The sequence below is a fragment of the Haliotis cracherodii genome, unplaced genomic scaffold (assembly GCF_022045235.1).
Source record: "Haliotis cracherodii isolate W230 unplaced genomic scaffold, xgHalCrac1.p SCAF_13, whole genome shotgun sequence".
NCBI lineage: Eukaryota > Metazoa > Mollusca > Gastropoda > Lepetellida > Haliotidae > Haliotis > Haliotis cracherodii.
The window spans coordinates 8,357,822-8,480,783 of record NW_027266268.1 but is presented as its reverse complement, the minus strand read 5'-3'; the positions used below and the strand labels follow the sequence as shown (position 1 = coordinate 8,480,783).

The following is a 122,962-nucleotide window of genomic DNA, read 5'->3' as shown; positions in this document are numbered from 1 at the left end:
CTATAGTAATGTGAAAGAATCAGGTGTTCTTTAACTTCTTTTGGGTAGTAAATGATAAATCAGGTAGAGATTGCTGAAAGAGGTGAAACCATAAACAAGGTGTGTGCTGACATACCAAGGATCATATTCAGGGCAGACCTGGGATCTGAACCCAACATCGGATCCTGGCATGGCTAAGGGATGCAACCTGCTGTGCTATTAAAGGTGGTTGCAAAATCTACACAGAAGAGGACAATGCTTGACATGAGGTATAACCTTTGCTGACGAAGACCCTGATTCCAGGACCCATGAGAAGACTGCAGAATCCAATAGAATCTATAGGGAATGACACATAATTTCAATTTTTTATGACTAATTACATTTTCTTGTCACAATCAGTATGGCTGAATTCTGTCAACAGATATGACACTATAAAGTCTACATATTTCAATAACGTCTGTTGGTCACGATATGGCAAATATATGGGACACAAGTGGTTATTTAAGATTTTCGCCCCTCTTTGGATCAAAGTGTCCTTGTATAACCATGTAATATACATTCTGTTCTTGAATGGTGTGGATTCCTGGTTAGAATGCATCCCCAGCAAGATACGTTAGTTGCAAGGCGGCTTCATGGATTGGGAGGTCAACCTCGGTGATGGCGTGTCATCGTATCCTGACGGTGTGGATCATTGCTCATAATGTCAATCATTGGATATTCTGGTTGTTTACTCGCTGCCATCATATAGCCAATCTCATTATTAAATTTAGACCATAGTGCTTGTTACCCCAACACGGAGATTGGCATATGCTCGAATATTGCTGAGTGAGGATTTAGACAAGAAACGCACACTCGCATGCACATGGTATGGTAACACTATGTTGAAGTAACAAGCCTTATTCAATCACCTTCATGATCAAAATGGAAAAATAAAAAGGTATACCGAAAAATGTTTTTAACTGATTTACCATTGCAAGTATTAGGCACCTTGGTGAAACCTTGAAACAATGAGAACAATTCTGGGATACACCAAATCATGGTGATACAACAAAGAGATCTTCTTTACTGTAAATGTTAGTATGCTAAACCATTTAATGATTCCTTTTTTAACCAAAGACATGAGCCTAGTAGGTTTGACAATATTTGATTCAAAACTTACAGAAAGTCCTTTAGGGACAACGGCTTCCTGGCAACCTCTCCCTTATCTGGGAGACCAATAATGGCTAAAATTTAAATCTAATTTAAAAATAGAACTTGTGTGTTTTATGTTGTATAATGACAAAATTTCTGGCTGTAGATCATCCAGTCTGGACCAGACAATCCAGTGACTAATCTTGAAACAACTTTCCAGGGTCCCCGTGTCTGTCAACCTGATCCATATGGTCACCTTGTGGGGGATCATTTCTAACCTGGAATCCCAAGAGGAACAGCACTTGTATGTGGTGAATGATGTCCCTGGGCTCACGAGTCTGTCCACCTGATCCATATGGTCACCTTGTGGGGGATCATTTCTAACCTGGAATCCCCAGAGGAACAGCACTTGTATGTGGTGCATGATGTCCCTGGGCTCACGAGTCTGTCCACCTGATCCATATGGTCACCTTGTGGGGGATCATTTCTAACCTGGAATCCCCAGAGGGACAGCACTCGTATGTGGTGCATGATGTCCCTGGGCTCTACCAGGGAGCCTACATCAACCAGTCCGTTGTCCATCATAAACACAACATAAACTCAGTTTATTATGAAATGACATGAACATTTATTCCAGGTATTTGGGACAATGCAAAATGGATAAACTTCAACCCAACCGAAGCAAAGATCCTTCCGAAATACTTGAGTGTTTTTATTTTCTTGACACATTGATCATGAAAGGGCAACCTTCACCCAGGTGTTCATAATAACGAATTCACAAAATACACAACTCCGATGAACAGTATGGAACGTCACATATTTGTAGTTTACTAAGCCTTTATCCAATTATTATGTGGTCGATTTCTTCTACATTTCGATAAAAATAACAATACTATATACAGTAGGTAGAAGATGGAACTGCAGGAGCTGCTGCAACGATTATGAAACTGGAACTGGAAGATCTTCACTTTTTGGGGCCAGCACCAAGAGGCTTCCCTTTGTCCTTTCCACGAAGTTTCACACCTGTAAAATATCCAAAAATTAATTTCATCCCTGAAAAATATATGACAAATAGTTTCACCTGTCACACATGACAATTAATTTCACACCTGAACCATACAATTAGTTTTTGTAGTTGGCCCAAAGTTTCCATATACAGGAACTTAGGCATGAGTGTCGTGAACATCGTATGACATGAACACGAATATAATTTTCTATTTATTACCGAAGATTGGTTGATATGTTGTTTAACGCCGCACTCAGCAATATTCCAGCTATATGACGGCGGTCTGTAAACAATCGAGTGTGGACCAGACAATCCAGTGATGAATATCATGAGCATCGATCCACGCAATGACATGCATCAACCAAGTCGGCGAGTCTGACCACCCGATCCTGTTAGTCGCCTCTTACGACAAGCATAGTCACCTTTTACGGCAAGTATGGGTTGCTGAAGACCTATTCTACGGGTCTTATTACCGAAGAAGATGTATACATACATAGACAAATTTAGTATGAACCTATAAGGAAAGCGGAACCACAATTTGCTGAATGTCAACAACCTTCAGCTATGACGTCGTTTCTAGCGTGACTTCATTCCGACCTCGTCACAATAAGATTTGAATGACATCAACAATGCTGTCCGGATGACGGAAACAATACACTGTTGTCTTGTGACGTGACATGACCCTAGGGCACATGATTTTTGTGACCTGTGATATGTTTGCCCTTGTAGGTAATAAACCTAGTTTCAAACCTATAACAAATCGACAATTAGTTTCACATCTGTAACATGTACCGGTACAAGAATTGGCTCACTACTGAAACAAATACATCACGTGACACCGTGCCATAGTGTTAGACTAAAGCTAGTGGAAAAGTCTACTGCAGTGAAATGATGTTGAAATGCATGAAAGTATGTTTCCTTGTTAAATATCCAGGACGTCCTGGTATTTTTTGTCAACGTAAATGTTTTGTCTCCTATAAACTGCCATATGTCACATCTGGCAAACATAAACCTGTACTGGATTCACACCTGTACTTTGCAGAGTGAGTGAGTGAATATGGTTTTACGCCACTTTTAGCAATATTCAAGCAATATCATGGCAGGGGAAATGGGCTTCACACATTGTACCCATGTCGGGAATCGAACCCGGGTCTTCGGCGTGACGAGTGAACGCTCTAACCACTAGGCTACCCGACCGCCCCTGTACTTTGCAGAACATGCAATATCTTTATCAAGTGACACCTTTCAATGTTTATACTGTCAGCTTTTGATGATTATCGAAAGCAGCATAAATCTCTCAGTATTTATTGTTATTTCCAAATAAGGATTACATGAACTTTGAACTACCAGATTCTGATGAACTGACAAACTTAAGAAAGAAACCTGTCATTCCGCAATAATCATGATAATAAATAACCAAAATCTTGGAACACTCAATCTCTGTTGACACTGTCATTGAGAAATAAACACTGTAACCAATCAGCCATTGACAAACCTCTTCCCATATCTGAGGACACAGTTCATCTGCCACTCAAAATTAACAACAAAGAAGACAATGTTCATCTTCTTACCCAATACTCTCTCAAGTTTTCCGAAGACTTGTTGATTCGGAATCGCCTTTCCAGATTCATATTCATTGATCACTTGAGGTTTCTCATTTATTTTCTGAAACATGAATAAAACAAAACATTATTACAATTCACTGGGATAAACACTATGTTTTCACATTTGGTTTGAGTATTTGATGCCTGGAATACAGCAGAATTGCATGCAGAATTTGTTTTCAAGCTTTTCAATCGAATTTTACGCTCGACTGATGCCCAAATATTTAACATGTGATTCAAACATACAAAATATGAATTAAATTATAAAATGAAACTTGAAATAAAAATTTTCACTTTTGAACATTCTCGTTGCATAATGACAGCAATAAACTTGACATGTTAAACCAAACTTGAAGTGTCAAAATGCAAAAGATGGTGTCTACCAGTTAAGCAGAAATCAATGAAAAATCTATCCAAATTTCTGATAAATAATAATGAAATGCACTATATATTGGGATAGATAATATTGAATACCATGTTTTTCAAACTGGCGACACAACTCTTATCATAACAAGTATCCATTCGCAGTGAAATGTCCAGACTTCCATGCACCAAATTACACTTCATGAACATTTTACAACCAATCACCAATATTAGGATAGTGGCACATACTTTCATGTATTTTACAAATGTTTAACTCGACAGGCTGTAAATAATCAAGCCTGGACCAGGCAAGCCAGTGGTTAACAGCATTGGTAAGTTCCACCAACATCAGCTGGGACCCTCAACGTAACCATCGTAACAACCATAACAGTAATCCCTTACAACAGTAAATCAGCTCTTCAATCTCATTAAAACTTAGATCTTAAGGCTCGCTACATAGATTTGAGGACATCTCATTACAGGTCATGTCAGAATGACCCATGCTAACTTTGACTGACCAATGACATGACTAACAGGAAGTCAACATTAAGGTGACACACATTAAGTCAGGCCACACCTGGTAACCACCTCCTGTTAACAGTGTTAATCTGAACTAATGTTGTCACCCAGCCTCACATGGTTTTCAGTATACCGTATTCGACGTAATAAGCACCCCGCTCTAATAAGCCCTCACAGCGATATTTGCTAATATATTGGTTAGTGAACAATCCCAATTAGCACCGTTCGTGTGTTGAATGCACCCTTAATCATGGGAAATTAAATTCCGGAAAAACATATCTGGCGTGTCTAATACGCAGACTTTTCTTTTGTATCATTTCAGGCTGTCAGCCTAACATGCCTAAACCACAAATTTACAATCTTTCAACTGTTTCACCAAAATTATTCTAATAGGAGCCCGCTCTTTCTAATTTTGAGAGCGCCCTAGGCGCTTATTACGACGAATACGGTGTATGCAACTACCGACTATGTTTTTCCCAAACATCACTATAGTGGACACTGGGGCTGCAACAAATAAACTATGAGTCAAATGAAACTAAATTATTTGACATGATTTGACCATGCTGACAGTGTTAATTATTATCATATTATACATTCTTATACTGCAGTTATCCAGGTGCTGCTCAAATGCGACAATGACCAGTGACCACATTACTGTCACATTAAATCTATAAGAGTGTTGTCTTTTTTAAGAAATCTATACTGTTTTTACATATAATAAGTTCTTATGGATATTTTTAGGTACAGGCTATGTAAATGCACATGACTGCATATTCATTGTTGCAGTGTTTAATTTTTTGGGGTAAATATTCGATTCTAGTGACCACGAATAACGAATTCAATTCATGAAGGTATGCGGTTCGATTCACCAAATACACGTGTGAATCGTAACAGCCCAAGCGGACACCATAAACTGTAACCAAGTGGGGAGAAAAACCAAGACCACTGGCATGACAAGCAAACAAGTTAACATGAAGGCTATCCCATTGTCTGACTTCCAATACATAAGTACATGTATTGCAGACTAGAAACTTACAGTGGCCAATTCCTTCTGAGTGAAGCCCTTGTTCTGGCGAGAGAGCTGTATGAGTTTGGAGACGTCGAGGGGGACGTGTTCGTGGTGAAGCTCATCCGTCTCACGATCCAGCTTGGCTGTGTTCTTGTTAGCACTGCTCTGCTTGTTAGACCCAGCAGAAACTGCAGCAGACAACATTTCAATACACACAGATTCTCAAATACACTGTAATGTCAATATTAAAAACAACAACTGATGTTTCAGACATTTTCATTCACAAATCAACTTGAGAAAGTGAGTAAATACAAAGCCTGAGTAAACTGCCCCTACATGATATTGTGGCAATTGTGTTTTTTTGTTTATATATGCACTCACTCATGACAAAACCTCTATTCAAAAGATTTGGGGATGTTATGCAAAGGTTTTGGCCAAGTTGGTATTTAAAAACAAGGCAAAAAGTGAGCAGGGCTCACTAATACCCAAGACCTCGACTCCAACTCCAACATCAGCATCTTCCTGCGGCAAGGGAGTTAACTGGCTTCAAAAGTTCAGTTTCCACCCTTGCCGAACTAGGATGGAATCATGGAGACATATTTTGGCTGGGCTAACGAGTCTATGCATAGTCCAGTCAAACTCCTGTAACGATACTGATATCTGGTTCATAAACAACATGGCAACTGCTGCACCAAATTTGTTGATTACAGAATTTGCACAGCAAGTATACCATCAACTGGGCATCAACACATATTTTCCAAATCTTTTCACGTTTTTAATCAAGGTGCTCAAGTGATATGATGCACTTTGTGAGGAAAAATTGGTTTTATTACAATAAAGATCTTTATAATTGATGAGATGCCTTGACTGGCACTGCCATTTTGTTTAAAGCAAGTGATGTGATGAGAGGTGGAATCACATTTGTCAGTAGGGGGGACATTAAAGGGACATAACTTGTAACAGCCACTGGTTCGGCAAGGGTGGAAACTGGACTTTTAAAGTAAGTGAATTCCCTTGCCTTGGGAAGATGAACGTCAGCTGAAAAACATCTTAGATATTGGAAATATATTGATGCCTTAACGTTGGGAACTGTTTCTCTCAAAAAGCACAACAATATAGCATAGTAATGGCATTATTGAAAGATGCACTGGTGCATCATCGGCAAGCTTTAATAACTGCCAGATACGGTAAAATCCAAATTGCGTGGATCGATGCCCATGTTAATCACTGGATTGTCTGGTCCACACTCGAGTATTTACAGTCTGCCATCATCATGATCATATAGCTGGAATATTGCTGAGTGTGGCGTTGAACAACAAACAAACAAACTAGAGGTCACTATGGGGCTGTTAGTCTAGAATAAGACACTGAATCTATAAGGAGCCTTACATTTCTTCTGTGTGTCCACATCCCCGCCTGTTCTCATGGCAGAGTTGACAGCCTGAAAACAAACAAACAATGGAGTGAGTGAATGTTGCTTTATGTCAGTCATTATTAGTTATTTTTGTGGCAAGTGATGGATGCTGGATTTTGAAAGAGGAGGGGTGCACAGCACTGCACACTACCCATCTTCCCCTTTGAATCCCCAATGGCTTTGATGAGTATTTCAGTCAGAATACCTTAGATATAGTAACAAACAATTTTGGCAATCTAATCTGTTTTTACCCGGATTACTTGAGTGGTTCTTATTGGGAAAAGGAGGTCACTCTAACGGGAGGTATCTCCATTGTTTTCATATTTGCCAAAAATGCCTCAGTCATGCTGTACGCTGTTGTTGGTCCCGCTATGAAATGCCCAGGTTATCCCTAAGGTAAAACATAGTCTTAATTAAATGTTTGAATGCATTATATATTCAACTTTCCATCCGTACATCTTCTTAGAGTGGTTTAGTGCTGATAACCATTTTCTAGAATGTCAACCCACATTGTTCCCGTCATATATGGTGTTCGAAACAAGTGGGCCCATATTTGTATATCGCCTAGCTTCTTAAGGTTGTTTAATTAGTGCTGATAATCAATTCCTAATTGTGGGCAGACGTTCTTCCATCATATTGATTGCAACAGGAGGTACCACATTTACTAATCGCTAAATTCAACTTAATTATTGATAACCATTTTCTAAAATGTGGACTCACATTGTTCCCATCATATATGGTGATTGAAACAAGTGGGCCCACATTTGTATATCGCCTAGTGGGTAGACATTCTTCCGTCAGAGTGATTGCAACAGGAGGGACCACATTTATAAATCGCTAAGCTTCATTAGCTTGGCTTACTTATAACCATTTTCTAAAATGTGGGCCCACTTCTTCAGTCATAGAGTGATCGAAACAGGTGGGCCCACATTTGTAAATTGCTGGGCTTCATTGGGTTGACTAAGTCATTCAGTGGGCTCACATTTGTCATTACTTTGCATGGGTATGTAGCAATACATATTATTCTTATTTTGTAATACTGATGGGAAATGTCTTTGTAAATCATTTAGTGTGACGTTTATCATGTTTATTCCATGAAAGGCACACAATGTCTTTGAAGTTTAATTATCATCATAGCTGACCACACTTGTTCCATAATAGTTTTGCAAAAATAGTAACAAAGCAAGAAACTTAGATCTACTTCAAATTAAATTTACAGAGGCATTACCACTCATTCTTCTTTTTCCAGTATAACACATCAATCTAATCATAAGTGTTGGTGGCGATATAAGCCTGAAAATATGTCTACACTTGAATAATACTCGGACATGATACAAGCCTATTACCTCAAACTTTTCCCGAGAACTTGTTCCATAAAAGGAATAACTCATGAATATTAATGACCCCACGACCTAGTTTTGTGATGTTCGTAGAAGTGAGTTCTTCTGTAGTGTCTTCGCATTTGTACATTCTAATCCAATTATTACATACATATTTAACATACACACAAGTGCAAAAGTGAGCGTGGCTCACTAATACCTCCGACCAGCCCCGTGTGTCAGTAGTTACAAATCAAATAGCTAGGATAGGGTTAGGCAGGGTTCCCCCTAGACTCCAATATCTGAGAGTCACCTTGACTCAGCCTATGAATTTTTGGGAGACACAAATATTTCTTGGGAGTCAGATGTTTTATTGTATGATTAATGAAATTTAAAGTTAATGTTACACTTAAAGTTAAGTATCTTTTAAATATCATATGTCTTTAGTTTAAGTTAACAAGTGCTAATTAATGTTCTAAGCTGATTGTACTACAGAGAAATAAAGGATGTATGAATGAAAAACAAAGTTTGTTGGTTTTATTTTTTCACAATTTTTCAATTACTTCACAGCTCATGAAACAATTTACAGTGACACTAATACAGGATGAATAAATAACATCAGTCTCAACTGTGAGACATAATTTTTAATCATGGATGGATATTAAAATACATTTCATGTCAGATTATAATTTAATACCACTAACTCATTTACATCTTTTATCTAGTTATCTTGTATTATCTATCAACAGTGAAGTTGAACTGAAGAATTGTGAACACTCGTAATATTTTCTGGTTGAATACAGTTTATTAGCAACAACAAACACGCCCAAAGCTTTACATTTCATATATACCATATTTATTCGTGTATAATACACACTCGTGTATAATATGCACCCCTAATTATCATGATTATGGGCAATTAAATCCTGAAAAAAATATCCTTCGTGTAAAATATGCACAGACTTTTCTTCAGTCTCATTTCAGGCTGTCACGATCCATCATCGGAAATAGCATAACAAATCTGAATTGAATAACGCAAGTTAATCTTGTTGTTACACTATCTGGTAATAGAAATGTGTTCTCTGTATATCTGACCTTATGTTTGTCATCTATTTTATTAATTTTATTTAAAATTTCATTCAATAATGTTTACCTAAATTTCGGCAAAAACATGTGTCCCTCCGATACTTACAACTTCCGTTTACCCTGTTCCATAGGTTCCGCTTATCCACATACTGTGACCGCGCCAAATCACATTTATCATCGCAACTATGATAATATTTTCTTCTGTTTCATTTTTTACGAGTCTACACATCTAGATAAACATATGTCATGGTTAACTTTTAATGAGAAAATATGCCGAAACGTGAAAAACCTTGTCTTTTTGCGGAGTTTTCCTTTGTTTACATCACGTGCTGTCATCGAAGCCACACGAGTGTGAGAGTTACGTTCACTTTGATGAATAAATATATTTTGTCGTGTACTTCACAGTCACACAGTTTTAAGAGCATATCTATATAATTATGCAAAACAATATGTAAAGCCCCCGGCTGTTCTGATTTTAGCGTTTGTTTTAAAACGAGAGAAAAGTCTGGTCATGTGGCAGGCTATGCAAATTAGCCCGTGGCAGTGGTGTTATGCTAAGCTTTCGGTATGTTACTTCTGAAAACGACGATTAATTAAAAACTAGACGTAAATTTTAAGACGTTTGCATATATTGTCTTCAGAAAATGTTTATAAATTAAGTTCAGTTGTGTAGTTGTAATATTTTCATTCCAAAGCTGGTAAACAACAACATAGATATTTTGAAATTGCATCAGTCATGATGCAGTCATTTATTTCTGGACATATTTTTCCTTAATTGAGAGTCATATACGCAAGAATTCTGCATCAGGGGAAACCCTGGTTAGGGTTTGAAAAATTCATTAAAAAAAAGGAAAATTAATAAAAACATTTTTTTTTCTTTTGACTGCACCCCTTCATATGACACAGATTATATGTACTAAGTTTGAGATGAATCCACTGAATAGTTTAAGAGAAATCGTGCGGACAAAGTTTTCAGACGGACGTTAGGGTTTGAAATATTCATAAAAAAAAAGGAAAATTAATAAAAACATTTTTTTTCTTTTGACTGCTACCCTCCATATGACACAGATCATATGTACTAAGTTTGAGATGAATCAACTGAATAGTTTAAGAGAAATCGCGCGGACAAAGTTTTCGGACGGACAGACTGAATCTTGGTATAACTATATAAATGTCGGGGGTATCAAAATAGCAGTTCGTAATGCGGTATTGTTTACTTAGTACATATTCTCAACAACAAGTGCGTTTAGTTTCGGTTGTGGGCCCACCTCGAATTTTCGATTAGGCAAACAGAGTTAGCTCCCTTCTCGAACCACCAATAATGCGGTTTCACCCTTGTCATCATAACTCTGCATATTTTAGAATCATGAGAACAAATGGTGTCATGACTCATGTTTCAAAGTCAGTCTTGAGTTCAAAAATGCCATTAGAAAGTTGTCATGAAAATTATGTTGGTTGCACAACATGTTGTAATCATGATTATAAAAACAAACAATTTCTGTTGGACATGATGGAGTCCCTTGGATGCTTTTATCAGTATTAATACTCATCAAAAATGTAACTGAGTATTAGGGATGAAACACAAGGACTCACAGGATTCCTGTGTCATGAGAAACTCTACCGCAGAAATTTTATTTGATTCTGTTTCATGGGCCAGATACCAGATGGAAACAACTGAACACATGTTCTGCATCTTAGCTCTGATGAAAACTAAAACCGCAGGCCATTAGCGTGTGATTCAAGTATGGGTTACACTCGTTACCGGAGCAGTGATAATCATGATAATCTCAATCTATTAAGAGCTGACCATCTGTATAGGATCTCTGGTTTCTGGAGTAGAGCATGTATGGAGATATCAACATATGAACAAGGCTTCATTTCTCGTAAGAGAAGGTTCATGGTTGAATCTCATCACAGAACTTGGGAATTTCTGATCACTATATTCACTGAGTTTCACATTTATTCATTTTCTGACTGATTGTCATCCAAAATGTCCTCAAGGTAATTTTCCATTTGGTGACGGTAAAGAAGAATGTCCTCTCAATTGTTGTTAAAACTTTACTATTTCCTAATGACATTTGTCTCTAGCAATCACTACACCGTACACTGGATCCAGGAAGATCCAGGGTAGAATAGGTCTTCAGCAACCCATGCTTGCCGTAAAAGGCGACTATGTCGTAAGAAGCGACTAACGGGGTCAGGTGGTCAGGCTCGCTGACTTGCAGGTCATCGATCCCAATTGCGTGGTTCGATGCTCATGATATCAATCACTGGATTATCTGGTCCAGACTCGATTATATACAGACCTCCGTCATACAGCTGGAATATTGCCGAGTGCAGCGTAAAACAACAAACCAACCAACACTGTACACTGGTGCCAAAATAACTCTTATGCCCAACCATCATGACCATGCAGCCCCGAATGTTCCTTCTGTTGATTAGGGAGTATGTTGCGGTACATGGAGTCATCCCACAGATGACATCTTTACCACATCAGCTTTCTGACAGGGTTAACCTCTTTGGTCAGTGGTCACTAGGATCTGAAGTTCCATGTTTTTGGAAGATTACCATTGATACATTTCCATTCAAAACTAACAGTTTGTACATGTTATGAGATGTTCTTCACAGAAAACCAACATAGTCCCTGGTGTATCTTGTATTCTCAAAGTATTGTATATGTAATTTGAATAACCATGCTGGCTTACACATTTACATTCATAGAATGTTAAAGACTCTTGTACTCATGGTAACCTACATTGAACAATTGTAGTTGGCATTTCTGAATGAAAATGCAGATTAAATTATGTGAAAATTGGAAGCCAAGTAAATCTAACAGGTTAGAGTAAAAAACAATATTGTCAAACAATTTAGGAACAAACACAACAAACAAAATAACGTACATAGCCATTGTATTATTTTTTATGGATATATGGTCTTCGCCATCTCTTACCTCCTTGGAACGCTGTCCTCCCTTGTGTTTCTTTCCGATGGTAACAACGTCAAAATCACATGCTGCAGCCATTATGAATAAAATATAATTTTAAATGCGCCTAATTATACGGGTAACGTTTGTTTGAGCTCTGTTGATCTGTGTCGCAATATGGCGGAGCAATGCAATATCTGCCGGAAGTTGCAGGATGTGATGAAAGTTACTTATTCTATAAATAGATTATTACTCTGTTATTAACTATTAATAAAACTCCACAAACCAACTCCTGTGCTGTTAAATACCACATTCATTAAATATATTATTTAAAAATCTACAATATATAATTACGGTATAGTTAGACCGGATATGAGGCGAACTACGTGTAAAAAATTTAGCCCTACAGTATCCACACAGTGTTGTTCAAGAAAGAAGTCGACGCATCTGTCACAGAAGCGCGTCGTGGAGAGTTTATATATTTCTGGGTTTCACGGCTGTCCATTTCAGAAAGGGAAACTACGGAGAAATACATGATTTGGGGGTGTTTGGTAATTTTCACTATGTACTTTGATAAATTAGTGTATCCGTAGAGCTTGTTAGATGGTGATTCAATGAAAATGGAGGCAAAGAATCTCGAGTTATTGGTATAGAAATTGTGACCTGTGAACTAAGCTAAGCAGGCCAGAAAAAAAGGCACACAGACGGTAGTGTGACTTAGCAGGCGTATAATATAAGTCAGTACAACAGAAGACACACAGATGTCTATATTTTGTCGCATGTTGATCCATTTGATGAGACAGCTGAAGTATTCATGCTCTTGTGGCGTACCAGTGTGGGGAATGAAGGTTACATTTGTTTCCTGTGATCACTTTCTGTCCGGTCATATGTAAACGTCAAACGAAAAATTTGCTGGTTTTAAGAGCGGGGTATTGGCATACTGCACTTTAATTTAAACTAGGCCAAGTAAATGAGTTAAATAGCCAACACTTCACCATATCACCACCGGCAATATCACACATTATTCAGGCTTGATTACACCCCATTATAGAACATGTGGACAAATCTAAAAATCATATCCTCTTTCATGGAAGTCACGAAGCTTGATCAAATTTTAGATCAATTTGGAAGCTTCTGTTAAGAGATGTGAAATAGTTAAGTCAATGCCTAGTAATTAACCCTAAGTATAAAAAAGGGGTGCTTAACCCTATTGATCATGAAGTTATCGAGAGATAGAAATTAGCTCTAGCCCAGACCAGCTATGTAAATTTTAAAGCTATTCTAAGGGCTAGTAGAATTTCAAACATTGGGGTTTATTGCTATATGTTATCAGTAATCCGACTCGTAGACTTTCTTGGTAAATTTCTATCTCTTGGAAGGATGTTTGATTAGAAAGGGGATCCAAGGGCTAGGGGTTAACTACCCTAACCCTCACACAGCTAGCTCTAAGGATTGGATATGCAGACAAGATCAGTGAAGCATAAAACACAGGTGGTGCAAGTTAGTGCAATATTGCTGTCACGGCTACAGTGAAGTCTTTCCAAGAGCAGCAATTCCTCCCATTCTTGTTGTGTGTTGATTTTTTGTGTGCCATGTTTCATGTAGTATGACTTGTAAAATTCAAGGGTACAACTAATTAATGTTGGAGGATTTCAAACATTAGTCATAGGTTAGTCTTGCCAAGAGTGGCAAAGCAACCCATCTGCCTTCAGAATATGTGTTAAATATTATTGTGCATTTCTAGTAAAATGTCCTGTTCATTTCAGTCTGTAAATATTATTGGCAATAACCAATGTCTACATAGTTTCGGATAGAAATACAATGTGATTATAACTGCTTTGACTGAAATAAGAGAATATATGATATTTGAACAATGACTGGGAATAACAATGTACACCCTACCCCAGTGCCCGAGATCAAGGATGAAAATCGGTGGCTAGTGAGTAGTATATTTGCAGCACAGGCATCATCCATTCAGCCATTCCATATTCAAAAATGAAAGTGAAGGTTACCCTGTATGATATTAAGATACTGTATCCTAAAACCCCTCCTTATTTCAGCAGCACATCGCAGACCACTGCATTTTATCATCATCCTGTATTTTGTATTTTATCAGCATCATGCATTCTGATATTAACTAGTGTAGGAACAAAGAGAGTGGTAAGCTATTCCCTCTTATATTGAAAGGGGGGCATCGGGTGGCCCAGTCGTCTAAGGTGCCACGATTCGCTGTGAGGAGTTCCGTCACTAGGGCACGCCAGAAACCTATGATTCTGGGTTCAAATCTCGGTTTGCCCCAATTATGTTTCTAGGTTTGTCAGCACCATATCCATGCTCGTGGGTTTCACCAAAGTGGTAAACGTCTGAGACCTGCATCACTTCGGGCTTTCCTCCCACATTAAGTTGACACTCAGCGATATAACTGGAATACTGTTAAAAGTGGCATTAAACCAACCTCACTCACTCACTTCATTGAAAGGTGATCATAATGCTGACATAAAAGTAACAATCATAGATAGACATCATTAGTCATAGTCAACAGCTCATTTTGAATTTGTGGTTTATGTAAAATAAGTACATTTTGAGAGAAAATTAGTCCCTCTAGATTTTCACTGGTCTTGGATTAATGGAGTAGAGGCTGACAATGTTTACAAAACGGGAATAGAAACTAACATACTTAGTCTGCTATTCATTATAATGATATATTTAGTGAAACCCCTTAAAAATGGCAAATTTCTACTGGTCCTTAAGATACCTTAACTTTTAGGCAGTTTGCCAAGGACAGTAGGACTAGTGCCAATTTGTACAGCTGAAAACATCTCATTCCTTCATTCCTTTTTCCTTCACGTTCCCAAGAGCATGGATACATCCCTGCACTGATAGCTAGTGCTACATACATCAATTTCTCATAAACACATCTGTAGAAAGTACCAAACACAACTACCCCCCTTGCTCACAATACACCAGGGCTTCAAAAATACACTTGTCCACTCTTATTGACAATCCATGAAGATCTGGGGTAGAATAGGTCTTCAGCAACCCATGCTTGCCGTAAACAAGGTGACTAACAGGATCGGGTGGTCAGGCTCGCTGACTTGGTTGATGCATGTCATCATATCCCAATTGCATGGATCAATGTGCATGATATCAATCACTGGATTGTCTGGACTCGATTATTTACAGACCGCCGTCATATAGCTGGAATATTGCTGAGTGCGGTGTTAAACAACAAACAAACAAATAAATCTTATTGACGAGCGGCAGCATGTGTAGGGCGGGAAAGAAGTGAAGAAACATTCTTCCTACCGGATGAGTACATAGTTTTCAATTGTACCAATTCATCTCCAAATGATTTCAATAAACAATATGCAGGATGTTGTCGAAACTTAAATACTTTGCAACTCTCTGTTGAAGAAATAAACTAAAAGTGCATTTGCGCAGCATTTGCGCAGCAGGTCTTCGATAAACTCTGGGTTTAGGAGGATGTTGGTAGGATTTTACCCTAATCCTTTCAAAGATACCAAAATGTCCATGTGTCATTTTGGTAGTTCCCTCAATTTTCAAATAGTATTCCTTTTATGCTTCATAATCATGGGAGAAGTACTATGTTGTCAAACAAAGAGACTTGGGACTTAAGAAATCTATGGTGCCACAGTTTGCCATGATCCTATGATCACAGGTTCAAATCCTCCCTGACTCAGGTTATGTTCAAAGTAGTTTAGACCTTTTAAGAGCCAGGGTAGAATAGCTCTTCAGCAACCCATGCTTGCTGTAAAAGGCGACTATGCTGGTTGTAAAAGGCGACTAACGGGATCACCCTGTCAGGCTCACTGCCTTGGTTTATGCATGTCATTAATCCCAACTGCGTGGATCGATGCTCATGGTGTCAATCACTGGATTGTCTGGTCCAGACTCGATTATTTACAGACCATGCATATAGCTGGAATATTGCAGAGTGCAGCGTTAAACAATAAACCAACCAACCAATCGAAGTAGTGTAAAGTTTGAACATGTTGAAAGCCCTGTGATTTATTTTGATAAGGTTTTTACACTAGAGCTATGCCATCTACCCTTTAACGCATAAACCCTATTCACTTTCTCATTTACATGCCTTAGAACTGATTTTTGTTGCTTATTTTCAGACAACTCAAATACCAAGATGATGGATGTGACTGTGAAAACCCTGGACGGGCAGAACAGGAACTACAGTCTCCCGGAAACTGTAAGTTGGAGCCAAATGTCAATTGACTTCATTTAATTAAGATTTTCACCTTTTCACTTACCCTAATTTCAAATCTCATTAGTTTAATCTGATACTGTTTCTCTGTGTATGAAGATCTGAGGACACAAACATAGAAGGTCACAGATGATCTGTTTTGAATGTTTCAGGATTAATATATCCTTGAATAAGTCTCCAGTAACCATGGTAACCTGCTATGATTGTAAGAGGCAGTTTAATGGATTATTTACAGGCCCCATCATATAGCTGGAATATTGCTGAGTGTGGCATTAAACTGCCATCATATACCTGGAAAATCGCTTGGTACCTCATAAAACTTCTGTCATATACAGTCAAGTCCCGTTAATCCGACACTGTTGGTTGCATATGATTATGTCGGATTAACGAGTATGTCGGATAAACGAAATTAGGTATTATCAACGTTCGTGATCGAAAATTGGACAACTACACGATAGATAACGATTCAAACATGTTGTAATATAAAAAGGAAAAAGGAAATATTCATATTGTTGTGTTACATTGTTCGCGGAATATGTTTTTTAATCATGCAACCTCTAAAGTTTAACACAAAACTCAAAGTTTATCTCTGCAGCCATTTAAATATGCAGCTACTCGCCGACTGGTCTCGCATCAAAACACGGGGCTGTGTACTCGCGGGCAGATGACCATGGAGTACGCTGATCACCGTGTCGGATTAACGAGACTGATTAATGAGTGATTTCAGCAAATCGTTGCAATTTAGGTGTGTCGGAGTCGGAGTGCGAGACTGTCGGATTAACGGGTCTAAACAGCACTGATTTAATCGGTTCCCATCATTTGTGTCGGATAAAGCCGATTGTCGGATTAACGAGTGTCGGATAAACGAGACTGTACCTGGAATATTGCTGAGTTCTTCATTTGTAGTCTTTACCCAAATTGTCTGCTTAAATTATGGGAAATAATATTTTCTATAAAAAATATTTGCAAACTGCATTCTAAAAGACTCCGAACAGGTTAATGGATCAACTTGACGTGCAGATTTGTCAGTTGACTGACAGTCTTGAGACATAATTGTGACTATGACTCGACCATTTTGTTTGGTTTTGTCCTAGTATTTGACTCTTTCATGCTGTTTCTATGGCCCATACAAGAATATGTGTTGATTTGCTAAAATGCTGTATTTTCTTGCTTTCAGATTACAGTACGAGAGTTTAAAGAAAGGATCGCAAATTCAATTGTAAGCAGATTCATTCATTTCGATTTAGTGTTGGGGAGTCAGTGGTGCTTTTATCATCAATCATTGGCCATAAGTGATTTGTTTTAAGTTATCACTCCTCCAATTTTGTTCTCATTCCTGAAATTGTCATTGGAAAACCTTGATTGGCGGCACGTTGATAATGAATGTAATTATCTACAGACAAAAGTAATAAATTTAAAATCAAATAGCATTTTATTTGCCACTAACAATTATGCAGACAAACAATCAGTGGAGCGTGACTGATTTATCATTATGTAGATTAATAATCTGTTTTGGTGTCATTGGAGGTTAACCTTGGTAACTGATGGATCTTTATGCAGATTTATAATCTGTTATTGTGTCAGTGGAGGGTAACCATGGTAACTGATGGATCATTATGTAGATTAATAATCTGTTATTGTGTCAGGGTAACCATGGAAGCCAATGGATCATTATACAGACTTGGAAAGATGTTAAATGTATGACCTCTTTATCTGAAACATAGTGTTGGGTGACTACTGAAAATTCATTGCCATTTGATTCAACCCCAGCGGTGTAGGATGTTGCTCAGAATACCAATCACTGAATTGTCAGGTCCACACTTGATTATTAACAGGCTGCTGTTATATAGCTGGAATATTGCTGAGTGTGGTTTAAGCAACAAATAGTAACACAAAATACAGTCCTAACCATTGTTTTTCAGAACATTCCTGCTGACACACAGAGGCTGATCTTCCATGGGAAAGTTATGCAAGATGACAAGATGCTCAAGGACTATGGTGAGGACTTCTGTGTACTATCTTATCAATTCTTGTTTGCAATCATCACAGAAAGTACAGCATTGATACTCCTCTTCCTGGTATTAACTGCCTATGGGGACATGGTAGGTGGAAATCCCCTTGGAAATGCCTTTGCAGAATAAGTTTTTGACCGGAAAGCGGATTCAATGAAGATTGGGTGGCCACGTTTTATGACAAAGCTAGTGTCTTTGTACCCAGATGAAGTGCATCCATGCTTATGCTCATCCACTGGTTTAATGTGGTCCAGGTTTGATAACTATCAGGGTGACCTGATTTTTCTGGAACATTAACAACTTCAGCGTAAAACAGCATTAACTCACTCCAAGTGCTTCTACTGTTATTTTCGTTGTTGACTACCATGACTACTTCACCATTGACAGGATTTTGATGAATTAGCGTGAATCATGCGCTGTTGACAATATGGCTAAAGATTCTGACCATGTATGTTTGAACACCTTCTCTGGTAGTGATATCCAAAGTAATACTATCCTAAGACATATATGAATGTGTAACAGAGTGTTAATGCCTCCTGATGATAGGTTCTCGGAAACATCTCAAGTTATTGTGTTCTGAAGCACCAGTTTTACAGTTAATATATATTGTAGTACTCATTTACTAGCTAGAAAAATTCCTGCGACCGCCTCCGTGGTCTCGTGGTAGAGCGTCCGCCCAGAGAGCAGAAGGTCCGGGGTTCGATCCCTGACTGCGTCATACCAAAAGACGTTAAAAGATGATACCTGTTGTTACCCTGTCTGGTGCTCTGCATTAAGGGGCTAAAACAAGGACTGGTCGGCTCGGAGTCAGTGTACTGTGTTTTAGTGAGGTATTCATGTTAAACTGCTACATGGTATCTCGGTGAGCTAGCACAATAAATCGGCATCAGTCCAGACTAGTACAAGCAGCCACACGCGCACACACACACACACTTTCATGCACGTCGCTATATGAGTGCAATAATCTTGGACGCGACTTTAAACCCAAACTTCACCTCACTTCTATTCCTGCACAGACAAACATCTCGGGGGAACTGATCATAGTTTGCAAATGTTCCTTCACCTTCCTTGTTTAGATCGTTTTAATAAATATTTTAGAATTTTGATCTCTTTGAATCATTTGATCAAATTATTAAATCTATTCATACCTGAAATCAACATGTGGGTTAATCAACATGTGTCATGGCTGGATGTGTCTCATGGCAGATGTCCATGGCAAGGTGATCCACGTAGTCCAGCGAGCTCCCCCCTCGGCACGAACCACCGCCTCCACCACCTCCAGCTCCTCAACAGCAACGGGGGCCACGGCAGGGGGCACAGGGCCAGGAGGGTCAAGTGTCCTTGTTGGCTCGTTCACCTTGCCCTCCGAGGTCCTTGACCCCAACCAGGTTCAGGTACAGTATTTTTCCACGATGCATGTTAGGATGTCTGCCTGATCTTGAAGACGATGAGGTTGAACAGCTTCATAATTAATATCTGCTGGCTGTGTTTGTAGACTCCTACTTCAAATCTTTTGCATAGTTATTTGGCCTTTTGCATCAGTATGCTTTATATGAAATCATTTATTTTGAGAGGCACTGGTGGCCCAGTCATTTGAGTTGCATCACCTGGAACATGACAGAAATCTATGGTCGTGGGATTGAATCCCATGTTTCTAGGTTTGGAAGCACCATGCCTGTGCCCATGGATTTTATCAAAGTGGTAAATATCTGAGCCTTGCATCACTTCAGGCTTTCCTCCCACATTAAGCTGACACGCCATGACAAAACCGGAAAACTGTTCTCTCACTCAGTAATAACTGCAAAAAATTATTGTTATTATTCCATTAAGTCCTTGTCTGCTTTACAGAACATAGTTCAACAAGCCATTGCTGGGATGGGGGACAACTGGAGAAATGCGCGTGTGTCCACAAGAGCTTCAGTGAGTTGGAACTTTGATGTGACTTATGGTGTACTGTTGCTGAAGGGTGGATAAAGGGCATCCTTAGTCTTGTAACATCCCACCTTGTGGGGATTCCTGATGAGAGTAGGTTCCCAGTACAACATGCTTGTCTCCCTGTAGGGATTCTGAATCAGAGAAGGTCCCCAGTGCAACATACTTTTCTCCTTGTTGGCCAGGCCTCATGGAACAAAAACAAAATCTTGCGATACTTGTTGTGGTTTCAGACTGATGGCTCCTCGCTCGATGTTCACATCAACCTTGGTCAAGTTCCTGCCTCTGCCCTAGCCAACGGGGCTCAATTGAGGTTGACCCAGGCCAGACAGATGCTTGACATCGCTAGAGAGGCTGTCAACAAACTAGAGGTAAGTGTAGAGCATCAGACAGGTGAGGTGGACCCAAGCCAGCAAAATTGATGGGCATCGCTAGAGAGGCTGTCAACAAACCGTATCATCATCATCATCATCATCATCATCATCAGGGGCGGTCGGGTAGCCTAATGGTTAAAGCATTCGCTCGTCACGCCGAAGACCCAGGTTCGACTCCCGACATGGGTACAATCTGTGAAGCCCATTTCTCGTGTTCCCCGCCGTGATATTGCTGGGATATTGCTAAAAGCGGCGTAAAACCATACTCACTCACTCACTCACTCTCTATCTTCATCATCATCATCATCGTCATTGGTCACTTCTAAAGAGCTGTAACTTCATGCCTCATGGGCAAGCTCTAATTGCAAACACTCAGTCAATAAGTGTCATTGCTGAAATAAATGGGTCTTTAGTTGGATTTTAGAGGCAGTTAGCGAAGAGGTGCATGTTAGGTGTAGGGGGAGAGGGTTCCATAACACTGCAGCAGAATGTTGGAAAGATCTGGCACCAAAGGTCCTCAACTTGTAGGGAGATGCTGTAAGTAGTTCTCTATTGATTTCAAATGATACCAAGGACCAATGAATGTTTAGTGTCGTTAGTAGCTGGCTAAGAGAAGTAGGCCGCTGCCTGTCGACTCGTTTTGGTAGATCCTAGTCAACTCTACAAACCCTTGTGTTGACTTCAGGCTCCCCCTGGTGAGCAGCAAGCTGAGAACATGGAAGGACAAGACGAAAATCAAAATCGCCAGCAACCACCAGCAACCAGTGATTCCAACGAAGAGTCTGATATGGACACATCCTCTCCCAGTGGAGCCGCTGCTGACTCAACCAGCCAATCAGAAGCTAAGGAAAAGACACCAGCAGCCAACAGCCAATCACAAGCCAGGGAAGATACACAAGCAACCAGCAGCCAATCAGAAGCCAGAGAAGATACACCAGCAGCTGACAGCCAATCAGAAGTGAGGGAAGATACACCGGCAGCTGACAGTGCATCTAATCAAGCCAATGGGCAACAGAGGAGAGACACGTAAGTCCAATGATTCTCTGCTGTTCCAAGAATGGATATGACCTGTTTACATGTGATAATCTGCTGATAAATCATGATCATCAGTGATCAATAAGTTACCCTGTATTCATTCAATCCGCCAAACAAAGAGCACAGGACATCCCATTACTGGGATGGGAATCCTGATAAGACCTGGTTTTAATGAAATTGGTATTCATACAATGATTGGGGCGGTCGAATAGCCTAGTGGTCAAAGCATTTGCTCATCATGCCGAAGACCTTGGTTCGATTCCCGACATTGGTACAATGTATGAAGTCCATTTCTGGTATCCCAACTGTGATATTGATGGAATATTGCTAAAAGCGGCATAAAACAATACTCGCTCACTCACTCACTCATAGAATAATTGATTACAAGCTTCTATATTAGTTGTTTTCTAAAAAAAAATAAAGTATATATACATGATTACACATGAAGACAGTATTGCATTAATTGTTAGTACATTCATTCGTTGGAATCTAGGTCTGTCAACACCATACCAAAGTGTGAATGTTTTTACCAAGAGTGGTATACGTCTGAAACTTGCATCACTTCAGTCTTTCCTCCAACATTTAACAGACATGATGTGATATAACTGGAATACTGTGAAAGCAGCGTTAAACCCAACTCTTTCAAACAAGAACTTAAAAAAAAAAATCAAATAATTTCAAATTGGTACTAAGGGGTATATAATTTTGTATTTGAAGAAAACAAGCCAGTGATTATTATAAAGTCCTCACACATTGACACCCTTATTGTAGTGAAATGTCTGTTCAGTGAGGCTCCCAGGTTGACATCGATGTCGGACTTGCTGGGTGACGTGATGGAGCTGCATGGCCGCCTGCAGCCCCACGTAGCCCGACTACGCGACCTCATGGCCGAGGACATGGAACTACAGAATGATGTGAGTTGTCATATTTCATGTTCAGTTTCAAGATGTCAGATGTCAAGATTGAATTTGTAGAGTTAGTCTGTTGATCGAGAGTCACCTGACATTTGTTTAATGTGTCATTTCTAACCTTTCCAATGTTTTTCAGAAGGTAGATAGGAGCGATAGTACTTTATCGGGATATGATGGTACAGTTGTGAGAATGAGGTTCCATTCTATCTGGATAATGTGCAGTCCCAGGTACTTCATCTGCCCCAGAGCATGGCCAAATACAAGAGTCCACGAATTGCATGTTGGCATTTTTGTGGTGAATTGTGTGAGCAAATGACACTTTTCTCTTGGAGACTCATGGTCCAGGCCAAGCTCCTCCCCAACGTGTGAAACCTTCGTTACACTCTCGGTAACATCGCTGCCACCAGTGTGGGTGCTGCCATTACCATGATTACAAGAATCTTGAAATTTGCCCTCTAACCCCAAATGTTGTAACATTTATACTTTTGTTTATGTCTTTGGGAATGCCATCATATTTCATTTAGAAAAGTTTTATGACTGACCATGTTTTCAGATTGGTTCGAGATTGCAGACTAACGGAAAAACGCCCAACTCCTCCATTACATTCTTACTATATCAATTAAAGATGATAGTTTTAATGAAATAGAAATTCAAATTGACTAACAAAGAAAGTAATTTAGCACCGGTAAGTGTATTCGGCGTCACGACAGTCGTCACTTGTTTGTAAACATAACAGTCATTCGGTTGCGTGTCCAACACCAAGCATAGTTAGGGCCACCTATCACAGTGGAGAGTTTTGACTGGTGGCAGCGATAGTATAGTATAGGACTCAAGTGGGCCCTCTTGTGTAAAGTGTATCTGTAGGAGTACATTATCAGGATATACTTATGACCCTTTTGACCAGTACCTTTAACTATGCTCTAACTGGAGTTTGAGACTCCGTTGCTGCACATGGTTTTCTGAGATACTCTTGGCGATGATAGATGGGAATAGGCATCTTGTAAGGTAGAGCTGCGATCCAAGTGCTGCTATTCACTGTGCAGAGTTACCTCCCTTAAGTGCCAAGATCAGCTGATCGTTGGTTTGAATCCTTGTCTCGCTTGCATTAATATATTGGTTTGTCAACACAACACCCACGCTCCATGGTTTCCACAAAGTAATACTGTCTATAACCTGTGTCACTAAAGGTGATAGATGAAGCATACTGAAATACTGTTCATAACAGTGTTAAACGTCCATCTTGTGCCATGTGTTACAGCAAGTACAGGAACCCCAGCGGATGTACAACCTGGTGTCGGAAGCTCTTCATGCCATCAGCCACACCTATCACAACCTTAGTGACCTGATGGTTGACATGGCAACGCCCCCTCCTCGACGCATGTACACAGCACCCACTCAACCACTGATGCCCGGGATTCCCCATCAGGGTATTCCAGTCAGGGTAGGTATTGTCCATCAGGGTATTCCAGTTAGGGTAGGTATTCTCCATCAGGGTATTCCAGTCAGGGTAGGTATTCCCCATCAGGGTATTCCAGTTATGGTAGATATTCTCCATCAGGGTATTCCAGTCAGGGTAGGTATTCTCCATCAGGGTAGGTATTCTCCATCAGGGCATTCCAGTCAGGGTAGGTATTCCCCATCAGGGTATTCCAGTCAGGGTAGGTATTCCCCATCAGGGTATTCCAGTCAGGGTAGGTATTCTCCATCAGGGTATTCCAGTTATGGTAGGTATTGTCCATCAGGGTATTCCAGTCAGAGTAGGTATTTTCCATCAGGGTATTCCAATTATGGTAGGTATTCTCCATCAGGGTAGGTATTGTCCATCAGGGTATTCCAGTCAGGGTAGGTTCTCCATCAGGGTATTCCAGTTATGGTAGGTATTCTCCATCAGGGTATTCCAGCCAGGGTAGGTATTCTCCATCAGGGTAGGTATTCCCCATCAGGGTATTCCAGTCAGGGTAGGTATTCCCCATCAGGGTATTCCAGTCAGGGTAGGTATTCTCCATCAGGGTATTCCAGTTATGGTAGGTATTGTCCATCAGGGTATTCCAGTCAGAGTAGGTCTTGTCCATCAGGGTATTCCAGTCAGGGTAGGTATTGTCCATCAGGGTATCCCAGTCAGGGTAGGTATTGTCCATCAGGGTATCCCAGTCAGGGTAGGTATTCCCCATCAGGGTATTCCAGTCAGATTAGGTATTCCCCATCAGGGTATTCCAGTCAGGGTAGGTATTCCCATCTGGGTATCTCCATCAGGGCAGGTGCACCTTCTGTTGTTAAAGTCAGTACAGGGAAAATACAATCACCTGCTTCGAGCAATCGTCCATGTGTTAAAGGTATTGTCGAGGTAATCCACCAGACAAAAATCAGTAAACATTCATCAACCAGTTCTTGAAATTAAGTGTGAAGGTCATGGAATAATTAACCCCTAAATCCTCGCACCCCGCAGTGATGAAAGACACCAGCCCAGTTGACCTTGATACATGTTCCCCTGTGATGTCTCAGTTGACTTTGATATATGGTCCCCTGTGTAGGCCCAGTTGACCTTGATACATGTTCCCCTGTGTAGGCCCAGTTGACCTTAATACATGTTCCCCTGTGAAGACCCAGTTGACCTTGATACGTGGTCCCCTGTGTGGGCCCACTTGACCTTGATACATGTTCCCCTATGAAGACCCAGTTGACCTTGATACATGTTCCTCTGTGTAGGCCCAGTTGACCTTGATACATGTTCCCCTGTGTAGGCCCAGTTGACCTTGATACATGTTCCCCTGTGTAGCCCAGTTGACCTTGATACATTCCCCTGTGTAGGCCCAGTTGACCTTGATACGTTCCCCTGTGTAGGCCCAGTTGACCTTGATACATGTTCCCCTGTGTAGGCCCAGTTGACCTTGATACATGTTCCCCTGTGTAGGCCCAGTTGACCTTGATACATGTTCCCCTGTGTAGGCCCAGTTGACCTTAATACATGTTCCCCTGTGAAGACCCAGTTGACCTTGATACGTGGTCCCCTGTGTGGGCCCAGTTGACCTTGATACATGTTCCCCTATGAAGACCCAGTTGACCTTGATACATGTTCCTCTGTGTAGGCCCAGTTGACCTTGATACATGTTCCCCTGTGTAGGCCCAGTTGACCTTGATACATGTTCCCCTGTGTAGGCCCAGTTGACCTTGATACATTCCCCTGTGTGGGCCCAGTTGACCTTGATACGTTCCCCTGTGTAGGCCCAGTTGACCTTGATACATGTTCCCCTGTGTAGGCCCAGTTGACCTTGATACATGTTCCTCTGTGTAGGCCCAGTTGACCTTGATACATGTTCCCCTGTGTAGGCCCAGTTGACCTTGATACGTTCCCCTGTGTAGGCCCAGTTGACCTTGATACATGTTCCCCTGTGTTGTCCTGGTTGACCTTGATACATGTTCCCCTGTGATGTCTCGGTTGACCTTGATATATGGTCCCCTGTGTGCCCAGTTGACCTTGATATATGGTCCCCTGTGTAGGCTCAGTTGACCTTGATACATGTTCCCCTTTGTAGGCCAAGTTGACCTTGATACATGTTCCCCTGTGATGTCTCAGTTGACCTTGATACATGTTCCCCTGTGTAGGCCCAGTTCAGTGTGGGGTCTCCACGCCTTGTGAGAAGAACAGTAACGACAACACAGCCTCGACAAGAGGCATCAACGCCGCCGAGTGGCACTACAACATCTGCAACAGCAACATCATCTACAACAACTACATCACAATCCAATGTAAGCACTTTCTTTGTATTCACCATAATTCAGATCTTGATGAAGTGGTCTTCAGGAAGAAGTAACAAAAGTGTTGATCATTAACATGATTTTCTGACTACAACATATTGATGACATATTCATGAAATTGTATGTAGTTTCCATTGCTCAAACACACAGATGAATAAAAATATATGTCCTATTTTTAAAAGGACTGACCAGGGAGATCCAGGGGGTTAGTATCGGTCCCCAAGAGGCAACTTCATGGATCGGGTGGTAGGACTCAGTGATCTGGGGACCCGTGAAGATGCGGGCTAGAATAGGTCTTCAGCAACCCATGCTTGTCGTAAAAGGCGACTAACAGGATTGGGTGGTTAGGCTCGCTGACTTGGTTGATGCATGTCATCTATCCCAATAGCGTGGATCGATGTTCATGATGTAAATCACTGGATTGTCTGGTCCAGACTCGATTATTTACAGACCACCGACATATAGCTGGAGTATTGCTGAGTGAGGCGTTAAACAACAATCAAACAAACAGTGAACTGGGTGATTGTGTGTTTTTGTACACCAATGGCATGGGTCACTGCTCTTAGTCTTAGTCAGTGCATTGTCAGACTTGATTATTTACTGGCTGCCATCGTTTACCTGGAATATTGCTCAGAGTGGCATTAAAGAACAACTTACAATCCAACAATCAAAGTTTAAAGAAACTCAAAATTGAAAATATCCAATGTTGTTTATTCCCATGTTGTACATTAAAGTGATTGTGTGATGATTGTCCCTTGCAGGTGCCCCCTTCGTCAACTGGGTCAATAGGGCCCCTACCCCCAGGCTTCCTGTCCGGCACTGGTAACAACCCGTACGTGTATGTAGAGGTAGGGCCAGACTCCGTCACCGTCAACAGCATCTCCACCCAGATCATCGGCAACGACAGTAGCAGTAATGGAGACAGACAAAGAAATAACGGCACCACAGGGACCACCTCTGCCAGCTCCTCCAGTACTACGACAACAACGTCATCCACGACGACAGGGGGTGCCACACCCTCGGCCCCACCCCCTCCGATCCCTGGTCTGACTGGGATGAACATCCCTGGGCTACCGCCAGACATGATGCAGAACATCATCTCATCTGTGCTGCATCAACATGGTGGGTAGCCTGCACTGTTGTTGTGAGAACGAGGAGAAAGGATTATGTGAATACCATACAGTAACTAAAACATTTTTCACACTTGAAGTTGATAAACAAGCACCCATGTCAGCTAGTGGGTGGCTTTTCAAACAACAAGGAAGGGCTTTTGATACTGGCTAGTAAGGAGCCTTCTAAATGGGATATTGTGTGGCACTTCAAACTGGCTAGTAAGAAGGTGCTTTTTAAACGGGATATTAAAAGGCTCTTTAAATTGGCGAGAAAGGGTCTTTTTAAATGGAATATTGAATGCTTTTTCAAACTGGCCACTAAGGGTCTTTCTAAATTGAATATTGGGTGGCTCTGCAAACTAGCTAGGTAGGGGGGTGTTTCTTAAATGGGATATTGAATGGCTCTTCAATTTGGCTAGTAAAGGGCTTTTTAAATGGAATATTGAATGCTTCTTCAAACTGGCCAGTAAGGGTCTTTCTAAATTGAATATTGGGTGGCTCTGCAAACTAGCTAGGTAGGGGGGTGTTTCTTAAATTGGATATTGAATGGCTCTTCAATTTGGCTAGTAAGGGGCTTTTAAAATGGGATATCAAGTTGCTCTTCTGATTGGCTAGTTAGGGGCTATTTAAGTTAGTGCTTGACTGGCTCTGTACTATTGACAGCACTTTTTGTGATTTAATTTAGCTATTTGTTTCTGTAAACCGGACATTAACAGTTATGAAGTCCTCACTACACTACGTTTGCTGTGAGTTGTTCTGTGGTGTTGTGGATATTTGCTGCAGCTTGATCAAGACATGTGTCAAAGACATTCAGGCATCAAATGCACTGCAAATCAAGGGTGCAAAGTTACACCCTTTGCCATAACAGGATCTGCTAGTCGTAAGTTAGTTCAAGAACATATAAATTATAACTGAGACACTGTTGTGTGTGTGTAAAGGAAAAATCACTCTCACCCACCAGGTCACCGCCAGGGTCAACCAGTGCAGATCAATGTGGTGCCAGTCCCAATGTCCAGTCTGGGTGGACAGATGCCTGGTGGCATCAACATCACCCGCGTCCTCAACCCCGCTGCCATGTCCGCAACACCTCCGACATCAGCACCGACATCATCAGCCTCACAGTCGTCCCCAGCGACAACGACTACTAGTTCTGCGTCTACAACTGCATCCACATCGGCCTCTGCTACAGCAACTGGATCTGCTTCAACAACTTCAGCAGGAGCATCATCAACTGCACAGGCATCAGCTACAGCATCAACTACAACAACAACAGGTAGGTACTTGTGATAACTCTAAAGAGTAAAATATAATGTAATTTTAGATATAAACAGCTGTGTTTTGGGGTTTACAAGTCAGAATTGGTCGACCAAATGCAAAACTGGTGGTTACAATGTGTGACCTTGCTGTTTGTGTTTCATTGTACAGTCGTGCCTCGTTTATACAGACACTTGCGTCATTTCACAATTCGTCCGTATAAATGAATTTCCGTATAACTGAAACCAGCTTCTTACTGGAAGAGTTACTTCCCTTCAATTATGCAACTCATGACAGATGACAGCAAACAGATACATCCACTCAATCTTTATTCAAGACATACACGTTCGAATGGGATTACATGTACAATAAACAAGCTCGTCTCAAACGTAACTCAGTGTCACTTGGTCAATTGACTTCTCACGAATCATAAGGATTACCACCAGCAGAAGGATTACCACCAGCGGAAGTGTATTGTCCAGGTAAGTGAGACAATTTTGTGTGCATTTCAGTGTTTTGTGTATGAAAATGACCATCCGGTTCCGGAAACTGAATTTCCGTATATACGGGTAAATTTATATAGTAATTATTTCGTTTTGAATGAAAATCGTCCGGGAACCGAGGTTTCCGGATATCTGATGTTCGTATAAGCGTGGCATGACTGTACTTAAGGATGTGGACCATCTGGAGATGAAGAAGGCCAAGTAAACTGTTCTAATATTTTATGTGATGTTTGCTTGCAGGCCCACGCCTCGCCCCCGCTATGATGCTGGACGGTGTCCCGAGGCCAGTTGACCCATACCTGCCCTGTAACTCTCATCACTTCCTGGCCCAAAGGACCCGCAACATGGCCACCCAGACCAGCCAGGTGAGCTTCAGCAAGTCTATGTGAGCGATGTAGCCCCTGTCGACATTCCAGGTTAGAATAGGTGCCCAGCAACCTATGCTGGTCGTAAGAGGCAACTAAATGTACCGGGTGATTAGGTTCAGTGTTTTGATGGATGGCTGTATTCATACCCAGAATATCGCTTGATTGTCTGGTCAAGACTTGATTATTTATAGGCTGCCAAAGTTTTAAGGGACTAAAAGTTGTTAATATTCGATGATATCTATACCTTTGTAAGAGGGGCGGTCGGGTAGCCTAGTGGTTAAAGCGTTCGGTGTGCCCCGCCGTGATATTTCTGGAATATTGCTAAAATCGGCATAAAACCATATTCACTTACTCACCTTTGTAAGATAGTTTGAATACTTGAATGTGGCGTTAAACAACGACCAAACAACAAAGTTGACATATGCAAAGCAACTGAGTATTTAACTAAAGTTATATCGAGCAAGAAAGTCTGAGTTTGACTTTCTTAAAAACTGTGTTGTGTTCATTCTAATTTTATCAAGAGAAACCTTGTGATGGGTATCACTGCATAATCCTTCACATTCATTTTGTGTTCATGACAACAGTAAATGTGACATAAACAGAACCTGCCTACCCAGTTCTGAAACATCAGGTTGGGTTTAGGAAATGCTATATATTTCAGAGGATAGTCTTCTTGTCACAAAGGATGACACATTTTGCTAGTTCTATGAGTTTGAATCTCATCTTCATCCAATTTCATTAAAATCAGATCTTAGTTCTCGCTACCGCTAAACAAAGATCTGAGGACATCCCATTACGGTTCACGTCAGAACGACCTTTCGCGAATTTTGACGGACCAATGAAATGACTGACAAGAAAAGGGCAGCTTTCTCGAGCTTTACGACACTATTTTCAAACTGGCGACTACGCTTCGAAACATATTTTGACATATTCTTGATTAAAAAATCAAAACTGATAAGAACTTTCTGGAATGGCTTATACATGGCCTAGATTGTATGGATATAATCATAAAACCTGTAACTGTCGTTTGGAATACCCTCTGTTAAATATTTCTTGGTTGCATGATTAGAAATCACATTCCGACTGTCACTTTCATGATCTGGTAAGCGACACTCTGATTGGCTGGATGAAAGGTCGTTCTGACGTGACCCGTAATGGGATGTCCTCAGATCTTTGTTTAGCGATAGCGAGCTAAGATCTGATTTTAATGAGATTGATATTCATCCTGATTATTATTCTTGGTTTGTCGGCCCTGTGTCCATGCTCTTGCTCTCACCCGCTCTAGCCTTAAAGTTAATCCCACTGACCATTTCAACAGGCTGAACACAGAAAAGTTTTAGGACCTGTTTATGTCTTGTTGGAAGCAACAGTTGGCGTTGTAAGTAAGGGGTTTTATTATGTGTTTTTGTTTCAGGGCCCAGAGAATGCATTGTCTGATATGGTGTCCAACCTGATGAATGGACTTCTAGGCAACGTTCATCAAGGTAAGTCATCGTCATTCCTGTTTTGCCCATGAAGATCTGGGTTAGAATTGATCAGCAATCCATGCTTGTCATAGGAGGCGACTAACAGATCGTCAGACTTGCTGACATTTTTATGTCATCGTATCCCAATTGTGTAGATTGATGCTCATGATGTCAATCACTGGATTGTCTGATCCAGACTTCATTCACAAACTGTCGTCATATTGCTGAGTCTGGTGTCATCATCGATTGATGCTCACAATATCGATCACTGGATTGTCTGGTCCAGACTGTGTGACATAAATAACCAACAAACAATTTTTATGCATAATGGCAGTATTCAACATCAATTAACCTCGTATCTACTATCTATCACTGACATTATTCCTTCTCTGTTCCAGGCCCCCCACGGTCAGCCCCCGCGTCAGTTGCCCCTGGGGGTCCCACCTCAACTCACCCTGCCCACGGGACAGCGTCAAGCCGAGCCACCACCCACACCACCTTCTCCCAACCTGGCTCCATCCCTGCCAACCCCTTTGCCTCCCTGCTGCAGGGCACGTTTGGTCCCATGCTGGGTCCCCGTGCCCCGGCACCCCCGAGTGACACTCCAGGGAGCCCGCCCGTGCCACCCATGATGCAGATGCTTCGAGACATGCTGCAGTCAGCAGTAAGTGCACAAGAGTTGCACCACTATAAACTGATAATGTGTTTCCTTTTGTCAAAATTTAAAAGAATCATATAATTTAGCTGGAATTTAGTTTTAGGTTTTGTTGGGTTGGTGATTTTAGGATTAGGCTAAGATAACTATGTGTGATTATTTTTGTGTGAAAAACAGCCACCCTACCAAGGTTTGTTGAAAAGGGTGCAGTTACATAATCAAGTGGTTAAAATGTTTGCTGAAGACAAGGTTTTAATTCAACATGAAATACTGGGAAGTCTCTTCTTTGTCTGATCCGGCAAAAAAAGTTCTGCAAAAACAATACTCATTCAATTTCCCTGTTAGTAGCCGAAACATTCTACAACAGCAGTGACAAGTCTCCATCTGTGACACTTTCATCTGATCCTGACCTTCAAAATCCACAGAGTCCGCAGCCCGCTGCTGGTCAGCCTGCAGGTCAAGGAGATCGACCCGCCCCAACACCGGCCCCGGGGGTCATGTCGGACGATGCATTCACGCGCCTGGTGTCAGGGATCGGGTCATACATGAGACGGGCTGCCACGGGGGAGCAGGAGCAGGATACAGTACATGACTTCCTGTCCACGCTCGGGGACTCCTACTCCAGCGGCACTGGCGAAGGTCAGTCTCTACACTTGTTTAACCCCTGAGGACAGAATATATCCAAAGACCTCAGACTTGTTTCCCTGTAGGAATTATAGGGCAGAACATATCCCCTGTATCGCATGCTTGTCTGTCTTGGATTCTGACATGGATTCTGTGTCCAAATAGGCCCCAGTGTGGGGGATATTGTGCACACTGACTGAATTTGTGCAAAATCAGCAATGTGACTGTAAGGATTGAAACTTTGTATTTACAACTAGTTGATGACAGATAACCGACATGGAGCTGTAAATGTATACAAGTTTGCAGCTTTAATCTTTAATACATGGGGTGGTGAGGTAGCTGAGTGGTTCAAGTGTTTTCCTGTAACATATCTAGGGGGCATGGGTGGCCCAGTCGTCTAAGGTGCAGCGATTCGCTGTGCAGAGTTGCGTCCCTTGGGCACGCCAGAAACCTGTGATTGTGGGTTCGAACCCATACCCAAAGTGGTAAACGTCTGCGACCTACATCACTTCGGGCTTTCCTCCCACATTAAGCTGACACGCCATGATATAACTGGAATAATGTTAAAAGGGACATTAAACCCAACTCACTCACTCACTCACTCACTCACTCACTCACTCACTGTAACATATCTGGGTTTGATTCCTCACAACCGTACTATGTATGATGACTCTTCTGGTGCTATGCCTAGAATATTGGTAAAGTGTTCATAAGACCCTTCTCTACCTACACATCCTCTTGTCTTCCAGCCATCAACTTGGGTGGCATGTTAGTGTTCGCGTGTCATGCTGGAGGCACTGGTATGATTCCCCTCTGTGTGAAGCCCTCTGTGATATTGATGGAACTTTGCTAACTGTAGTGTTAAAACCGAATTCTCTCTTGCCATACCAACTATTTATGTGTTGCAGGGTTTATCAATGAGATATTCCAGTGTCTGTCACGACACATCACATTCTCCGATTTGTTCCAAATCTTCTTCGGACACCCGGAGCCCCTGAACCGGCTCCGCACGCCCCTCCAAGAGTTCATCACGCGGCGGGTGTTGCGGGGAGCTGAGTACAGCGAGGCCAGTCTCCAGGAGGGCGTGGAGCAGGTCATGCTGGACATGGACATCGAGATCCAGGAGGCCGTGGTGCGTACAGGTTTAATACTGGCACTGTGGGGATCTAGTAAATACTGGCACTGTTAGGATCTCCTAAATACTGGCACTGTGGTGATCTACTAAATACTGTCACTGTGGGGATCTACTAAATACTGGCACTGTGGGGATCTACTAAATACTGTTACTGTGGGGATCTACTAAATACTGGCACTGTGGGGATCTACTAAGTACTGGCGCTGTGGGGATCTACTTAATACTGGCACTGTGGGGATCTACTAAATACTGGCACTGTGGGGATCTACTAAATACTGGCACTGTGGGGATCTACTAAATACTGGCACTGTGGGGATCTACTAAGTACTGGCACTGTGAGGAACTACTAAATACTGGCACTGTGAGGATCTACTAAATACTGTCACTGTGGAGATCTACTGAATACTGGCACTGTGGGGATCTACTAAATACTGTCGCTGTGGTGATCTACTAAATACTGTCACTGTTGGGATCTACTAAATACTGGCACTGTGGGGATCTAGTAAATACTGGCACTGTTAGGATCTCCTAAATACTGGCACTGTGGTGATCTACTAAATACTGTCACTGTTGGGATCTACTAAATACTGGCACTGTGGGGATCTACTAAATACTGTTACTGTGGGGATCTACTAAATACTGGCACTGTGGGGATCTACTAAGTACTGGCGCTGTGGGGATCTACTTAATACTGGCACTGTGGGGATCTACTAAATACTGGCACTGTGGGGATCTACTAAATACTGGCACTGTGGGGATCTACTAAATACTGGCACTGTGGGGATCTACTAAGTACTGGCACTGTGAGGAACTACTAAATACTGGCACTGTGAGGATCTACTAAATACTGTCACTGTGGAGATCTACTGAATACTGGCACTGTGGGGATCTACTAAATACTGTCGCTGTGGTGATCTACTAAATACTGTCACTGTTGGGATCTACTAAATACTGGCACTGTGGGGATCTAGTAAATACTGTCACTGTGGGGATCTACTAAATACTGGCGCTGTGGGGATCTACTGAATACTGGCACTGTGGTGATCTACTAAATACTGTCACTGTGGGGATCTACTGAATACTGGCACTGTGGAGGATTTAACTGAAATACAGTTCTGTAACCATGGTGATGTAATTGAAATACTGTTCTGACACTTTGGTTATGTAACTTAAAAACTGTTCTGTAACTATGGTGATGCAATTGAAATACTGTTCCATCACTATGGTGATGTAACTGAACTTCTGTTCTGTCCCTGTAACTAAAATACAGCATTAAAATCCAACACATTGCTGACCAGATTCCATTAGAGATGTTCTGTTTACTGCAGGCTGTGGTGACTGTGAAGGAAGGTATCGACCTCAAGCAGACATTGAGGGATCTGTTCCGCCAAAACCTGGTGAAGATCTGCAGACAGGTGATGGAGTCCCCAGGTAGGTGACTGAGGCTGACTGCAGATCAGTATGGACCCTTATTGTATGATTAATTCCTTATGTACAGAGATTTAGGTAGGTGTTCTTAGAGCCTGATACACATGCATTTGGACCTGACCCCCATTTGTTCTGTGGACCTACACCTCTCCATGTCTTCAAGCCATGCCTTGATATAACTGGAAAACTGTTCAAAGCAGTGTTAAGCCCAACTCACTCACTCACTCACTCACAGGAATACTTTTTAAAGCAGCGTTAAACCCAACTCACTCACTCACTCCTCCAGCCATGCCCTGCTATAACTGGAATACTGATAAAATCAGAGCTAAGCCCAACTCACTCTCTCACTCACTCACAGGAATACTTTTTAAAGCAGCGTTAAACCCAACTCAATCACTCTCCTCCAGCCAGGCTCTGACATAACTGGAATACTGTTAAAAGCAGTGTTAAGTCCAACTCACTCACTCACTCACTCACAGGAATACTTTTTAAAGCAGCGTTAAACCCAACTCAATCACTCTCCTCCAGCCAGGCTCTGACATAACTGGAATACTGTTAAAAGCAGTGTTAAGTCCAACTCACTCACTCACTCACTCACAGGAATACTTTTTAAAGCTGCGTTAAACCCAATTCACTCTCACTCACTCACTCACTCACTAACTCACTCACTCACTCACTCACTCCTGCCATGCCCTGATATAACTGGAATACTGTTAGAAGCAGAGTTAAGCCAAACTCCTCACTCACTCACTCACTCACAGGAATACTTTATAGAGCAGCGTTAAACCCAACTCACTCACTCACTCACTCACTCACTCACTCACTCCTCCAGCCATGCCCTGATATAACTGGAATACTGTTAGAAGCAGAGTTAAGCCCAACTCACTCACTCACTCACAGGAATACTTTTTAAAGCAGCGTTAAACCCAACTCACTCACTCACTCCTCCAGCCATGCCCTGATATATCTGGAATACTGTTAGAAGCAGTGTTAAGCCCAACTCACTCACGCATTGATTCCTCCAACCATGCCCGGATAAAACTGGAATACTGTTCAAAGCAGCATTAAACTTAACTCACTCATTCACTCACACAGTCACTCTTCCAGCCTGTGCATATGGTTTTATGACATGACCTACTCAAACTGATGTTAATATACAGCAGATGTGTCTGTGATCTGTGAGCAAGGCATTTAATTATGGTGTATATCAGACCTGTTACCCTGAGGTGGGTATCTGGCTTAAGCTGCACCGTATAGAAAATGTATCCTTCCTGCTCGACTCCTCTAAGGTCTGGCTCGAGTCTCAATAGATACATACATGGGTCACGATAGTAAACAGTGATGCCTGGGTGTCATGATAATAAACAGTGATACATACATTAGTGTTATGATAATAAACCGATTTATACATGTGTCATGATAATAAATGGATATATACACTGGTGTCACAATAATAAACTGACATATATACATTGGTGTTATGATAATTAACTGATAAATACATGTGTGTCATGATTTCATCTTTATTGTACTTTTTCAACGGGTGTCATAATAATTCATATATCCATGGGTGTCATGATAATTGATATATCAAAGGGTGTCATGATATAAAACTGATATATACATGGGTGTACTGATAATAAACAGTGATATATACATGTGTGTCACGATTTCATCTTTATTGTACTTTTTCTAAATGATGTTGACGCTGCTTGAATCGTTCCTCATTCTGTCAACACCTGTGTGTCTGGCCCCAATCTGCCATAGTAAACCTACAATATTGCAGGGTAAAACAGCCATCACTCACTCACTCTCCCTCATTGGCAGTCCTGGATGGAAGTGCTCCACACATTGTCTTTGTTTTACTTCCAGTGAATGATGCGGACTTCGGCCCCCATCTGCACGCCCGTGTGCGGAGGATGTTGGAGGAGTTTGTGGTCCTGACACCCGACTGTCTGGTAGAGGGCGCCCCTGGCTTGGAGAGGATGCTGCACTCTAGATTGGTAATCACAGCAACTTCATTGCTTTATGGACAGCGTAAAACTGTTGTTGACAAACTACAGGGTGCTAGGGTGGCCCAGTAGTTAAAGTTCGAGACAAGCTGAACATCTGGGTTCTATTCCCCAATAAGGGTTCAGGGTGTGAAGCTTGCTTGAATATTGCTGAAAGTGATGTTAAACCGTACATAGACTCTCTTTCTTTTTTTAAATGTATCTGCACCGCCAAGTGAAAGGTCTTTAGACCCACATAACATGCAATCCAGGTGTACAAAAACAAACACATTTGCTTGACAAAGACAGAGACGAGACAGATTACAATTGAAACCGGATCATGCGTCACTGTCAATGACTCCAGGTGCAGGCAAACACTACTGTTTTGGACGGTTGTGTTTGGGTGAAGCTGTCCAGAACCGGGACCAACCTCACACAAGAGAAGTTTGAAAAAGGTTTTGTGTTAAAAAGCTGAAGTTGTCTTACGGCATGATTTATAGGAGGACACCTGGTATTATTTGTTGAGCTTAATATAATAGATGGAAGAAAATTGTACATCATTATATTGGAGTCAATATAGTCATCTTTACTGATACCACATGAATCTATCCCACCGGGAATGTCTAGCCCAAACCCACCACACCTGTGCTATCCCTGGTCTAGCAGATTTGTCATACACGCACTTGGAAACATTTGGTTGGGTGATCTAGTGATCAAAGCAGAAGACCCATGTTCAGTTCTCTCCATGGCTACAATGTATGAAGCTAATTCATGATGGAACATTGTTAGAACAAATGTGCAGTGTTGACTTAGGTTCACACCACTTCCACAGGCTCATTTGTAAAGAAAGGCGCTTATTCTGAAATCAGAGCAGACTGACCTAAGGAAGCCGTTCAGTACGTTTTGCATATTGTTTTGCATAAATATTTAGATATCTTTCTACAACAGCAGCAGTGAGGATGATAGTATACTACTCAAAAGAAGTTAAGGATCACCTGATTCTTTCATATTACAATAGTTAATCTCTCATGCCATGACAGATTAACATTACCAATATGAAAGAATCGGGTGATCCTTAACTTCTTTTGAGTAGTATATATCAGTACTCATCTAAGTGACTGCAACGCATAGCAATGACAGCACATGGAGCCGTACAACTAATTCAAACAAATATTATATAAATAAACAACCGGTAATATGAACAAATGATAAATACAAAATGGAAATAGCTTTTCACGTTTTGGATACTTTTTCAGTGATTGTTAAACATTTCGTGACATATGTTTATCTAAATGTGTAGACTCAAAAGACAAACAGAAGAAAAACGCATGCAATATCTTGAATGAATGTGGATGATGTGAGGAATCGTGGCAGTGGTACTAGGCAGTCACAGGGTACTCTGGGTAGGAAAATGACCTTAAATCTCACTCTGTCATGATGTTTGGTTTCAGCGGAACTTGACGGCTGGTATGAATCCCCTGATCCAGCAATGGATGGTTACCATGACGTCACAGCAGCTCCACAACTTCCGTGAAGACATCACTGTGTCGCGATCTGATGTTCAGCAGTACCTCGTCCGGGGGACTGCAGCCCCAGCCAAACCATGTAGCAAAGATCGCAGCGAGTCCCCCATGGAGACTGAGGCAGCAGCCGAGGGGGCAAGTGCTGCTCCATCACAGGTAGTACGAAAAAAAGTATGTGAAGTTTTTTCAATTAAATTATGAACTTGTATAGCGCATTTTCCAGTGTACAACTGCTCACGTGCGCTTTGACCATGATAGATCTACATTATTACAACATGGATCAATGTATGCGATTTTCATTCTCAGCTCCCTGGGGAGTATACCACCGAATGAGCCTGTTAGGCGCAAGGAGTTTTCCAATCATAGTGCCATTATCTTCTACCGGGTACCCATTCACTGCTGGGTGAACTGAGGCATATTTCAAACAAAATTTATGTCTGTATTAATGTTGTGTCTTTGGATTAGTCAATCAAATCTATTTGTCTCAAATCCTCTAGTTGTAGTCCGAATCTCATGTCCAGCCGGGGGCACGGGTGGCCCAGTCGTCTAAGGCGCTGCGATTCGCTGTGCAGAGTTGCTTCCCTTGGGCACGCCAGAAACCTATGATCGTGGGTTCGAATCCCGGTTCGCCCCGATTATGTTTCTAGGTTTGTCAGCACCATACCCATGCTCGTGGGTTTCACCGAAGTGGTAAACATCTGAGACCTGCATCACTTTGGGCTTTCCTCACACATTAAGCTGACACGCCGTGATATAACTGGAATACTGTTAAAGGCGGCGTTAAACCCAACTCGCTCACTCACTCGCTCGCTCACTCACTCACTCACTCACTCACTCACTCACTCACTCACTCACTCACTCACATCACAGCTTGACTGACCGTTACATGTTTTGTCTAGTCCAGCTCTGTGTAGACAGATGGCAGGGCAACCCGTGAAGATCCAGGTTAAAAAAGACATCTTAATGGATCTGATGGTCAGACTCAGTGACGTGGCTGCTTATGTGTCAGACTTGGTTGCTTGGGTGTCATTGTACCTTGTCAGCATGGATCCTTGCTCACAATATCAATTACCGGGTTGGGCCAGAAATGATTATTTGCAGGCTGCCTCGATGTAGCTGGAATATTGTGTTCATCAACAAAAGCTACAACAGAGAACGAAAATAACCAAAATGTTTACACTTCAGAGGTTTGACATCAGACTTCACTCAGCCACAAACATGACCCTGTGCTAGTCATCAGCTGTATGGTTTTGCTGTTCCAGAAGCCAGCAATACCCCCCAAGCCAACGGGAGACAGAAAGCCCCGCACCAGCTCGACCCCCGTGTCAGCCACGTTAGAGCGAGGCAAGCGGTCCTTCATGAATGGAGCTGGGTCAGATGGGGCGTCGCCATCACACAGCGCATCCCCAACATCCCCACCCACAGATGAAGATGACTCATGGCAGGCTGTGTTGCCAGCTGTAAGTCTGCCGGAACAATTTTTTTTGTTCGTGATAATGTAGCAAATAAATTTGATTTGTGTGATAGGTGTTAGTTGAAGGATGACATAGTCAACACAATTTATGGATAACAGCTTCTTTAATAGACCATGGTATATTACGGGGGTACAGGCGGCCCTGTCGTCTTAAGGCAGTGCACTTACTGTGCAGAGTTGCATCCCTTGGGCATGCCAGCACCCTATGATAATGGGTTCAAATAAGGGTAAGCCACGCAGGTTTCACCAAAGTGGTAAATGTTATAAGACCTGCGTCACTTAGGGCTATCTTTCCACATCAAGCAGACACACCATCATACGATGGTAATACTGCCCAAAGTGTCATTAAACCCAACTCATTCACTGACTCACTGTAATATATTAAAGAAGTTGTTATCCATTACTTTGTCAAGAGTTAACTTAGGGGTGGGGCTTGTCCCCTCATACCCCTATACACACTGACGAAGAAAATCTGTAACTTAATTGTCCTGTCCCGAGATGTAGCTGTATTAACTTTACTTTACTCATTGATATACTTCTCGGAGACCTTCACATGGGTTTAGTGTGTGATTCAATGGTTATTCCCAGCTTGTACAAGGTGTCTGGCAGCTGTTTCATGCTTATTGTTGAGTTCGAGGCGAGTTCTGTACCAAGTACATACACTCGCTGGTCCATCAGGTATGCCTCCATGTCAAATCTTGAATTATGTTTTCTGCAGGATTGGGTCCCTATCATCAACCGTGATATTAGCCGACAGCGGGAGAATGGAGCACCACGCCCTCTCAGTGATATCTATATGCAAGGATTGCCACCAAAGCGCAGAAGGGTAAGTTAATTGCTGTGCAGAGTTACTTCCCTTGGGTATTCCTCAATCCAATGATCAGATTATGATTCTTGGTTTGTCAGCACTATACTTGTACTCACGATGAAGGCTAGTGTGAACGCCCTAAATCCTGCATCCTATGCAAGTGAAGATCTGGATTAGAATTAGTTTTCACCAGCCCATGCTTTTCCTAAGAGGGGACTAACGGGTCAGGTTATCAGATTTGCTGACTTGGTTGATGTTTGTCACATCCCCATTGTGTAGATCAATGCTCATTTCAATCACTGGCTTGTCAGGTCCAATCTCAATTATTTACAGATTCCATATTGAAATATTGTTCAGAGCAGCTAAGTACCAAAGTCACTCACTCTCTGCACGGTTTGTTTCCCCACCAGATGATGGCTTTGGAGAGAGGCAGCAACTTGAACAACATGGCCGAATACATCCCCGACTCCATCATACGAGCAGCCGCTGCAGCCGGCGTCCAACCAATCAGCAGCCAGGAAAACCTGTCCAATGAAGCATCGGAAGAGAGTGAGCTGCAACATGCTTTGGAAGAGGAAGTCCAGAGAGTTTTGACACAAAGACTTCAAAACGATTCCGATTACAACTCGGATAAGTTTCCCAGTTCAAAAGAGTTCTTTAAGCATGGTGACCGTACCTAAATTGTACTGTGTATGTGGATGTGCTATTTAAGCACGCTGTGTGTTGATCTTGTACATACTCGTATCTTCAGCTTTTAAAGTGGGTGTTTTATTCAGAACACGGACAGTCCCAATTTTATCCAATTTCCCCAGGGGACAATATTCTTTTTTAGTTTTTTTTATTATTTTATCATGTTAAGAAAGATGGAAAGTGGTTGCCATAACCTAAACATACATCTGATACATCAACTTGGCTTGGGTGAGGGCAGTGTTTGAAATAAACAGTAAAAACTGTAATGATAGGCTGCCATCAGGACCCACAGGCTTAAGAAGCTGCTGGTGCTGACTAAACTCTTCAGGCCCTCATTTGAAAAAGAAACTGTAGGTTAATGTGGATGGTGGAGCTAGGATGAAGACCTTGGATGTCACTGTTTGACATGGCCTCATGATTTGGGCATGATGTACTTACAGAGTTCGTTATGCCATTGCAATCAGAATGACACATTAGTTTATATTTTGGAGAGAAAATATGAATAAATTATTTTTTTAAATTTGATTTTATTTGTCAGATGGCCTTTTAATGAAATAATCAGTGTTAATAATCTCAGATCCCAGTTGATGTAGTTTAATATCTGTTTAATTTTGGCTGTTTTATGAGCTAGAAGTATTCTTAGTTTGAAAAGCATATCAGATCCTAAGAAATGGTACTGTAAACCTAGCAATTATCAAGAATACCAAATGTACTTCTTTAAGGATTGGAAATGTTGAAATGACTCATGCCACTGGCATATTCAGTCAGGTGTAGCGGACACTAGTCTGCTTACTGTACAACAGCAAAAGAAAAGTGGATATTGATTATAATGGATAGCCCACACCTCCTTATTTTGTTATAATCTGTCCCCTTGATCTGTGTCTCAAGTGTGTGTGTGATGAAAGTGTCAAATAAATAAACCATTGTGCATAGTATGTCTGGATCTCTAACATGGATATGCTGCATGATCACAGGGCATATCGATATGCTGTATGAACACAAGGCATATCAATATCCTGTATGAACACAGGGCACATCGATATGCTGCATGATCACAGGGCATATCGATATGCTGTATGAACACTGGGCATATCGATATGCTGTATGAACACTGGGCATATCAATATCATATGTGTCCAGAGGGCATACCAACATCAACTGCTATACAGCCACTAGACTAACTTCTGTCCTTATGTAGTACTATATCACCATACATCTCTACCCTATTGTCTGATGTACTCAACACATGTCACTGATGGTTTGCTTGAGGAGATTGTAATTTAATCATTTGGAATATTATTTATCTTCAATTATTTAGAATGAGAAACTATGTATCACCTAAATGTGAAGAGGGTGACTCTGAGATACAGTAATCTAGAAAATTACTGCAGCAGATCTTTCCCTCTGTTATGGATACATTGTGGGGATATCATGAAGATATAATGGAGAAGCTTGTCACTTAACCATTTTTAATTTATAGGCATTAATGAGACTTGTATTGTAGACGGTGGTCTTTCCTTGATCAATCAACCCCTATGTGTGTCAATTGCTTGAAGTTAGTGTCTTCTGCTGTTGCTTTTTGTTTTCAGCCTTGGCTCAGAACAGACACTCAAAAATACGAAAATCATATGACACTTATTTGACCAAATGATTGGTGTTGTAAATTATGATGATGTCACCTAGAGCCTTGATTGATCCTCTTCATTGCCAAGCTCAATTATCCAAGATATTATTGTCCATTTATTTGGATATCTACCCAAGACCCTTCGCCACCAAAGCTTGGCTTCAGAAACGATCTCAATATCTCACTAACTTAACATAGGGTTTCTCTCTGTTATTCGTGCAATCTCATAGGACAGCTATTCTTGGTAGCTTGTCTTTTGAATATGGTTCAAAAGGAAGCTATGACAGCGTACAATCCAGGGTGTTTATCATAGTAAAATGGAGATATAATACACTGGATAATCGAGCCACCTTCATTGCAGAAAGAAACTTCTATGGCACAGTAGATGGAATTAAGAGATTCACAAGTAGACTACTCTTCTTATCAGACACAGTTGCATAGAGTTAACTCCCTTGGTTATCGGGATTATTTGAGGCGGCCGGGTAGCCTAGTGGTTAAAGTGTTCGCTTGTCACGCCGAAGACCCGGGTTCAATTCCCCACATGGATACAATGTGTGAAGCCCATTTTTCGTGTCACCTGTCGTGATATAGCTGGAATATTGCTATTCTCACTCTCAGGATCATTCAATCCCAGAATCATCCTGATTATGATCCTTAGGTATATCCTTTGATCGTGAGTTCAAGTCCCGGTTGCCCCGATTATGTTTCTAGGTTTGTCAGCACCAAACCCATGCTCCTGGGCCTCAGCAATGTGGTAAACATGATTGGTGTCATGTTCCCAAGACTCTCCCATTCCCATATATAATTGAAATACTGTTGAACGAGGAGTTAACACAACTCACTCACTCACTCCACCAACTGGGATGGAGTTCACCGAGCTAATGTTGATGGGAATTGCTGCTTTTTTTAAGATAAACAATTTTTTTATTACAAGTAGGTTTTGATTGTATTTTAGTAAGAAATTCTTCAAATTATTCTTTGTTTTGTTTCTTTTCATGTGATGTAGATAAGGGATGTCTTGATGATTACATTCAGTATTGCAGTGGATATCATGACCTGTGCCTTGGAAGGATCTTCAGTGACTTCCATAAACATTCTTGTCTAGGTGACTTAATGTAGACAACTTCAGAAAACTTATATGTATAGAAAAGAACACATTAAATTAGCCCTTGAATAGCCAACACTCATATAGATACATCTCACATAAGTTCTTCATTGAAACAGTTAGAATTTTAAGAGGAAACAGGATTGCTTGTATTGCAATTTGGGTGATATTGAAGATGGGTACCAGTTTTTATTTGTTTGTCTATTGCATGTTGACAGAAACAATAATCTCATTGAATATGTTTAACCTGATGTTCATTTTAATAAATTCTACTCATTCATGACAGCTAAGAGCAGTGTAGTTATTTATAAACAAAAGTCTGCCCATGTCCATTTTCATGTCTTGAATTTAAGGATATCAATGTAGTCCTGTGATTACGTCTACGGTATTTGCCATCTTAAGTGCCCTGTTCCTTAAGAACCCCTTGACAAACTTCAGGACCAATCCCTAAGTAATATTTACAAGCACCCGGATTGTTTATATGACAGTTCAAATTTTTTTGGTGTATATTACAGAATTATTTCACAAAAAAATGCATAGAAGGGGTATATAATTGGGGTGCAGATATTCTCAAAAACGTTTTACTTTCATTGAGTATTAACTTACTTAAATCACTACTTCTCAATCGCTGAAAAAACATTCATGTGGTGTTTGGTTTCAATAAGTGCCTCCTTTGTCTATTTTATAAATGCCCTGGGCACTTATTATGGCAAATATGGTATGTCAGCTGATGTCACTTGGATACTCTTACAACGTGGATCTAGTTATTATATATTACTTTCATATTACTGTAGTTAATGTGACATGGCATGACAGATTAACTATAGGAATACGAAAGAATCCGGTGGTCCTTAACTTTCTTTGAGTAGCATGCTGTAGCCCTATTGCCTTCTCAGTATCACAAATAAACATTGATGAACACATAATATTCATGTATCAATATCTATGTTAATACGAATTTCTCACTTGATCTAGTTTAAGAATCTAAATTCAGTTTGTCATCATCATTATCATCATACATCAGACAACCTTCCTATAAATCACAACTGATTCTTGAAAGTTGTTTTGATGGCAAGTAAGGCGATCACCCATTGAATCTGTCGGTTATTTGAATGCATGGTTGTTTAGTGTCTGTGCTGTAAATCCTGCACATTTTCTTTATTTAATTATTATTATGATGACTATTATTCACCAGCAATAGAAAATAGGTTTGTATATAATAAAGGAAGTTGTCTTGTGAGTATAGTGCTAATTATGTCTGTGTTTAAATTGAAACAAAAAAAGGAATAAATTTCATGTAAATATGTGACACCTGTATTTCGTGTTATCTCCTGTTAGCTCCTGTTAGCTCCTGTTATCTCAACCCCATGGCTTCTGAAAACATCCCAAGCACTGTTCTTGTAAACAGCAACCAGGATGTGGATTGTGTGGGCACAATGACTGATTTGTATACACGACACAAAGACATAACACTTTAATGGAAAACAATTTCTTTATTGTTTGGAACATTTCAGGGCTACTTCTTGCCTTCTTGTAAGCATGAAAAATATCAGCGTCAGTGAGAGTTGATTGACAAGTTTGGATGGAAATTTTAGAAGGAATTACATAAAAGTGAATTCGTTTGTTGTGGACATTAAATGATGTCACAGAAGTATATCCACAAATTGAGCTCATTGTTTCACTGCAACAATTCTGTGACCTTCGGAAAACACAAACTTGTGGAACGTGCATTGATCATATACTTGCAGAAGAAGGTCTTAACACCAAAAGCTTTCCTTTAAGATATGAGTTATACCTTACCTTCTATATAGATATGGGGCCACGGGTGTCCCAGTCTTCTAAGTCACCGTGATTCGCTGTGCAGAGTTGCGTCACCTGGGCACGCCAGAAACCTTTGACTGTATATGATGACCTGTATGTACTGTATCCTAAAACCTCCAGGGCCCCTTCTTATTTCAGCAGCACATCTCAGGCCACTGCATTTTATCATCATCCTGTATTTGGTATTTTATCAGCATCATGCATTCTGATATTAACTAGTGTAGGAACAAAGAGAGTGGTAAGCTATTCACTCTTACATTGAAAGAGGGGCACGGGTGGCCCAGTCGTCTAAGGTGCCACGATTCGCTGTGCAGAGTTGCGTCACTTGGGCGCGCCAGAAACATATGATTGTGGGTTCGAATCACGGTTCGCCCCAATTATGTTGCAAGGTTTGTCAGCACCATACCCTTGCTCGTGGGTTTCACCAAACTGGTAAACGTCCAAGACCTGCATCACTTCAAGCATTCCTCCCACATTAAGCTGACACGCCGCGATATGATGGCAGTCTGTAAATAATCGAGGCTGGACCAGACAATCCTGTGATTGACATCATGGGCATCAATCAATGCAATTGGGATCAATGACATCCATCAACCAAGTCAGTAAGCCTGACCACCTGATCCCGTTAGTCGCCTCTTATGACAAGCATAGTCACCTTTTACGGCAAGCATCGGTTGCTGAAGAACTATTCTACCCTGGATCATCATGCAATGGAAGAAATCTGGGTTCACCACAGTCCAAACCTTCATGAATCTAGTTGGGATTCCATGTTAGAATAGGCTCCCAGCAACCTATGCTGGTACAAGGCGACTTAATGGATCGGGTGGTTGCGTGCATGTCATGTACCCCAACAATGTGGATCGTTGCTCATAATATCAATGACTGAACGTTAACAGGTTGTCTTCATATAGCTGGGGTATTGTTGAGTGCAGTGTTAAACAGCAAACACACAATCATATATACTACTCAAAAGAGGTTATAGAACACCCATTTCGTTCATATAACTGTAGTTTATCTGTCACTTCTATTGACTAGTAAAGGTACGTTTGGGGTTAATTTTTCTCATGCTGTGATACATGGACACACACACCAGTTGACTAGAAGACTCTCACTGAACACTTTGAACCCCAAAATGTCAAAACAACCATAATCTAAAATGAGAACCATTTTGAGATTTGAACATAAGAAATTGTAGTTGAACAAATACTAAAAACTAAGTAGTAGTTTAGAGTTACTTCCCCTTGCTAAACATCACAATGGCGGAAGTTCAGTCTCCCATTACCTCACCATCGAGCGACAAACCATTAGATACACGGACGCGGGACGCTATCGCAAACGGACTGGTAGATCTTCTGAAGCCTGCAGTGGAGGAGATTGATGAGAGGGTGTCGTGTGTCAGGTAAGTGCGCGCGCTGAAATGTACATGTTATGAATGACAGGTGCCCCTCCCACCATCACCGTTAGTCTAATATAGACGGTTCACAATATGACTGAACATAGTGTTGTCGAAACTGTGTAAAGATTTAACGTTTAAGTTATTCATGTTTTGTCATCCCTAGAAATATGTGGTTATTTTTTAAAACAATTTCATCTTCAAAACCATATATTATTAAAATTTCTACCGATCACCTGACACACGATGTGCGTCCATGATCCAAACGAGAGACGTGAGGGGCGCCTTGTGTTAACTGTTGGAATCTCCATTTTGAAGCATAGATATCCATTGTGTACCTAATAGGTTCTCTCTTTTTGACACATACATGGTTTAAGTATTATTGTGTCTCCTATAATACCGTATTCGACATAATAAGCGCCCAAAGCGCTCTCAAAACTAGAAATAGGGGGCTCTTATTAGAATATTATTTTGGTGAAAAACAACAGAGTTGAAAGATCGTAAATTTCGTTGTTTTTGCTGACAGCCTGAAATGTTTATATATGACAGATTTTAATTTCCCATGATTAAGGATGCATATAACACACATATTATACGCGAATAAATAAGTCTTGTACGCGTACATTGATCAATTGGAAGGGGTGCTAATTGGGATTGTTCACTAGCCAATATATTAGCAAATATCGCCATTGGGGCTTATTAGAGCCAGGCGCTTATTACGTCAAATACGGTAAGTGAAAACGTGATGCAAACTAGCATAGCGACATGAACTTTATCCCCAACACCCCGCTATATAGCCCTCAGGATCATGATGATCGCGACATGTTTTACTTTTGCTCTTTTTCATTAGAAGAGAGAATATTAATCTGAACATGATGAACAAACTTGCCTCAATTTTTTTTGTTTTTAAAAATACTCCAGCTACGCATCTTCCTCAAAAAACACCTGCAGGTGTATCATTTAACGTTTCAACAATTTAGGTAATGCAAATTTATTTCATCATTGCTTGCAGTCTGTCTGTCATTTTCCCCAGAAAATACTATTTTACAACGTGACTTAGCCCTTTTTTTAAACATGATTAATGAATATTTTTATCATGGAATCCACAGTGTTTTTATAAGCATTGATACGTAGTTCAAATCTTGGGAATATCTTGTTTACATCTGTTGGTAGATGACAGATTGATAAAGTTTTGTTATTCCTGCGTCCCCGTTTACTGGTAATTACCAGTTTTTTACCGGTACAATTAGGCTTGGACCGGTAATTCATGCGACTGCCAGTCCCTGTGGACAGACAAATAAAGTACCTTATAAATATTTCTTGTTGAACAAAACATTGGTGATATTCATATAAGTACATTTTTCGAACTAAGTCAGCTTGTCTGTTGCCATCAGGGTTTCCCCTGGTCTATTTCTAGGTTAAATATCCATTTGTGGCGACTTTGTCTCAAAATATTAAAAAAAAAGAGAGAGAAAATTGTGACTGAAGCTTGTGTGAATGACGTAACTAAGTTACTTCAGAGATGACATCTTTGCAATGAACATGATGTTGAAAGAATTAAAACTAAATAATTTTCATACATTTTTTTATTTTTTGAAAGTTGGGACTGGCAAAAGTTAGGGGGGACTGGTAATTTTTAGAGTTGCCTGTCCACAATGCCTGGCAGTTTCAAAAGCCAGCGGGAACACTGTATTCATTATGATGAACTAAAGATGTGAATGTAATATGAGTGATTAAATAAATGTAATTTATTTAAATGAAGAGGTGCCATAAAACAGTAGTGATAACTGGTACCGTATGTCAAGGGTAAAATTCTGTTTCTGCTGTTTTGATTCCCACTCTTCGTCATATACAGAAATCAGCTCAAAGTTTTTGCCATCGACTGAAATAAATGCATTTGCTCTCAATTTTTACAAAAGTCAATGTAAGTGTAGAGTCAAATTTATTTCCAACGACTTACAAATAACACTTTAAAAAAGGAGATAGCTGGTTTTAAGCCTGTAGAAAAGTGGTTGTTTCAATGATTGTAACTGATTCATTTGTATCATGCTTGTTAAATAAATATGACATTTCTGTTCTGATAGGAAATCAATGTTGTCTATTTTCAATTTTCAAACATAAACAGATAACAGTGGTCTAGCATTTTGCATAACATTATTCCTGAGGTGGGGCACGGGTGGCCCAGTCGTCTAAGGCGCCGCGATTCGCTGTGCAGAGTTGCGTCCCTTAGGCACGCCAGAAACTTAAGATTGTGGGTTAGAATCCCGGTTCGCCCTGATTACGTTTCTAAGTTTGTCAGCACCATACCCATGCTCATGGGTTTCACCGAAGTGGTAAACGTCTGAGACCTGCGTCACTTCGGGCTTTCCTCCCACATTAAGCTGACACGCCGCGATATAACTGGAATACTGTTAAAAGCGGCGTTAAACCCAACTCACTCACTCAATTATTCCTGATAGTACCAAGGACTCAATAAATAGTCCCAGTTACGTTGCTGATATATACTGTGAATTGCATGTGATAGTTAACTAACAAATGCATCTGTGTTGCAGAGATGGTCAAGTGGAGCTGAGGCAGCAGATAGACTGTCTTGCAGAAGGTGAGTGCTAGACATACCCTCCAAAAACATTTTTGGAGCACTGCAATTTGCTAGGTGCACTTTTAGACCGGCAGCCCAGAGCACTTTGGTCAAACGAACAAGGTACCAATATCCGAACACAGGAACATTTACTGTGTAACCCAACATATTCATATATGGATGTCTGCCGGGGAGCCCCTGCTGCATCTGGCCCCTGGCCCCCCAAAAGAAGGGGCCATTTAAGGGCTGGATCAAACATTGGAGGTACCACATGAAAGTAAGTGTAAATGAACTGGTACATCTCACAGAGTACATAATGGGCCACGCCAGACAAATCTTCCTCTGCAAAAGGCCTGCCAGACACCCCCAAAGAGGGTCCCCAAATTTAGGCTGGGTTAAACATTGGAGGTACCACATGAAATCAACATAAAATGAACTATTTCACTCTACTAAGAATAAAAAACCCATTGCCAGACAAATCGTCTGCTGCAAAAGGCCCGCCAGACACCCCCAAATGTTGACCCTTAATGGACTCAGTGAACACTCTGGTAAAATTTGACTAGAGTATACATTCAAAGTACCAGATGAAAGTAAGTTTAGATGAACAGGTACATGTTACTGAGTACAACACGGCCCATACCTGACAAATTTTCCTCTGCATAAGGTCCGCCAGACCCCCCAGAGAGGGTTCCAAAATTTCGGCTGGGTTAAACATTGGAGGTACCACATGAAACCAACATAAAACGAACAATTGCACTCTACTTATTGCACAATACCCATTGCCAGACAAATCATCTTCTGCATAAGGCCCGCCAGACACCCACAAAAAGTTGACCCTTCAGGTATACACAGGTAAAATTGGTGTGGAATATATATCGATTGTACCACATTAAGGTACGTTTGAATGAACAGGTTCATATCACAGAGTATAGAATGGGCCACACCAGACAAATCTTCCTCTGTATAAGGCTTAAACATTGGAGGTATCACATGGAACCAACATAAAATGAACTATTACACTCTACTTAATACAAAATACCCATTGCCAGACAAATCCTCTTCTGCATAAAGACCGCTAGACACACCCTCACCCCACCCCACACAGTTGACCCTCTGTAATCCCAGTGTGCATAATGAAACATTGGACATCAGCTCTGAGAGTCAACAGATGGTCAAATTTATGTTTTGTTCTTAAAGATGGAAGGTTTTTATTGAGATTAAAATCACGTATTTATAAAATCAGGTCTTTGAATACTAGTATTGATATCATAGATTAGGCCTATCGTTGAAATGTAATAAAAAAAGGCATGAATCTGATTCTTGTGAATAAATATCTGATCAGCTATGAAGTCCTCAAAGCCTGCTATAGCCTGATAGCTTGGCTATGGATTCCTACAAACCCAAACATGCTTAGGTAGTCCTCAAAGCCTGCTATAAGAATTGTAAATGACAGTCCCTGATACCATTTGGAAATCTTTCGGTGATAATTGTGTTTAAAAACCTATGATCTCCGTTTATTTAGCAAGTTTTATCATCTAAAAAGCTGAATGTAAAATTGATAAATATGGAGATATATTTGGCCTGAATTCAGATTTTTAGATGATAAAACTTGCTAAATAAATGGAGATCATAGGTTATTAAACACAATTATCACCCCGAATTTCCAGATTATCATCCTAAAACATTTCCAAGTGGCATTAGGGGCTATCATTATCCATTCAGCAACACTCAACAACAAAAGTGTATAGTGTATTTTTCAAACAAGTAAAGTTTGGTTTTCATTATTGTAGTACATGTATGGAATCAAGTCACAAAAACGCAAATGCTACAGAAAAGCATGCATTCCATGCAAATGTTGACTTTTATGCAAGCCCCATGCATTTCGTGTGCGTTAACGGGATTCCATATGCATTGTTTAGCATCGTGCTGACAACAACCATTCAGAAAAACAATAAAATTATGCAATTATTCAACATTATGAAATGCCACGCTTGTCCGAAAACGAGCGTCTGCGAGCCATTGGTGTGCTTGAAGAAGGATTGAGTCAACGTGATGTTGCAAGACAATTTAACGTCCACAGAAACACCATTTGGTGTTTATGGCAACGTTGGCAACAGACGAATGCAGTCAGAGACCATCCTCGGAGTGGCAGGCCACGCGTAACCAATAATCGACAAGACAACTGGATTCGAAGAGCACACCTACAAAATCGATTCTATCCAGCAACAGTTACTGCAAGAAGCATCCCTGGCCTTCGACGATTATCTTCACAAACCGTACGTCTCCGCCTCAGATGTGCAGGGATTGTCTTCATTGTGTCATGGAAGAAGATCGGTTCTGGGGCGGCAGCGTTTTGGTATCGGGTCAGATTACAGCAAGACAGAGGACCCGTTTGATAGTGGTACAGGTAAATCTCAATGGACAGCGCTACCGCGACGAGATCATCGGACCTGTTGTTCTACCGTTTTGGAGTCGTCATGGCCCAGGTATTACCTTTCAACATGACAACGCCCGGCATCATATTGCTCGACTTGTTCAGGATCTCTTCAACAAAAACAACGTGAATGTCATCCCCTGGCCGGCTCGCTCCCCTGATCTATCAGCAATCAAGCACATGTGGGATGAGATGGATCGGGGCCTTCGATGTCAACCACGTGTTCCACAGACACTCCTGGAACTTCGAAACATGCTCCAGCAGATATGGACAGATATCCCACAGAACTTTGTGCGACGCCTGGTCCATTCCATGAGACGAAGATGTGTTGCTTGCATCGCAGCCAGAGGCGGACACACTCGCTATTGATTTGTAAATTGACATTTTGGCATGTTCATGTTTTTTTTAATGAAATCACGCATTTTCCGAAGTCAGTATGACAAATTAAAACCATTTGAACACTTACAGGAGTCTTTTATTTGTTGCAAGCCGAAATTGTTTCAGATTTGGTAAAAACATAACTTTGCATTAAATCTTATTCAATGTCACAGGAACTTTTGTTGTTCAGTATATAAAAATCATGGCACATAGCATCATATGCCTATCTGGCTTGTAGGAATCCATAGCCAAGCTATCAGGCTGTAGCAGGCTTTGAGGACTTCATAGCTGATCAGATATATATTCACAAGATTCAGATTCATGCCATTTTCATTACATTTCAACGATAGGTCTAATCTATGATATCAATACTAGTATTCAAAGACCTGATATTATAAATACGTGATTTTAATCTCAATAAAATCCTTCCATCTTTAAGAACAAAACATAAATTTGACCATCTGTTGACTCTCAGAGCTGATGTCCAATGTTTCATTATGCACACTGGGATTACAGAGGGTCAACTGTGTGGGGTGGGGTGAGGGTGTGTCTAGCGGTCTTTATGCAGAAGATGATTTGTCTGGCAATGGGTATTTTGTAATAAGTAGAGTGTAATAGTTCATTTTATGTTGGTTCCATGTGATACCTCCAATGTTTAAGCCTTATGCAGAGGAAGATTTGTCTGGTGTGGCCCATTCTATACTCTGTGATATGAACCTGTTCATTCAAACGTACCTTAATGTGGTACAATCGATATATATTCCACACCAATTTTACCCGTGTATACCTGAATGGTCAACTTTTTGTGGGTGTCTGGCGGGCCTTATGCAGAAGATGATTTGTCTGGCAATGGGTATTGTGCAATAAGTAGAGTGCAATTGTTCATTTTATGTTGGTTTCATGTGGTACCTCCAATGTTTACCCAGCCGAAATTTTGGGACCCTCTCTGGGGGGTCTGGCGGACCTTATGCAGAGGAAGATTTGTCAGGTATGGGCCGTGTTGTACTCAGTAACATGTACCTGTTCATCTAAACTTACTTCCATCTGGTACTTTGAATGTATACTCTAGTCAAATTTTACCAGAGTGTTCACTGAGTCCATTAAGGGTCAACATTTGGGGGTGTCTGGCGGGCCTTTTGCAGCAGACGATTTGTCTGGCAATGGGTTTTTTATTCTTAGTAGAGTGAAATAGTTCATTTTATGTTGATTTCATGTGGTACCTCCAATGTTTAACCCAGCCTAAATTTGGGGACCCTCTTTGGGGGTGTCTGGCAGGACTTTTGCAGAGGAAGATTTGTCTGGCGTGGCCCATCATGTACTCTGTGAGATGTACCAGTTCATTTACACTTACTTTCATGTGGTACCTCCAATGTTTGATCCAGCCCTTAAATGGCCCCTTCTTTTGGGGGGCCAGGGGCCAGACGCAGCAGGGGCTCCCCGGCAGACATCCATATATGAATATGTTGGGTTACACAGTAAATGTTCCTGTGTTCGGATATTGGTACCTTGTTCGTTTGACCAAAGTGCTCTGGGCTGCTGGTCTATTTTTCAGATTTCAGTTAGCACCACACAGGGATGGAACTTGTGTTGCCAGCCGGCTAAGCTTGGCTTATGAAATGATCTGATTCTCCAACTTGTTACCATGGGACCATGGGAGCAATTACAAATTACTATTGCTAGTTTACCTAGTGATCAGCTCTTGATTGTTTACCTTGCTGCTCGTCATCGGCAGCCATCTTGTTCCATGAAACTAAAATAAGAATTTTATGGATTTAAAGTGGATCAGTTTCTTAAAGTAGGTGAACTAGCTGACCCTTACTCACAACTGGATCCAATAAGCGCTCTAAGCTGCATCCAGTAAACAGCAGTCTTGCCAATATTTTTGTTTTGGGTACCTACAATCATTTAACTTGGGATCCTGATATTAAGCTCGCTTAACATGGCTGTTTATGAAAATAAGAAGAAGAATATTACACTGAGATCATTCTGTCCTCTCTCACATCAACCAGACCACATTACATAGCCACATGTTCCTTGCCTATACAGGGTGGTCGGATAGCCTAGTGGTTGAAGCATTCACTTGTCACGCCAAAGACCCGGGTTCGATTCCTGACATGGGTACAATGTGTGAAGCCCATTTCCGGTGTCCTCCGCCGTGATATTGCTGGAATATTGCTAAAAGCGGTGTAAAACCATACTCACTCATTCCTTGGCTAAACATTTCACAACAGGATTGTTGGTTAGGCTCGCTGACTTGGTTGATGCAGGTCATCCTATCTCAATTGAGTTGATCAATGCGCATGATATTAATCACTTGATTGTCTGGTCGCGACTTGATTGTTTACAGACCGCAGTCATATAGCTGGAATATTGCTGAGTGCGGTGTTAAACAGCAAACAAATAAACAGCCGAAGTAAATTGACAATACAACTATACAATTTATAGGGCAGGGGGGGGTGCTGCTTGTACTTGGCCGGACGGTTGCCGATTTATAGTGCTAGCACACTGAGATACCATGGCGCAGTTTAACATGAATACCCCACACAGACAAAGTATACTGACTCCAAGTTGACCAGTCCTTGGTGTACTCCCTTAATGCTGGGCGCCAGACAGGGAAACCACAAGTACCATTTTTTAACGTCTTTTGGTATGAAGCGGCCAGGGTCAAACCCTTGGCCTTTCTCTCTCCAGGCAGACGCTTTACCACTAGACCACGGGGGCGGTCCTGACCTGTATGAATAGCCAAGGGAGTGTTTTCTGAAATATGCATATTTTAGGGAGTGGCCAAATTGAAATAAATTTTGGATATTTTCAACGTGGTTGACATTTGTAAGGAAATAGGTTTTACCAGCATTATCACCCATGAATCGTAACAGATCTTACTTACAAACAGTGAAGGAGCTTAGTTGATAAACAAACTGGTGATCTTTTTTTTAGTCCTAAGGAGGTCAGGGTCATCCGACCTTGTTGACTGGCTGATAGGGCTAGCCTCTTGAATCATAGCACTAGGAAAGTTTATAGCTGCCACATCCTCAAGATAGTTCAAGTTCCTGTCTGTGTATTTATTACATTGCTTATTTGTCAGATATGTCTGTTTATATATTGCCTATTAGGCTTGTAATATGGATGCTATATTGCCTGTTAGGCGGGTAATATGGATGCATCACACTCAATGCATTTGAAAAGTACATGTGAGAACCTCCATATATCTACCTTGTATGTAGTTGTGTATATTGTATCACAAATCAATAGTTTATCCATGCACTGTTTGTATTTTAAAGAACTGAGGAAGATAACAGAATGTGAGCAGAATCCTGTTGACCTTGAACCCTACGTGAAGAAACTGAACACGTCACGGCGCCGAGTGACGCTCGTCAATAACATCCTGCAAAATGTCCAGGTAATAACCATCTCTGATTGTGTGAGAAGCAGTATGAACGTTACAGGTGGGCATGTTCGACTTGTGTGAGCAGTATTGATGTTACAGGTGGTCATGTCTGACTTGTGTGAGCAGTATTGATGTTACAGGTGGGCATGTCTGACTTGTGTGAGCAGTATTGATGTTACAGGTGGTCATGTCTGACTTGTGTGAGCAGTATGAACGTTACAGGTGGTCATGTCTGACTTGTGTGAGCAGTATTGATGTTACAGGTGGTCATGTCTGACTTGTGTGAGCAGTATTGATGTTACAGGTGGTCATGTCTGACTTGTGTGAGCAGTATGAACGTTACAGGTGGTCATGTCTGACTTGTGTGAGCAGTATTGATGTTACAGGTGGTCATGTCTGACTTGTGTGAGCAGTATGAACGTTACAGGTGGTCATGTCTGACTTGTGTGAGCAGTATTGATGTTACAGGTGGTCATGTCTGACTTGTGTGAGCAGTATTGATGTTACAGGTGGTCATGTCTGACTTGTGTGAGCAGTATTGATGTTACAGGTGGTCATGTCTGACTTGTGTGAGCAGTATGAACGTTACAGGTGGTCATGTCTGACTTGTGTGAGCAGTATTGATGTTACAGGTGGTCATGTCTGACTTGTGTGAGCAGTATTGATGTTACAGGTGGTCATGTCTGACTTGTGTGAGCAGTATGAACGTTACAGGTGGTCATGTCTGACTTGTGTGAGCAGTATTGATGTTACAGGTACAGGGGTTTAATGTGCAAGATTATTGCACTTACCGTATTCGATGTAATAAGCGCCCAGGGCGCTCTTAAAATTAGGGATAGGGGGCTCTTATTAGAATATAATTTTGGTGAAAAAAAAGTTGAAAGATTGTAAATTTTGTTGTTTATGCTGGCAGCCTGAATGATTTAAAAGAAAAGTCTGTGTTTTATACACGACAAACATATTTTTCCAGAATTTAATTGCCTGTAATTAAGGGTGCATATAACACACGAGTGTGTATTATGCACGAATAAAAAAGTCTTGTCCACATTGATCAATCGGAAGGGGTGCAAATTGGGATTGTTCACCAGCTAGTATATTAGCAAATATCACCGTGGGCGCTTATTAGAGCCGGGTGCTTATTACGTCGAATATGGTATATAGCAATGTGCTTGCACAGTGTGTGCATGTGTGGCTGCTTGTACAAGTCTGAACTATTGCTGATTTTATAGTGCTAGCCCACTGAGATACCATGTCGCAGTTTAACATGAACACCCAACTCAAAATCTGTATGCTGACTCAGAGCCAACCTGGCCTTTTCTTAGCGCCGTTATGTCGAGTCATTACTGGTGCCCCCCGCCATGACATTGCTGGAATATTGCCAACAGCGGCATAAAACCATACCCACTCACTCACTTAATGCGAGCGCCAGACAGGGTAACAACAAGTACCACCTTTTGATGTCTTTTGGTATGACATCGGGATCAAACCACAACTTCCGCTCTATCCACTCGACCACAGAAGTGGTAAAAAAATACATTTGAAGTTTCAAAGGAGTGACACAGGGTTTACTGAAAAAAAACCATTTGTTTCATCTGAAAATGGGAAAAAGAGATATTTTTCTATTGTTTCTGGTAACAATTTTTTTTTTTACAAATCCCAGGGTCTTCCAGGGGCAGTCGGGTAGGCTAGTGGTTAAAGCGTTCGCTCGTCATGCCAAAGACCCAGATTCGGTTACCGACATGGGTACAGTTTGTGAAGCTGATTTCTGGTGTCCCCCACCGCGATATTGCTGGAATATTGCTAAAAGCAGCATAAAACCATACTCAGTAACTCACTCACTCCAGGGCTTCTCCAGGACATTTTTGGCCCTGTGTTACGCAGTTCCTTCCAGGGGCAGATAACTCTAACCACTGAATGCCCAGCTATAAGTCTGATTATTTTGTTTTCTGTTTCCAGGAGCGACTCAACAAGTTACACAATAGTGTTTCCAAGGAAACAGCGCGGAGAAAGTCCATGCTTGACCCAGTTACTCCCGTGCCACCAAATTGAACACCTGGACATGTCAAAGCGACCTTCAATAACTTATGAACAATATGTGCAGTGAGATTATTGCATTTCTGCAGAAGGTGTGAGATCAGGGGGCCTGTTTTCAATAATGAAAAAACATGTCTGAAAAATTTGGATTTTATGCATGAAAAGTGAAAATATGCTTCTTACATTTTGATGAAAAGTGAAATCAATGTTTTATCTCTGAGTTCTGATGATGTTAAGGGTGTACAGTACTTGGTGTTTGGTGTGAGGTATTTGTTGTACATTCAACAATTCAGCAACTACTAGCGCCCTCTTGTTGATTCATTAGGTACCACCTTCCTGCTCCACAAAGTAGTTTCAGTACTACAACGCTTGTATGTCAAGTTTAAGGTATGGGAGCTCAGTCTATGTTAAAGTATGGGAGTTAAATCGTCTAAGGACAATGACTGTTGTAAGATGATGTTAAAGTATGGGAGTGATTATTGTCTTGGCACTGCGACTGCTGTAAGACAGTTTGAGTGTTACGATAGTCTTAACTCTACCAGGAGTTGGGAGTGAACAGTGTTTAAGCCTGGTGGAGATCTGTATGTGTTGCCACATCCTTGTTTCATTAGGACAATGAATCCACACGAAAACTTTGCAATCTCTAAGTAACTCCAAGACTCCAAGAGCCAGTAGAACACTGGAATCCAATTCCACTCAACATTCCATATTTTATGTAGTCTTTGCTTTTGAATACATCCAAGCAGAGCGCATGGCTGTCTTGTCAATCAGATCTATCATGTGAAATAGATTGAGGCGCAACTACAGTCTTGTCATGCATCAAACAACATCTGACAATCTGACAGACATGATAGACAAGCTGATTAATTTGTAAATACAAACAGTCACTGTACAAATATTAAACTTGGATACACACAAAGTTATGAAATGTACCAAATGTTCATTAAGAATACTTATTACTCTACATTTGTATAAATGATGTATTAAAATATGTGGATGAAATTGTCAACAGTTATTGTTTTGTTTATGATAACAGGCTAAGTATGTACCCTCACTCTCCTCATACAGCCTTGAATCTCACAATCATGGTAGGAGGGCTCTGTCAGTAAGCGACAAGCAAGGTCCAGATAGAAACAAATTAGGACCAAAAAATACTTTCAAAAGAAGAAAATGAACTTGTTTCATTGTCATAATAGACAAGTCTTGAACTCCAGGGCTCACTTGCACAAAGCGATCTTAGCGTTACGACTATTGAAAGCCTATGTTATAGTATGGGAGTTATGATCATCTTAGCGCTAAGATCGCTTTGTGCAAGTGGGCCCAGGGATTGTCACCAGTGTCAGAAATTCTGTCATTCCAGTTAGGACTTCATTAGTAAGAGCAATGTGCAATATGTAATGCAGGATAAGTATATAACTATCAGTCGTGACCAACTCGTGTTATTCCGGGACAAGCCGAAGAGCAACTCGTGCCCCTCTCTTGGCCATTTTTGCGACCAGGTTACGTCTTAGCGCAAACAGGCATACCTAAAACAATTGTCAACTCGTTGCGTAATGGTTCACACATTTTCCCCATATATAATATATATTTCAGATGCAATTTAAAGCACATCGGGACGTGTTGAATTATACAGTATGATTGAACACATTTAATTGTGTCTTTGGTATATTTTTAGATGCAAGATGTATGTGAATTCAAAAATTATTTCTGAGGGATTCTTTGACGAAGAACTTGAAATCATACTCGCATTCTGATTGGTTTGTCGTATTTTCGTACATAAAATTTATCGATTGGGGGACGAGTCTTCTTGCAGGTTACAGAAAGGGGCGAGTGGTGACGAATGTATATAACATATACGTAAACTCTAATTATGGAATACTTTTCTGTAACGTGTCAGGACCAGCATCCATATAGTTTCACTTTTGACATTGTGCCATTAGAAAGACAGAATTCATCCGTAACGGACTAATGTATGTTGTCATTGGTTATGCAATACCAGTATTATCACATCATTTCCGGTTCTGATGACATTACTTCCAGTGAATATGACGTCATGAGATTGAACCAACTCAAGCACCTTTACAAATCACCTAAATGTTACTTGTCCATGTTAACTGGCCTACATAAGCAAACAGAGCCCTGACCAAGGAAAGCGAAATCTTATTCTGTTTGTTGCTTGTAATGCAAATCATTAGTAGAGTCGTGTGTGTTCAGAGTATAGAATAACATTCTGAATAAAACACATATATCTCAAGTCATGAACAGGTTAGCTATTAGTCATGTTAGTAAATATTTTGTTGTTATTTCCACTTGTGTCCCCCGCCGTGATATTGCTGGAATATTGCTAAAAGCGGCGTAAAACCATACTCACTCACTCACTCACTATTTCCACTTGATTTTTAGAATACTAAAACATTCATTTTGGTGCTGACTGTGAGGCCATAGTTGTCTTGAACACCTCCATTGAACAATATAGGACCAGTTGGTCTTGGTCATACAGAGTAGACTCCTTCTAACCCAGACCCTGGATTGTAGAGATCCCATCTAGAGTGGACTCCTTCTAACCAGATCCTAGATAGTAGAGATCCCATCTAGAGTGGACTCTCTTTAAACTAGACCCTGGATTGTAGAGATCCCATCTAGAATGGACTCCTTCTAAACCAGACCCTGTGTAGAAGAGATCCCATCTAGAATGGACTCCTACTTAACCAGACCCTGTATAGAAGAGATCTCATCTAGAATGGACTCCTTCTAAACCAGACCCTAGCTATTAGAGATCCGTTCCACCAAGACTATTGTAAGCCTGTGTTAAAGCATAGGAGTTAAGATTAACTTAGCGCTAAGATAGCTCTGTTGACGGGGGCCTAGACCCTGATTTATAGAGATTTTGCTCTATTATGGTGATTGTATCAGAAATAGGAACCAATTCTAACATGATAAATTGTTACTGTCACTGATTTCAGGTACAGCTTTTTATAACAGTGAGAAAGTGAGTTTGGTTTAAGGCTGCTTTGAATATATCACAGCGTGTCAGCTGAATGTGGGAGGAAAGCCCGAAGTGATGCAGGTCTCAGACGTTTACCACTTCGCTGAAACCCACGTGCATGGGTATGGTGCTGACAAACCAAGAAACGTTATCTGGGCGAACCAGGATTCAAACCCACAAACATAGGTTTCAGGCGTGGTTAAGGAGTGCACAGGAAATTGCAGTGCCTTAGGCGCCAGCACGCTTTCATTGAAACATCTGTGTGGCCTAGTGATGCCCACAGCTGAAGTGATGTACCGACTCACTCACTAATACATCTATACATATTGAAATGGTTCTCTGATAGAGACTGATTGGAATAAATAAACATGAAGTGACACATGTTCTGCAGGATGTGGTGTACTGTGTGGGTATATGTATGGTTGTTTGTGTGAGATTCTACATGAATACAGTCCATGTTGATGTAGCATTCACATCCACACACAGCTGGAGCACGTGGCACACCAGCATATTGGTGGGGCTCAGTTTGGCTCAAGGGGTCGTCAGCACAGATACAACATACATACCCCAGGTATGTTTCTGTAGCCAGAAATGTTCCCCAGCCAAACTCAGAATACATGTACCCTCGGATGAGTCCATTCTGCATTACGCAGTGGGCTTAACCGATTACTTGACTCCGAACATGGAAGATATTCTTCAGCTTCTGGATCGGATACTGTTGTGTGAGATGCATTCCAGTGTGTTATGTACAAAATGAGCTTACATGTGTAAAGAACTCTTTTATTCCACAATGCACAGCATTATCCAGGATGTACTCAAGCATTATTATTCTGACCATACTGACTGTTGGCTCTTATGACAACTATGAGTTACTTTGGACATATTCTGACCACACTGACTGTGGGGTCGTATGACTAGTATGGGTTACTGTGGACATATTCTGACCACACTGACTGTTGGCTCGTATGACAAGGATGGGTTACTGCGGACATATTCTGACCACACCGACTGTTGGCTCGTATGACAAGTATGGGTTACTGCGGACATAATCTGACCACACTGACTGTTGGCTCGTATGACTAGTATGGGTTACTGCGGACATATTCTGACCACACTGACTGTGGGGTCGTATGACTAGTATGGGTTACTTCGGACATATTCTGACCACACTGACTGTGGGCTCGTATGACAAGTATGGGTTACTGCGGACATATTCTGACCACACAGACTGTTGGCTCGTATGACAAGTATGGGTTACTTCGGACATATTCTGACCACACTGACTGTTGGCTCGTATGACTAGAATGGGTTACTGAGGACATATTCTGACCACACTGACTGTTGGCTCGTATGACTAGTATGGGTTACTGAGGACATATTCTGACCACACTGACTGTGGGCTCGTATGACTAGTATGGGTTACTGCGGACATATTCTGACCACACTGACTGTTGGCTCGTATGACTAGAATGGGTTACTGAGGACATATTCTGACCACACTGACTGTTGGCTCGTATGACTAGTATGGGTTACTGAGGACATATTCTGACCACACTGACTGTTGGCTCATATGACTAGTATGGGTTACTGAGGATGTATTCTGACCACACGATTATTGCCTCGTATATATCTTACTACGGACCAATTCTTACTACCCAATTGTTGGCTCACATGCCCGACCCCGGGGTCTATTTTATGATATTTATACGGTCCAGTGGATAGAGCGTCTGTCCCGGCCATGTCATACAAAAGATGTTGAAAGATGGTACAGTATACTACAGTTATAACGAACACAAAGGGACCACTAATTTTAGTTTGTGATAACCGTAGTTCATTATAGGCATATTATCTTATATACAGCTATATATACAACAAATGGTCATTACAAAATAAGGTCCTTATATTGGTCAGTTCGTGTTCGTTATAAACATAGTTAACTGTACTTGCTTACCCTGCCAGGAACTCAGAATTAAGGAGTATAAAAAAAGGACCATTCGGGCTCCGAGTCAGTACCCTGTCTAAGAAGGTTATCCATGTTAAACTGTGCCATGGTAACTCAGTGGGCTGGCTCTATAAAACCAGCGTTAGTCTGGACTAGTTCAAGCATGAGCACACATGCATGATATAAGAGCAAAAGTCATGATGTTAAACCCCAATTCACCTCACCTGGTGACCCTTTATTAAGTCTGCTGACATGGCACTTGAGTTGTTGACGCAGTGAGTGTGAACTTGGCTGTTGTTCATCGAGCGCTTTGATGGAGAATGTGTGACAACGTGAATCATGGAATAGTGTACTGTGATCTTGTATAGGCTTATGACTTGCACTGAGAAGGGAGTTTACTTGTAAAGTCTTGTGTATCAGGTCCGTGCTCTTCCAACTATGTGAGTGAGTTGGGTTTAACGCCGCTTTTAACAGTATTACAGTAATATCGCTGCGTGTCAGCTTAATGTGGGAGGAAAGCCAAAGTGATGCAGGTCTCAGACGTTTACCACTTTGGTGAAACCCACGAGCCATGGTGCTGACAAACCTAGAAACATAATCAAGGCGAACCGTACAACTATATGAGAATTTCTGGTTGTTCAGCATCCATTGATTTGATTTTGTGCCTAAACTTAAAAAATGTACAAGATCCAGGGGTATGGAAGTTTCAGGGTGCATATCCCCCTTTTTCCCCCTTACACATCACCATCATCCATATCTCCAGGGCCCACATTTCGGTCAACCTTCACTTCCCCTTGGACCCATCCACAAGGTTTTCGCGATCTTAAATTATCTGCCCTTAATTTTCATTATCATTTGACAGACAAATCAAATTTTGAGATACGGAAAAAGAAAATGGGTAAGGGAGGTGACATGTATTGCCTAGAAACCACCACCATTTATAGACATGAAGACATCCTTTTAAGCATAAATATTTTTTGCGCTTTCTGTAGCGTATCAGTCCGTTTTTCAACAATTTCTCAAACTCGAGTGTAATCAAAGGGCACTGGCTGCTATGTTGTTGATATCGCCAACCCAACATCGAGGCTGGTTCGTAACCCACATTCTAATTGGTACGTTAGACCTAGTAGCGTAGCCATTCAAATGGGCTAAATGAAATCAAAGGCAGGTGAATTAAGATCGCGAAGAACACAGTGAATGTGTCCAGGGCTCAGTGTAGGTTTACCAAAATGTGAGCCCCGGAGATACAGAGGATGACACCTCACATTTTCTTTGATGTGACCATCACCGTGGGTGGAGATTCCAGATAAAATTGGGTGTTCTCAGGCATGTTGTGAGAGGCAACTTTATATTGGTTTAGTTGGTCTTGCTCGGTGACTTGGACAATTGTGTCATCATACACTGAAAGTGTGGATCGTTGTTTGTAATATTGTGATCCAAGCTCGATTATTTACGGGCCATCATGATACAGCTGGAATATTGAGGACTGTGGCCATAAACAAACAAAGTCACTATGATCCTCCTGTACAGTTACGTTCCTGGTTCCCGACATTTTGTTCCAGCATGCCACATCTTGTGATGCCAATTTCCCTTTCATATATCTTAGTTCACAAAATAACACATTCTTTTCTCAACAAGTTTTATTCCATATTGCTGACAAAGAAGAAAGAAATGCAAAGAAACAGTCGTGACCATCAACGTGTTAACAAGCCCACTCCAGGGAGTCCCTCTCCAACACGGCTTTCACAAGCCCAACAACAAACACTTCACATTCAAAACTTCAACAAATGTACAGGAAAGTGGTGTATTCAACAAGCAAAATATCCTAAGTCGCTTAAGCTTGCTCGCTTCGTCCTTAACCATTTTGCCGTGAATACCCACAAGGACTTTGTGACCTTCACTGATCTGCAGGGGGCTGACAGCAACTTGTATTGTGATTGTTGCCGACGTAGCAAAAGTCTCTTTTCGAAGATGAAATGACCAAAATTATGTGTATAATAATGATTACGAGAATCTTCTAACCATGCCATTTTGTAAACTAAAAAAATTCTCAATCCACTTTAATTTCTCACTACCCAAAATTATAGAAAGTTAGGTATTCCGAACAACAGAGTGTCATTCCAATAGGAGAGATTAAATTTCGTCATATTTCGTATTCATCTGCAGACCAAATAAAACAGTTTTCTTATGATGGCAATATGAAACAAAGCTTTATACAGACTACTAACACAATGTTGCTGTGACACATGCGCCACAACAGTAACTATGACAACCAATAAATAAACCTCACCTCCACAATCATGTACTGACGAAATATCAGAGATTAACGCTAAGAGCAATCAACTCTGTGATCAACGATTCAGTAAGTTTATTGCACTGCTAGGATAAAGATCTCTACAGAAAAATGATTTTAGGAATAATTTGACACATGATATTTATTAACTTTTCTCTTCACCCATGGGGAAAGGCTGATAAAATGACCATCACCTTTTGATAAAATATTAAAAAGGATTTGTGAACAAAGCATGGGACGTAACCCGAAGCCTTTCACTGAGGCTTCTGTTGGCATTATTTTTTTTGTGTTATTGTATTAAAATGCTAAAGTTATTGAAAAATATATCTATAGTTTCAAAAGCAGTATACTGTACTAAGAATGCATGAAATGAACCAGAGATTCTATCTAGTCAGTTTGAAAAAGACTCTGACCATGTTTTAGAATGTATACTGGGAATGTTGCACAGCTGTCGAGTAAAAGAAACATATTGCAATAAAACTAAAACAATAAAAAGAGGGAGTAAATAAAAGGGCTGAGTCAGCAAAATTGTCATGTAAATGACATTCTGGAGAGAAAAACCAGAATTATAATATTTCATTGAAAAAATATATTTATGGTTAAAATCACATGTTAACATGCTGAAATGGCCTAATTGTTTGAATAATTTTCCACTAAAATATGTAAATGATTTCAAACTTTAAATGCTTAAAAATGGAATGTTAGCATTGGTCAGAAATTCACAGTTGCCATGTGAATAAGATTTATCTTAATTCTATTTTTGCATTGAAGTTGACATGAATATCTGAACAACTCAGTACAAAGAGCGAAAGAACATTCACTAACAGAAATAATGCAGTAACAATGATTGTAGTATATAACAAAAGATGCCAGATATATATATGTAGCTGAGCCATTTCTATCACAAGAACCATGTTATACCCAGGGGAAGGCCATGGACCAGAGCATGCTGTACATGACTAGGAAAGTGTAGACTGAAGAAGTGCAGCCACAGTATGATGATCAACTTAACCTTCTGCACATATACTACTCAAAAATAGTTAAGGACCACCTAATTCTTTTATATTGTCATGCTATGACAGATTAACTATAGTAATATGAAAGAGATGGTCCTTAATTTTTTGAGTGGTATATGTTACCATGAAATTACATCCTAATGATGTGTATTCTGAAGAATCACCTTCTGCTGTTGGATATTTTTATAAATGTACATTTTTTTCTTAAATCAATGTCTAAGGTTAAATTGATGATAGCTCTGTGCCCTGGATTCTCAGTCAAAAGAATATCCCGCAACCCAAGCCCGTGCCACTATGTTACAAGTCTAGTTTTGATTTTATTACACACCCAAATTGAACCTTTTCTGCATAGTAAATTTGTAAAGTGCAATAAAATGGTATATTTTAAAGATTTTCGGTAACAAAATCCAAAAAAGCATATGAACATAATTCGATGTTGGAACCAGTTTTTTTCTCCATTTTCCCCTATGATTTTGTTTCATGGTAAGGAGCTGTGCAGATTTGCTATGCAGAGAGGAAGGAAGTACGAACCCATGTCCACGCTATATGATGCTGTACCTATGACCCATAGGGCGACGTCAACCCAGTACCCACAAACACTATATACTTAGCAGCGAATTACTATACAGGATGGACAGATCACAACCAAACACAAAATACATACAGAATCTTGCAGTAGTGTACAAGGTGAACACAATTTTAACACCATTGAGAATAGTTCATACCAATTTTATTACCTCAGCCACAACACATTAATTCAGAAAGATTTCATTATTTCTTATATTTCCATGCAAAAGTGTTGCCAGTAGAAGATAATGAGACAAGTAGCACTGATAATGCTAGAAGGGTTATCACATCCGATAACATCTGATAACATCTGATAGAACCAACAGGAAGAGGGGACGAAACTATATTCAGGACAGCACAAAGATTATCCCACATTGTCATGGCAACCATTTACTAAATGCTGAATCTGTTCTCCAATCTTCAAATGAAATCATGACACTTTCCAATTCATGTGACATTGTTGCATTTGTGAGCACATGACTTCATGAGAACATTTTGAAGTTACAACAACAGCTTTGGTGTGCATCAGAATTCAGAAATATGAATCTGCAATTTGTTTTCTTCTATTAGCATCACAAATCTATCAGTGAAACCTGAAGACTTTACTCTCACTCTTTGTGACTGTTGACTAGAGCAGAAAATGACATCACAACTGCACGAGTGGTTACATCATGGTTGCCATGACAACAGTGTGGTTGCTATGACAACAGAATGGCCTAGTTCTCCCCGTCCTTCTCTGCGTCACCAGCGCTGGGCGTCACCGGCGTCTCATCACTGAACAACGGGTTCTTAACCTCCATCTCGCCCGTCTGAAACACAAAATAGTCCAGTGTCAACATGACATATTCTATTTTAAGTATCCTAAATAATTTATTAGAAATATATCCCAGTTCCCCCCGATTATGTTTCTAGGTTTGTCGTCACCATGCCCATGCCCATGCCCATGCCCGCGGTTTTCACCAGAGTGGTAAGCATCTGAGACCTGCATCACTTTAGGCTTTCCTCCCTCATGATACTGACACGCTGTGTTGTAACTGGAATACCTCATCTGTCTGACAACTAGTGATAACCAATTTTTAAAGTCTTAGCAAGGCAGTTTCAGATAATGAATCCAACTATTAATCCTAGAACAGATGCCCAGGTGTCAGAGACGTCTTTTATTCAGGGGCAAGCCCCTATTTTTTAATACAGGTTAATCCTCTTAATTTCAATAAAGATGGATGTGTGATTTGCATTTGGTATGAAAACGGCTTTCTTTTCATTATCTCTAAATTGAGTACCTAATGGTACAAGTTTGTAGATTTTTACCCTGCGTCTATTCAAGGCAGGCATTTTGCAAGTCAGTCCTGCAGTCCAGTTTTCAAGGCAGGTGTCTATTCAAGGATTAACAGCACCCTAATTACTGTGTGACTACTTACCGGCGCAAGTCCGGGGCACTCGTACACTGTGTAATCCCCCTCCTCATTCTCCTCCTCTGACTCCTCATCCGAAGCGTCGTGCTTCATCTCACCATTGGCCCTGAAGAGATACATAGACATGAAAACATCATTAAAGAACTACAAGGACAGAATTGTACACATGAAAATACAAGCTCATCAATCATCAAGTTCAAACTGCTGTGTAACCATTCTCATCATCATTTATCCAACCGACGTGAGAAAGTATGAGGTCCTTGTCATAACGACAACGTTGAAATATTTAGACAAATGGGACTTATATCTAAAAAGATAAGAATTTTCATGGACCCTAGCGCACCCATAACATGCAACACTGATCATTGTCAAATTAATACTGGATGGAATATTGCTATCTTCAGCATCCACTCAGCATGCCACAATTAGGCAACAGTATTCCAATTATATCACCCTGTAAACATGAGTCAAATATTGGCAAGGCAAACAAATGGTTAATTGCATCAGCAACCATATCTGAAGTCACTGAAGTATGATGACAGAATACAATGTCACCACCTGATATTTGTTAGTTGACAAACATGGGGAAGAGGGCAGTGTTTGAAGCAAACACATTGTCAGGCTTCCATCACAACCCACATAAACTGTAGGCCCTGACCAAACTCTTCAGGCCCTGCAGTATATTGGGACAAATGAACACATCGACATGTACATTTACTGCAGGCCGCATGGACTCGTAATACAAATTTGAAATTTATGGCCCAGCACAAGATCTACCTGCCACTATGGGCTGGCAATTATTTCAAACACAGGGGACCTATTCTGCCCTTGCTGTGTAACTGTATCACTAAGCTGCTCCCTGTCAACAATTTTGATATTGACTTAGGAAAACACTTTGGAACAACCCATAGTTCGGTATAGCAACAATTCTATCTTCTAATTAAACATTATTTATAGGGAGCAGCATGGTAATGCAGCCTTCACTGTCATAGGTTTAGGTGAGCTACACAATTAATTCATGTTCAACTCTCGTGCAACAGTGGCAGTTGTCCCATTAATGCATGGATAACTTCCACCTGCAGCAAGGGGATATCCAATACCTATTGCAATTTCCTACAGTGTTAAATGATACGTTGTTCATCACGCTGACACTGTTACGCAAAACGAATGTACAATTGGCACTGCTATCAGTTTCTGAATCTCCATCACTCAGCATAGAAACAGCTTCATTACACTACATCATCAGAGCCACATTCCCCACACCTCATGGCTGGTGCAGGGACGTTGCATAAGGCCAACGTATCTGTGTTTAACAGGTCTACCAAAATCTTGAATGTTTAATTGAACATGTACTTTTGCAAAAAAATTGTAATTTAAAGGGAAGGTTTTGCATTTCTTGTGAAGAACCCTGAACTTTTATAACAATAATAAACTATTGTCCTGGATGCCCTTATCTTTACTTTGAGTGAGTGAGTGAGTGAGTGAGTGAGTGAGTGAGTGAGTGAGTGAGTGAGTGAGTGAGTGAGTGAGTGAGTGAGGTTTTACACCGCTTATAGCCTGGATGCCCTTATCTTTACTTTGAGTGAGTGAGTGAGTGAGTGAGTGAGGTTTTACACCGCTTATAGCAATATTCCAGCAATATCACGGTGGGGGGCACCAGAAACGGGCTTCACACATTGTACCCATGTTGGGAATTGAACCCAGGTCTTCGGCGTGACGAGCAAACGCTTTAACCACTAGGCTACCCGACCGCCCCCACATAACATATTGAAATTTACTTCATAAGTTTCCAGGAGGGATAGCAAAATATAGAATGAACCTGACTTCTGTTTGTTTTGTACAATGGCAACCTGGCCTAATGAGTCAGCTGCTACAACATAGGATACTGGGGACTTAATACTGGACTAGTCCACATGGTATGAGAGTGTACTCACTTCTCCATGGCGATCATTTGCTGCTTTTGATGCTGGTAGTGATACATCTGGGCGCTCTGGGCCAGCTTGCGGTCCCCGGGAGAGGGGAGGCGCTCCTTGTTGGGTCCCGTCACCCCATATGCAGGATACTCCGCATCACTGGCAGCCTTCGCACTCCGATTCAATCTGCAACACAATCACAAGGTCAATGAAACATGGTGGGTAGATGACTAGAGTTTCAGAACCACACATCTAGGCTGTTCACATATTTGTTTGTGACACACTATCATCAGCAATTTTCCAGCTCTATGAGTATATGACACTGGCCTGTAAATAATAGTCTGAACCAGATAATCCGGTGATTGATACCATGACCCACATCCCATGTCGTCAGAGTACAATGACTTGAAATCAACCAAGTCACCAAGCCCGACCACCCAATTCAATGCAACCTCTTATGACAGCAACAAACATTGGTCATGATCGAGGCCTGGAGTTCTATTCTAACCATGATTCAAAGGGGAACTGCATGTCAGATAAACAAAACATTAAAAACGAAATACAAAATGAAAAGTAAGTGCCATAACAAAGGACGTTGATGAAGCATAACTATCATATTTTGAAGTTACATATTGAAATATTATAATAGCATATTATATTGCAACCACTGATCAACACAAATTCAAGTCACTTAATGACTGCAGTACAGACCTTGGAATCAGAACGGCAAAACATTTGAAGATATTTGAAAAACCTGCGCAAGACATGACTGTCACTTTTTCAGATCAGGATGGGGATAGAGCTGGTCCATGTCAGAGCCTTAAGTACTGATTCATGAGAAGAAATGGAGAAGTTATTACAACTTTGTAGCAAGACTTTATCTTGGTTATCAGAATCTCACATGGTATAAACCTTGTGACAACCTTCAAAGTGCTGCAGCAACACTGCTTCCTGTACTCACTGGGTGATAAATCTCATACTGAACCAGCAATCAGGACCTACCAGAGTCATCTCCGATCCACGGGTAGTGACAGGTGTTGACAAGCAGGGAAGGGGTTAACGAGGAGGAGGTCATACAACAATACCTACTAATTGACATTCCAGTCTCCTGAAGACATGGACTGTATCTACAGAGTGCTAGTCAAGCTGAATTCATAGAGCAGGATTATTGTGACAGCAGTTCACTGATCATTGAAACAATAACACCCGAGTCCATCTGGTGAGAATAATCCCCTTCTCAGTGGTATCTAACAAGAAGCTATGCTTGCTACTTGGGCACATATCCTTTTCGATCAAACACCAAATGGCCTGGCGAAATATGCATGTCGGAAAGTGAACGTTAAATTCCTAATTTAAGTAAGTAACTTGGGCACATTCGTATCTCAAACACATTTACTCCACCTTCATTTCTAGGGTATTTATTTTTCTGTTTCTGACCTTATATACAGGAATATCTACCATCTAGATCCCTCTGTTCTGCCAAGAAACATCTCCTTTGTGTACCAGACTAAACTGACATGGTTTGGGCAGAGGTCATTTGCCTACAGTGCTGCAGTTCTATGGAATGATGTCCCTTCACATTTGAAAGAAGCAGAAACTTCAGACCACTTCTATTTGTCTTACTTCCTTAAATCAGAAATTTAACGTGCGCTTTCCGACCTATGCGTTTTTGTTCAAAAAGGGTATGTCCGAAAAGGTGAGGCAACCTATGTGGGCTCTTAGGATTACTTACTTAATTCGGAGAACAAATTTGGAATTTTGAACTATGCCATGCAGGTGGAGATATTCTTATAATGACCAAGTATAAGCAGTTTTCCCTATTTTATGTAAAGGATTCACCTACAGTGGGGCATTTGGCGCATAGCAAATCTACTGCTACTACATTATTCATGTCCTGAGTGTGAAAATGGCTCCACCTGCAGCGCTAGTAAAATCCCCCATAAAATCATCACTAACCCCCTACATTGCAACCACATGCAGCATGTTTAAAATATATTTTATTAGATGCCAAGTGTTTTGTCCGTAGATCAAAGTTACAGTTGTTAAATGTAGCTACCTCAGTTTAACTAGACAACTAAAAGTATTTCAATACCTGCTTAATAAAAGCAAAAAACACTGAAATCAGGGTAGTTTTAATACAAGTAAGGATAAGATATATGGATGACTACAAATGCCCCTCAAAGAATGCCATTAATAAATTCTTAGAGTATTCCATAATTTGTAAATATTTAAAGTCAGTAAGTATGTGACATGTATATATAACAAAGTGATACATGTCACAGTTCCATGTACCTCCTTCTACATGTTCTTAAAGTAAACTTAAAGTAAACTTTGGCAATCTCCCTAAAACGTAAAAACAAGAATTCATCTGATGAAACAAGAAGCACAATATGACAACAGCTGACACTAATTGACGACACATAATAAAAGTAGTGTTTTCAACTTGTGGGCACAGCAAGGCTCTCATTATCTTACGTACATTGTAAAGCTGTCCCCAAAGGTAACATTTTCACAAATAAATGGCCCGGGGCAATTTCCCATGCGGTCTGCCAAGTACCTCGGTATGTTGGGCACCACCATACAGTACACCATGCCAGATAACAGACTCATTTATTTCTATGTCCTGAAACCTTGCAAACAAAAACAATGTTGTTTTCAAATAAATGTTTCATGTCTTCATGTTCATGCAACTTCTAAATGCCCATCAGAGACTTAACACTAACCAGACAAGCTATAAAACTTGAATGTGGACCCAACTGACTAGCAGAAAATAAACAATCTCACCCATGAACGACTTGGATGAAAATTTTGTGACAGCAAGCATGCAAAAGGTATTCTTAGGATGAGCAGAGTATCATCTCTGTAGCGCGTCCTCAACACTATTTCTGCGAGTAAACTTCTCAGGTAAAACTGTATGACAGTTCAGATGTGAAAGTACAAGTGTCTTTAATTCAAAGTTCAGGGGCTGTATAAGTCTCTGTTGGAGAAATGACATGTTTAAAAGTATTGCAAGAAACCAGCACATAAAGTCCAACCTTTGAGAAAGCCAGTGTTTGACATCCTGCCACCTCATCCTTGAGCCTATAATGCGGGGAAGAAGCATTACAACAGGGTAGGGAGTTGGGGTGGACCTTGGTTTGCCACTGGCTATCTAAGTGGACCCTTTACTTTCGACTGAATGGAGCTGAATGGAAAGCTATGGGCTGAACTCACTGTGGTCACTTGTTCAAGGTTCAGCCCAGGGGGCGAGTGACATGCTCTAATAAGCCTTCCCTATAGAACACAGTAACAGGGGGAACGAATTGAGTACCCGGGTGAACAGAAGCAAGCAAGCCAATGGGATTTGTTTATGTTAGGTGAAGCCATTCTATGTTTTTACATCATTGTTCCAACCAAATCAACTGACACCTGTTCCATTGTTCCAGTGTGATTGTAGCCAAAAGAGAGGGTTTAATTAAATAAATTAATGCAACAATGCAATAGAGGTAGAGGAATCGCAAGATTTATCTCCAATTGGTTCCATTGTCCTAAAAAGCCCATCAATATTCAAATGTTGTTTTAAACATTTACAGTGTTACTCATGCCTGCTTGTGGCTAATTGTCAGATGAAGTCAATAACTGTGTTAGGTTAATTGACTTTATTAAGCAATATTCCAGTCAATTGCGTTAAAATCAGATCTTATTGTTGCTACTGCTACACATTCCATTACAGGTCAAAATGACTTTTCATTAACTTTGACCGAACAATGAAATTATTAACAAGAAGCCAACATTAGCCAATCAGAAAGCTGCTTTCCAATAGTGTGAAAACGGTGTCTCCCATTCCAGGTGAACAGTTTTGAAAAATATGTTTATAAAGTTCTGTAAATTTTTAATATCTGAAATATCTAATAGATGGCCAAGATTGCATGGCAGTACTTCCCAAAGGCTATGTTTAGTCTTTTCCATTTTAAATGTTTATTCCATTGAAGCAAGAGATGTCTATCATTTAGAATAAATGAGAATCTTGAAGCACATATTTTTCATTCAGAATGCCCCATGTTAACCTTTTCGAGTTAACACAATTAGAAAAACTTTGATTGGTCAGATTAAAGGTCATTCTGATGTAATGGGATGTCCTTATTTTTTGTGTGTGGTGGTAGCATACTCTAAGATCTGATTTTTTAAGGATAAGATTCCAGTTATATCACGTCAAGGTACCAATGAAGGTATGTGTTAGAACTTGTCTTGTAGTAGGAGGCAATGATCTGGTGGTCATGGTATGGTTGATGCATGTGTATGTAAATGCTCATCATGTCACTGGATTGTTTGGTAAAGACTTGATTATTTACATGCTGCTGTCATACAGCTCAGTGTAACTTTCAACAGCAAACAAATAAAATGTCAGGGCGCACCAAAAATGGGTTTTAACATGTCATGTTGGCCATCTAATGAAATAGAGGTACAATTCTTAGTTTTTTTTAATTTTGTTGTTGATAATTCTTATGAATTTTCTACCTCTACTGCATCACTGAAATACCAAACTAACAGTCTAACAGTCTAAAGTGTTTAAGTTCTAGGAAAGAGGTGACATTTTCCCCGCCTTACACACAGGAGAGCTGTATGTGCTATTAGGGCAACAACTTATCATGTGAATTTGACAGTAAAGAGGACTTTTGTTGAAATCTGAAATTTTAGTTATAGTGTGATTGCAGCCAAAAGAGAGGGTCTTTTGGAATGATGCAATAGAGGTAGAGGATTCACAAGAATTATCTCCAATTTAGTTCCATTGTCCTAAAAAGCCCATCAATATGCCAAATGTTGTTTTAAACATTTACAGTGTCACTAATTACTGTCTGTGGCTAATTGTCAGACAATTGTCAGACAATTAGTCAGCTCCTAGTTAGTACTACTAGGTTGACAAATGGGCTTCAAATGACCTTCAACAATGTTGTCTTTGTTCAGCAGCAATTAAAGCTGACTAGATCATCAATCCCTTGCAGGAGCTGGACGTCTCAGTAAATGTAACATGTAGTTAATCCTTGATATGTCCCAACCAGCAGCTATAGCCACTTGTCTGAAGCTAAGGCGAGTGAAATTATGTTTGGTCTAGTAAGCTCAGCGTATACCATATGATAATAGTAATTGGGTGAGTGAGTTTGGTGTAAAGCCGCTTTTAACAGTTTTCCAGTTATATCACAGCGTGTCAGCTTATTGTGGTAGAAAAGCCCAAAGTGATGCAGGTCTCAGACATTTACCACTTCGGTGAAACCCACGAGCACAAATATGGTGCTGACAACCTTGAAACATAATAGGGGCGAACCAAGATTCGAACCCACAATCATAGGTTTCAGGCGTGCCTAAGGGACACAACTCTGCAAAGCGAATCGTGGCGCCTTAGACGACTGCGCAACCCATGCCCCCTGATAACAGTAAACTGTACATAAGAGGAAGCAAAGAGCTAGTGGACTCAAAAGGTTTTGGCAGTTCAGTTTTATTCCAGAAACAATTATCTGTCGAATATTCAATAGGAACAATTGTGTTATTCAGAAGCTGTGCAATTCAGTATTGAAGAAGAAGTTTATTTCATGAAAGAAGGCCACATGGCCCAGATGTTCATTTACAGGAATAATATACACTATGCGTATGCACATGCACAAATTTTCTTACAACAAACGTTAATCTTTTTTGACATTTGTATTTACATAGGTAAATGTCTTTTTAAATATATGGACAGGTTTTTAATAATACAATCATTTCTGGTAGAGAGAAGACTGATAAATTTTGGGACAGATGGTTGCACATGGTAACATTTTGGAATTAAATTTTCTCTACTACTTTTATAAAAAGGACAAATTAACAAAAAATGGTATTCATTTTCTATTTCATAGTGGTTACATATCATACATAAACTAAACGACGACTCTGTGGTTGTATTAAATCAAGTTTTCTGTACATTTAGATTATTGCTTAAACAACAGAATTTACATACAGCTCTGAGAAGATCTCTTTCACGTGCTAAAGTAGACAGATATTTTTCTGGTTCAAGTAGTGATTTATAAGATGAATAAACCTCAAGGAAAGAAGAATTTGTGATTTTGTAATGCCAGTTTTGAAATTCTATATCTTTACATCATTGTTTCAATATAACCATGAAGCATTTCATATCGCCGCAGTCCTGAGACAACCAAACATATGAAAACCCAGTTTGAAACAATAATTGTCTTATATAAGAAACCCAGTTAGTTAGTAGCTATCTACTCTTGTCCTACCCTTATCAAGACCTGTCTACATACAGCCTGTAGCTATCTACTTACTTACTTACTTACTTTGGAGATTTAACGTGCGCTTTCCGACTGATGCGTATTTCGCACACGGGCCCGGCCAGGCCATTTAATGTGTTTCCGAAAGGGGCGAGGGTGGTCTGTGCAACCCAAGAGGGGGCTTTAGGGGTTGCTTATATAGAATTTGGGAATTTTGAGATTTGGAATAGATGCTGATGGGGTTGGGGAGGAGAACTAAGGGAGCTGGGTATGGTGGATGATTGTTTGTTTATGTGATTTTGATTTGGTAGGTTATTATGGTTTTAGATGCGTTTTATTAGTTCCGTTTTTATTAAGAATACGCCTAAGGCCTTGAAGTTTTCTAGTTTATTTTGTGGGTTTAGTATTGCTTCTAGAGTGAGAGCCTTGTTTAGATTGAGGGTTGTTTGTAATGCGGTTCGATGTGTTAGGTAGTGTGTGCAGTGGATGAGTGCGTGTTCTGGGGTTTCTGGTTGTTTGCAGTGTGGGCAGTTACCTGTAGTGTGTTTTTTAAATTTTTTTAGGTGGTTATTTAGGTTGGTGTGTCCTGTTTGGAGTTTAGTGATTACTCTGTCGATTTTTTTTGATGGATGGAGAATTTTTGGTTTGGTTAGTGGTTTGCTGAGCACTCTTTTGATTTTGCTATTTGAGTTTAGATATAGGTTATGCCATTTTTTTGTGATTTTTTGTTTGTTTACACTTTTAATTTCTGATTTTGAGATGGGTAAGTTTAAGCTTATTTCTGGGATTCTAAGGGATAGTTTAGCTGCTTTATCGGCGTTTTCATTACCGTATATTCCTACGTGGGCGGGTATCCACAAGAAGGTTATTTGTTTGCCTGCTTTTGTTAGGTCGTTGGAGCTTTTAAGTATTTGATTTATTAATTTAGGTCGGTTTTTGGTATTTTTGTTTTGGAGGGCTTGTAGTCCACTTAGGGAGTCAGTAAGTATTAGGATTTTTTGGTTGTTTTTGGATTCTTGATTGTGGAGGGCTGAGGCCATGCCCATTAGTTCGGCCGTGAATATTGATTGGTTATTTGGGAGTCGGAAGGATTGTGTGGTTTTAGTTGGTTGTGTGGTATGGACTCCGAAACCCGTGTGTTTGGAGGTCGGATCTGAGGATCCGTCCGTGTAAATGTGACACCAATTTGGCCAATTTTTGTGTATGTATGCTAGTGTGGTAGTTTTAGCTATGTTTGGGTCGGTTTGTTTATTTATTTGGCTAGCTAGTGTTGTGTCTATTTTGGGTATTTTAAGTTTAGGGGTGAAGATATTTGATTGTTTGCAGTTTTGTTTAAGATTTTTAATTTGGTGTTCATTTAGGTAGTTTGTTATTCTTTGGGATATTGGGGTAAGTAAGGGGTGTTTACGAGCTAGAGCTTGGTTTTTAGGGCTGATGTTTTGGTTTATTAAGTTTTGGATGAGAGGGTTTGATTGGGACGCGGCCCAGAAATTTAAGCTTAGCTGTTCCCTGCGTAGACTTAGTGGCATTTCTCCTGTTAAGGCCTGAAGTGAGGTGTAGGAGGTGCCATGTTGGGTGCGTGTAATGAGTTTGAGAGCCTGATATTGTATTGAGTCAAGTTTTTTGGATAGAGAGTTGTTTAGTGTGTTGTATATGGCGCAGCCGTAGTCTAGTTTTGATCTAATTAGGGATATGTAGAGAGAGAGGAGAGTATCTTTGGAGGCTCCCCAGTTAGAGCCAGTTAGGCATCTTAGGGTGTTTAGGTCTTTACTGCATTTAGTTGTTAGGTTTTGGATGTGAGCATCCCAGGTGAGATGTTCATCGAAAATAAGTCCTAAGAATTTGGTTTGTTTTTGAAATTTGATTGTTTGGTTGTTTAGCTGGAGGATTGGGGAGGCGGGTTTCATGTTTTTATGTTTGAATACTATTCCTGTTGTTTTTTCTGAGTTAAGGGAGAAGCCCCATTTGTCAGCCCATTGTTGTATTTTATTAAGAGATTTTTGGAGTAGATTTGTGGCCATTTTCATGCTTTTAGTGCGGATCCAGATGGCTCCATCATCCGCGAATTTTGATGTGTTTACTTTAGGGGATAGACCCTCGAATAGATCGTTTATCATTATATTGAAGAGGGTGGGGCTGAGGATACTGCCCTGTGGAGTGCCATTTTCTAGGGGACATTGGTCCGATAGAGTTTGGTCTATACACACGGTTATTTTACGATTGTTTAGGAAGTCCTGGATGTAGTTTATTATCTGACCTTTGAGTCCTATTTTTTTAAGTTTTTGTATTAGCCCATCGTGCCATACCATGTCGAAAGCTTTAGATAAGTCTAAGAAGATGCCTGTGGTATATTGTTTATTTAGTTGTCCTGTCTTAATATCTTGTTCTAGTCGGGCGAGGTTATCTAGGGTTGAGCGGCCAGGAGTGAAACCGCTTTGATCTGGGTTTATGGTGTTATTTTGGTTTAAGTAATGTTGTAATCTATTTTTAGCCATTGATTCCATTACTTTACATAAGTTTGAAGTTAGGGATATTGGTCTATATGAGTTAGCTTGATTAGCTGGTTTATTAGGTTTAGGGATTGGTATGACTAGGGCCTGTTTCCAGGGTGTAGGAACCTGTCCGTTTAGGTAGATGAGATTGTATAGTTTGAGTAGTGCCTGGAGCAGTTTTAGGGGGAGTTTTTTAATTATTTGGTAAGAGGTTAGGTCTAATCCTGGGGCTATCTACTCTTGTCCTACCCTTATCAAGACCTGTCTACATTCAGCCTGTAGCTATCTACTCTTGTCCTACCTTTATCAAGACCTGTCTACAATCAGCCTGTAGCTATCTACTCTTGTCCTACCCTTATCAAGACCTGACTACATACAGAAAGACCTGTCTACATACAGAAAGACCTGTCTACATAGAGCAAGGCCTGTCTACATAGAGCAAGACCAGTTTACATGTAGCCTGTAGTTACATACTGAAGTGCTACCTTCTAGACCCAACGATCACCACACAAGCTAATTTGATTATGGTTTCTCTTAAAGGTTAATAGATCCTCCCAGGCCACAGTGAGTCTCCATTATACTCGCTAATGTGTCAGCTGGCCATCAGTTCCTCCTCAGCCCCGTCTACATGGCCACCATCCATAACCAGCTTCATCAACACCTGTGTACCTGTATCAAGTGTTGAGAAGTACGCCGACACAGCCCAACAATATGGCATTCTTCCCCACAAGACACTCGGGCGATTCATCCAGCCCTTAGCTCCAATTGATGGAATGGTTTGGACCCAATCAATATTTCTGTTAGCTACCATGTTGCGTGTGTGGAAGCATGACAAATTCAATCAGGAGTTACTTCAAAGGTGGCACTGTCATCGTGCACTGATCTCAGGACCCTGATGACATATCCGTGGAATTGATTCGTCAGTGATAAGGACATTTCAGTTCAGTTCAAAGAGAATAACTGGGATCTATTTAGCATATATATTCCCATCTCCTAAGGATTGAAGACAACCAGCAAAACAGGAAGAATTTATAAAAACGTAATTATGAGAGACCTTTAGCCATAATAAATCAATTACTGATATTTTCAGTCTTGTCTGTAACCATGGTAACTGAAAAGTTTTTTAACATTATCACCTATTAGCAGTCTGGCCTATGTAATAAGATAAGCTGATGCAGTATGGTGAGTGAGTATGGTTTTACGCCGCTTTTAGCAATATTCCAGCAATATCACGGCAGGGGACACCAGGAATGGGCTTCACACATTGCACCAATGTCAGGAATCTAACCCAGGTCTTCGGCGTGATGAGTGAACGCTTTAACCACTAGGCTACCCGACCGCCCCTTAGCTGATACAGAGGCTGTCAGTGGCCAAGTTCAGTAAATACAAAGTCTTCACCAATAATCTGTATTTGATGTATTACCTTGCTAAAGCTTCTGTAAATAAACTTTCCTTTACACATTTACAGTTAACATGTAGAAATTTCTTTTCCATTTAGCTAATAAAGAATTCAGTTTTTTATCTGAAATTTAGCTCATAAAATGCTGCCTAAATATCTGTACATTAAATGAAGTATGTTCAAGTGGGAAGGTAGTTCTTAACCTTTTAACTATTTAAGGCACTCTTGGTATCTAATCTGACAAATGCAGCAGTCCACTTGTTGAGATTAACAGTCTGCAACTTTAGCCACCAGTCCAGAGCCCAAGTCTTGTATAATTCTGTTCAGCAGTGATAGATATTGGCACTGGTCCTGTAGTCCTTGCCAAGCTGCCCAGTAGTTAAGGTATCCTAAGGACTAGCAGAAATTTGCTTTTTTTAAGGGTTTTGCTATATGTTATCATTATAAGGAATAGTGGACTAAAAATGTTAGTTTCTACGGAAGTTCGGCATTGAAAGCTCAGGTAATAAAAACCCATATAGTAACACTTAATTCTACTGGAAATGATACCCACAGCCCCGCGCTGGCCAGTAGTCTCCAGAGTTTGGGGCACAGACTGGATTAATATCTTCGGAAATTGCACAATCCTGAATTTATCATAATTTATCGAAATTATAGATTTCAAATGTTGGTAGGTCTAACATGTCAGAGATACTTTGAATGGAACTAAACTGACATGACGAAGACAACAAGAAGATCCAGCATTAGATGATGGCTCATGAAGTAGTCAAAACATTCACAGTTAATCTGGTTTCTGGCCAATATTCTGCCGGTGTTTGAACCACAATAGATTCCTCCACCCACGCACACACTACAGCCACAAGTTGACAGATCTGTCAGAGCTTGAAATGGCAACCTCTGAGATACTAAGTGTGTCAACCTGACAATACACACGCTCACAGAGCCTTTCCAGAAATCTGGCGTAAGACCCACGAGAATCGATCAATGAAATTAATACCAAAACAACTGAGGAAATGACAGATATTTATTGCTGCCTGTATGCCACAGGAGACGATTTCCTGTGAGGTAATTCAACAAACTGAGTGACTTGATGGTAGCCAGAGGATAGCAGCAATGCTTGATGCTAATACCAAACTAAAATGTGTGTAAACTGTTAGAATATAATGAATGAATGTCATAAGAACAACAGAATAGCATCATATGAATGAATTTCCATACATTCTCCAGGGCGGTAATTAACTTACATATCTCATGGCAATACCATTTCCCATTTGCATCCAGAACCAATAACATTTGAAAGATTTTGAAAGTTGGATGTTAATCAATTATTCCACATTGTCAGTGAATGCATCATCCCTTCACTTTGTGATGCTGGGGCCATGCATCCAACTGAACTACTGCGAATTCGTGACCCACTTCATATGCTGTTTGCCCTGGCTCCTTAGACTAAACCGTCAAAAAACATTAACCCATAGAACGTGGAATGACCTGTGCAGTCTTTGACTTTTGCCACAAGTCTGAAGCCTGAATCTAGTAAAAATCTGTCTCACTTTACAGCTTTTACATAAAGTAAACATTAAAATCTACTGAAAATGATGCCAAAATACAATTTTGGGCCAGTAGTCTGAAAATGATTTTAGCACATTTTGTTTGACGAAAGGGGGATAATCCATCAATCACAGCAAGCATGCTATGTGGTTTTATCACACAGATACAAGGTGAATGTGAATTAGTCATTTTGTTACACATATCAACCTTTGCATCTATATGAAACATGATAAACTTTTGACCTATTTGTAACAGATTCATCTACTCCAAGGGAAGCAACCAAAAAACACTTTTCAAGACAGATGTAAAATTAAAGCAGATATCAGAAATGGTTGTCCGATATTCAGAGTTACTTCGTAAAGGCGACAACTATATGGAAACAATGTGTTAATTTAATCAACACCCTCTAGTTGATGTTTTACACCACAAGCATATAAAATAATGCACATGGCTGTGAATAAGATTCCAGCAGCCAATTACAGAATTAACCTAATTGTGCTGCCAATTATGACCATTGTGCACTGAGAGAAAGAACATTAGCCTCCAACACCAGCTACTTTAGTTGATACAGATGGGAACATAACACACTCGCAGAACACAAAGACAATGACAACTGTCATTTCAACAAATTGGGGGCCTTGCATGGAAGGTAAAGTGTTCCTAGCCAGACCTTGCATGGAGGGTTGGGTGTTCCTAGCCAGACCTTGTATGGATGGTAAAGTGTCCCTAGCCAGGCCTTGCATGGAAGGTAAAGTGTTCCTAGCCAGGCCTTGCATGGAAGGTAAAGTGTCCCTAGCCAGGCCTTGCATGGAAGGTAAAGTGTCCCTAGCCAGGCCTTGCATGGAAGGTAAAGTGTCCCTAGCCAGACCTTGCATGGAGGGTTGGGTGTTCCTAGCCAGGCCTTGCATGGAAGGTAAAGTGTTCCTAGCCAGGCCTTGCATGGAAGGTAAAGTGTCCCTAGCCAGGCCTTGCATGGAAGGTAAAGTGTCCCTAGCCAGACCTTGCATGGAGGGTTGGGTGTTCCTAGCCAGGCCTTGCATGGAAGGTAGATTGTCCCTAGCCAGGCCTTGCATGGAAGGTAAAGTGTCCCTAGCCAGGCCTTGCATGGAAGGTAAAGTGTCCCTAGCCAGGCCTTGCATGGAAAGTGGAGTGTCCCTAGCCAGGCCTTGCATGGAAGGTAAAGTGTTCCTAGCCAGGCCTTGCATGGAAGGTAAAGTGTTCCTAGACAGGCCTTGCATGGAAGGTAAAGTGTCCCTAGCCAGGCCTTGCATGGAAGGTAGAGTGTCCCTAGCCAGGCCTTGCATGGAAGGTAGAGTGTCCCTAGCCAGACCTTGCATGGAAGGTAGAGTGTCCCTAGCCAGGCCTTGCATGGAAGGTAGAGTGTCCCTAGCCAGACCTTGCATGGAAGGTAAAGTGTCCCTAGCCAGACCTTGCATGGAAGGTAGAGTGTCCCTAGCCAGGCCTTGCATGGAAGGTAGAGTGTCCCTAGCCAGACCTTGCATGGAAGGTAGAGTGTCCCTAGCCAGGCCTTGCATGGAAGGTAGAGTGTCCCTAGCCAGACCTTGCATGGAAGGTAAAGTGTCCCTAGCCAGACCTTACATGGAAGGTAGAGTGTCCCTAGCCAGGCCTTGCATGGAAGGTAGAGTGTCCCTAGCCAGACCTTGCATGGAAGGTAAAGTGTCCCTAGCCAGGCCTTGCATGGAAGGTAGAGTGTCCCTAGCCAGGCCTTGCATGGAAGGTAAAGTGTCCCTAGCCAGGCCTTGCATGGAAGGTAAAGTGTCCCTAGCCAGACCTTGCATGGAGGGTTGGGTGTTCCTAGCCAGGCCTTGCATGGAAGGTAGATTGTCCCTAGCCAGGCCTTGCATGGAAGGTAAAGTGTCCCTAGCCAGGCCTTGCATGGAAGGTAAAGTGTCCCTAGCCAGGCCTTGCATGGAAGGTAAAGTGTTCCTAGCCAGACCTTGCATGGAAGGTAAAGTGTCCCTAGCCAGACCTTGCATGGAAGGTAGAGTGTCCCTAGCCAGACCTTGCATGGAAGGTAGATTGTCCCTAGCCAGGCCTTGCATGGAAGGTAAAGTGTCCCTAGCCAGGCCTTGCATGAGAGGTGGAGTGTCCCTAGCCAGGCCTTGCATGAGAGGTGGAGTGTCCCTAGCCAGGCCTTGCATGGAAGGTAAAGTGTTCCTAGCCAGGCCTTGCATGGAAGGTAAAGTGTTCCTAGACAGGCCTTGCATGGAAGGTAAAGTGTCCCTAGCCAGGCCTTGCATGGAAGGTAAAGTGTTCCTAGCCAGGCCTTGCATGGAAGGTAAAGTGTTCCTAGCCAGGCCTTGCATGGAAGGTAAAGTGTCCCTAGCCAGACCTTGCATGGAAGGTAAAGTGTCCCTAGCCAGACCTTGCATGGAAGGTAAAGTGTTCCTAGCCAGACCTTGCATGGAAGGTAAAGTGTTCCTAGCCAGACCTTGCATGGAAGGTAGAGTGTCCCTAGCCAGGCCTTGCATGGAAGGTAAAGTGTCCCCAGCCAGACCTTACATGGAAGGTAAAGTGTCCCTAGCCAGACCTTGCATGGAAGGTAAAGTGTCCCTAGCCAGGCCTTGCATGGAAGGTAAAGTGTCCCTAGCCAGACCTTGCATGGAAGGTAAAGTGTCCCTAGCCAGGCCTTGCATGGAAGGTAAAGTGTTCCTAGCCAGACCTTGCATGGAAGGTAAAGTGTCCCTAGCCAGACCTTACATGGAAGGTAAAGTGTCCCTAGCCAGACCTTACATGGAAGGTAAAGTGTCCCCAGCCAGACCTTACATGGAAGGTAAAGTGTCCCTAGCCAGACCTTGCATGGAAGGTAAAGTGTCCCTAGCCAGGCCTTGCATGGAAGGTAAAGTGTCCCTAGCCAGACCTTACATGGAAGGTAAAGTGTCCCTAGCCAGACCTTGCATGGAAGTCGGTGTTAGTAACACTGTAGACCTCATGACCAGCAATAAGCTCCGACCATCACCTTGTGCATTGGAGTTAGTTACACTTTGCACAGCCATCATGGCCAGCAATAAGCCAACTATGACTTCATGCAGTGGTCGGCATTAGAAACACTGCAGCCATAATGGCTGATGTCTCAATTGCAGACATTGGATTCAGACGTTCAATAAGTGAACAAAACGGAGGTCATTCCAGTCACGATCTGTCAACTGCATGTTTGTATTCTCCATGAAGGCTTTGTAGAGGAGTGAAATCTGAGATTCTTTTTTTCGTGTTTGAGTGTTTTCCAGATAACAGGCTAATACTTGCTGACAATCATCGAAGAAGATACATGATATTAGTACTGTCACATCCATCACACATAAAACATGGTAACAATGATATAGAGAATCAAATATATCAACACGAGTTGATAAAAGTGGAAAAATTCTGAGGCTTGCCGAGGATTTTTGCCACTTTTATCAACAATTGTTGATATATTTGATGTCAAAAGACACGAGGGTGAGATTTTATTTATCATCCAACATCATTCTTCCAACTTTTTGTAGACAGTAATTAGCAGTGTCTTCAGTGTAAAAAGTACTGCTAACAGCTTCAGTAGCAGAGCCATTAGTGATGTAATTTGATTGTGATGTCATGGTAACCAGTGATGTCACAATGGTCTGCAAAGCATTGTGGTGTAATTTCATTGATCTCATCCAAGCGATATCTCCTGTGGGAGCCAGTTTTGGATGATAAATCATATTGTTTTACAAATGAAAAACATCAAATTCCTCACGATAAACAGTCGTTACATGAGCCTCACTTATACCCTCAAATACACATTCAGGGTTTTACCTTGACCTACGAAACTCAAGGGTCAGGAGACCTTACACAAAATATGAGGGTCCTGTAAAGTAATGAAATGGTGTAGTGTACTCTCCCGTACTGTAAGAATTGATAATTACTTTAATTAATTACAAAACCTTAATATTTCATGTCAAGAATTGGGGACAATGATTATTATTCTGCATCCCTTGTTTTTCATCGTCCATTCTATATATTCATGCTTACTGGATGCACATTTCTGCATCATGTAAAACCCTGCCTACTTAATCCTCACCGTGAGATTGTTGGAGAATACGAGTCTTGATCCATATATCTCAACACAAATGTGTGTGATACATTTCATAACAGGATAGACAAAGTGTTAATGGAGAACATACAGTTTCCCACATGACCATGTCTCGCAGCAATCTACCCCAACCGACCACCTCCGTACAAATGTCAGAGTAAGATCCTATAACGTAACCTGACATTTGTCTGAACACTGCAACCCAAACAACTCACCCCGACATTTTCGTTTTGGACTTTTTTTCATTCCGTCTGAAAAGTGAAAACATACTCCCACACATATCCAAAAGTGAAAACGAGGAGTGAGAATGTACACTTCAGTCACATAGAAGGCCATTGAGACCGAAGATCTTGTGATCAGTCAGATAAAATCTTCAAATGTCACTGTAAGAATTTGACGCGTTTTCACCAGGCAGGATCCGTCACATCCACAGAGATGGCTAGTGAAGTGGAGAGGATTTAATAGGGGATATGTCCAACCCCTGCTTCTCTGTTCACTCATTCACACTTAATGAGACCTATACTGCTGTACACACGACACGGATAACAAGGGGTTATCAATAGGGACAATTGTATTTTCTTGTATAATGGAAGAAATTGAAGTGAAAATGTATATTACAGTCTATAATAGTTGTGACTGGGTGTTATGATGTGTGATCTGAATACTCGATTCACATAAGCATGTAATTCTGGAAAATAAAATGGAAGTAATTGTATGTATTTCTATTCACAGCTCATAAGAGATTTTTGGAGATAAAATTCAAGCAATTTTCAAGGAAAACACCACAATGTCAAAGGCTACTTCACTTGTTGCACTTAAAATGATGAACTGACAGAAGCAGCTTGCAAAGGCAGAACCAGACACTGACAGCTTGTCAACCAATTCATACATGAATGTCTCGTCTTTAAAATTGAGGTAGCAAGAGAAATTTTGAAGCTGTAAGTAACAAAACACATGATGGTATGGATGATCAAGTCGTTTACTTGCAGAATAATGGGGTTAGAATCTGCACCGAAATGTCTCTACAACTGTAACAAAGAACCTGATCAGCATACTATCTTCTTATCAGCTCCTTTAAGACAGTGGATTTCATCCTCAACAATAAGCTTTTTCTTTCTTCCTTCGCTATTAATGCCACATTCAGCAATACGCCTGCTACATAATGGAGTCTGGACCAGATACTGTAAACAGCTTTATTTCTGCGCCGTTAAAATATTGGGAATACCACGCCAAAGACAATACTGCGACGAGATATTTTTGCGAGTTGCCGTGTTGAGATGACCCCTCGCGTACCAAACAATAGACAGCTTCTCTCAGAAGCTAGTTTTTCTGAGTTTGCCGGAAAGTTGACCGGAAGAGATTGCGACTAATTATCAAATACGATAATTGACTCAACTCAGTGTCATGTCATGTGTGGACAAAATTGCAAAGGACACTGACGCAATCAAGCGAGGTTGGAAGAAGGCAGGATTACTGTGAGGTAACAGTGACACTAACTGGTCTGTTTACACTGTCATTTGTGATGTATTGTGTGACCATTCTGCATTCATTTGTTCTTTTTAACTTATTGAGTAACTTGTAGTTCTGGTTGATGATTTCAACATTTGACGACGTGTTGCAATGAATAAAGTATGTATGTATTATTTATACTTATTTTTGCGTTTTTAATTTTTGCGATTGAGTCTCGTTCGCAAAACTCGCAATAATAAAACGGTCGCAAAAAATTCCCTGTTTACAGTAATACAGTGATTGATATTATGAGCAAAGATCCACACCATTAGGATACAACGACATGCAATACAAAGACACCGAACCAGACCACTTGATCTGGTAAGCATCATAAGTTGCCCTTTACAACAACAAACAGGTTGCTGGGGATCAAATTCTAAAAAGGAATCGCCACAGGGACCCTACAAGAAGCTCTCATAAATGAAGAACAGTAAATTCAACACCTAGTGTAATCTGTGTGAAGTACGCTATTTCGTGCAACGAACACTTGACCCCCCACAGCTGGTACCTGCTGGATGACTTGTTCTGTCACACACAACACTTGAAAAATGTGGAGGATCCATGGTTGCATGGATACAGATTAATACATTGTCGGCAGTTTCCCTCTGAAAGACACGAGAGTTCCTGGACTGGAGGGAAGACTCTCAACTAGGAATAAGTCCTTCATCTTGAAAATGTCTGGTCATGCAAGGAGATGCTTCAGAAGGTTTGAAATATCACTTGTTAAAGTAGACACATTTTGTGCTTCATGAAAAAGTGATCCTTCAAACAGTGATGTTGTATTCTTCATGAGAACTGTGAGTTCAGTAGTGATGGAAAGCATTGTACTGCATGAAGCTGAGAATATGATACACTGATTTACAACACCTGAATTGCATTTACAAAAAAAAGGTTAAAGAAAAAATTATTCTGGTAGAACCAATAGGACCAGTGCTATTGACATAATAATTGTCACACATAACATCAGTCTGAAACACTTTCACACCTAGCATATTCTGTATTTGAATTTTGTTAAATTTTGATCGATAACTCTCAATAAGAATCAGGATATATAGAAACATTACATGAGTATGTGTTATATCATGCAAACTGCACGGTTGTTTCAGGGTAATATGTGTTATATCGCTCCCTTGTACTGGACAATAAATCACTGCCAGGACAATTATCACAGTGCTTCAGATAGCCTGACCACAAAAGAAATCTATTAGCAAGATGGCTCTGAAGTGGACCTATCACTTTCACAATCAATGGAACAGTCTACTTAGAAAAGGATTGTTATAATGTTCTAACCACCTGCTCCTATCTCAAGTCGGCTCTTGTGACCATAATGGGTACTGACTGCCATTCTATCCATATTCCCTACAGGGAGTCTCTTTTATAATGAGGTGAGGTGAAATGGGGGTTCAACGCCACATTCAAGATTATTGCACCTATATGGCAATGTGCATGCTTGCACTTGTCAGGACCAATGCCAGTTGTATATACTGAGATACCTTGCCGCAGTTTAACATGGGTACCACCCCACTCAGACACAGTATACTGACTCCGAGCCGACCTGTCTTTGCTTTAGCCCCGTAATGCCGAGTGCCAGGCAGTGAAACAACAAGTACCATATTTCTATGTCTTATGGTAGGACACAGATGGGGATCGTGCTACCTGCTTCTGATCTCAAGCAGATTCTTAATCCATGAGACCAGGGAGGCTGTCACTCACAATGAGAGGATATGTGCCCTTTGGACACAACAAACAACAACAAACTAACAAAATAATTTCAAACACTGTTTGTCAAATGACAATATGAACCAAATATGTCAAAGGAAAATAATCTGAAGCATGCCAACCAGGAAGTTATAGATAATCGTGAAAAACATCTGATGAATGAATTAACACTTTAAAAGCGTTGATGAAGAAGCGTCCAACTCCTAATGAGAAATCTCAATCAGGCAGTCAGGTGTGTGGCCTAGATTCCGTGACTCTGCAACCACATTGTTTGAGAAACTGATCAATATTGCCCACATCACCCCTAACACTGTATCCAGAGATACAGCTGTCCATCTTGATACATTAACATTGCAAATCATATTCATTTGTTTTATCAGTTTCCAGGGCATTTATTTAGGTCAGTCATCCAGAGATAGAATCATTCACTGTAAAACAAACTTAGTCATTGGATCAATAACTCCTTTATATAAAGACTTTTGTATGTGTGTGTATGTTTTACATCAATGGTAAAGACCATATTGGTATTCAGCTACAAAGGGCACCAATGACACTGTGATCTACAAGCTCCGCAAAGCGACATCCCCTTCGCCAAGCTCACTATACTATAATCGCTGCCACGTCAAAGCTCCCCACTGTGATAGGTGGCTACAACCATGCTTGGAGTTGCAAACAAGTGATGACTGCCTTGACGCCAAATACTCTTTCTGCTTTTAAAAGTATTCCAGTTATATCATGGCGTGTCAGCTTAATGGGGGGGGGAAGACTGAAGTGAAGCAGGCCTCGGATGTTTACCACTTCGGTGAAACCCACAAGCATGGGTATGGTGCTGACAAACCTAGAAACATAATCGGGGCGAACCGGGATTCGAATCCACAATCATAGGTTTCTGGCGTGCCCAAGGGACGCAACTCTGCACGGCAAACCGTGGTGCCTTAGATGATTGGGCCACCCGTGCCCCCCTTTTCCAAATGAACTAAGATGGCATTCCCAAACACATAAACAAAAGTAGAAATGTTACTAGATTTGGGGTTAGAGGGCAAATTTCAAGATTCTTGTATTGGCAGCACCCACACTAGTGGCAGCAATGTTACCGAGAGTGTAACGAAGGTGTCACTCTCTGGGAAGGAACTTGAGTGATCTACAGAGACGTGCCAGGATCGGTTGAGCAAGGTTGAAATGTCAGATTCACTCTGATTAAGATCCCTATCGGTCAGCACCACATGCAAGAAAGATTTCGTTTCATGTGCAGTACGTTATCGACTCGTTACCTGTCAAACTGTAAAGATACTCTATGCTTCTATTTGATATGCAGGACAATATCTACAGATCTGGTCACCATTGTCACCTGTGTTGCCACAGAAACGGTGAAGACATGCTTTGCTATGATTTGATGTGTATCAGAGCCTGTCCTTCATGCTAAGATACTTCAAATTTAATCAATCTACCTGGGATATTGCCATAATTTCTTGACAAGTTGATTATATTATATTTTGATGGGACATTCTTCTTTATCATTAACAAAGTTGGAAATGCAATAAAATATCTAACAATCTGATTGCTTAAAGCAACATTCCAGTAATACGAGACAGCGGCTTCCTTCATTGTCCCTGTGTGCAGAACCAAACCTGGGCCTTGGGCAACACAAGTGAAAGCTTCAACCACTAGGCTACTAACATCACCTGAATCTGGTCTCAAGCTAGAGGACTTATGGGAGTCTTTATATATGTTCGTTTGTTTGTTTGTTTGGGAAAGTACATTATCAGGACAGAATGGAACAGTCATGAGAACCATAGGACTTCATCTCACTCCTCAATGTCACAACTGATATGTTTGTTTGTTTGTTTAACACCGCACTCAGCAATATTCCAGCTACCGTATTCGACGTGATTAGAAATTCAGAATATAATTTTGGTGACAAAAAAAAGAAAGTTGAAAGATTGTAAATTTCATAGTTTATGCTGACATCCTGAAACAATACAAAAGAAAAGTATGTGCGTATCATACACGACAAATATATTGTCCAGAATTTAATTGCCCATAATTAAGGGTGCATATAACACACAAGTGCATATTTTACCCAAATAAATAAATCTTGTGTACATTGATCAATATATTAGCAAATATTGCGGTGGGCTCTTATTAGATATTAAATATGGTATATGTAAATAATACAGTCTGGACCAGACAATGAAATAATTGAAATTATGAGCATGTATCGACGCAATCAGGATATGATGGCATGCATCAACCAAGTCAGCGAGCCTGAACACCTGATCTCATTAGCTGCCTGTTAAGACAAGCATGGGTTGCTGAAGACCTATTCTAACCCAGATCTGCACGGGTCGGGAGTCTTTATAGGCATACAGAAGCTGGATATAATCATGACAAAGGATATTATGGATATTATTGATAACAATTCACTGATGAAGGTGGAAGAAGTAGCCCTGAAGAGACATGTATGTATAATAGCTAATAATTATTTTTATATCATTCAAGTTAATATATCAGCCACATGACAATGTGGTACACAAGGAACAGGCTTCACACATAGTGCCATGGTGGAATCAAACCCAGGACTGCAGAACACTTGACCAACTTGGCTACCTCACCCCTTGGCTTATGTCTGTGAGCAAGTGGAAACCAACGCAACAGCTGAATCCAAAGTTGCCATGGTCTCGATTCTCAAACTGTGTATTGACATACTACACGACTCCTTCAGTAATCAATGCTCCTGTGCCACAGATTCGTGAAAACATTCTTTACACCACGCGTGTGAAAACAGAGAGATCAATATTCCTTTTTTGAGGACTGATGCTGTCTTTTTCCACAAGGCATATGAACATGATGTTTCACTGTTACTGTATTGTGCAGGATTGGCCAAGTAAAACTGTTACATGAGAAAAATATCCTGTGTGTGTTGATAGTCTCAACTTCAGTCACAAGCCAGATTTCAGTAGGGCTGACAATTTGGGCTATTTTCACTATTGCAATAGTATATGATAGTGTTAAACTGAGCTTTAAAACTTGATAATGATATTAATCATAGACGACTGGGCCACCCCTGCCCCACCTTACCAGTTCAAGAAAACATCACAGAATTATAGTTGTATCTTATCAGCAACTTATCAGGTCAAGACAACATCACAGCTGTATTCATTTCAGCAACTTATCAGGTCAAGACAACATCAAAGCTGTATTTATTTCAGCAACTTATCAGGTCGAGACAACATCACAGCTGTATTTATTTCAGCAACTTATCCGGTCGAGACAACATCACAGCTGTATTTATTTCAGCAACTTATCCGGTCGAGACAACATCACAGCTGTATTTATTTCAGCAACTTATCCGGTCGAGACAACATCACAGCTGTATTTATTTCAGCAACTTATCAGGTCGAGACAACATCACAGCTGTATTTATTTCAGCAACTTATCCGGTCGAGACAACATCACAGCTGTATTTATTTCAGCAACTTATCCGGTCGAGACAACGTCACAGCTGTATTTATTTCAGCAACTTATCAGGTCAAGACAACATTACAGCTGTATTTATTTCAGCAACTTATCAGGTCAGGACAACATCAAAGCTGTTTTCATTTTAGAACAACATCACAGCTGTATTCATTTCAGCAACTTATCAGATCAAGGCAACATCACAACATCACAGCCGTATATATTTCAGCAACTTATCAGATCAAGACAACATCCCAACATCACAGCTGTATTCATTTCAGCAACTTATCAGATCAAGACAACATCCCAACATCACAGCTGTATTCATTTCAGCAACTTATCAGGTCAAGACAACATCACAGCTGTATTTAAATCAGCAACTTATCAGGTCGAGATCACAACACCCTGATTCCAATAAAAGCGATTGTGCTTCACTCCAGCATCACATCTGTGTGTGTCTAGTGCGGGGACATGGGCCCTGAGTCGTGTTCCCGACCGCCATGTATCATACATCCTGATGAATTATTCATGTAATTACAGTGTAATTACAGTCCGTTAGTTAAGAATCAAGTGAAGAACTTACTTGTACCAGCACACCCCTGCCATTATGATGCCTATCAAGCCTGCCACACTGCACGCGGCTACGGTCACTGAAAACACAAAATGGCTGGTCTAGACACAGAATAACTAGTCCACACAATGAACAGTTAATAACAAACCAATAGGATGTCTTGCTTGTCAATGAACTTCACAAAGAAGCATAAATACCTCACCTGACTGACAAAGGGACCTGGCCTATATATACCTCCCGCTGTTCACAAGGCATGATGACAGACATAGTTATACAACAGGGAGATGCCAGTCAGTCAGCCACTTACTGTGAGATATGGTTTGTATTTACTGCTTATATAATACATGTCAACTCATCCTTACATCATCATTTTTTATACTGTGTGCATGCCCTTTCATTCTGACTCACTACAAAAATATGTTACAGTTAGCTGTCTTGCTTGTTTGAAAGATTTAGACCTATGATGCTATCACGTTCAAAAACATGGCCAGAGCAAAATAGATGGATTTTTTAAAGATACTATCATGTTCAAAAACATGGCCAGAGCAAAATAAATGGATTTTTTAAAGATAGTATCACGTTCAAAAACATGGCCAGAGCAAAATAGATGGATTTTTTAAAGATACTATCATGTTCAAAAACATGGCCAGCGCAAAATAGATGGATTTTTGTAAATTTCCTACAGTAAATCGCACAATGAGAAAGGTTTTTTTTCCATGTTAGCAGCCGTAGAAATTTCTTTGAAGACAATCAGCTTGGGTCAAAAGATGTTTCAGAAGCAGGCAAAAAAGTCTTATGAGAGCCTCTTAAAAGACATAGTAGCCGTAACTCTGCATGTAAGAGAGTGGATATTCCAGCAACATTATGGTAGGGAACACAAGCAATGGGCTGCACATACTGTACCCATGAGGGGAATCAAACTCAGGTAAACACTTCAACCACGAGGCTACCCTACTGCCCCAGGACCAGTATAGAGGAAGAGGCATTAAGACTTAGTTTAACACAATGTAACACTGATGTGAGAGAGTGAGTTTGGCAGAGCTCCAGATAAGCTGCGTATCTGCGTGAAATACGCATCAGAAATGCAGAAATACGCAGTAAAATATAATCCAAGCGTATCAAATACGCAACGAACATTACAGATACGCTACAAAAATAAAACTTGTGCGTATCATCAAAGTATTGTGAAGTAACCCTGCGTATTTGATTAGCAAATGAGCAACTTATATTGAAATTATAAGTTGGCATTCCGTCAACCTTGCCAAACTCATCATGATCATTTGCCATAACACTTTCTTGTGGAAGTATGGTGGTATTTTTGAGTCCTATAAAGCTCTCGAACCCACACGACACCGGTTTGCAGGGACTAGATGAATAGCGTTTTTAAATATTTAACTTAAATACCCACATGTGTAAAAACTAGTGGGTAACAGAAATTTGAATACGCACCTAGAATTACTGATACCCAATGATTTTAAAATGCATGGGTAAAATACCCACAACACCAAAAGCTTATCTGGAGCTCTGGTTTGGTTCTACTTCGCTTTCAGCAATATTCCAGCAATATTCCAGCAATATCACGGCAGGGAACACCAGAAAAGTGCTTCACACATTGTACCAATGTCGGGAATCAAACCCGGGTCTTCGACGTGATGAGCAAACGCTTTAACCACTAGGCTACCTGACCGTCCTGAAACACTTACATACCCATAAGGGGAATTAAACCTGACAGTCACATGGGCTCTTGTTCACAACATTGTTACAACTATAAGTCTTACATCAAACAAAACTTCCCTTTAACCTCTAGGTCTAGTTGAACCAGGTTTGTTTCCGGGAGTGAGGCTATATTTTTATTTGACATTATCAACCGAATGAGTTCCGTAGCCAACTCACCTAAAAAGATTACATCAGTTCCACCAAACATGGATGAATGTGGACTGATATTTTTGTGCTCTGAGCCGACGAGTGGCTGTGGGGTGCCTTTGGCAGCGTGCGTTGTGCCATTTGGGGCTGGTGTTTCTGGCGCTTTGGGATCTGTGCCCGACGTCGCAGGAGGCTTCACATCTTTCGCTTGACTAGGGATGTCAGCCTTTATATGTTCATTTTCACTTTCTGGAATGGACCAAAGATACAGTGTTAAAACCAAACAATGAACAGACAATAGCTGACATGAGTGATGTTCGGAAGAAACAGTGTTAGACACAGACCATAGTCAGACAATTGTTGAAACTAGCGTTGTTCCAAAGATACAGTGTTAAAAACAAACAAGAACAGACAAAAGCTGACATAAGTGATGTTCGGAAGAAACAGTGTTAGACACAGACCATAGTCAGACAATTGTTGATACTTGCGTTGTTCGAATTAATCTTTTGTTTATGATGGAATGGTTTTATGTTTAAGTTCTATAATTGAGCATATTTCAATTATGTTAATAATCAATAAATCATTGACTGCTTTTTCAAATCAATGATAGATCTTTTCACTGTCATTGAGTGAGGAAGCATGATGATATACAGCTTTGTCAGTACTGGAAAGTGACAGGCAATATTTACAGTATGGAGTGAGTGAGTGAGTAGGGTTTGAAACGGTTTGAAAATTATTCAGTTCTACCACGGCAGGGGAGCTTCATATGGAAAGAAAGCCCAAAGTGATGCAGGTCTTAGATGTTTGTACCTCTTTGGTGTATGTTGCTGACAAACCTAGAAACATAATTGGGGCAAACCACGATTTGAACCCAAGATGAATGAGGTTTTACACAACATTCCATCAATATCATGGCAGGGGGCACCAGAAATGGGCTTCAAGCATTTTACCCATGTGGGGAATTGAACCTGGGCATTTGGCGTGACGAGCAAATGCTTTAACCACTAGGCTACCCCACTGCTCCTCAAAGTTAATTGTACTTGCCACCTTGTTGAATAATTCAGCCTGACCACCATGAGGATATATATACTGTATTTTCTTGAGTATAGTGCACACTTTTTTTCGAAAAAACACAGCTGTGTAGAACATGTAGAAGGGGGTGCGCATTATACACAAATTATGAGTTTGGATGTTTTTTTCCCCCATGGAAAGACATTACCGTGAGCACGAAACACCGGAAATACCATGTCAACAAATCCATACTGAAGTACGCAAAATAATCATGTAATTACACTGTCTGGCTATCAAAAGTGTTCTTTGTATATCTGGACTTATGTTTTAACTTATTTCATTAATTTTATTCAAAATTCTTTTTGATATTGTTTTTATTAATTTCAGCGGAAGCGTTTGTGAAGCGATCGGAAGATCGCACAACTCACCGTTATTAACAGCAACCACGGTCAGAATACCGGTATTGACGCCTTGAAACGAACTTTAGTTGACAGAGAATGGATACATATATCATAAATGACATACTTTGACTCGTTAAAAGTCATATTTGTTTTTGTTTGATGGTTCACGTGCGCGTGAGCCTTGACGGTGACTGGTCAGACTGATTCCATGTAAAAAATAATACCCGGGAATAGCGATCAGCTGCTTCGCTTAGGGTTATTATTATTTTAAATATGTTTAGTAAAGGCTGCATATACTTAAGAAAATAATGGAATATATTTTTCCTGATAAAAAAGAAGAAGTTTCAGATACAATTGTTGCCGATCCTTGCATTAAAAATCCTATAAAGTTATATCATCAGGTGTGTCTTGACCGAATCACCGGTTGATTCCAAGAAAACATGTGTACAGCTGATTGCCGTTTCCAGCTTAGTTTACGAGAAAATACACAAGGTAATCTTAATCCCTAGATATAAAACAATGCCTAGCAGAACAATAAATACTATTTAATCGGTAAATAAACATGTCTGGTGATTTTTTATCTCAAATTTTGAATTTGTACTGACAAAGTTTCTCATCACCCATTCGTTTGCCGGACTTCGCTGAAAGGGTACGGTGTCATTTTTTTCTGCGCATAATATTCAAATTTCTTTTTTTCCCAAATATTAAACCCGCTATAGGGGGGTGCGCATTAAACATGGGTGCGCACTATACTCAAGAAAATACGGTAGATACAAAATTGATTTACTTACCAAAATTTCTTCTTTGTGCGTCGTTGATAACATCTTCAAATTCAACTGTAACATAAAAACAGAACATGCAGATAAAACTAATACAGGAAAAATTTCATTAATTGAATTAAATCATATCCATATATCGCAATCTATGAGTCTTTGAGAACAACTTAGTGACATGTTGGGAAGCTACAGGAATTATCATGTGAATTAATTTTCAAATCTTGGCTCCAAGATACAACCACTTTTATCTAATTTGTTCTGACTGTTATATTCCAGCATCATCACGTTAGCCATGGCAAACCAATGGCTGATATTATGAGCAGCATCCCATGCTATGGAGTGCGACGACATGCAACCAACACTGTCAATGATCCTGACCACCTCATGTAATCTCCTCTTTAATGCTGACAAGTATTTCCAGCCATTTATCCAGGATTCCGAACTAAGTGCCCTTGGCAGGCAAATTGGAAACAAATTGCGATATTGTTTAAATTTGGATTTTGTAACTGTTCTTATTTTTTTAATTTATAAGGAATTGCGAAAATGTATTATCAAATTTGGAATTTATACTGTCATTTGCTGCAGACTTGGGGCCGATTTTCAGCCTCTGAGCAGCGTTAGAAATTGGCACTAGTCCTTGCCAATCTGCCAAATAGTAAAGGTATTAATACCTTTATCACCTGATTATAAGGACTAGTAGAAATTTGCTAATTTTAGAGGTTTTGCGATATGTTATCATTATAAGGACTAGCGGACTGAAACTGTTAGTTTCTACCGCTGCTGAGCAGCCCAGGGCCCGCTTGCACAAAGCAATCTTAGCACTAAGATGATCGTAACTCCCATACTTTAACATAGGCTTACAATAGTCTTAGCGCTAAGATCACTTTGTGCAAGTGGGTCCAGATGAGTCCCTGATGACACAGTGCTAGGGATATATTCAAAACCATTTACCATGTTTACAATACAATGCCTCAAACCTGCTTTAAACAGTTTATTAACCGTGACCAAACAACTCCAACCCCATAGTAATATATGTATAGTGCGATTATATGAACACTTGCTAGTATTCATCATTCTACTGGCAGCCTCTAGATACCTACTAACAACCTGTCCTTTACAGCTTCCTTGTCGGAGATCAGCCTAGGCAGCCTGGCTTTAACAACAAAATTACACATCCACATTCTTAGAAGCGGGTCTCAGTGGTCAGAAATCAATACTGGCCCCGACTTTATGACAGTGGCCGTGATAATGGGTCAATCACAACATTTCTTATGTTTCTGTTCCAGACTCCTGCAGTGCTTTAGCAGGTCATCACAGAGTAGGCTTACTGTGGTCAGCCATTGTAGTAACTGACACCTGTAGGGCTGCACACTGGCAAACAATTTGTACTACAGTATATTGTGATACGTATTGTGATATATCGGGAGCTTAAGTGATTGACATTGATTGTGCATGTATACAGATTCTATTTCCCACAGACTAAAGTAAATATTCTGCAGCATGGTCAGTTGCCGCTAGTATATAGTCATGGAAACAGGGGAGATAACAGCGAGAGAGAAACATCACTTCTGCATTGAGTTATGAATGAATTTCTGTGTAGATTTTATGTTAAACAACTGATATCGAAAGTTTTTACCATGTTTACCCAGTATATCGGAAAAGAAAAAAAAATATTGCAATACTTATCATTTGAGATGCGTATTGAAGTATACCGATAATACCGTGCAATTCTACCAGTTAATATGAAGTCTCATTGGGCTGGCTTTTATTTTTCTGCATTTAGAGCTTCATGATACAATTGTTCACATTATGTTTTAGCAAAACAATGCTTAAACAAGTCAAAATGTTGAACATTATTTCCTTGTAGCTTGTTATACTTTCAGTCTGCACATGAGGACACTTCTCATCAGTTCTGGTGGCACAGGTGGCCCAGTTGTCCAAGGTGCCATGATTTGCTGTGCAGAGTTCCGTCTCTTGGGCACGCCAGAAACCTTTGATTGTGGGTTTGAATCCCGGTTAACCCCAATTATGTTTTTAGGTTTAGCAGCACCATACCCGTGTTGGTGGCTTTCAACAAAGTGGTAAATGTCTGAGACTTGCATCACTTCAGGCTTTCCTCCCACATTAGCTGACACGCCTAGATACAACTGGAATACTGCTAAAAGTGGCATTAAACCCAACTCACTCACTCACTCTCATCAGTTCTTTCCAGTGGTTACTCTTTATCAGAGTCTAAGGCTCAAACAGGTTCTAGTCTAAGCCATAACATTTGAGTTCACAAGCCGAAACTTTGCTCTCAGCATTATTTTGCAGTGTTTTCATATGGTCTAATATTAGCTGAGGGTATTAAAACAATCTGAATTTGAGTAGACTTCAGCTTCAGACCAGTGGCTGAACATGCAAAGTGATGTTTTGGTAATCCAAAGAGTCTCATATGTAATTCATATCTGGGCAGAATTGTATTGATTCACTCATGGCTTGTTAACCCCCCATCATTAACTGGCCGAGGAAACCTCGGAGGAATTACGCTCCAAGTAATAGCTTCCATTAGAGTCTACACTGGATACAAGACCATTAGATCACTCCTCTTTAATAACCCACTCCTGTGTATGCCAAGCCAATGCTTTGTGATGTTACCCTCACTGGTCAAGCTGACCAGTGAGTTCCGAGTCGGAACACGAGTCCCCAGTGCACCATATTTATCTTCTTAACAGGAGACCCCTGGCCTGGACAGTCAAAATGGCTGGTGACACTAGATAAGTGTCTCAGTCGGATGAGATGGATCGACCTTTCTCCCAGAACCTAGATTACAAATTAGAAACTCAATCTAACTCATGGTAAGAATGATGAGGCAAGTCTGGACTGCCTCAGCTCCAATTATTAAGCATTGTTCAGGGCTCCATTCGGATTTTATTATTAATTTTGTAGATATATATTTCTAAAAAACATAACTATATTTCTTTATGTCAGTCTAGGATTTAAACTGCTGTTTTCAGAACATGGATCCATTCCACAAAGCGCTCTTTTGCACTTGACTATCGTAAGCCTGTCTTTTGTATGATTTTTTATTATGGTTATTATATTTTAGTATGTGATTTCATTATCTTATACGATGGGAGTTACAATCACCTCAGCACTTAAAGATCAGTTTGTGGAATGAGGCCCAGGAGTGGTGAATGCCGGGATTTATCTCAAAATCCAAACTAAGTGCAAACCGGGATAAAACCGTCATTTAGTAACTTTTGTTCTTCAAATGTCAGCGTTTTTTTCACATTTTATAATAAAAATGCATTCAAGGTAACACTTGGCATTTAAGCCTGTTTCTCTTTATTGGTGCTGTTATCAATACGGTGGTGAGGTGAAATGGGGAGTAATGTCACGTTCAAGATTATTGCACTTATACAGCGACGTGTGTGTGTTTGGCTGCTTGTACTTCTATAGTGCTAGATACCATTCCACAGCATAGCATGAAAACCTCACTCAGACACAGTATACTGACTCCGACCCGACCACGCCTTGTTTTAGCCGCTTAATGCCAAGCGCCAAGCAGGGTAACAACAAGTACTATCTTTTAACGTCTTTTGGTATGACATGGCCAGGTCTAAAACCCTCAACCCTCTATCCAGTGGACCACGGAGGCTGTCTTGTTCTCAATAACACACAAGTCACCTGTATAAACCATAACATATGTTATTCTAAAATATCATGACTCTAATTAGAACTAATATCGGCCTCCGGGCAGTCTAAATAATTTCCAGTAACCAAAAGGTGTCAGCTAGGTCCTGGTGAGTGAGTTAGGTTTAATCCCCCCTCTGAAGACTGTTTCATTTATAATCTCAACTATCAGGGTGTGTCAGCTAAAACACACATTCAGTAGATCCTGGCAGGGCTTAACCCTGGGTTAGGCTTGTGAGATCGCGGTTAGAAAGTATAGATCTACACGTTATGACTATCAGAGTGTATTAAAGTTTTCGTATGTTGTTCAGCGTGAAACTGGGTGATAAACAATGAATTAGTAGCATGTAACACAGAGACGGAGGCTGACTAGTTACCTTCATTTATAGCTCGTGTTGGTCTGCTTAGCAACATGTTTACCTGACACTGTGTGACAGACTCATCAGCACAGATAAACCCTCATAACTGAGGTCATGAACCCCAGCTGCGTGACATCACACCTGGGATTGTAGCTACCTCAATCAGAGGCTTGGAATTACTTGTAATGTCACAAACAGTGTTTCATCAGCACTCAGCATGACCAGAGACTACAACAAGTTGAAATACGTTTTCATGCTGTGACACTGCTTCGTGTAAACCAAGAGAGTCTCTAAGTTAAAATAGTTCATGACGTTGGCTTACAAGAGTGACTTACATGAGTGACTTACAAGAGTGACTAACAAGAGTGACTTACAAGAGTGACTTACAAGAGTGACTTACAAGAGTGACTTACAAGCGTGACTTACGAGTGACTTACAAGAGTGACTTATGAGTGACTTACAAGAGTGACTAACAAGAGTGACTTACAAGAGTGACTTACAAGAGTGACAAACAAGAGTGACTTACAAGAGTGACTTACAAGAGTGACTTACAAGAGTGACTAACAAGAGTGACTTACAAGAGTGACTAACAAGAGTGACTAACAAGAGTGACTAACAAGAGTGACTTACAAGAGTGACTTACATGACCCTATACAACAGATGTCTGTCATACTTATTTTGTCCATAATGTCTTACCTTTTTTAAAGTTCAGTTTGTTTTAATGAAATGTAATAAAGTTAGGGCTGCGATGGGTAACTCGGGTACACAGGTTGGGTGGGTACTGTGTAGGACCCAGGTACCCACAGGACTACCTGGACCCGTGGTTAATCACGTGACATATTGTTTAATGACAAAAATTAGAACTCCATGGTTACACTACAAGTCACAAATAGTCACATTGCTTTCTGACTGCACACATTTCTTCTGACTTATGTTTGAAAACATAGCTTCAGTCAATTAAAGCTTCAGTCAATTTCAGTTTATGCATGACCAGATCGTTTTATATGTGTCTCTAAATACATTTTACCAGGGCTAGGGTCAAACTATTCCCAATCGGACATTTTGTACCCAGCTCTTGAGACCTATAGTCATGATAGTGGATACCCAGGTAGGGTTGATTCATAGTGGGGTGGATACCAGGGAAGTAAATTTGGACTCGTCCCAGCCCAACTTATTCAATAATTCAGTTATATATGTTGTGCAATACCTTCAACCCGTCTCTGTATCCTGTGAATTAAGCTAACAAAGAATCAGAAAGCTATCATCATGATCATGTTACTCTTCCACATGTAACCATGGTAACAACTGATTAAGTTTCTGGATTACTAAGTTTTATCAATTTAGAATATGTTGAAAAATACAGGGGAAACCTAGGGGAAGTTGACGACCTCTCATCCATCATCATGACATGTAGAGTTTCATGAATGCATCACCCCCTGGGGGGATTCCGGGTCAGAATTGATCACCAGCAAGTACTGTGCTGGTTGCAGCAGGCAACCATTTGGATCGGGTGGTCAGGCTTGCTGACTTTATTGATCCATGTCATTGTAGTGAATGAGTGTGGTTTTATGCTGCTTTTAGCAATATTTCAGAAATATCACACTGGTTGACATCAGAAGTGGGCTTCACACATTGTACCAATGTCCGAAATCGTCTTTGGCGTGACGAGTGAAGGCTCTAACCACTAGCCTACCTGACCACCCCACATGTCATTGCATCCCAATTGCGTAGATCAATGCTCATGATGTCAATCATGGTTTGTCCCGTCAAGATAATTTACAGGCTAATGTCATACAGCTGGAATAGCGCAGGAATAAACAACAAACAAACAAGCAAACAAACAAACATGGGATGATGCCCAAGGAGGAAATCTTTTACATGCTGAGTAAGTAGATTAGCAAACAAGAGACATATTTGTTATGATTTAAATTCTTGTCTGGTTAAACTCAACATGTTTCTCGCAATGTCACATGTCTTACATCTATTAAGATCCTTAAAGAGACTGTACATAATGTCAGTATCTCAAATAAGGAACAAACGACTCATAGTTGTTGTTTATTGTACAATAAAACACTGCAGGGAGAATAAACCACTGCACCCTCCATGGTTGCAGTGGTTTATTATGTGATAAACAACTCCCACACACCGTTTACTTTTCTGAAACAAAAACTTAGAATTCTGTATCTATTAACCCTGTTATTTTTCTTACTCTGTACAACCTATATTACCGTAATAAAGAATTGAAACAGAGAAAAGAAACAAAAAGATAATGAGAAATAAAATATCACTCGCCCACTCACAACACTCAATCTGCCAAACATTCCCTGAGCAAGATATTTTTTCAGTTTTCCAAACAATTTTGTTGAAATAGACTACAATGTATTCCAGTATTGCCAGCAGCAATTTTCTTGCACAAACACAGGGAGACAGGCCTAGTCTACACATACAACCTGAATAATGATTACATGGCAACAGCCAATCAAAGTACAACGGATCTACACAGGAGGGATAGTGTTAACATTCAGTAGATTGCTTTGGGTGGGTGGGTGTTTGCACATGTCTTGTAAGTGCAGGTCAACTCAATGATGGAGTTAAGTCGGAAATAATGCTGGTTTTGACATCTGCAGGTGCTGACAAACAAATGATCCTAATTTTGGGAGAATCCAAGATTCAAACCCATGATTATAGGATCATGGTACGTCTGAATGACGCAACGCTGCTAACTGACTTCAGCACCCTAGTCCCCCAAAATCAACACTTGATATTTCCACCTGCATGGAACACTGTACTGCAGGTACATTGGTTGGTTCGTTTGTTGTTTAACGCCGCACTCAGCAATATTCCAGCTAAATGACGGCTGTCTGTAAATACTCAAGTCTGGACCAGACAATCCAGTGATTGACACCATGAGCATCAATCCACCCAATTGGGATCTATGACATGCATCAACCAAGTCAGTGAGTCTGACACCCGATCCCGTTAGTCGCCTTTTACAACAAGCAACTCACCTTTTATGGCAAGCATGGGTTGGTGAAGACCTATTCTATCCCGGAATCTTCACAGGTTGCAGGTACATTGAGAGAAGAGTAAGTGAGTGTGTGTCAAGGTTTTTTTGTTTCATATATCTGCCTGTATATGATCCCAAGAGGCCTGACAGGAATACAAACATTTTTTTCAGATTCTTGAACCCCTGACATAGGGCATAAAAAACAGATGTGCATAAACCAAACCTGTGGATCAATATCCAGTTTAGTGAGTCTGCCACAAGTTAATAAAACATAACAGATGCAGAGACAAAACTATCAGTGTCCACAAAGTACTCAATATATTCCCTTTTCAAACTAAGACCCAAGGGCTCCAATAATCACGCAACCACAGCAAGCTCGTCCCTCTTGACAAGCTGAATTCACAAACTAATTTGTCAGCATGATAACATTTCCAAAGCCGTATTGATTTCTAATTTATCTTACCCCTTCTCTCACATAGGGACAGATAAACTTCTAGATGTTCTAGATTCACTAAAAATAAATCTTAAGCTGTATTTTGATGGACGAGATAAACCCCAGGGGACGGAGTCGGAAACAGTCGACACACAAAACAGCCACTCCGGGACATGTATGTTAACCATGTTAACCATGTGAACTCCAATAATCGATCATCCTTGGAAATTTTTCCGAAAGCTTCATCTTTTTCATTAAAAAAATTACCAATTAAATTTCACGACTATTAGTAAAGCATATGGAATGATAGCCTTTCGGATTACTGATGAATCTGATTGTCAAGATACTACAACAATGCATTATTGACTAAAACATGATGAACTGCATCTGTTCTTGGTCCTCTAATGGATACACTAAGAGATCCGCGACACACATCAGTCCGTCAGTTCTGCAGCAACATCTGTCTCTAAAAAATATAATTATTTGAAGACAGATTTGGAAATGAAAGGGGTGCAGAAGCCGTTTTCAGTATTGGAATCTGGAAGTTATGAAAAAATGTAAACAAGAAAGTACCAAATGATCTGTCAGGTATGTCAGGTATGTTGAACCTTTGGTTCTAAACTTAGTGTCAGACTAAGTTTATATTACAAAGTGAAGTTTGTCAGAACTTCTGATCTTCAGCAAAGTGTGTCTGAGAGACCACCTCAAACTCTGCGCTCTTCAAGATGATTGAAATATTCAATGATCAGCCCTCCATTGAACACCTGAGTGCTTCCAATCCCCTGTATAAGTGAGTTCTTCAAATAATGAACTGTTCATGAACTGTTGATATAACAAGTTCATGAATTTGTTCAAGAACATTTGTATAACAGTTCATGGACTTAGAAAAATCCATTATACATGAACTGCTCAATTTAGTTCATGAACTTAATGTGCTATTTAATGTTCATGAACTGCTCATGAACAACTGTTCATGAACTGTTCGTGGAAATTCACAGGTGATACTCAGTCCTATCCTTCATGTCCAATACAGCCATTCACACAGGTACCCAGACCCTGTCACTGAGGAGGTGCTACTTCGAGTCCAAACCTCTGTCCTGTTGCTGTGTTGATGGAAGTCCACAACTCTACAGTGTTGATGTGTGGCTGTCATACTCTGCCAAGACATCAACTGTAGCCAACAAGGCTACAAGTCCACAACTCTACCGTGTTGCTGTGTGGCTGTCATACTCTGCCAAGACATCAACTGTACCCAACAAGGCTACAAGTCCACAACTCTACAGTGTTGCTGTGTGGCTGTCATACTCTGCCAAGACATCAACTGTAGCCAACAAGGCTACAAGTCCACAACTCTACAGTGTTGCTGTGTGGCTGTCATACTCTGCCAAGACATCAACTGTACCCAACAAGGCTACAAGTCCACAACTCTACAGTGTTGCTGTGTGGCTGTCATACTCTGCCAAGACATCAACTGTAGCCAAAATGGCCCACAACTCTACAGTGTTCCTGTGTGGCTGGAATGATATCATTTAGATACCAAGCCCGCTGGGTATCATAACAGCAGTAAGGTGATCAAATTGATCACACATTTTGTTATATGCATTAGGAGCCATTGCTGATGCAGACAAGATACGCTGAAGCACTCACCACTCGCTCCATGTCGTCTACCACGCATTGAATTGAAGGCATCCTCCTGGCCAGGGGGTACTTCTCGTTCGCAAAGGTCTGATTGTATACATGGGTGTTTGTGAGAAATCGACTTGTGTTTCCTGATTGTGACACCAGGCTTCTGATTGATTTGAGAACTTGTCCAATGAAGGAAATTAAGGTTTCGGAAACAGGGCCAGGAGACAGATATTGACCAAACCTGGGGATATGCACATCGTCAAGGGTCTTGCGTTCAATGCATACTCTGATCAAAAGGGGGATGCAGACAGGTGCAAGACAGATGCCTTATGACGCACTCAAAGAACGCACTGTAGAAGAAAACAGTGTAGGAGATCAAGTTTGTAGACCAGAGAACACAAAACTTGACTTTTAACTTGTTGTCCAGAGTGGACAGGTCTGGTTCTTCTACAGTATTGGTCCCCAGCATCTCCTATACGTTGTGAGTAAACTGAGGATTGGGTGGTCACAATGGGTAGTCTTATTGTACCCCAACTGTGTGAGTTAATACTTTTAACAACTGGTTAGTCAACCAGCTACATCCTTCGCTCACAAAGTACGTAAATTGGATCATGGACGTTCAAGTTCTTTTGCTCAGTTGATAGATTGAAACATCATAAATTGATATTCACAGAAAACCTTCATTTATCATACAATCATATATACCTACATTGCATATGGAACATTTACATAAATATTGGTCTTTTCGCATTGCAGCTTATCCATGAATATATACTTACCATAATAACAAGTAAAGGGCTAGGGAAATAATACCACTCGATAAACCTACTTTCAGTCCCATTGTCTTCTGTTCATTAGTTTCACCTCATAATAACCACTGGTGGCGCTACAATCGAGCCCAGGAATTCCAGCCTAGTTCGGCAAGGGTGGAAACTGAAACTGTTCAAATTTGAACAGCATTTGACTCAACCGCATGATATGGTAAATACAATCGAAACTATCGATATACCTAACGGAAATCCATACTATTGATCGGAAACTGATTTGACAATTGATTTATTGACTTTAAGTGCTTACCAATAGCAATATATATCGGTATTTCATTTTATCGTGACAGCCCTAGTTGCCTCCATCATGTACATAGAGAACACCAAGGATCATGCTACATTTTCAGATGGATTACAGCAGTGATAATTGTTCCTATTGGCATACCCATATACAGAGAGGCTAAGCAGGAGCCGAATGTGTGGGCGTTGCATGGCTGCAGTTGTCCTCCAACAATCAATTACTTGCAATCTCTCAGTGGGCCTGATAGCAATGTTCTTGGTACACAATTACCTCTGGACTCGCTTCTGTCAATTGACAAGTTATCCACAATTTTTTTTTTCTGGGACAGATTATTTTTTCAAAAATCCCAGCGCAGCCCTACCAAGATTATCACATGGTCGGTCCACTACACAAATATTGATCTGTTAAAGGCAAGATTCTGCATTAATGCTCATTATGTTCTGTATCAGCATGCCTCTGGTTTGCATGAGTTTCTCTGAATTATTAATGAGTTGGGTTTTACGCCGATTTTAACATTATTCCAGTTAAATCACGGCATGTCAGCTTAATGTGGGAGGAAAGCCCAAAGTGATGCTGGTCTCAGACGTTTACCACTTCGGTGAAACCCATGAGCACAGGTATGGTGCTGACAAACCTAGAAACATAATTGGGGCGAACCAGGATTCGAACCCACAATCATAGGTTTCTGGCGTGTCCAAGGGATGCAATTCTGCATAGCGAATCACGGCGCCTTAGACGACTGGGCCACCTATGCCCCCTTCTGAATTATTAAAATCTAACAAAATGTCCCAAACAAGATCATGCTCTTTAATTCTTGCCATAGCAAGCATCTGTTCCACAACCCTTACCATCCCCTACATCATCTTTCAAATTCGCAATTTTCATTGGCAACCTGTCAATTCCTCTTTTTCATCACGGCAGCTTAATAACGATTCATCACAGCAGCTTAATAACAAAACAGAAATAGCAGCAATTTAGGACACCTGAAACCCTTGACAAATACTGGAAGCTTCTCAAACCTCACCCACGGTTGAATCAAATCAAACTTTAATTCCCCATCAATGGTTAAGACATCCCTCCACCAAAGAATACCAGTCATTAGGTTCACTTTTCCATTTTCTCGGCGCTTTACGGTATTGGAAGGTTTCATTGCAGGAGGCATTCAATTTCTGACGTTCCCTAAACTCCACAAAAGAAGGGCTCAAGGGGTGAAGAAAAACAAGCTTTCAGCAATACATTTCAGCTGGAAGCCTACTGCAAGTATATTGTTCCCGAATTACACCGAAGCAGCTCGAAGCAGCTCGTGCTGTGTTCAGAACGCAAAATCAGTGTCCCCAGTTCAAGCATTGATCTGTTGACCACACTGTCGTCACCGAAACCTGGTTCTTTCAAAGAGGTCCATATGACGTCAATGCCGACCCTGTTTCACCGACAACGCTCTGTTACTATGGATATTGAATTGGGTCGCCTTAAATCAATCCAGTTGTTGTAGGCTTATGGTGCTCCATTTGAAGAAAAATCAACACAACTCTCCCACTACAAACCCAAGCAAAGTGCGACTAATGGTTAATGTGCCCATGGCAGCACGCTGTGAATAAATGGCAGGGTGGTCACAAACCGGTTGGAACTATTTCTGTATTTAGCCTTTAGGTCCAACAGCTTCACATTCAGTAGTAGCCGCTATGCTGGTGCTCTTACCACCAAGATGATCAGTCATATAATTCATATAAATATGTTGGGAAATCAATGAAGGTCTGATGGAACGCTGGTTAGTCAAATCAAGATGTATTAAATGCCATAAAGACTGCAATCAGTTGTTGTTCATATCACGCTGACCGACAGCTTATTAAAGTAGCATGATGATGATCAAATCTGGCAAGGGCTGTTTGGTTATTTTCTTGCAAATCTGAGGAAATAGCATTGGTAATCTATAAATAGTACAAGTGTTTGTGCGATATTGATTATGTTTTTTCAAGACTGGTGATGGTTTGATAGAGTAATTGATGAAATTCAGCATAAAAAGACTATTAGAAAAAAGCTTAGATTCTCACAGAAAACACGCAATCAGCAGCGTTAGAAATTGGCACTAAGTCCTGTAGTCCTTGCCAAACTGCCCAATAGTTAAGATATCATAAGGACTAGTAGAAATTTGTCATTTTAAAGGGTTTTAGTATATGTTATCATCATAAGGACTAGTAGACTAAAAAAGTTAGTTTCTATCACTGAATCAGTCTGTGACTTTAGCAAATAGTCCAAAGCCTGAGTCCAGTAAAATTCTCTTTGGTCCAGTAAAAACATGGAACTGTACAAGAAATGATGCTAAGAGCCAAGTTAGCTAGTGGACTCAAAGGTGTACGGCACAGACTGGGCAATATAAAGACAGAGTACTCTCCTTATGTGGCCAATATTTGACTTTAGGATGGGTGGGAGGTCACTTGGGTTCCAGTTTTGCGGAATAAAATGTCCCACTGGTATACCATGGTACACCAGTTTGACAGACCATTAACGCCTAAGCAGCGATTTATAGTTTGTTGTTTAGCACTGCACTCAGCTATATGACGGCTGTCTGCAAATAATCGAGTCTGGACGAGACAATCCAGTGATTAATATCATGAGCATCGATCTACGCAATTGGGGTCGATGACATTCATCAACCAAGTCTGCGAGCCTGACCACCCGATCCCTTTAGTTGCCTCTTACGACAAGCATAGTCGCCTTTTACTGCAAGCATGGGTTACTGAAGTTTAAAGATGACATTAAAGGGTAGATATTATTCCCTATAATCCTGTGCCAGATGATTCCTATCTGTGAAGGTCCAGGTTAGAATAGGTCTTCAACAACCTATGCCTGCCAAAAAAAGTGACTATGCTTGTCGTAACAGGTTATTAACAGGATCAAGTGGTCAGACTCGCTGACTTGGTTGATGCATGTCATCGTATCCCAAAGCGTTGATGGATGCTTATGATAAGAATCACTGGATTGTCTGGTCCAGACGTGATTACTTACAGACCACTATCATATAGCAGTAATATTGCGTTAAACGACAACAAAGAAACAAACTGATTCCATTTCCGAAATCCAAGTGGATTCAAAGTTCATGAGGTAAGTAGAGATACGTATTTATCAAAGAACCAGTAATTATTGTAGATGATTCATTTTTGTTACGTATTTTTGTATGACAACCCAAGGTTGACATTCATCCTTTGTTTCAAACACAAACACGGATGTAAACATTCAAGAATAAATCCCTGCACGACCCTGGAGCCCAAACATTATGATGCAGTCCTGACCACATACAATGCTTTCCAATATCTAGTACCATGAACAAACCACTACCTGTACTGGATCAATGATGGATCAGGGAACACTGCTGCTTCAATGTGATCGACTGCACAGACTTATTGACAGGAGTGGCTTTCTATCACGATCAAATACATCGATTTTCCCTGTCAGCCTCCATGGTCTCTACAAGCCTAAAATAGTAAACTAACGAGACAAAAACTGTCATACATTTTGTGACACTAACGACAACCACCAGTCTCTACTGTACAAACTGAATGATTCATGGACGCTGATTGACGTGATGGAGGAAACATAATGACGTGGTTCTGTCTCCTGGTATTTCACCTGATTAACCAATAAATTTGATTTTCTTTTGGTCTACTCATAGAAATTATCTTGTCTTGGTTGTAATTGACTGTGGATGTGTGGGGTACAAGGGGAGGGATGTAGGGGGAGAGGTTTACACATGGGGATTCACAGGAGGAGTACACAAAGCGGAACGGGACTATTTAGTCTGTTAATGAAGTTACCTTATTTATAATTATGTATCATAATTTCAGAACTGAGTCATGCACTCACTCACTCCACTACTTGACATAGGACCTGTGAAGATCCGGGGTAGAATAGGTCTTCTGCAACCCATGCTTGCCGTAAAAGGCGACTAACGGGATCAGGTAGTCAGCCTCGCTGACTTGGTTGGTGCATGGCATTGTAACCCAACTGCATGGATCAATGCTCATGACGTCAATCACTGGATTGTCTGGTCCAGACTCGATTATTTACAGATCGCCGTCATATACCTGGAATATTGCTGAGTGCGGCATTAAAACAACAAATAAACAAAGAAACAAACTTGACAAGGGCTCATGGCCGCGCACTCAGTCACTGGTGACCTTAGTGGGCTAATGGCTGTGCACTCACTCACTGGTGACCTTAGTGGGCTAATGGCTGTGCACTCACTCACTGGTGACCTTAGTGGGCTAATGGCTGTGCACTCACTCACTGGTGTCCTTAGTGGGCTAATAGCTGTGCACTCACTCACTGGTGACCTTAGTGGGCTAATGGCTGCGCACTCACTCACTGGTGACCTTAGTGGGCTAATGGCTGTGCACTCACTCACTGGTGACCTTAGCGGGCTAATGGCTGTGCACTCACTCACTGGTGACCTGAGTGGGCTAATGGCTGTGCACTCACTCACTGGTGACCTTAGTGGGCTAATGGCTGTGCACTCACTCACTGGTGACCTTAGTGGGCTAATGGCTGTGCACTCACACACTGGTGACCTAAGTGGGCTAATGGCTGTGCACTCACTCACTGGTGACCTTAGTGGGCTAATGGATGTGCACTCACTCACTGGTGACCTTAGTGGGCTAATGGCTGTGCACTCACTCACTGGTGACCTAAGTGGGCTAATGGCTGTGCACTCACTCACTGGTGACCTTAGTGGGCTAATGGCTGTGCACTCACTCACTGGTGACCTTAGTGGGCTAATGGCTGCGCACTCACTCACTGGCGACCTTAGTGGGCTAATGGCTGTGCACTCACTTATTCACTCACAGTCACCTTTTCAGCCACTCACACTCAATCGCTCACCCTCACTCACTCACTGGTGACCAGGGCCAATGGCCGTGTAAGCTGAATATATTCTGGGAATGAAGCGGAGACGGACAGGGTATTGGATTGACGTTTTCCAGCGCGGCCTCACTCCAACAAGAACACCTGGGAAGGAAGTAATTACTTTGCTGGGAGGATCTGAGCGCAATGACAAGAACGATTTCAGCCATAATTCTGTTGATCATTTTGCTTGATTTAATATCTTGTGGTGGAACGTTTAGCGCACACGAAACAAATGTGGCAATCACATCAGGCAGTTACTGTGAGTGAGTGAGTGAGTGAGTCACGTTCAGTGTGCTACAGTTTATCACGGATGAGAACCAAATGTTTTCGGAAAGATTCAAACTTGTCCCATAAGGCTACCCAAAATCTTGACAATACAATAATATGTTACAAGGTCATATTAAGTCATATTAACAAAAACAAAACTTCTGTGTTATAAGAGGTAATATCAATATCATGCATCACTGATATATATATCCTTTTTTTTAAGTCTTTCATATTGCATCATCTCTTCCCAACTGACTGCTGTACGGTTAATGTTATATACTGAACAAAAAATTTAGGGATCATGAATATTTGGGGGGATATTTTGATTAAATTGTGTGCTTAGCCTTCACAACAAAATGTTCATGATTATTATTTTATTGTTTATTCCATAAAGGTGCCAAGGGAGAGCATTCTCAGACCATCTGACTTATATTTTAGTTGGACTTGGCCTGCATCGTCATCACTTTGTTACTAATCACTGGACGTCGGCATAATTAGAGATATATGCGATCAGTAAATGTCATAAACCAGCATGGTTGTTAATGAATCATTATCGGTTGGATAATTACTTCAGTTTTTCGCTGAAACAACGATTAGGCTGGTTATGTACCAAGTTAATTCATATTAAATCTGCAAATAAGCAAATCAGGCTACCCCATCAAACAATCTTTTTCAGGCTGATGATGAAGAGAGTACTTGAATACTTGGGGAGAAAAGTACAGTGGGTTCACAATACGATAAATATCATAATACATAGGTCAAGATATGATATGTATCGTGAAACACGTATTTACGTCAAACCGCGTAAAAACTTCATGACAATTACTATTTCAGAGCAGGTTCAAATCAGTGGACACCTGTTCATAGCGCCTATTTTTAAGAGTGAACTTGATACGTTAATTACAAGACATTTGTGATATTTGACGGACAAAAACTCTGGGTCATTCAAGGAATATTGAGTAATATATTTTAGCAAGAGTATCATCTTGTATCGATACAGAAAAGAACTTATCATAAAAAATCCCAATGCACCGGTGTATCATTTTACTCCTATTGAATACCATGGTTAACTGGTCCTTCAGGCTCTATCATACCAATTTTTAAACATAAGATATCCTACTGTTGTCTGAGATATACGTGTTACTGATGTGGAGTTTCTGATCTGTACATGAGTGTCATGGGCAAAATGAACAACTTAATAGTCGCCATGGTCACAAGACGTGATGTGTCCATCCAAACTCCTCAAAACTGTAGACATAATTTACCATATTCGACATAATAAGCAGCCAGGGCCCTCTCAAAATCAGAAATCAGGGGCTCTTATCAGAATATTATTTTGAGTTGAAAAATCGTAAATTTTGTGTTTTATGCTGACAGCCTGAAATGTTCATATACGAAAGATATATTTTTCCAGAATTTAATTTCCCATAATTAAGAAGGCATATAACACATGTATTATACACGAATAAAGAAGTCTTGTGTACATTGATCAATCGAAAGGGGTGCTAATAGCTGTACTTGCTGCAGATTTGAGGCCAAATATAGACTTCTGAGCACGTCTAAATAAATCCCTGCAGTTGCTGTCATATACAACGACATAGTTTGTCAATATGCAAGTAAATATGTTTCATTAATTCAAAACGAAAAACTACTTAAAACACTAAACTTAACCAATACCACTTCACCCGATATTGCTTCACCCAATATTTTCGCTAACACCAGAGAGTTCACATTAAGTGTTGTTAGAATGGAGATAAGATACTGTGTTTTCACTATAGAATGAGGTAACCTTTATATTTATCCCTACGATGTTTACTATTCGAAACCTCAAGATAAATGTTCAGTTCGAAATTCAATGTAGCGTGCTTAAATCTACAGGTAACCTAACCACTAACTCTACATTGAAAACACAGTATGTTTAACTCCTAATTGTACAGAATATTCATCATCTTAATTCTGGAACACAATTCCTCTTTACTTGACACGTGCGATCGATTCTCCTAATGTTGTTTATGTGTCAGTCTATATATTTGCATCTACTTAGCCTACAGTCCAACAAAGCACTTTATCCCACACCTGGAGAGGATATATTGATTGATGCTGGCTATAACCTATATATATATATCCTGGGGTAGGTCTATAATGCCCTACCCTGAGAATCAGGTCACAAAGTTCAGAGCCATGTAGTCATTATAGTTTGTAGATAGGACCGATTTTGTCAATGCGGACAGTAGTTCATTAATAAATAGAATATAGGTCACACAATATTGACAAATATTACTAGACACTGCAACACAAAATGTTAAAAGTATTCATTGCCATAGGACAAATCTAAAAACTTAATAACTGACAGTGAGAAACTGCCATCTGTAAACATGGTAAATGGATAAATTATTAAAGCTTTGAGGGACTATTTGCTTTTATTCTTCTTTGGTGCTAAACTATTTTCAAAACTGATAACATTTACATGTGTCGTAAATCTCTTTAATGTTAAACTATTTTTAAAACTGATTACATTTACATCTGTGTCAGAAATCTCTTTAATTTCAAACTATTTTTAAAACTGATAACATTTACATATGTGTCGGAAATCTCTTTAATTTCAAACTATTTTCAAAACTGATAACATTTACATATGCAGTGTTCTGCCAAGAAACTGAACAACTGGGTACAGGGACCCCTTCAGCATAAACACATGGGGCCACACTCTGAACGATCATATAAAACTTTAAACCCCATAGTATGCAGGTTATGGCTACAGAAACACAATTAACGTTAGCGATACACAGAATTTTCACTGGGCATCTTTCTCAGATATTACATATCGCAGCAATATATTTAGCCAGTTTTTTGTGATCACTGCCGTTAGGCCGTCTCTTTCAGGTAGTCGTTATAAAATTAGAATGTTGCTTTGCCATTGAATTAGATTTCACATAATTTGTACAAAGCTCACATGTCATAGTATTTCTTTCTGAGTAATTCTGCAACCACATGTAGTCACGAAAATTTCAACCATTTTCAATTTTTCTGCCTTTCCTCAGTCTGACACAATGGTCACTCTCCGGTGTGCCATGCGACACATTCAGTGTATGGCAAACATAACTTGTGGTCGGCGATTCTGCAATACTGGAGTCATTTCAAACGAAATATCTTTGGCATTGTCAGAACTATGACTACTATGTTCGAAAATGTGTATACTCTCTTCTGACTGAACCACTTGTGACTTTCAGCCAATGAAAGGTGCTGATAGTAAATTGAGATGTTTACATTCATTAATAGAAGCAGCTATACGAGTGACGTAAACTGTTTTCGATACAGTTAGTGGCTCCCATAATTATATATAATAAACCCATCTACATGAATGTGCCCTTTGTCCCACTGTGAGGAAATATCATGCGCCAATCTATAAAATACTGCGAAAATCACGGGAGGCCACTGCCTCAGCAGAACAGTGCATATGTGTCAGAAATTTCTTAAATGTTAAACTTTTTCAAAACTGATAACATTTACAATTTTGTTAAACTATTTTCAAAACTGATAATGCTTACACGTGTGTCGGAATTCTTGACAAGAATTGATCAATCATCACAATGAATCAAACGATGTAATCTATGATTATCACCACCAAGGATATTTCATACTGTTCCCAACAACAATACAACAAGCTCTTCATACCCAACCCGAATCACGATAATCAGTTTGTTCCTTAGAAATCCGGATCAAATATCATCATAGAAGTGTAACAAGTCTTTGACAAAATCGATCAACACACAATCTGTCTACGCAGTGCTGTACAGGTAATCGATTATAAGACAACCATTCCAATATATGAACACAATAAGCTACCAGCTTGTTTCATCTATACAAGGTGTTTGTTCAAGTATCAATTCTTTATACAATGACGAGCTGTTTTGACTACTTGCAGACAGAGTGATCACATATTGGTCAGAATGACGGGCCACAGATAGAATCTATAGCGCCAGGAATTTGACAGGAACAGGTATTGGTCGTAAAGACAGAGGGTGGGTGAGTGAGTGAGTTGGGTTTTACGCTCTTTTAACAGTATTCCAGTTATATCGCGGTGTGTCAGCTTAATGTGGGAGGAAAGCCCGAAGTGATGCAGGTCTCAGACGTTTACCACTTCGGTGAGACCCACGAGCACGGGTATGGTGCTGACAAACCTAGAAATCGGGGCGAACCGGGATCGAACCACAATCATAGGTTTCTGGCGTGCCCAAGGGACGCAACTCTGTACAGCGAATCACGGCGCCAAAGACAGAGGGTGGGAACTTCGCAGTGTGTTCATACTGGGGCATATAAGCTAAACACTCAGATAACTGCAATTTGCAATACTACTCCACAAGGCATGCTTATTGTTGAAATTAATTTCAGTAATTCCCAGCGATTCATGCTGAGCGACTAGTCTGTACAATTTTTTCCATGGTTTTCAAAATTGCGATGTTTGTGAAGAACCAATCTTATTAAAATCAGATCTTAGTTCTCGCTAGTGCTAAACAAAGATCTGATGGCATCCCATTACGGGTCACGTCAGACCGACCTTTCATCCAACCAATCAGAGCATTGCTTACCAAATTGGTGAAGAACATAGAAAATATGAACAAATAGTTCATGACATCACAACCACTTGAATGTGACATTGTCCCAAAAACTGGCTAACGGAGCTGATGACTCCATCTAAGGTCAGGAGACCCACATATTTCAACCGTCTCTCACATTTTTCTTCTTAAAAAAACAACCTCCTCGCAACTCAGAATTATGGATTATCTGTCCATAGGTTATTCTCAATGTAATCAAGTTAATTGGAGAATACAGAGTATTTACTATGAAGAAACACCACTGTTTATCATGTAACGCCATGGCCAATGACATGAATGAGGAATGAGAACAGAACCAATAGAGTCACAGCGTCTGATTGTAGCTCCTTACTCTGTTTCATTTGAAAAGCTGTTCAGTATAGCTGACATTTACCATATTTACCTAACGATCTCTTTCAGCCTTCAAATGCATCTCATGGCGTTCTGGTTGTTTGAAGGCTGTTTTTCAAATCAATCTACTTTTCAATTACCAGTGATAACAGTCACAGGAGTTATTAACAAAATGTCAAACTTTTAATACTGTCTGTTTAATCTGCTTCCCTCCTAGTCCATGTTTTGTTTTTTGTCTGATTGCCACATAAATGTGCGACAACAAACACCATGGACACTGCATATCAGCATCAGTTTTTCACAGCCATGTCATGGCAACCTCTAGTTACCTATGGCAACAAGAATAGGTTCACATTCTTTTTGCCATTTGCATGCAGTATTTAGGAACCCTTAAATTAAAAGAAACTAAGATATTTTGCTTTTCTATTTCTTTTAAAACAAGCAGACAAATGTTTTAATACAATTATGACGATCAAATGCAGGAACAATTTGGATGGTGCAGGGACTTATCTGGGCCTGACTAGAGGCTGATATTCAGTATTAAGTATGCAGAAAATGTCAGTAAAAATTCCCAAATTGGAATTTAATATTTCCCAATATCACAGTGGGGGGACACCTGAAATGGGCTTCACACATTGTACCCAAGCGGGGAATCGAACCCGGGTCTTCGGCGTAAGCAGCGAAAGCTTTAACCACTCGGCTACCCTACTGCCCCACAACCAGGATAAAGGAAGAGGCTTTAAGACTTAGTTTAACATTATTGCTTTGAATGCAATGTTAAAATTCCTCTGAATTAAGTAAAATAAGAACTTTGAAAAAATATAGATAATGATTTTTTCCCAATTTACCTGACAACGGTACTTAGTACGAAATCCTAGAAAAAATCCCTGAGGATGAAACCTCTAATGAAAAACTTAGTGTAGTAAATAATGTCCTGGCATTGTACTACAATAACAAGTAATTCCACTCAATCTATTGCCTTCAACTTGTACATGTGACAATATTACGCCCAGTAGGACAACAACCGCAAGCAGAACAGGTGCTTGCCCTGGATTAGGATCGACGCACAACTTATCTCGAGATCACAACAACAGGTGCTTGCTCACACAACCCATAACAGAATGATGGCATCACAAAGCCAAGTTTCACAAGAAATAGTCTAATCATACCAACATATACAAACTAGTCATGACTGAATATTTAGACAGTTGACTATTCAAACTACACCAGAACCTATCAAGAAAGACATTTAAGTCATCACTTTCTGAAGATTTATATGCATTAAGATAATGGACTATTGTTGGTTGAGCTTACAAGGCTTAATGCTGCTTGTAGCAATATTTCAGCAATATCATGGCAGGGGGCACTAGAAATGGGCTTCACACAAATTACCCATGTTGGGAATAAAACCTGGGCCTTCGGCAAGATGAGCAAACACTTTAACCACTAGGCTACCCATTTGCCCTACCTTGACAGGGTTAGAAACTAACAGTGGGTACCCAGGTCCTACTCAGGACCCATCCGACCCGAGTACCTGAGTTACCCATCCCTGCCCTATTTACGATGCTATCAAAATTAGACATACACAAAACCTTGCCATACTTAGCGCTTCCAACATAACCATAATATGAATTAATACTAAATACATACTTAGAACGAAAGTCAGGCGATAATAACCCTTCTGTCAAAAGATTGTGCGGTTTCCGGAGTTTCAAACAACAAGGACCCTTAATTTCTATAACACTAACAGTACCCAGTACCAACAATGCTAATGACATGTACTTTCATCTCAAACAATGGGACGAAGTCTGGTCAGCAGGACTCCTGATTGCAGTGACAGGGCTGTCTCATAAGATTCTGTCCTTGAGGGATTACCTTACATCTGGCAGTGTTATCTGAATACCAGCTGGTCAACAACAATAAGATACTTCAGGCTCCCCATGGTGTATAGGCAGTCATGATAAAGTACTGCAGATCAAACTAGGATTAGTGTTAACTGTTTTTTAAATTAATGGGAGCCCCTGGGATCTTTTAGATTTGCCTCTGTGCTCTAAACCCTCTAAATGTTTAAGTTTTAACCTTTAGGGTTATGACAAGGACCTATGCCTTTCATACTAATTCTAAATACTCATCCTTACTGATGATGATAAATGCTCAGCATCTGTGGGCATGAAGCAGCACACCACCTCACAATCTATATTGCTTTCTGTAAAATGCTTAAGTCTTTAAAAGGAATCTAGAAGTTGGAAGAACATGAAACTTTATGGATTACATCTTCTTTATTGTTTCTAGTTCCAGGGCTACTTCTTGCCCCTTTAATCATGTTAATCACATGAAGGATTTTTTAGGAAGTACACTCTGCACTAGAGTTCATGTATGTGTAATGACTGCATTCTATCAGGATATAAAGATCTGTAAAGAAATGGAACACAGGTATGCAGGTTCATTATTGATAAACATATTGATACATTTGTAATTATGCAGAATGTTGTTATACTATTGGGTTTTTTAATTTTTTCATAAATACTTGTATGCAAACAACTCAAAATTAATTGACTTATCAACTATGCTTATGGTGGCGTAGCTTATTAGGAGCTCAGCATAGACATAAAAATGATACACGAAAATTAATTGGCAGCATGTTATTGCTACTTCATAAAATATTAATTTCATTATTTTGGTTATGGATATTGATGACAATATCATTATCAAGAAATTGAAGAATACATCTGACACGTGGACATGGTGGAAGTAAAACAAAACCTACACCACACGTTACACAAGTTAGGCAGCAATTTCCACATTCATAGAACATCATGAAAATAAATGATATGATTAACATTATAAATGTATCACTGTACATATAATTCATGTGGGAGATCCACATATGTATGTAACTACTGTTTCATAATCGTCATAGCATTACCAGTACATAATTCCAGTACAATTCCCCTGGGCCACAGCCACACAAAGAACAAGACTGATTGCAGGCTATTTGCGATAGGTGATAAGTGGGACCTTGTATTGATTTGTTATTGATTCTTATGTCTGACACAAGCAGTCACCCTCTCTGGCTCCCCTTGATCGTCAGTAGTGAGAACAGTGAACACTTTACAGCAAAAAATTGGATCCTATATGTGAAATAACACTGGCTATCAATCAACATTTTCAAGATATGTCAACACAGATCCATATCCAATATGTCAATATACATTGATATAAGAAGACTAAATATGTCCTTGTTATCATATTGCGCTTGAAGAATCTTTATTAAACATTTACAGAAAATATTGGTATTTCTCACAATGTTTCTGAAGATACTGGGTTATAAGTAGGCCTATTACACTTCCACCATTCCATGAATGACAGCCATGATAAGATGTCTCATCAGTCACGCATACTCTTATAATTGACCCTTCTGCAAACTGATTAAGCATGTTAAGTGGTATTTGTGATAATTTGAATAAAAGATCAAGAATTACTCTTTGGAATACAACTCGGAATGTAAGTAAAGACTACAGAGACACCATACGATGTAAGTCTACAGATAATGACGATATTCTTATAACCAGCTGATAGGTCTAAGCGAGAACAAGACAGCCAGGAGCTGTTTGGTAAACATATTTCGGGATAATCTTTGACCAGTTGCATTTATCAGTTTCTTCTTTGGTGACTAGCAGTACTAAAACAAAAGAAGTATGTCTTGGGGTGAGATAAACAACTGAATGTATCTACGGGATCACTCGACTAACAGTGGTCTGGTCGCGATGCCAGAACTGTCAAAACAAGACTGGAGGCAACCTTATGTTATGTTCAACAGAAGGCGAGGTCTAATAAACATATACTTACATGGCTCTTGCTCTAGTCTTGCCTGAACTCCTCTTGAGATATCAGACAAGGTGATCAGCAGACAGATGACAAAAACCTGCCGCCACATGGTAAAGCCTTCCACTCTTTCCTCGACCAAAGTACTCCAACCTACATCATTTTGGCTGCCATACTGACACAAACCATCCTCGCGGGATCTCGTAGCAATCGAGGTTTGACGTCATCAAGGTTAATACCATGATATATTCGTGACGACTATTTGAATAACTCAAACAATTTTGGGAAGCTTCAGTTGAATTCAGGAAATATGTTTTTTGTCAAGCATCACTGTAAGTGATAATCATTATGTAAAACGTTTGAAAATTTGCAATCTTGATCTTTTTCAACACTGAAAAATCAATATTGTGTTTATTGTTACACCATACAAGGTTTGATTTACAAAGAATTATTTTTTAGGTTTCTCAGCAGGATAAAGCCAACGGGTAAAAAAGGTATCTGTTGAGATTATTTACAGATATATATGCAAATACAAAATTTTCTTAGGTACTACTTCAGTGTTTACAGACAAACAATGCGCGGTAAATACAATGTTTATTCCTAACACAGCATATATACTATCCCAACACACACTTGCAGAATAACCTCTATTTTTTCATCAAAGACTATTAAATAATAAATCCAAGTTTTAATATTTATGTAATTTGTTTTTAGGATGTATTACCTTAAAACATTGACTGTATAAGACAATCTGAAAGTTATTTTCTTCAATGTGATGGTATGGGCGTAGGCGGAAACATTGATCACAAATTACTAGATTATCCGGCAATGGGCCGTTTCCGCATGTCATTTCCCGTCACCGGCCCGCACACACGTTGGTTATACAACATATGTCAAAGAAAAGAATGCTGTGTCATATTATTTGGAAATACGTGCAGAATTTTCGTCAGAAGTTCCTTCATCTTGATGCGCGATGTTCAGAGCGAGAGAGAGAGAGAGAGAGAGAGAGAGAGAGAGAGAGAGAGAGAGTGAGAGAGTGAGTGAGTTGGGTTTAACGCCACTTTTAACACAGTATTCCAGTTATATCACGGAGAGAGAGAGAGAGAGAGAGAGAGAGAGAGAGAGAGAGAGAGAGAGAGAGAGTTGGAATGGATGATGTTAATCGACGTCCGTCATGCTGTTGTAGTCTCAAGAAATCACTGCGGTTTTGGGTTGTTGTTTTTAAAACCAAAATTCATAAATGTCTTTCACGTGCGAATCCAATGTGCCCATT

General features: G+C 40.5%; 4 protein-coding genes across 5 annotated transcripts; 2 read left to right on the top strand and 2 right to left on the bottom strand.

The window, feature by feature from the left end:
* Nucleotides 1-1,714: 1,714 nt before the first annotated feature.
* Nucleotides 1,715-12,554, bottom strand: LOC139458835 (endothelial differentiation-related factor 1 homolog). The gene is made up of 5 exons (XM_071240263.1): nucleotides 12,381-12,554; nucleotides 7,001-7,052; nucleotides 5,639-5,799; nucleotides 3,688-3,781; nucleotides 1,715-2,133 (listed from the first exon to the last, which is right to left on the bottom strand). Exons 1-5 carry the CDS (start codon nucleotides 12,450-12,452, stop codon nucleotides 2,075-2,077), a joined length of 438 nt encoding a protein of 145 aa, XP_071096364.1. The 5' UTR covers nucleotides 12,453-12,554; the 3' UTR covers nucleotides 1,715-2,074.
* A 231-nt stretch (nucleotides 12,555-12,785) lies between these two features.
* On the top strand, nucleotides 12,786-43,396 carry LOC139459575 (large proline-rich protein BAG6-like). Of its 2 annotated transcripts, none has more exons than XM_071241129.1 (24): nucleotides 12,786-12,904; nucleotides 16,496-16,575; nucleotides 17,768-17,809; nucleotides 18,513-18,588; nucleotides 19,809-19,996; nucleotides 20,451-20,522; nucleotides 20,768-20,905; nucleotides 21,594-21,934; nucleotides 22,731-22,857; nucleotides 24,113-24,295; nucleotides 26,458-26,601; nucleotides 27,372-27,732; nucleotides 28,684-28,995; nucleotides 29,720-29,844; nucleotides 31,262-31,331; nucleotides 31,712-31,977; nucleotides 32,394-32,607; nucleotides 33,501-33,724; nucleotides 35,056-35,158; nucleotides 37,028-37,158; nucleotides 38,598-38,825; nucleotides 39,932-40,129; nucleotides 40,862-40,969; nucleotides 41,362-43,396. In XM_071241129.1, exons 2-24 carry the CDS (start codon nucleotides 16,513-16,515, stop codon nucleotides 41,629-41,631), a joined length of 3,984 nt encoding a protein of 1,327 aa, XP_071097230.1. In that variant the 5' UTR covers nucleotides 12,786-12,904; nucleotides 16,496-16,512; the 3' UTR covers nucleotides 41,632-43,396. The 2 variants fall into 2 exon arrangements, with proteins under 2 accessions (XP_071097230.1, XP_071097229.1); XM_071241128.1 differs by having other exon boundaries at nucleotides 38,598-38,840.
* A 4,047-nt stretch (nucleotides 43,397-47,443) lies between these two features.
* On the top strand, nucleotides 47,444-59,386 carry LOC139458834 (SNARE-associated protein Snapin-like). The gene is made up of 4 exons (XM_071240262.1): nucleotides 47,444-47,590; nucleotides 50,137-50,183; nucleotides 56,256-56,374; nucleotides 58,319-59,386. The coding sequence occupies exons 1-4, from the start codon at nucleotides 47,448-47,450 to the stop codon at nucleotides 58,409-58,411; spliced, it is 402 nt and encodes a 133-aa protein (XP_071096363.1). The 5' UTR covers nucleotides 47,444-47,447; the 3' UTR covers nucleotides 58,412-59,386.
* Nucleotides 59,387-64,946: 5,560 nt separating this feature from the next.
* On the bottom strand, nucleotides 64,947-121,899 carry LOC139459574 (neural proliferation differentiation and control protein 1-like). The gene is made up of 7 exons (XM_071241127.1): nucleotides 121,714-121,899; nucleotides 97,600-97,644; nucleotides 95,427-95,645; nucleotides 93,546-93,612; nucleotides 70,547-70,711; nucleotides 68,619-68,718; nucleotides 64,947-68,009 (listed from the first exon to the last, which is right to left on the bottom strand). The coding sequence occupies exons 1-7, from the start codon at nucleotides 121,799-121,801 to the stop codon at nucleotides 67,917-67,919; spliced, it is 777 nt and encodes a 258-aa protein (XP_071097228.1). The 5' UTR covers nucleotides 121,802-121,899; the 3' UTR covers nucleotides 64,947-67,916.
* Nucleotides 121,900-122,962: the final 1,063 nt, after the last annotated feature.

Excerpts from the sequence above, each read along its gene's own strand:
- LOC139458835 (XM_071240263.1), bottom strand. The coding sequence starts at position 12,452 with ATGGCTGCAGCATGTGATTTTGACGTTGTTACCATCGGAAAGAAACAC. Across the intron at positions 5,800-7,000 it reads TGTGGACACACAGAAGAAAT|TTTCTGCTGGGTCTAACAAG; the intron begins GTAAGGCTCCTT and ends TGTCTGCTGCAG. Across the intron at positions 2,134-3,687 it reads AAAACTTGAGAGAGTATTGG|GTGTGAAACTTCGTGGAAAG; the intron begins GTAAGAAGATGA and ends GATATTTTACAG.
- LOC139459575 (XM_071241128.1), top strand. The coding sequence starts at position 16,513 with ATGATGGATGTGACTGTGAAAACCCTGGACGGGCAGAACAGGAACTAC. Across the intron at positions 17,810-18,512 it reads AAAGGATCGCAAATTCAATT|AACATTCCTGCTGACACACA; the intron begins GTAAGCAGATTC and ends ATTGTTTTTCAG. Across the intron at positions 26,602-27,371 it reads CAACTACATCACAATCCAAT|GTGCCCCCTTCGTCAACTGG; the intron begins GTAAGCACTTTC and ends TGTCCCTTGCAG.
- LOC139458834 (XM_071240262.1), top strand. The coding sequence starts at position 47,448 with ATGGCGGAAGTTCAGTCTCCCATTACCTCACCATCGAGCGACAAACCA. Across the intron at positions 47,591-50,136 it reads GAGAGGGTGTCGTGTGTCAG|AGATGGTCAAGTGGAGCTGA; the intron begins GTAAGTGCGCGC and ends TCTGTGTTGCAG. Across the intron at positions 50,184-56,255 it reads GATAGACTGTCTTGCAGAAG|AACTGAGGAAGATAACAGAA; the intron begins GTGAGTGCTAGA and ends TGTATTTTAAAG.
- LOC139459574 (XM_071241127.1), bottom strand. The coding sequence starts at position 121,801 with ATGTGGCGGCAGGTTTTTGTCATCTGTCTGCTGATCACCTTGTCTGAT. Across the intron at positions 97,645-121,713 it reads AAGACTAGAGCAAGAGCCAT|TTGAATTTGAAGATGTTATC; the intron begins GTAAGTATATGT and ends TTTATGTTACAG. Across the intron at positions 93,613-95,426 it reads AACTGATGTAATCTTTTTAG|TGACCGTAGCCGCGTGCAGT; the intron begins GTGAGTTGGCTA and ends TTGTGTTTTCAG.